This window comes from Polypterus senegalus, chromosome 13, assembly GCF_016835505.1.
Source record: "Polypterus senegalus isolate Bchr_013 chromosome 13, ASM1683550v1, whole genome shotgun sequence".
Lineage (NCBI taxonomy): Eukaryota > Metazoa > Chordata > Cladistia > Polypteriformes > Polypteridae > Polypterus > Polypterus senegalus.
The window spans coordinates 163,224,035-163,364,359 of NC_053166.1; the positions used below are offsets into that span (position 1 = coordinate 163,224,035).

General features: G+C 54.1%; 6 protein-coding genes across 11 annotated transcripts; 5 read left to right on the plus strand and 1 right to left on the minus strand.

The window, feature by feature from the left end:
- Positions 1 to 1,523: 1,523 nt before the first annotated feature.
- LOC120542120 (ras-related protein Rab-26) lies at positions 1,524 to 46,662 on the plus strand. 2 transcript variants are annotated; one of them, XM_039774286.1, is made up of 9 exons: positions 1,524 to 1,964; positions 7,739 to 7,849; positions 29,351 to 29,392; positions 33,087 to 33,153; positions 37,747 to 37,799; positions 43,934 to 43,999; positions 44,093 to 44,149; positions 45,616 to 45,692; positions 46,322 to 46,662. In XM_039774286.1, the coding sequence occupies exons 1-9, from the start codon at positions 1,782 to 1,784 to the stop codon at positions 46,422 to 46,424; spliced, it is 759 nt and encodes a 252-aa protein (XP_039630220.1). In that variant the 5' UTR covers positions 1,524 to 1,781; the 3' UTR covers positions 46,425 to 46,662. The 2 variants fall into 2 exon arrangements, with proteins under 2 accessions (XP_039630220.1, XP_039630221.1); XM_039774287.1 differs by lacking the exon at positions 1,524 to 1,964 and adding an exon at positions 2,217 to 2,566.
- A 2,707-nt stretch (positions 46,663 to 49,369) lies between these two features.
- LOC120542119 (arf-GAP with dual PH domain-containing protein 1) lies at positions 49,370 to 68,936 on the minus strand. Of its 2 annotated transcripts, none has more exons than XM_039774283.1 (11): positions 67,330 to 68,936; positions 60,028 to 60,158; positions 59,728 to 59,819; positions 58,182 to 58,264; positions 55,120 to 55,232; positions 54,324 to 54,470; positions 53,384 to 53,467; positions 52,914 to 52,976; positions 52,437 to 52,508; positions 51,992 to 52,220; positions 49,370 to 51,846 (listed from the first exon to the last, which is right to left on the minus strand). In XM_039774283.1, exons 1-11 carry the CDS (start codon positions 67,922 to 67,924, stop codon positions 51,818 to 51,820), a joined length of 1,638 nt encoding a protein of 545 aa, XP_039630217.1. In that variant the 5' UTR covers positions 67,925 to 68,936; the 3' UTR covers positions 49,370 to 51,817. The 2 variants fall into 2 exon arrangements, with proteins under 2 accessions (XP_039630217.1, XP_039630219.1); XM_039774285.1 differs by having other exon boundaries at positions 67,334 to 67,526.
- A 1,787-nt stretch (positions 68,937 to 70,723) lies between these two features.
- LOC120542121 (cytochrome c oxidase assembly protein COX19) lies at positions 70,724 to 73,148 on the plus strand. Its single transcript, XM_039774288.1, is given in 4 exon segments — positions 70,724 to 70,843; positions 71,941 to 71,998; positions 72,000 to 72,050; positions 72,944 to 73,148. Coding segments are annotated over 4 exon segments (285 nt in total). The 5' UTR covers positions 70,724 to 70,761; the 3' UTR covers positions 73,038 to 73,148.
- A 14,012-nt stretch (positions 73,149 to 87,160) lies between these two features.
- Positions 87,161 to 92,913, plus strand: LOC120542424 (RNA-binding protein with serine-rich domain 1). Of its 3 annotated transcripts, none has more exons than XM_039774904.1 (7): positions 87,161 to 87,257; positions 88,818 to 88,973; positions 89,096 to 89,287; positions 89,877 to 89,979; positions 90,393 to 90,546; positions 90,938 to 91,085; positions 92,667 to 92,913. In XM_039774904.1, coding segments are annotated over exons 1-7 (861 nt in total). In that variant the 5' UTR covers positions 87,161 to 87,255; the 3' UTR covers positions 92,773 to 92,913. The 3 variants fall into 3 exon arrangements, with proteins under 3 accessions (XP_039630838.1, XP_039630837.1, XP_039630839.1); XM_039774903.1 differs by lacking the exon at positions 87,161 to 87,257 and adding an exon at positions 87,292 to 87,369; XM_039774905.1 differs by lacking the exon at positions 87,161 to 87,257 and adding an exon at positions 87,296 to 87,369 and having other exon boundaries at positions 90,938 to 91,079; positions 92,667 to 92,911.
- Positions 92,914 to 96,440: 3,527 nt separating this feature from the next.
- On the plus strand, positions 96,441 to 102,489 carry stub1 (STIP1 homology and U-Box containing protein 1). Its single transcript, XM_039774724.1, has 8 exons — positions 96,441 to 96,702; positions 97,369 to 97,601; positions 98,920 to 99,118; positions 99,897 to 100,062; positions 100,133 to 100,220; positions 100,312 to 100,368; positions 100,781 to 100,897; positions 101,642 to 102,489. The coding sequence occupies exons 2-8, from the start codon at positions 97,488 to 97,490 to the stop codon at positions 101,765 to 101,767; spliced, it is 867 nt and encodes a 288-aa protein (XP_039630658.1). The 5' UTR covers positions 96,441 to 96,702; positions 97,369 to 97,487; the 3' UTR covers positions 101,768 to 102,489.
- A 26,121-nt stretch (positions 102,490 to 128,610) lies between these two features.
- On the plus strand, positions 128,611 to 138,767 carry prr35 (proline rich 35). 2 transcript variants are annotated; one of them, XM_039775082.1, is made up of 3 exons: positions 128,611 to 128,686; positions 135,736 to 137,088; positions 137,617 to 138,767. In XM_039775082.1, exons 2-3 carry the CDS (start codon positions 135,788 to 135,790, stop codon positions 138,383 to 138,385), a joined length of 2,070 nt encoding a protein of 689 aa, XP_039631016.1. In that variant the 5' UTR covers positions 128,611 to 128,686; positions 135,736 to 135,787; the 3' UTR covers positions 138,386 to 138,767. The 2 variants fall into 2 exon arrangements, with proteins under 2 accessions (XP_039631016.1, XP_039631017.1); XM_039775083.1 differs by having other exon boundaries at positions 137,620 to 138,767.
- The last annotated feature ends 1,558 nt before the right edge of the window (positions 138,768 to 140,325 follow it).

Sequence of the window (140,325 nt, forward strand, 5' to 3'; positions counted from 1 at the left end):
CACTCCGTCGGTGACACGTCAGCTCTCTGAGGACGTCCACCGTGGCACAAATTACAGGAAGCAGGGCATGACCTCTGACCCCAGCGCAGCACTTCTCAACATAATTGGCGTCGCTGGAGACACCCATCTGCTGTAGTGGCAGAAAGCACAGACATGAAGGGGACAATGAATGGTGACAGGGCAGCACGAGACACTGAGAGCCACTTCAGCATGACAGGTAGATGGGAAAGGCGCTATAAAACAGAAACATAGATAGATAGATAGATAGATAGATAGATAGATAGATAGATAGAGTGAAAGGCGCTATATAATAGATAGATAGATAGATAGATAGATAGATAGATAGATAGATAGATAGATAGATAGGTGAAAGGCGCTATATAATAGATAGATAGATACATAGATAGATAGATAGGTGAAAGGCGCTATATGATAGATAGATAGAGTGAAAGGCGCTATATAACAGGTAAATAAAGGCTACGCCTGCCAGGATATCTGATGGACACCTCGTCGTCTTTTGAACCCTTTGACCAAATCCTTCAACCTCAGGACGTCTTTTGATTTGGGGGTCCACTGTCAGAGCCTCAACAGGACTGACTGAGGATGATGAGCCAGCGTCCCATCCAGGGTCGGTTCCTGCCTTGCGCTTGATGCCACCAGGACAGGCTGTGGCCCCTCTTAATGCATCAAAGGCCCGTTCCTCAGACTCGGGTTCAAGCTCTGCCTACGTCTGGTCCTAACGGAGTCTGCCTGCTCCCTGCCTGATGGCCACCTCCTTCTCACCTCCTTCTTCCCCCTAAGATCTCATGTGTGACTTTCATTTTTCCCCAATGAGTGTCCCTGGTGCATGGCGTGGAGTCTCCCAGCAGGTTGTTTCTGAGGGGCTTTTATTCCCAAGCCCACTGGAAAAGGATTAACAGGCAGAGGCAGCACTTGAGTGTCGGGGTCTCTGGCTGCTCTTTGTCTTCTGATCTTTGTCCCCACACAAAGCCATTTTGTAATCCACGAATGGCCGTCTGCTCCCTTTGCGGTGTCACAAAGACGGGGGTCTGGGGAATTAAACGGAGCGTTCTGGTGACACAAAGGCCAAAGCAGGCGGTGGGCCACTGCGGACGGGGCCGAGCCGCGCGGTTCTCCTGCCGTGTCCGCGATGCCGTCCCGTGTCTTCGGAGATCGGGCAGTTCCCTGGTTCGGCGATCCCCCTCCCCCAGGTGTGCTCTTCGGCACGACCCCCTCGGTCCGCAGCTGACGGTCTTCTTTCCCAAATGAGGACGAGGAAGTTTCGCTGGAAAGAGAAAAGAGAAACCGGGGGGCCGTCGGTCTGTTTGAGAAGAAAGGCTTTAGTAGCCGAGCCGCGGCCCCGCAGCTGATTGGACCATCATGACCGAGCTCGAGTGCTGATTGGCTGACGCTGCGGCCCGGACAAGCCAGTGCGCTGCGTCCGCCGATCAGCGGCCCGCCCATTTATTATCTTTATTAGAATTGTATTATTATCATCAGGCAGAGAGGTGAGGGGCTTGACGAGGACGGAAAGAAAGAAAGAAAGAAAGAAAGAAAGAAAGAAAGAAAGAAAGAAACATGAGTGCAAGACCCCGTCTTGTACTAACCTGCAGCCGGGTGCGCCAATAAGTAGCCCTCTAGCAAAATATTAAAGTGGGCAGCTGTGCCACATCTCCTCAGGTTGGACAGTTCCTATCAATTTTTTAAATTCTCCTCAAAGTGATCCTGAGAATTAAAAGGCCATCTGGTCATCTGCAGCAGGAGATCCGGAAATAAAAAAAATGTCCAGGAAAAAAACCGTAAAGAGCAAAAGTAGCAACAGCCCGACCACCAGCCTGCAGAATAAAGACGGCGGCAAGGCGGCCAAGGGAGGCGGGAGCTTCGAGGTCCCTCCGAACGGCGTGGTGCATCCGAGTCGACCCTCACTGAGCAACAGCAGCGAATTCTACGACGTCGCCTTTAAGGTGAGTCTCTGCTGCAGTCTGGCACGGGGGGCAGCGCTCGGGGACTCGAGCCCTCCTGCCCTCCTGCTTTGATGCGTCAGGGCGACGGCTGGGAACCGCGAGCCTCGGTGGCGACCAGGCGCTTGTCACCCTCCGCTTCCCTCGTGCGCTCTGAAAGGCGCTATATGGGCCTCGATGTGAACGGGGAGTGGGAGGTGGGGGGGATTGGGGGCTCCCCGGGCTCCCCGGCTGCAGCCTTACCGTCCAAAGGAGACGCGCGCCGCGCACTTAGCAGAGCATCTGCGAAGCTTTGAAGAGCTCAGCGCCTGCGCCGCTCGTTTGCCTTTCTTCCCGCGGGCGTTTGCGTTGTGCAGATGTCCGCGTCGCTCGTTCGATCAGGAAGTTCAAGCGTCGCGTCACCCACGAGCGGTCCCAGGTCGAGGAAGCCCCCGCCGATCGGAAGACAATCAGTCAGCCCGGCGCCGAAGCAGAGGACGTCGTGTACCGCCGAGCGGGGCTGTCGGGGCTGCGATGTGCGCCGGCGACACGCGGGCGGACTGACCACTCCGTAGATGATATAGCGCCTTTCGCGGAGCCCGCCTCACAGAGAGCTACCTGACCAGGTGTAGTCCACGAATGGCGGGCCTCGGACCAGGGGTCTTCGTTTACAGGGGTTCTGTGGGAATTAAAAACGCCGGACGACGAGAGGGCAACGGAGAGAAGCCGCGAAACGACTGCACGCCGCGAATCATTAAAGCTCACGAGAATGGAGGGTCACAGGTTCGCCCTGCTGGGGGTGGCACTGGTAGTAGTTGTGGGAGTCCTGGTCGTACTGGTAGGAGTCCTGTCAGTAGGAGTATTGTGACAATGAGTATTGTTAGCAGCGCTGGCAGCACTCGTCGCATTGTTGCTATTTCTGTTGGTGTTGCTGATAAAAGCAGGAGACCCTCATTAGTTCTTATTAATGGCGGTGGGTTTAGGAGAGGGAGGGAGGGAAGGAGGGAGGATTATTGCCACGACCCCGAAGTCCCCTCCTTGTCCCAGTAGGGTTCAATGTAAGCCTGGATGGTCTCGACATTCCCCGTTCCGATTTCTTTCTGGCCAAGATCGCGTTTCCGCTGTGCCAGTATGCCGTGCCCTCTTGCCAGTGCAATGCCGTGCCCCGTGTCACCGACTTTTCCGCCTTTGTTTAAATTCAGGCTTCTAACCTAAAGACGGACATCTAAAGCTCGTCACTGAAATCTTTGGGCAGCGGGCGACATTCCGATCTGCAGACAGCGATGTTGGGGGCACCGATGGGGCACTCGAGTTTGGCATGGATTGACTTATAGTAGACGCCTGTCCCACGGCTCATCCTCGCAGACACACGCGTTTTGTCCCCGCTGTCCCCTCGTATTCCTATGGCACCTCTAGGACGTCTTGTCCCTAAGCTCCCACCGTCGGTGCCAAGGTGACTCAGTGGTGCCAGGGCAAACATTGCAAAGCTGTCCCTGCCCTGGATGTATTGCCGGACCTTTGCAAGGCACAATAAAGTTCACGTGGCATTCAATAAGAGTCAAAGTGCGTTTGGGGTCCTATGCGCTGCCATCACAGGGAAGTGCCCAAGTGTCAATACTCCTGTCTGAATGGCACACCAGGGCACGACAGCATTTCTCTCAGACCTGGCATGTGCTCCCTAATACGTGGGCTATGTGGGCACACATCTCACTTGACTTGAGTGGTCTTTTAGCCCACCTGCTGGACCCTGACAGGGACTGTGATTTGGCACACACAAATATGTCGAGTTGCCCACCTTGTTAATGCCAGCATGCTAACACAATAAAATGGTAATCCCATCTGCGGTTGGCTCCTGCGTCCTGCCAGGCTCCCTGCCAGACTGTGATGGTGAAAGTGGCTTCCACACACATGGATGGATGGATTTGCCATCTCCTGAGTTTTTAAAAACGTCCCCTTGAAGCAAAATGGCATGCAAGCGGTGGCCTTCATGGTGACAGCTGTGGCATGGCATGAGTGAGGGAATTCCAGAGAGAGGTGCCCACTGGTGTCCAGGCAGATGGGATCATGGGACAGCGGGGGGTCCGAGCCAAGGCTGCTGAGAAGAAGAGTAGAACCTCGAGTTGTGCCCAGGTGGCTCTAAATCGGTCAGCGAGATCGGGGCTCTGCCATCTGCACGGGTGGGCACTTTGTTTGATTGGCCATCACCTGTGAGTGACCTAATTATGGCACCGGCCCCCCGGGGACGTGTCGTAGCCCTCGTTATTGGGGCTCCTCTGCCTGCTCTCCTGCTTCATAATTCACGAAAGGAAGTCGTTTGTCACAAACTGGATGGCACTGGGAGCACATCTGCCATTGACGAGGACCCCCCACCCAAGCCGCCACAATGTCCCCTTTGCCTTCATACTGTGAGCTTTCGACAAGGTGCCCACATGTAGGCCATTTTGGCAGGTGCCCAGGAGACAATCCTCGGCCAGACTGGTGGCTGTACCAGCTCCACAGCTGGAAGGGTGGCATGTTGGGTCTTGGAAGATTCGGGGCAAATCCACTGTAAACCGCAAGTCACAGACCCCCGAAGGATAACAAGTACTGACTGGAAAATGTCAGCCCTCAGAGAACTGGTGGCAGGGCAAAGAAACAGAGGTGTGGCACTCTGTGAGTTTCTCCTGGGCAAGGCAAAGGGCAAAGGGAGGTTCTGGGATTAAAAGAAGGGGGCATGCAGATGACACGACAGAGGCTGGCACTCACCTTCAAGGCTGGGTATGGGAGGGTCAGCTGAAAGGGGAGATGGGCCTAATGAGTGGGTGTCACCAGCTCAGATGCACCCATGGCATTGTGGTGACTATTATGACCTCTTTAAGTTCAGGTATGGCATTACTGACAAAAGTGGGCACCGGCCTAATGAGTAGGTGCTGCCAGCTCCTATATAACCATGTGATGAGGGTGAACCCTGTGACCACCACAATCTTTTCAAGGTCTGGTGTCGGGGTTACAGTCCAAAGTGGGCACCAAAAGTGTTGACCTGGTGGTGCCCACATTTGTCAGGTGTGTGTTCTCTTCCACTGTGCATTGTGGTGACATTAAGGTGCCCACCTTGACTGGAGTTGTCCTGACAGTGGGTTTCGTTTTTCATTTTCATGTTCTTGCTCGCTCCCAATGCATTGTAGGGGTCTATCGGGGGCATTCACCTGTGTTTGGACTGGAAGTGCCACTGAGTCATTACGTCACCTCTCTGTCATGGCGACACATGCGTCAGTCCACTGATGCCATCTTGTTCAGTATGTGAATTCGGCAGTTTGCAGTGGGTGCCTCTGTGCGTGTGCATCCCACTTGAGTGCTGGGTGGGCATCCGCTGGCTCTCCTAACACAGGTCCTCTTTTGGGAAGAACGGGGACAAGGGGCTGTGCCACAGAGGGGACCCTGGCATCAGCAGTGTCGGCTGCCCTCTCAGCTTCTGCTCTGATTTCACTTCTCATTCCTTTTCATGGCTGACTCCTCAAGCTTCTCCTTGGCTGAATGACAGCAGGTGGCCGAGTGCCAGCGGGCCACCCGCTCACGTGATGCCACATGCAGCACTGGAGTCCATTAAAGTGATTGAGTATCGATTACCCTGTGAAGTGCAAAGAGGAAGTTAATTAGCACCTCGGGCCGGGCTGGCACAGGGGTGTGCGGGCAGCGTGTTTGATGGGTGAGAGTCACCGAGAGAGACGCGCTAATGTGACCTGAGAACACCTAGTCAAGGCGCTATCTAATAATTGGTTTTAAGACAAGCTGGCAAAGCCAGACTCTTCAGGTGTGTGCCAGGGAGCGGCACCCCCTCCGGGCTGGGTCCAGATATGCACCTCCTCTGTGGAGCCTGACAATAAAGCGGTGGGCCTTGGCATTTTGAGTGGCAGAGCTGAATGCAGTGACAGTGACGTCATTATTTTTGGCAGTGCCACACTTGTCTCAAGCTGTGCTTCATGTGGACGGCGCCCCCGGTGGACGTTCCTAATCATTTGGTCTTATTTAGGATGAATTTGAGAAGCGGTGGCAGTTGTGAAATGACAGCCTTTCTAATCATCAGGATGTGACATTTGGTGCTGAGGTCAGCCTTTGCTGTATATAGCGCCTTTCACTTAAAGGCCTCGGTCATCTGCGGCCTTGTCATTGACTGTAAGACCACCAGACTGGACGAGGCCACAGTCACAGCCCTCAGTCCCCGCCTTCCCCATCATTTTCCTGTGCCCCCCAGTCCCCACAACGCTCTTCATTTCTCCCAGTGACTTTTGGTCACATTAGTCGAGCGTCCATCTTGATCGAACGTGCTGGGCTTGAGGGACCACATCAGGAGATCTTTCCTGCTGTGGAATGGTGGGCTCCTGAGGGTGGGGCCAGATGCCACACAACTGAGGCGCTGTCACCCCCAATAAAGGTGGGCTCCTTCACGCCATGATCTGAATGGCGGGACCTGCATGCCCGCCCCACCCACCTTACCCAAACTTGCACGTGATCCCAGTGTGGTGCCCTTTCCTGGTGTCTGACGCTGCCAGGATGAGCTTTAGATTTCACTTAAGGACGAGCAGAGCCTTTTAGGTGACAAAGTGACTTCCCAAGGCCACCCTGAGCTGTCACCAAGACGACGGAACTCACAGTGGCCTTCATGAGACACAGAGAGCGTCACAAGAGGGGGGAATGCTGCCCGCCTCCGACTTGCCAGTCCCTGAATGCTGAGCTCCCATTAAAAATGGCACCCGAGTGCATTTGCTTTATTTTATATAGCGCCCCTCTACGTGGGCATCACCCCGCGGTACTCAGTGTCCCACTGTTTCTGGAAGGGCTCACCGGGGGCCACACTAGGCCAGCAGACTGGGAGCATCACCATGTGGGTACAGCTGAATGGCAAAGGTCAGGAGGTGGCCTCAGGGCTTGACTGGCACATGTGCGTGGCTCCACTTCACAGAGCGCCTTTCTTTGGTGGCACATTCAGTTCAGTATTTCTTGCAGTTCATGTTGGTGAGTTTGAGAGTCTGAGTGAAACTTCCAGTGCCAGCGTGAAGACCCCAGGCATGCCCAGCTTGCATCATCTTCATCTGTCTTTGTCTTTTTTCCATTTCAATAGAAGACCATCATCACGTGGCAGGCTCACCCCCTAAGGTGCCCGACAAAACGGTGCTCTTAATTACCATGGCACTCCATAGGTCTGAATTTTGTGTGGGGATTTAATTAAAGTTAAAACAACACAGACGCAGCCTGGCAGGGTTAAAGGCTGGCAAATGCCTGACTAACAGCTGGCATGGAGTCATGGAGCCTGCGCAGAACAGTGCCAGCAAAGTAAAGGGGGCTGCATGGCGACATGGGAGCAGCTGCCCATGTGTAACCTTGTGTGTCCAGAGCATGACCCTCAAGTGGGTGGCAGTGCCCGCCTCAGGTAAGAAGGGCCCTCTCTAAGTGGCGCGCCCTTTCTGCAGGCCCTTCATTCAGTGGCCCCTTCAGGTGTCAGTCCTATGGGGGGCTTACCTCACTTGCATTTAACTGCTCGTTGACAATGAAAGGCGCTATATCCATTCAAAACTTTGGCCAGTTCCTTGGTGGGCCTCAGGCACAAGTCACTGATGTATTTAAGGTGACACATTAGTCTGACCCCCTGTTTGCCTCAGACCACCAGGGTCCACAGCATAAGCCCCCCCCCCATTGTCCCTGCTGTCCTTTCAAAGCTCAAGGGGCTTTTTTTGAAGACATCCAGGGTGGGCCTAGATAAGCTGCAGTAGTGGGTGGTCCTCGCTGGCTTCGTCACACTGACCCCTGCCCTTTCTTTACAGGTGATGCTGGTGGGCGATTCTGGTGTTGGAAAGACGTGCCTGCTGGTGCGCTTCAAGGATGGCGCCTTCCTGGCAGGGAGCTTCATCTCCACCGTAGGCATTGACTTCCGGGTAAGTGAGCGGGGGATTTCTGGGTGAGTGTGTGTACACTGGCACTGATGCTAGTGCCCCACGCTGGCACAGCACTCTGCACTCCAAGTTACTCCTCACACCAGACACTTTTACTAGGTTAGGACTGAAACAGCTGGCAGAGCTGGTGAAGGTGGCACACTACCCTGCATGATGTCTAATGCCCCGTGGCCACTGGCTGCAGGCAGCTGTCTTGGGTTGACCCTCAGACTCTCATATACCCAGAAGTCGTGTGTACTCTTGGCAGGGGCATCTAGTGTGGACTGGCCATCCACCACAGACTTGCCAATCTGACTGACTGTGCCCTGCCACTGTGGTCCTCTCCCAGCGTATGCCAGTCTGCTGTTCTATACTGTACTGTAGTGACTGCCGTGGCTTTGTGGTCCAAGTGGAATGCCATCCTGTGACTTGAGAGATGGTCTGGCACAGCATCAGTGCCACTGGCTACTGTGCCAATCATAATAGGCTAAATGGATGAGACCAGGGAGGGTGGCGCAGTCAGGTGTCATGTGCCAAAGAGTGTCAGCTTGTTACGCTGCATGAGCAGGCACAATGACAATAAGGCACCAGGCAGTCAGATTGAGCTGGCATAGCGCACCTTGTTGTCCACAGTGGCGACATGCCATATGGAGAGCGAGAAGAAAGACCAAATGAGAACAACAAAGTGAACTCAAGTGGAAATCAGCAAGCGGGCATCGGGGAGCCAAGTCCATCCGTCTGACCGGGCATCAGGCCAACGCCATCCTCCACTCGTCCATCTAACACGTCACACCTCCGTCCACCTGAGTCATGGGTCCGTTCATCGGTCCACTCCAGTTCATCCCCCCTTTGCCCTCCATTGAAGCCCCCCGTTCTCCTGTCTGTCCGCCTGTCCAGGTTCACCTGCTCCTGGTCTGTACGGTGGTCTTGCACTCTTCCCGTGTTCCTCCCTCCCACATTCCCACAGGCGTCCAGTTTGGTTCACAGACAGCTCTAAACTGGTCCCGTCTGACCGGGTGTGCATGTGCCTTAAGGTGCCATCCGGCGTCCCACTCGGCATCACATCCTGCCATTCAGTAAGCCAGTGGATGGGTGAACGGGCCCAGTGGAGGACTTGAACCTGTGCCCTTGTGCTCCTCAGTCCACTTCCTGGATTGGCTCCCTCCTGTGCCCTGGGTGCCCACCCTCTTTGGGTCACATGACCAGAGCTGATGCTCTTCTCCTTGCTTGCCTTACCTTTCAGTCGCCATGGTAACCACTTAGCAATGCTCCAATCAGAGCGGCGTCATACCTTGACTTGGCATTGAGATGCGGGTGCTTCATGGCAACCTTTGTTCTGACTTGGTGGGACATCTGCCAGAGCTGTCACTCCATGTGATGCACCACTCAGTCGGTGGGGGCCGGTGGTCCTTCACGGGGTCCTGCTCATTCATTCAATGGAAGCCGAATTAACATTTGGACCAAACGTGTGACAACGATGACTTGTGGGCCTGTCACAGGGGTCTGTCCTGCCCACCCAATGACATGCCTGACACCTCTGGCCTTATCCCTCTGCTGCCTGGTGACATTTCTTACTAGGCCCTCACATAAAGTGGTCTTACTGTTGAAAAGGCTGGTGCTGAGCCTTGGCGTGGTGGTCCGCATTGGCCGTTGACGGTTTCTTTGACTTGGTGATCTACTTAAGGTAGACCTTGCTGGAGGTGCCCTGCCGCCAACTGGTCACAGGGATGGACTTCAGGTGTTGTGCTGTCCTTCTAAGGAATCGTCACCAAAGGACTCTCGGGGTCCCAACCAGGTAGAACCCCAAAGGCGATGGATGGAAATGAAAACAAAGAGCAGAATCAGCTGCTTTGCTGAGGTGGTCCAGCAATTGACAGACCACTACTGGCTATGCTCAATGGGGCGGGGCTAAAGGTGGGGCAGGCGTGATGGCACCTCGGACCCCCTCAAGACCCTCACCCCAATAAATCAGAACAGCGTCTGTTAGTGACTCAAGGGCTAAGGGTGCACATCTTGTGACCAGTGTGGTGGGCGGGCAGCTGTGCCACCTCTTTCTTATAGAATTACCAGACCATGTGGGCAAGGTCAGAGGGCATATGCAAATGAGCACAGAAATAAGCAGCAGCACAGCGGCGGGCCGAGCGACGCGGGCAGATGAGTGGACCCCCGAGCCGCCGCTCCCGCACTTGAACGTCTCCCCGCGGAGCCGCGGCGTCGGTGGAGGGAGCAGGTAATCGTTAGAGAAGAGCGGCGAACAATGGCAGCCCACGTTTGATTAGAGTGCACGCGCCGCAAATTCCTTAAATTACAGTCTTTCATCTCGCTAACGGGCTTCACAAATGGAGCCTGTCGGCTTTCGTCGCTGCCCGTTTCAAAAGAGCGCCGCGAGCGACACGCAGACGGAATCGCAAAGTGGATTTCTAGCGATTAGGCGGGCAGTGCCTGCAGCGCCAAGTCTTTCGAAATCTCAAGAATGGGAGTGAAAAGCACATCGTTGCTGGGCATCGAGCATCTCATCATTTGGGGCACCGGGATGAGAAAGGGGGAAGGGAGAAAGGAAGCTTCAGTGGGCAAGCAAGGGGTGTGCCACCCCCACAGGGCATATGCATGCGCCAATCTGTGCCATCAAAATAACAGGAGACGAGTCGAGGCTCCACCCTGGCCAACCTCATTTAACTGACTGAAAGAAAAATCAAAAAAGAATGACGGCGACTGAACAGTGCCCAAGGGGGCTCCTCGTCCCTCAGACGCGGGTCCAAAAATGAGCGCCTGCTCACATAGAGGGCTTCTACAAGGGGCGGGACTTCCTGGGCTGACGACCTTTCAGTAAAGCAGATGAAGGCGGAGAATGTGTCAGCAGCAGCGCCCCCTGTCGACTCAGGGTGGCAGTGCTTACCTTAGGAGAGCCCTGGAGGTGCCCCCTACACTATAAACACTGCATGCGCCTATGTGTCTGTCTGTAGCTGTGCCCCTCTCATTCCAACAGGTGGCGCATCACAAACTCATTCTACGAATTCCAAATCAAACGGCATGTAACAGAGGCTTTGGTGGGTGGCACAGCTTGTCTAACACACACACACACACACACACACACGCAGCATGTAGTACACAGGAGCAGACAAGGATGTCACAATGTTGGGGTCCCAGCTGTGGTGCTACCCTCACATGTTTGGCTCAAGTCTTCATCCAAGGTGACTTACAACATTTGAGATTCAATTCTTTTGTTTTACCAATCAGGGCACAGGCAGGTCATGTGACTTGCTCAGGGTCACATGGTGTCAGCGGTGGGATATGAAGCCATAGCCTCAGGGTTTGAGGTCCAAAGCCTTTACCACTACGTCACACTGTTATTAAAGGTAAAGTGGTGGCCAACAAACTGGTGGCTTAAATGCCCAGCGGTGTCACCTCATTGGCAACATTCACCACAAGTGGGCAGTGAAGTCAAGGCCGCCGTAAGCGCATCTCACAGCAAAGCCACCGTAATTGTCACCCTCAGCTATTCCAGTTGTCATGATCTGCTCCATGCAATCAAATGTCTAGTGGAATGGGGACACGGCCTTCATGCTTGGCACTGCCCACCTCCTTGCCCGTAGCCCCTGCTGTGGTCTGCCCGTACCTGAGCTCAGATGTGCCCAGGTGCAGCCTCAGTGGCTTGAGGGCCGAACCCTTTTAAGTGACTCCCCAATTTAAAGGATGTGTGGACTTTGACATCTTGCTGCTTCAGAGTCGTCATCGTCATTACGGTCCCATCATGTGACTTAGCAACTGGCCACCCTACTTGTACCCCCTGCAACCCCCTAAATCTTACAATCATTTTACATTGTTCTCTCGTCTGTTGAAAGTGTGCGTGCCCTGGGTTCTGTCTGGATTCTTTGATGATCCAGCTGGCATTGCCACAATGTGATGACGGGCAGTCCCTGCCAAGGAGCTCAGCGTTTCTCAGATCTGCTACCCGCTCAGCATGTCAGATTTCACTTCCAAGATGGCCCTGGTTTTGGTGCTGCTACTCCTTCTGCACCCCTCCAGCTCCATAATCTGGTGCCCTTGTCTTGGCACGTGATCATGTGGCCTATGCCATAGTTGGCACAGCTGGCAAGGACACTTCCATGTCAAAAAGCTGGGAGACAGAAACTGAGTGGCACTGTGAGCATCATTGAGCCTTTGGGGCACAGCTGGTCTTCAGCACTTTAATAACAAATTAATAATAAAGTACAAACAGCCAATCACAGCAAGGCACGGGTGGCAAATCCATCACTCTGGCATTATCACCAGGAAAGCACTTCAAAACTGGCACAGTACTCTAAGGGGCATGGTGAAGGTCAGGGTGTGGATAAATGATGGCATTACGTTTCACAGAAAAGCACAAATCTTAAAACACAAAAGAAAAAAACTGGCATCTGAGTGGCCAAATGTGCCAGGAAGGGCTGCTAGTCAGTACCAGTGAAGTGGTGCCCTCACTCAAAAGGAGCCCAAGCAGAGCTTGGCAACTTCTCAAAGCAGGGGTGTCACCTCCAGGGGTCCCACGGTGGCACTTCAATGCTCCTTTCAGAGAGCCTGCAGCCCACCGTGTAGCACCCCTCCTGCCAGCCCAGCATACGTGTTCCTTTCCGCTCGCCCGCCGCTGATTGCGCCATCAATTTCTTGGAAGCTGGCAGGAGGGCCCGTGTCGCTCCTTGATTGCCTCCTTTCAATGTTGAGATGACGCTGCGCTGGGCACATCCATTGCTGGCTCGCTGGCGTTTTCCGTGTGTTTTGAATTTTCTAATTCCCGACGTGTTCATAAAAGTCGGAGTCGTCCATCGTGCCCATCGACCTCGCGCTTCTCCTCCGCCATGTTCACCTTTCTTCTTCTTTTCTTCTGTGTGGTTGAGGTAACTGTGCTGCCCCTGGGAGTAAACCAATTGTGTCAGGGAGCACAGACTTTAAATTGGGAGGGTGGCAGGTGGCACTTACATGAGGCACCTCATCTTGAGTTGTACACAAAGTGGGTCTGCACCCCTCAACTGCTGAGTGCCATTTCAAAAGATACCATCTCTCTGCGTTGCTCAGTCAAGAGCGGCATGACATCGTGTGCCATCACATATCATCCAATTCAGTATTGCCAAGGGTGCCACTGGACACAAGGGAAGAGCCAGCCCTGAATGGGGCACCAATCCTTTGCAGGGCTGTACTCTAATAATATCCATCCATCCATCCTCTTCCGCTTATCCGAGGTCGGGTCGCGGGGGCAGCAGCTTCAGCAGAGATGCCCGGACTTCCCTCTCCCCGGCCACTTCTTCCAGCTCTTCCGGGAGAATCCCGTGGCGTTCCCAGGCCAGCAGAGAGACATAGTCCCTCCAGCGTGTCCTAGGACCTCCTCCCGGTTAGACGTGCCCAGAATACCTCACCAGGGAGACATCCTGATCAGATGCCCGCGCCACCTCATGTGACGCCTCTCGATGCGGAGGAGCAGCGGCTCAACTCTGAGCTCCTCACCTTATCTTTAAGGGAAAGCCCAGACACCCTGCGGAGGAAACTCATTTCAGCCGCTTGTATTCGCGATCTCGTTCCTTTGGGCACTACCCACAGCTCATGACCATAGGTGAGGGTAGGAGCGGAGATGGACTGGTAAATTGAGAGGTTTGCCTTACGGCTCAGCTCCTTTGTCACCATGACAGACCGATGCGGACCCCCATCACTGTGGACGCCGCACCGATCCGCCTGTCGATCTCACGCTCCATTCTTCCCTCACTCGTGAACAAGACCCCGAGATACTTGAACTCCTCCACTTGGGGCAGGATCTCGAGAGGGCAGTCCACCCTTTTCCGGCTGAGGACCATGCTCTCGGATTTGGAGGTGCTGAGTCCCATCCCAGCCGCTTCACACTCGGCTGCAAACTGATCCAGAGAGAGCTCAAGATCACGGCCTGATGAAGCAAACTCTAATAATATACGTTGATAAACCAAGCGTGGCACAGTGGCTCGGTGGTGCAGCCTGGCAGCTCAAGGGACCTGAATTCAAAGCCCAGCCTGCTCCTTGCCTTGTCCCCACAGTGCCCGGTACCCGTGTATAATAACTGATGGATCTGGGCATTGAAGGAGTTCATAGGCAGGTTGGCTCCATGGTTAGTGCTGTGGCATTGGGGGCATCGTCCCTTATCTGCATGGCATTTTCATGTTCTCCCTGGTTATAGTCTGAGGGCTTTTTCAAGTATGCTGGCATTTTCACATGTTGGTTTGAGATAGTAATTCTGGAGGTGCCACACTTGCTGGCAGAGGGATGAGTGGCGCATTTGGCTTTATGTCACTGTGCTGGCACCACTGACCTATTCAAACCCAAATATGAAGACCGTCTTTAGACAGACAAGGAGCTTGAGACGAGTGCCCACTCTCTGTGGACATTGAGCCATGCCAGTCACATCACATGTGCCCTGCATAGGGGCTGAATTGCCTATCAAAGCAAATTACCATAATGTCAGATAGTTGAGTGACAAGTGACAGTTCTGTCCAGATGAGTAATGCTTCCATGTGGCCCCTCTAGCTTTCACACGGCAGCGTTTTGTGCCAGGTCCTCTTTATTACCCTGGCGCCAGGGTCGACAACATTAAAGGCTTTCGAGCGCATTTCTCTTTGTGTGTTGCCCAAGGTTCACCCATCATGACACGCCAGCCATGACAGATGCCCGCTCGACAAGGCCGTGCACTTCAGTCTGCGGCTGCTCTCCTTAATGGGCTCTTAATAAACCGGCAGTCGAGGGCACAGATGGACTCACACGTGGAAGTCGTGCTCAATTAATGAAGTCGGGAGCCGCTGGAATTGAGTTAGGACCTCCAGTCGGTCAAGATGGGCAAGCAAAGCCCTCAGCGTGCACAGAAAAGATATAGGAAACAAAAACAACTGAGCATAGGGTGGCACAGGAGCTGGTGATGCCACCTCACACTCGAGTTCAAGTCCTGTGCAGTTCACATGTCCTCACATGTCTTTGGTGGAATCCCAATTTATGAACCAAACCCAAAAGAATAATTCACCCCAAGATATGTGTGTGTGTGCCCTGCAGCAGACTGGCATCCTGTCCAGAGCTGCTTCCTGTCATGCATCCTGTGGTCCTTGAGTAGAATTTCTAGGAGGTTCTCCTGGACCCCCCAGTTTAATCTCCAGGTTTCCTCCCACATCACAACAACAAAAAAATCGCTGCCTCTAAAATGCCCCTTTTGAGTGGTGCCCGTTGTGCCCGGTCTTGGCTTTCTGAAATCGTAGAACGGGCAACGTAAACCATGAAGTCCATTATGAAGTAAGAACAACTCCACCATTGGATCAGGTGCCATAAGCGGTGGAGGGTGACGGACTGACTGGCACGCCAAAAGGCAGGCTGTGGTGCCCACGCTGCTGTCCGACTCTTTGTCAAATGCTCAATTCACTGCCTAGCTGTATGTGGGCGTCTTTTCAGGTGGGACCGAGGACGGGCACTGGAGGTCCGTTAGCTTTGTCATCGTCAGCTGGTGTGACTTGTCCTGGGATGTAGTGATGTAAGGCGCTATATAGACCCACAGAAGGTTGGCTTATTGCCGCATTATGGAATGAGCGAATTGTGAAGGAGTTGCCCCCGTTAGAAAGACGGGCACTAAATGAGGCCACTGGTGGGCGGCAGGCAGCGGGACCTCGTCACAATGGAGACGCCTGAGAGTTTTAATGCATTTCAAGTGGACTCCCACACACAGCTTTGCTTTTATGGGTGAACGTGGAGAGAGGAGGGCACGCTGGGCACTTTGAATTTAAAGGAGCATGGCAGGGTCCCACATTTGCTTTCTTGCCGATCTTCAGTAAGTTTCGCCTGATGTGCGTCAAGGAGTCACACGACACGATGAGCGCAGTGACAACTGCCGCGGTCACTTGGGGCGTCAGCCAGCACGCCTGTCACCGCAACAAAGCCACCGATTGAGGACTTCCTGCAAACTCAGTGACAGCCCAGGCCAGCGGAGCAGAAGGGTGAAATGGGGTCCTCGGGTGTTGACGTCAACCCGCCACGTGGGGCCCCACCCACAGAACGCAAGGGCGCATGGGTGAGGTGGCTTGGGCCCGTTTTCAGCTCGTGGTTCTTCTTTCGCGTCCCCTCAAAGTCCCAACATACTGCAACTCGAGTGATCAGTCTGAGCCCAAAGTCCCCCCGAACCGGGGCTGAGGGTCTCCTGAGGGTGTGCCCGATTGAACTCGTGGAGATGAGGCAGGCGCCGCTTTAATTAATCGGGGGGAGGCGAGTGGTCCCGTGCGTCTGCAGCTTTTTAAAATTCACCTGCCAAATAATTTGTGCCACGAAACGAAGGATCCATTAGTCAAAATGTGCCCGTTGCACTTAATCAGCGTCAGACGGCGACACCTGATGGCACCGCGCGCTGCTGTGATTAATGACGCTAACGCTTTTATTTTTTAGTTCTTGTCACTTTTGAAGCGAGCGGTTTGTTGTTGGGGGGGCCCAGATTATCATTACCTGAATGCTTCAATTGCCCACAAGTGGCAGTTTATACAGCAGGTGTTACTGAGCGAACTGCCTGAGACGGGCACCATGGCAGTCCCCCAGGATGCCAACACGAGATGCTGCCCTCATTTTCTATTCTCACAGGGTGAAGTTACTAAACGTCTTTTAAGGATTTCTCGGCTGTTAATCGTTACTCGTGATAGCAGCCGCCACCTTCGCCAGTAGTTAAGCAACGGGGGGCTTTGCTTCCAGCTGCACCCCTTCTATGCTGGGCCAGCGCACGGACAGATTAGGCCTGCACCTTGAGTGACATCGTTGAGTCGCTGGCAGCTGTGTGCGGGCGTCTCACCCTTCTCATACGGATGTTTGAATACATGGCTGGCTCAGGTGCCACCCCATGGGCACATTTAGCGTCACCACTCTGCATGGCCTTGGACTGTGACAGGAAGCCCACGCAGGAAGCCCCCCAGACTTGAACCTAACGCTGTTGGTTGGCAGTTCTCTCAGTCCAAGTCAAGCTGACTACGATGACCTAAATGTGTGATCCCACTGCCATGGGCACAGCTGATATCCACCACGTCGCTCTCTGCCCCACTAACACTGCAGTGCCTCGCCACGCTGACCAGGGTCTCCACCATCATGCCAACATATCTTAGATACCAAACTGAAGGAAACTTGATCTCAGACTTTGTAACTGCTTGGCCCAATGAGGGTGTGGCACCCCAGACCACTTTGCTCGGCTCGGGTGCCAATTAGATCACCCAACTGCCCTGACAGACCCAATGAGGACAGTCCACCTGCTGGCACATACCATAAGGCCCTCCGTGTTGCCCACGTGCACTCTGCAGTCACTCCCTTGTCCCTTCTTGATTCTTTGTGCTCCTGCTGGATCTCCAGTGACAGTTCAGAGTGCCACATGAGTATTTCATTTGCAGTGTCAGGCACAGTATTGGGCAGAGCCCTGTTAGTTTTTATTCAATGTTGCCATCTTCTTCACCATCTTCTTCCTCTTCTCTGCCAGGCCTGAGGTGGAGCTGCCATTCACACCACAGATTTGGCCCCTGTGGACCCCTCCTGCCCTGGGTGGTGGCGGTCAGGACTGTGGACAGCTCTGGCTGGACTCCGTCCACGTTGTCACAGGGATTTGATTGTTAGGTTCTCGCCTGTCACTTTGGTGGCACTTATTCAAAGGAATGTTCTGCTGTTGGAGAGTTTGTCACCTGTGGGCTTTTCCTCAGTTTGTCCATTTCAAAATAAATGGCACATGTGACAAAGTGTCACCCATGTCAGCTGCCATGGATGGGGTGCCAGTCTGCTACTCACCATGCATGCCAGTCTGACTGTATGAGTGTAACACTGCAGAAGGAAACTCGTGGGCACACATGGAAAAGGTGCCAGCTCCATGTAGAAGGCGAAGTGGGGGCTAAAAATGACCCCCGCACTGGCCATAGCTGCCTGTTCTCAGGTTTTGGGTGCCACGCTTGCCTAATTTTGTCACTTACAGTCATTTCGTATTGTTCTCGATCTCGTAGGATTTGACTTGGCATCTTGTAAGGAACACAGGGACCCCAGTGACATCATGGGGGCTGAATGGGGGGACGTGTTTAGAACGGAATAACGGAGGTCAAAGGGAGGAATGCATCACTCCAGGTCAGGAGCCGCAACTTGGAGCGACAATTTTCAATTCCTGAAGGGGCAGAGAGGGGGCTTAATAATCTGAAGACATGAATGGAACCCCATGCTGGAGGTCCGTGTAGCACTGCAATTCTCTACACACTGGCGTCCCATCCTGGCATCCACTCCGTGGTTGGCACCTCATCCTGACATCTTATCCAGGGTCGGGTTCCTCCCTGGACCTGCTGGATGTTGCTGGGTTGGCACCTCATCCTGGCATCCTGCCTGGGGTTGGCACCTTACCCTGGCGTTCCATCTGGGGTCGGGTTCCTCCCTGGACCTCTCTGATGTTGCTAAGTTGGCAGTTATTGAGGGGCATATGGTGTATGGTGGCGCCCCTCGTGTGTCGAGTGGACATCCTCATTTATTTCATCGTTTCTTCCCAGTGCATTGGATGCCCACCCCATTTGGATGGTGGTTTCTTTTTTTGTTATTTTGGTGGTCCACGTATTCATTTGATGGCATACTGTGGCACTCGGGTGCCCCCTCTAGGGTGGCATGCTACCGCGATCCTTTGTCCAGCCCCTTGTCAAGGCACTTTATTGCAGTTGCTACTGCCGGTGTCCCCATTTTGTCCCCCGTCCTCACTTGGTGGTCCCGTGTGACATCCACTTCAGATGCCGCCTCCCCCAGCCGCTGTGCTGCCCTGTTCAGACCCCCCCTTCTACCGCCCCCCTTTTCATTCCTGCTGAATGTTTCATTTCATACGGTGGTCTAATTGGTCCCGGGGGGATTGCCGAGCTCGGGTTCTTCATTTCCAAGCTCCGTATTTTCTCTGAAAGGTCAGCGGAGTGCGCCGACTTTGACAGCCGTGTGCTTTGCGTACAAATTGGGCAGAATGGCGAGCGGCGGTCGAGTGGCACCTCCCCGGCACAGATTCTGTGAGTCGAGGGCATTTGTGATTTAATGAGTGCGACTGAGGGGCCCGTTTAGGACTGGCACTCTGTCATCTCCAGCCAGGTTGAGGTGCAGTTCCACCAAAGGCCAGCATGGCGCACTCTGTCATCATATAGCGCCTTTCACATGACACCAAACGTCCACGAGAAGTGGCCAGAAAGGAGCAAAGGACCTTCAGGAGGAGATGAGGGTGAGCAGACTAAGCCGAGGGGGGCACACACACACACACACACACACATATACGCCCACACAGAGCCCTGCAGGGGTCCTGCTGCCATCTCCAAGGAGGTCTCGTTGACCTTTGGGTGGCTTTGAGCTCAAGAGCGCGTGCTTCACTTGAGTACCATTCTGTGCCAGTGTGCTGCTGCCAATTTATGCGAGGGCACATTGCAATGGGACCCGTGAAACGAGGCTGATAACAAAATGGCACGATTGGCACACAGCTCAGGCGTTACTGCAGACTTAATTAGAGTACAAGTGAGGGCATGGCAGCTCACCGAGGCGTGCCACCTACTCACTTTAAATCTAAAAGAGAATGGCAGCTGTTAGTAACTGGCAACTCGGTGCCCATGATGCCACGCACCTTTCTTTGTGTGACACTTCATAGTCAGGGCCGCTGCACACCTCACCACTTACTTTCTGGCTGGCACAGTGGATACATTGGCACCCTGCAAGTCCCCTCAACCTGTCGGGGCACCACCTGAGATAATCGGGGCTCACTGCTGTCACCTGCCTGGATCACAGATTCACACGTGCCATCTCTGAAACACAAAGCACATGAGGTGCCAGTCTGATCGCCAGCAGGCTGGTTATGAGGGCATATTTTAGAGTTTCAGTTCCAGATGCTCAGTTGTCTTCTTTATGAAAACTGGCACGAGAAAACAGCTATGATTAGTGTGCCAAGCCGGTCTAGGTGGAGGTGCAGAGTGGCACTCAATAATCTGACCAATTTTAAAAGCTGCCAACCAGGATATAAAGCAGAATAAAGCAGGTGATAACTCCAGTGGGCACTGCCACCCTTTGTCACTGTTCACTTTGTGGCTGGGAGGGACTTTAGACTTTGTGTACAAACCCTCTGGTGCCACCGGCTGTCTTTAATGCATCACTGCCAGGCTTACAAAAGGTGAAGGTATAATTAGGAGGGACTGCTGCCTACAGCCTGGCACCAAATGCTATCCTTGCCCACTCTCTGCCAGCTCTGAGAGGTAAGGACACTGGCAGTGGATATTGCCAATTTCTGAGAGCCCCCTGCAGAGTACAGCCATGTGAAGCCTCATAAATATGCCTGCTGTTTCTGCCCAGCTGCTCAGTGCCCATGTGTATACCCATGTATGCAGCCAAGGCAGAATATTCCAAGTTGTATGTGCCCAATTTTCCTTACCCAGGCTAGATGTGTTCTGGTGGTGCTCTGGTGCCCTGCAACAGACATTGGCACCTCAGATGGGCCTTTATGAATTGGCATGTGTGGTTGTGTGGCCATGTGATAAGATTGTGACCATAGTCATTTCAGGTGGCATTCCACAGCTGACATGCCACCAGGACACATATAGCATCTGTGTGCCACCTTCAATGAGCCCCACAGAGGCAGGACACTGAAAATTGCTAAGAGCTTTGCTGCCACTGTCAGCTTTTATACAGGTGGCACCATCAAATGGTAGTCTCAGTGCAGCCCAGCCTGGGCAGCATAGTGGTGTAGTGACTGGCACTACCACCTCACAATTCCTGCCCAGTCCCTCTCTATGTGTGGTCTTGTATGGCGCATGTGTGGCACAGAGAGGTGTTGCCAAGGGACAGGTGTGTTTCATTGGCATCAGGTGAACTCCATCATCAGGGCATTTCCTCCCTTCCTTCATTTCCATGGCACTGAAATCCTCTGACACGCTCATCAAATTCGTGACTCAGCCGTGTTTCTGTGGCTTTTGATGAACCCCGTGCCAGGAGCGGTGCCCTGTATAAAAGGGTGATGCCCTACCATAGGTGACCCTGGGTGCCCTGCATTAGGTGGCCTCAGGTGCCCCATTGTATTTACCTCAGGAATTTCCTCCCAGACATTTGTCACCCCATTGGGTTTTGACCTTCTGACTCCCTCCAGGGTGTTGGCATTCCAGGTGCCCCACTTGCTTTCCGACTGGCCGGCCTCAATGTGCCCCACTTGTGGTGTGTCAGGACCCTCTGGGTTATTCCTGAGAGCTTTGGTCGCTTCCTGCCGATGCCACGTCAGCCTTGGGTTCTGAATTTTCCATCCTGGCCTCCTTAACCCGACCCGGGGTCATCTTTGCCCCTCAGGGTGGTTCTACCAGTAAATGAAGATCTGTTTGGTCCCAGTGAAGTGTTGCCCACCCCAAACTGGCATCACTTGTGCCGCCAGTATAGCTCCCTCACTGACAATTGCACGTCTTTGCCTATTCAAATGCCACTTTGATTTGGGCAATTTGGGGGCTTGCTGAGCTGGCAGCAAACTCAGAGGACCCCGAGGATTCATGCCACCCACCTGGCAGCACACGTGCCACTTCTTGTCAGCAGAAAACCTGAAGAGTTTGTGGAAAGTGGGGCACTAAAGGCTGAGCCGAGCTCATTAGAAGCGAGTCTGTCGGCGTGGCACCGAGCGCCAACTGCAGTCTACAAAGAGGGAGCTGGGCACACGAGCTTTAAGTGCGGCATTATAAATGAGAGCTTTAAGAAAGTAATGGATGGCAGAGCGGCGAGTTATGACACCTCATTAAATCAGAAGAGAAGAAGCACAAAAAATAAAAAAGTCAGCAGGAATCCGAGGCGACATCACAAATTGAAATAAGAATCCAAGAGCTGGGAAGCTGGCAAGGGTGGGGGGCACCGGGGGCCCAGGATATGTACAGCCCTGCTCTCAGTCTGCCACCCACATGCCATCTCACTCTGGCTTTAAATCATGTCAGTTCAGCAGGGGCATGGCAGTCTGGGACACAGTCAAGGTGGCAGTGGGCACTGCCATATCAGGGGTCATGGTCCTCTCCCAGTAAGTGGCACCACCAGGCGGAAACGCTGACCTTGATGATGAATTGGGGTCTTAGGCCTCATAGAATGAGTTCAGCTACCTGGTCAGTCTGAGTGGTCAAGGGCACTGGCTGGGGACCAAAAAGAAAGAGGAACAAGTGGGCAAAATGCCAGGCTTACTGGGCTGACCCTTCAGGGTGGGTACTGACCTCTTGGATGGCTGGCACTTACAGAAGGACCTCCAGTGATCACGAGGAACCAGTTGAGGTGGCTTGGGCATCTAGACAGAATGCGTCCAGGGTGTGACCCGGCATTTGCGCGATAGACATATGCACGCCAACAAAATCGCGAAAGTCTCATGAAATATGCATTACTAGTTTAAAGCATATATAATATCGATTATTCTAGAAGTCAGTATTATGAGACGCGGCATGGCATCAGCATGGCACACAGATAGTCCTTAAGATCACGCCCTGCAAATGTAGGAAGAATTGCAGCAAGGGCGTGCCACTCTCTTGGCCTCTCTCGCCATTTTGTCATGGCACATATGTCTATCGAGCTTTTGTTGGTGAACCGTCCAGGGTGTGCCAGGCATGACCCACTGGCTGTAGTGCCAGGACACTCACTGGAGGGTGATTGACTGGCCTGGAAGGAGAGGGGGGATTCCCTTCAGTGGTCTGCCCTCTTTGCTTGACGTATTGTCACCATGACTCTCACGAGGACAAGTAGTTATCATGTCATTTCAGGTGACTGTCACCAGAATGTCCTCATCGGCTTGGGCCCCAGCCATCAAGAAGTGACTGTCACTTTGGACGCTTTGACAATGTGCGCCTGCGATTGAGAAATGACCTGTGCCACACACGGGCATTCCAGGATGCTGGCAGCAGTGGCATATTTTGGGTGCTCCCTTGTTCTGCTCTGCTGTGGTTGTGGTGAAAGGTGCTATATAAGAAGCAAAGGTGGGGACCCTTGGCAGTGGGCACCAGCATTCTGCCCCACTACCCCTGCTGCTCCCTTCATTGACAGTAATTATGCCATCAGCCCCATGCCCATGTTAGCAGACTGGCAGAATCCATTTCAATGACAGTGAGCCCTGTTTGGCCTTATTGGTTCCAAATGACTCAGCTGTGTGCCCCCTGAAAGCATCTGCTGTGAGGCGAGCACTCGCCACTCAGTGTGGTGGCACACATGACACCCAGCTGTGCTTTGATTTTTTGATGTCAACTGCTTGTGCCACCTGTGCCAATGGGTCCTATTGATGTGATGCCCTTGGCAGGTGACAGGGCCACATGGTGACAAGTAGTGAATGACGCAACATCATCAAAGTCCCTCCTCATGTGGAGGGGGCATCAGCATGGAGTTCGGCTGGGAGAAGGATTAGCACAAGTGACCAAGACAAGCACTGGGCATACAGCTGCCAGTGTCTATTTCTACCACCCAAGATGGTGGACGGTCAGTGATGCTGGTCAGCTATTTGACAAAGAACTGACTGTGAGAAGACCCTGTCACTTGTGTCACCTGTCAAGTCAGATGACCTGAAGGATGAGCCACTGAGTGAAGCCCAGGTGACCCAGGTGACTCTCTTCATGTGACGACCTCAAAATGCACTGAGCACCAGCCCACCTGTATGACTTGAAGGACCACCGCTTGATCCACCTTACGCCCCCCAGAGGTGTTCTTGCTGAAGACGACCAAGACAATTCCACCCAGATGAGTGATCAGCCACTGAGCTGGCATCAGGTGCCAGACTTTCCACACAGCTCTGCTTCTTCGGTGGCCTAGCCTCCAGTGCCCACTTTGTTTGGCACATTGTGACAAGGGCATTTGGAGCAAATCCCCCTGGATCAGCATCCCAGCCTGGCACACAGATGAACGATGTCACCCTGCCCACTCACTGGAGGTCCTCTTCAGACCCTTGTGAGTTTTCACATTCATTCAGCCTGGTCCTCTGAGCCATGCTATATCCCAGCTGGGCACATAAGGGGTGATAAACGTTCAATCTGTTCTTTGTGCTCAGCCTGGCAGGACTATGAGTGCCAAACTCAACTGGCTGCCAGGCCTTGCCAGCTTGCTGTTTTGTTTCAGACTGGGCAACACTGCAGACTGGCTACCCCAGCTGCCCGCGTTCAATTCCAGCCTTTCCCTCACTTTCTGAAGAGTGACAGTGGCAGCCAGGCATGACTGAGTGTATGTGACTTCAAGTGATGACAGACTGGCATCATGTCCAGGGTGGGGTTCAGTTCTGCTGGGTGGGCTTTGGGCCACGTGACGCTAAACGGATTTGTCATCTTTTTCTAAATCTGCTTATCCCAAAACTTGGGGACATCTCAGCAGCACGGGGTTCAAGACAGGAGCCAGACCTGGAGAGGGCACCAGTCCACTGTGTGGGCACATCTACAGGAGCTCAGTCAGGGTGGGCAAATTTAGAGGAGCCAACCCAAATAACTGGCATGAGGCTGAATGAATGGGGACTTGAACCCGGGACCAGTATGGCAGGAAGTGATGTACTATGCTGTCATGTGATTTGTCGCCATCACCACTTGTTTACTGGCCCTTTCTTAGGGTTGTCCCCATATCATGTCATGTGCCACATGTCCCCCTTTCCTGTCTCACCAGTGTCAATTGTGCTTTATAATTAATAATCAATCTGGTGGTGGTGCCACTGCCGTGTTTTTTGGCTTGGAGTGAGCATTTATGTCATGCCAATGCCCAGTGCCACCCCATCAAAAATGACCTGGCTCACTTAATTCCTGTCCTCATGTGCCACTCAGTGCTGCCACCTCGGCTGTTTGAACTGCACATATGCTTTGTTGGTTTAAACCTCAGCCATTCACAAGCCAATCCTGGCATTGCCACTTGCAGAAACGCAAAACAAACTTCTGGCACTTGGCAAGGTCCAGAGAGCAGACAGATGTGCCCGAGGTGCCACCGGCTGTGTACTCAGACAGTGAGAGAGGCCAGAGACAACATGAAGCTCAGTGTGGGGCACTGATGTACTGAGTTGCCCTCATCTATGCCATGTGACATGACCCCTGTCCACAAGCAGACTGCTGGGCAACTTCTCAGTATGCAAATAAAGTTGTGCCAGTTGTGTGGCTGGGCATTAGTGGACCTGCAGTTCAGGTCAAGATTCATGAAGGCTGGCGAAACCAGTGGAGAGTGCTGGGGTGTGCTGTGCCCATCTCTCACTGCCCCTGGCAGTCAGCCCCCCACATCCCCATCACACATGTGCCCACTCAGTCCCCTCTCAGAGGCCTACCCCAGCAGCATTGGAGTAAGGCTGGAACCCACTCAGGATGAGGTGCCCAATCAGTGGGCTTGGCATTGTCCATCAGTGATGATTAAACTCCAAATCGTTTCCTTCAGACAAAAGGAACTTTTCTGGGTAAACAGTTTGGGGGTCTGAGTGAACCCAGTAGGTGCCTGACAGGGTTGGCATGACCTTACCCGGCAGTTTAGGGAGCAGTAAGGTGCAGTGCTGCCCTTAATAGAGGTGGTGAGTGCCTTTTAGGTGGCAACGTATGACCCTGGGCACAGGTGGAGATTGGTGTTGCTTGAAGGTCACCACTGAGGGCCCACCTGTGCCCATTTGATTGCGCTTTATGCAGAGGGCAGAGTTGACCCTTCTGGCAATGTGCTGAGAGACGAATTCAAGTCTGTTGTTGGCACCGCAGCAGTTGATTTCCTTTTTTGTGCTGCCAGCCTTGGGTGTTTCAGATAAGACCTTTGCCCTTTCACCTGACAGTGGCTGGCACCTCTTCATTTGGATGCTGATCTCAGGTGCTCACAGAGATGCCCGAGCATGCAGAGGAGTGCTGCCCACCTGTCTCTTCCTGGCACTGTAGTTTCTTGTTTAGCAGGGCTGCGTCTGCGTCCTCGATAATTAGACACGTAATTACAGCTTATTAAACAGAGGCGAGGCGGGCACAATTTGCACACTTAACTCCCCATCGGATTCGCTCTTCTTTATGGGTTAATGACAGGGTTAGCAATGCCCGCTGGGACTCGAGTGGAGAGAAAACAAACAGCTTGGCAAGGAAGCCTATCTTTAAGGGCTTTAGTGCCCACCTGCCAACCCCACTCCAGGTCTGCCTGTGGGTGGAAAGAAGAGGGCTGTGGGTGGATCCAGGGACGGGGCAGGCATGTGCCACTCCAGCATCTCCAGGTTTTTGTGTTGGCACAGTGATTACAGGGTCCTGGGTTTGAGTCCCAGTGTCCTTATGTGTTGTCCTTGTGTCGCATGTGCAACCGTGAGTCACTGTGGGTGTGTGCCCGAAGAGCCAGGTACACAGTTTGGCATTGTATGGGCAGAGTGCCACCATGGCATTTGTGTTTCGATGTTAGGAGATGTTGCTTATCCTCGCGTGGGGTTTTTACGCATTTCTGGACACTAACACTGTAAGGCACTATATTAAGGCTTGTTGCTTTGCCGAGTGATCGACCATCGTGATGTCACATCGGGCGCTGTTCCCTCCATCTCCTAATGTGCCAGGAGCTATATAACCTGAATACTGACCTTCTAAAAATGACTTCATGGTAAGTGCCATATGCTGGTGGTCACTGTGTAAGGCACTATATGACTCAGTGGGCCCTTGTGGCTGAGCTCACTTTGCCCAGTCAGTTGTCCACTAGATTCCTGCCAGGCTTTCCAGCTCTGTCCTGAGTGGCACATCCTCTCAAATGTCGCCATTTCTGCCTTTGCCATGTCTGCTCCGCATGGCACTTCTTCTTTTTATCGATGTTTTGTACTCATGCCATCTGCTTGCTCAGTATGGCACAGGCCTGCTAATTCAGGGAAATGAGTTGACAGGCCTATGCCAAGGCCAAAGTGCCAACAATACTGAGCTGTGTGCTTCCCTCACACTGCACCGCTGTGAGTGTCACCCACTGGCTGGGGGAGTGGAGTCTCAGATGGAAGGCGGTGGCAGCCTGGCGTCCTCTGCCACATGTGGCTTTTTCTCCCTTTGGCTCCCCCAAGCAGGAAGCCCACTCCAAAGTGCCAAGGCGCTATATAAGTGCTCAGTGGCCCCACAATTGCAAGTGACGTGACCCACATGTTTAGGCATGGGTGCAAAGCGACTGTCATGCCAGTGCAAAAGTCTCCCACATGACCACACAAGGTGATTTTCAGGACACCCACTTCGGTTCAGTTTTGTGGGCACTGAGCCCCTCTTGGCCCTGCCATCCAAACAGACAGCCCTTGGTGCTGCGTTCAGCTGTATACTAGGATGCCAACAGTGGCAGTCAAATGAGACAAGTTTCGCCGGGTGACCGAGCACTCGACCTGCCGTGGCCTGGTGACTTCGTTAGATGGCCCCTTTTTGTTGTTTACACCACCACCACTTCCCCTTGTCTGTTGGCAGGTTGTCAGCTGGCCGCTGGCATCTAGGTGACAGCCTTTTGTATTCGTCGTGTCAGCTGCCATCATGTGGAGTTTTCGTGCCCTCAGCAAGCTGGTGCTGACGGCTCCTCGCAGTCCCTGCACTTCATTGATGACTCACGCCAAGCAGCCCACCCATCAACAGGCACTGAGTGACTAGCACTGGCATGTGCCACTTGGCACCACTCTTATCAAGGCTCCACATCACTTGGGGTGTCTTTATAGTGCCTTGGAATAAATCTGAGAGCTCAGCTGCCTCATTCTTAACTTGGGCACCTCACCTTATAGGTGGGTATTGGCTGTCCAGTGGGCATTCTTTAAGGTGCCTTTCATACTCCTAAGGGCTCCTCTTTGTTGGCACAGCCAATAGAAAATGCACAGGGGGCCATGCAGATGCACACACCATTCTTTTATAGCGCCTTTCATGAAGTGGCACACCACACTTCTGCATCGTCTGACTCCCGATATCCAGGGCAGATGATGAGGGACGAGGACGAGTTCCTTAGCCTGGCAGCCCACCCAGGTGTGTTTCCTGCACAGAGACCCTCAAATGAATCTCTAAGAATGCTAAAGGGGAGGTGTGGGCCCCCTAGTGGCCAAAGATCAGGTAGAATATGGCAGGAGTCCTTAAGGTGCCCATCTGCTCCTGTCACCTTGTGATGTTGCGCCCTGTGAAAGGCGCTATATAGTGTTATAAGTAGAAAGAGTCGTTTCTCTCATTTTGCATGCGGGATGTAGCGATGTGCCAGGAGTGGCAGCTCATGGCAATAGCAATGCAGAAGCTCAGACATCGGGCATCAGCCTGCAGATCCACCACCAGCCCCTCCGTGTGCCCCCCACAGATGTGCTCCTCGTGCTTTGTATTTATAGCTCGTGTCCTCATCACTTTGTGCTCAGCTCTATTTTTCACCCACCTAATAATATCTGAAGATGCGTCATCTGGCACAGGTGGCACTTTGCTGTGGATGAAACACCGGCACGCTGGACTGTGTTGCCTAAGAGGTGAGCAGCTGCAGTGCCAAAGCCAACCTGAAAGAGGTGCCAGCCTGTCCACCCTCTGTCCATTTAGGCCCAGGCTCATAAGTCACTTAAGCTCTCCAGTAGGGGCGCAAGGGGCGCACACCCTAAGATGGCAGTGTAGCAAGACAAGGAGAGTCCAGTTAGAGGGCGTGGCGCTGCCAACATGCTGCACTTTAAAGATGTAACTTGAAGAGACTCCATGGCATGCATATGTGTGGGCATATTGTTTTTGAGTCATATGAGGAACTTTGAATGCATGTGCAGCTTTGCCCTGTGACAGCCTGGCACTCTGCCCACGGCTTGCCAATGCTACCAAACATGGACAGGCACTATTTAAGAATGTGTGGACTGTTGGGGACCATGTGGCATGTCGCTGCTCTGCCCTCTGAGTTGACTGGGCACATTAAGCTCACTTCTGATTAGACATTGTGCCCCCCAGCCACACCACATAAAGTGACAGATCATGGGACAGCAGACTTTACCATCTCCCCACATGTGCCAGGGCACACTGGGCGTGCTGGACGAAGTGTGAATCACTCAGTCACACGACAAAGTGGCACTTCATAAGCAGTGGCAGGGCTGGCGTGTCGAGGCGGCTGTGTGCACAGCAGAAATAGAAACGTTTAATTGGCGAGAAGGGCCTGGGTGAGACTGGCATGAACATGCGGTGAGGTATGCTTGGTATGAAATGACAGGCGGGCACTGCCACAGTCGGGCACTGTGGCCAAGAGCTTGGGAAGAACTGAAGTTTTAGCATCCTCAGAGTCACCATGACATATCCTGGGCCATGCCAGCCCCCCACGCTGACACTGTGACCCCACCTTTCTTGTCCACAGCGCCCCCCAGGGTTTGACGATGCCACTGCACAGTGTAAGAGCGGACAGGCTGGGATTTTTGTAGAGCAGCCCAGCACAGTCCATGCCACCATGAGTGGGCCCCTCACCCTCATTAGTGACCAAAGCCATGCCAACTTCATGCCAGGAGCCTGAGTCAGAATGGGGCACTTCCTGCATTGCCACTCAGGTGTCATGGGGGCCAGCTCTATTGCTGCCATGCCAGGCATGTGGGATGACAACTCAACTGACCGGCTCTCTTCTTTCCTTCTTTTTCAGAACAAGGTGCTCAACGTGGACGGCGTGAAGGTCAAGCTGCAGGTAAGGATCACCACCGAGTACACAGGGGAAAGGGGGCAGCGTGGCACAGCTGCACAACAGTGAGGGTCCACAGTTTGAGGGGGGCGGGGGATTGCGCTGCTCACCAGGCTGAAGTGACAAACCATCCAGGGAGGACCCACATGAAGAGCTGCTCCCCTGCTCTAATTGGTCATTAGCTCGTGAAAGGCGCTATATACCACTCTGTGCTGCCCGCTCTTGTGGCTGCAGCTCGTCGCATTCGTCCAAACTGATCAGGCAGACAGAATCCTTAAAGAAGAAAACAAAAGGCGTCAGCGGCGTGCCGAGCGCTAATTAAAGCTGGCGAGGTGGCAGCGCCGTCTTCACGAGATCCTCCTTCTTAATTAATTTATCAAAGCAGGCTGCACGCCATCTGCTGAGACACAAGAACTCCGGGCGTCTTCTGACACGGATGAGAAAAGACCAGGCACGAGGAGGGCACGTGAGGGCACACGGGGAGCTGGCAGGCAGTGATGGCAGCGTGCCACTCTCACCCACACCTTGACAAGAAGGTTCTCTAACATCATAGTCAAGAGAAGGACAGCTGGCACCAGCTGTTCAAAACAGTAAAGCCAAGGAGGTGGCAGCAGCCTCTGAGCCAACAACATACAAACATGGAAGGAAGAATAAAGGGTGTCACAGGTCTGTGCCCTGGTGTGTCTGCCAGGGGCAGTGCCAACTCACAGCTGCCAATCGTCGCTGGATGGAGGAACTCTGCAAGGCCAAGGCCCTGGCATCAAGTCCTACGGCTGCTAAGCAGCTGGGCATCATGGAGTTACCTCTGTGATAGTCACCTGTGTCACTTTTCTCAGAGTTCATCATAATAAAGAGTGACAGGGAGAACCTGTGCCATCTAAATCAGTGGCTGGCACAACCAATTATAAATCACATTATTAATATGTAATGGAGAATAAGAAGTGACATGAAACATGTGACACATGACAGCGAGATACCAATGCAAATCACATGGCAGCAAAGGCCAATCAGATGAAGTTCAGGTGGGCCAACTGGCAAGGGCAGCAGCTGAATAGCAAACAGCAACATAAAGTTGGCATTGTGGGAAAAGAGCAAGCTGAGTGCAGATGCCCAAATGGGCTTTTCCAGCTGGGAAACAATGCCTGCTTCTTCACCCTCATGCCCAGCTGGCATGTCCCATTTTCTTTCAGTTTGGCCATGCCAATTTGCCCATTGCCCATGCTGCTGATTTGAAATTTTTTGTTTCTGATGCACCCATCCATTATGCAGACTCGGGCACTGCCCTGTCATTGAGCTCCCCTTGGAAGGTCAGCTGGGGTGGGCATTTAGAGAAGACTGAGTTGGGTTCACCTGAATGAAGGTAACTGGGTCAAACACTCATGGGATCCTCCAGCGGGCACCTCACAAAGTTAAGGTTCAGATCAGCCCCCACCAGCTTCATCACACCCGGGTACTGATCAAAGGCTAATGAAGAAGTGTGCCACCAAGGGTCATGATAGTCGACGTCCTGTCTGGGCAAAGCCAAGGCCCAGTCTGGTGATTTTATATAGCGCCTTTCCGAGGAGTAGCCATGTGAATTTGATGAGGATGCACTCAGGCTGGGCACCCCTACTGGACTCCTGCAGTTATTGCTTAAGTAGGTGACCCTTGGCAGTATCAACTGCAGGTGATTTCCCCAGGTGCCAGTGTGCCATCCCTAATAGGCACTCCCTTAATTGCCTGCAGATTTTAATTGGTGAGAATTCCTGCAGATTTTTTTCTGCCATCAACGCATTTGCTTAGAGAAGCAGAAAAATCCAAAAGGGCCCATGTGGCAGCGGGCACACACAGTCATTAATAACGTAAAGGAGCCCGTAGCCATGGCACCTCATCTGTGCTGCAGATGCCCACCTCTCTGTCCTCAGCAGCAGATCCAAAGCCATCACTGCTGCTATTGAGCGTGTGTGTGTCTTAATTCTATATAGCGCCTTACATCATCACAAGGTGTTTTACATACAAACAAGCCAGACCCTCGGGCACTATATGAACACGGCCTGTTACTTTGAATCTCCCGCCCATGTGTGTGTTGACTGCACAGCCATCAAAGGCCAGTGGCATTGTGCCATCCAGGGCTGTCCCCAAGTTGAGGTCTGTGAGAAGAGGACAGAATGTGGAATTGTAAGGAAAACCAAAACCCACTCTTGAGATTACTGTATATATAGCGCCTTTCAGAGAATGCGCTATAATTAAAGAGCCCCGAGACTCGGGAGTCGTACGAGTGACCTGACAAAATCATCGGGGTCACAGGACCACAGCCTGGGGGTGGGGGAATCAGTCGTGATGTCCGCGCAGGAAATGCAGCCCGGTGGTCACCGGATGTGTGGTTGTGTGGCTGTGGCTGTGTGCGCGCACACGCGCACGCGCCGTTAGCCGAGTTCCCTGGTAAAGCAGCCCGAGGGCTTTGTCTGATTAGCGAACATTCGGGACAGACGGCGGCGCAGATGTTCATTTCCACGCAGCGCATCGCCGCCCTAATGACTCAACACTGCTCTTTGTTAGCTAAACGTGTAAAACTGGAATGGCCGAGACGGGGTGGGCATAAGAGAGACGAGGGGCACTTTGGGCTTCGTCAAATTAGGGAACCGAACGTGTGAAGGGGTTCAAAGAATGAGCGGTGACAGCTTGACTAATCCGTCACCACCACGGCGGGGCACTAGGGGGCAGCACCAGAGCGGACGGACGAGCGTTGAGAGTTGAGGCTGCGCGCTCCTCTCCTTCAGGCTTCATAAGTGGAGCGAGACCACCCTGGCCCTGCTGGAGGTCTCAGTGGAGGACACGATGACTGGTGGCCATCATGAGCAACACTGTGTGTTCTCTGTGACACTTCAGCACTGAGGACCGAGTCCAGCCAAAGTGCGTCAGGAGAGACGACTGTGGCAGCCGCGGCCATGAGCCTTTATAGCGCCATGAGAGCTCAAATGGGAGAAATAAATGACCGTCTATCTATCTATTATACAGCGCCTTTCACTCTATCTATCTATCTATCTATCTATCTATCTATCTATCTATCTATCTATCTATCTATCTATCTATCTATCTAGCTATCTATCTATTATGTAGCGCCTTTCACTCTATCCATCTATCTATCTATCTATCTATCTATCTATCTATATAGTACCTTTCACTCTATCTATCTCTCTATCTATCTATCTATCTATTATATAGCGCCTTTCACTCTATCTATCTATCTCTCTATCTATTATATAGCGCCTTTCACTCTATCCTTTCACTCTATCCTATCTTTGTCCTTTGTCCTTGTAAAGTTCACTCTGTGGTCTTGTCCTCCCATTTTGTGCATTTTGTAGATTTGTGGACGTTAAGGAAGTTGGCCTGGGTGGCTGAAGCCCTGCTGTGGAGTTGAGGGGTCAGACCACTAGGGTGAGGCCTCCCTCCCTCCCTGGCAGCCAACTCCAGACGAACCCAAGCATTCCAGAAGAATCCACTTTGGTTCTCCATAACAATATGAGGTGGAGGGGTGTGGGGGGTGACAAGCCCTGCAGGACACCTTGGGGGGCTCTCTTGGGCGTCCTCCCTGAACTTGCACCTTTCCTAATGGTTTTCTCTCCCCCGTTGTGTAGGTCAGTGTTGAATGTATATAGCGCCTTTCAGCCTGAACCAGCGCCCTCATTTTCTCACAAGTTCTTCTTTGCCTCTCTTCCAGATGTGGGACACGGCCGGGCAGGAGCGATTCCGCAGTGTCACCCACGCCTACTACCGGGACGCTCACGGTAAGAGCCCCTCATGCCCGCCCACAGCAGCGCATGCTTCATGTCACAACGGCTGCATTCTGGGGACGACGGGCACAAAGCTGTGGCGCCACCCTCCACATTGATGAGCAGATCAACAGTGTGGCTTGTTGATACATCTCCGGAACCCCCACAGTGATCCTGAGCCCACCGCCCACCGCCTGCCAGCAGCACACAAGCCATGAGCGTCTTCTGCCAGCCACTGGCTGCGCTGCCCTCCTCAGTCCCCCAACAGGCAGATGAACCACTCGGCCATTTGATTGGCACCTGATGCTCTTTTCAAAAATCCTCTCTAAATTAAAAGGAAAGGGCAGGAAACCAACAGCGCCGCTCCGACAAAGCCCCTCGATGCCCACCTTACGTAAGCGCCCGCTCCTGCATTTTGACTTGAGGTGGAAAAAGACATGAAACTGAAGCCTCCCATTGGAATGCCACGTCTTTGTACTCCGAACGAGCGCCGGGCGACGCTTTATGCAAATACCTTGGCAGCCTTTGTGCGCCATTATCATAAAGCGGCAGCTGCCAGTTTGGATTTGTTCTCATTTGTGTGGCACGACAGGAGCGTCGGTCTGAGGGGGCGACGCAACACGATGGAGCAACACGCATGGAGACAGCAGCGGGCACTCGGGGGAGCGCAGAGACAGGAGGAGGACAACTGAAATAAGGCCCGGGTCACTGGTGCCACCCCGCAGTGCACTGCTCTTAATAAAGACGCTGGCGCCCGCCCTGCCCAGCCTCAGCCCCTTTAGCTGACTCTTTAGTGCCCATCTCTGCTGTGTTCTCATATTTTTGCTTTTGTCATCGGCCTGTGCCCAATCCATTATTGTGACAAGCTGGTCACCTCGGCACGGCCCCCCTCCTTATGCCCATTATGTATTTAAATGACCCCCGGCCCATCAGTTGAGAATTGCCACCCAAACCATCAGCCCTCATTCCTCTGGCCAGAGACTTATCACCCCATTTAGCCCACAGTGCCACAGGGCAGCGACATGCAGTAATGCCAGCCTGATCTCCACTTTCTTTTCCTTTGACCCCCCATTTCCGTGAACAAGCAGCAGGGTGGAACCTGAAGACATGCAGTCAGCGAAGCACAAAGTTGGAATAAGCCAATGGAGGTCCCTAAGGACACCCGGTGGGCACTCAAGTGAGGAGGAAACAAACTTCATGTCCAGGGTTACCAGCCTTGACGAGAGCTACAGGATGATGGGGGGCATCTGCCACTCGAGTGTGTCTGTGACGGCCTGGCAATGGAGAGCCCCTCATGTGGGAAATGAACGCCCTGGGGCCACAAACCAATGGGCAGTGTCATTGAAAGGAAACGGGGCATCAGAAAGCAGTGCCATCTGAGGACGAGGTGAGAGATGAGGGGCACTGTGGCTCAGCGGCTCTGAAAGAACAGAAGAGAGGAGGCTGACTTTGGCTGATAAACGAGACCCCAAGACCCCGGGAATCCTGCGTCAGGCCAACAAGAAAGAGAAAACTATGAGGTGGCACCAGTGCCCCAGATGGCACACATGGCTTGGCTCTCTTCGAGTTTCTCACCATTCAGAAAAGAAATCCAATGAAATGAAAGAAAAGCGGCGAATTCGCGCAATTTGAGAGGTGTCGAGAGGGGTTGCCATGGAAACCACCGGCAGCCATCGTCTCCAGCTGCAGCGAGTCTGAGGTGTTGGCCTCAATTCTATAAATGACTCGAAAGCAGCGAGCGCAGTCTTTACGTGATATAGCGCCTTTCACATCGCCGAGTTCGTTAAGATGAGGGGCACAGTAGGCCTGGCAGTTTACCAGTCCATCATCCACTAGGACAAAATGCCAACCAGTGAAAAAGTCCAATCATTTCATACAATCTGAGGAGCTTCGCATGTAAAGTGGCACAAATAAAGAAGTCACCAGGACTGGGCACCATCTACGCATGCCACCAGCCTGCGGAGCCTTTGACCGCCGTTCGATAAGTTAATGGCAAGATGCAGATGCCCATGTCGCACAGGTTTAGACAACGAGGATTGCCTCTTGTCAATAAGATGGCACTGGAGAATCTCAGGCCAGTCATCCGATGCCAGAGAGCTGCCACATCATGTTAAAGAGGAACAGCAGGTTATTCTACAAACGGGCACCATCAGAATTCTAATATTTAACTCTGGTCAATATAGCGCCTTACCTGGCTCATGAGACAGACTTGGGGGGTCATGGTGGACTTGACTCTGCCCACCACCAGACTGAGCACAAATGCAGTTAAAATGTCAATAGTCCCCTCTGTGTGGGCTACAAGTCCAGACACTGTGGGGGTCTCATCTGCCCAAATCATAGAAATGACCTGAAAAAGCAATGCGAAGGGCGACTGGACGTCCAGCAGAAAGACGAGAGCAGAGATGGACATGAAGGGCAAAGAGCCTAAACGGGGCACAGATGGCATCACTTCAAATGTGTTCACCCCTACTGCGTGGCCTGTGCCACAGCAGCCCACCCTCGGCCTGCTCCTGATGATTTTCAGAGTCAATCCCCTTCAAGATGCCCGCCTTCAGTAATGGCAGCTGAATAATTCATCACATCCATCAAGTCTTCTGATTACACAGGAGGGCATCGGGAGGACGGCTGGCATAAGAAAGCAAATCAAATCTGATCAAACCCGGCAGCCAGCGGTGGGCCATCGTCACAGCGCTCGCCACTTGTCATCAGCCCCATTTGTGCTGGCGGGACCTGCACGTGGCGCCAGCCTGCCCACTGCCAGTGACAATGGCACTGGTAATGCCACTGTGCCCCCACCTCCCTCCCCTCTGTGGGCCTCTTAATGTTGACAGTCGCTGAGCGGCGGGCGTGACTCTGACATGCGAGGCTCATTTGTCACCTTTACGGTGTCAGCGGTGGAAGTGAAATGGAAAGCACATCTGCATGTTTGACGTCCACTGTGTGTGACAAAACCAAAGCGAAATCGATGTGCCATTGATCTGCTGCCACGCTGACGGCTTCATTCAATCACCCGTCATACCGCTCATCTGCCTTCCAATACCAGTCCTCTGTTAATCTCGAGTGGCGTGGTGGCACACTGAGGGGGTTATCAGTATGATGATGATGATGATGATGATTGTTCCTGCTTCATCCAGCGGCTGATGCCCATCCAGCTCCTGCTCTTTTTGTTCTTCCAGTTGGAGCCCAGGCAGGTGAAGTGACGTCTTCAGGATCCCACCATGTCCCACAGCCTCGGGGACCGAAGACAGAGTCATCAACAGCAAAGACTCATGCCAATGTATGCAGATCCACATCGAGGGGTCCGATAAGCCCCCCTCTTCATTGCTCTTGTCACACAGCAGCTTCATTTGTTAAATCCTCCGGGCATGCGGCAGTGGGCACTGGCTGGATGACAAAAGGCCATCACCGACGGACTGTCCCTGGCAGCTAAAGCACCCTGTGACGGTGTGAGGGGCTCGTAAGGGTCCACCAGCCATTGTAAACTGAGTGCTCATTCATCAGGACGTGTCGGGACTGGGGGGCTTCGGAGGCTGAAGGCCGTGTCGTATTGTGTGCAGCCCCCCATATCTTTGTCTGTTCTCTGTGCACATCAGTGAACTCGAAGCCCCACGGGGGTCATTAGCTTTAGCGGTTATTAATGGCTTAGCCCCCCATGCCCCCCCGTTAGATCGAGAATTGGGGGAGCGACCCTAGAGGTCTCACGCCAGTCAAATGGCGGCGGGGTCCCAGTGGGTACTACATGAGCCATACATACATGTTGAAATGAAGAACAGGGGCTTAAACTCCTGAAGCCCCCCTAAAGATGCCACTAGACCCCTCTACTACACAAACACACACACACACCACCCTCCACAAAAGACCCCAAGGGGCACATAATGTGTTTTCCAAACACGTCTGGCTAAGGGAGTAACACGCCGAAGGGGGCTAAGACCCCGACATGCCATCATTTGTGGCCCCTCATAAGACGGGTGTGTGAGGGTCTATTGTTTTGTCTGCGACTCCCCCTGAATTCGGCATGCAGGTTATAAGTGGAGGGGCCAGTGGGTTAGTCATGCAGCCCACCGCAATACCATTATGTGGGCATCATGTGGGCGCGCACCCACAGCCCTCTCAGAAGAACTGTACAGGTGATGCCAACCAGGGCTCTGGTGGTCCGAAATGTAAGCGTCATTTTAATGTCCCCAAGGTCACTCACAGGTGAACACCACTGGTTCAGTCAGATGAGCCCAGCGAGGGGCTAAAGATATGAGGTGGTCTTTAGGGGGGTCTCAGGCAAGTGCCTCATCTGTGACACAGGACAAGCAACAGGAGGTGCCAATGGCTTTAGGTGAAAGTGCACTATATAAGAAACCCCCCATGATGGCAGGAAAGGTCAAAGAATCAAAGAGGTGAGCCGCTGGTGGCGAGACCCCCAAAGGAGCGACTCACTTTACCTACAATTAATCATCCACTGTGGCCCCCTAGGGGTTTCCTGTCCTAACTGGGCTTTGCCCACTGGAGGCTTCAGCCACATGTGGTGGACAAGTGGCACTGGCTTTTCACGGCCTAGGTGCCATGGCTCCAGGTGGCACACCGCCATTCAGCTTCTTCTCTCCTTTCTCTTTCCAGCTCTGCTGCTGCTCTACGACGTCACCAATAAAAGTTCATTTGACAACATTCAGGTGAGAATCCGAGGGGTGAACGTCGGGGGGCTTCACACCATGGGGAGGCTGCATGCCAGGGCTGGGATGGGCAGCCTTCTGACTCTGGGTCTTCTCTTTTTTGCCATGATGACAGAGGAGACTTCAGACTGTGGATAGCATTTTTGGATTGAGGCTGGCACATAGCGGGCATTGTCTTATATAGTGCCTTTCATGGCCAATTGTAGCACCAAGTATCACCTTCAGGTGATGCCTCCTAATGGAGAAACCACAGACTGCCATGCACTGCCCAACTCTTGAACACAAAATTGTCTGTTCTATGCCAGGGTACCACATGCAGTAAGGGTAGGAACCAGGGGGTTGAGTGGCAGGAGGCCTGGCAGGGATGGGAGGAGCTTAAGGGACCCATTCCTTGCCCCTTTCTGCTACCCCTGTGTGCTGCACAGAGGTGGACGGAGAAGTGTCCAATGACGTCACAGCACTGGGACTTGGGGCGGGGCCACAGTGGATGGGTCTACCCATTTAGACATATTTTCAACATGAGGCCCCGCCTACTCCGGCTCAACAGGTAGAGCAGACAGGGGAGGACAAAAGTGACACGTCAAACAGAGACTGACACAGAAAACAAAAGACCACCCTTGTGTGGCACCAGCTGTCCTCTACCTATCACCAGACCTGCGTGCTGCCAGCTCCCCCTAGTGGCACCTGCAAGACCCCCAGGCTCTTATTCCATCACTTGTGTGTAGGACCACCATGAGTCCATGAGGGGGACAACATCTGCAGCCTAGTTTTTAAATGTGACATTTTCATTGTACAGCTTCACTCAGGTTGGCATCAGTGCCTTCTCAGTCAATCATAATCGCTGCCCCCAATGCCAGCCACTGTGTCCTCTTTTTTTTTTTCTTTTTAATTTTGCCTTATACAATTTTCTTGTATTAGGAATTTGTTAGTTTTCGCCTGCGCCTTGGGGTCAGAGCGCAGGGTCCGCCATTGTACAGCGCCCCTCGAGCAATTACAGGTTAAGGGTCTTCCTCAAGGGCCCAGCAGAGTAGGATCTCTTTTGGCTGTGGCAGGGATTCAAACCGGCAACCGTTGGGATACCAGCGCAGATCCTTAGCCTCAGAGCCACCACTCCGCCCCATCTTTGTCCATCAAATGCAGGTGGACTCGTTCAGTTGGCACCTTTCTCACTCGAGAGACTGATTGTAATGTAATATAGCGCCTTTCACTTCTCAATGATTTCATGGCTTCTTGTTAAGGTCCCTGATATGTACAACAGGTGAACACCAAAGCTCCCTGGCACCCTCAATATCAGAATATGCCCTCCTCCTGAGTGGGGTCCTCGCCAGTCCAAACCTTGTGAAGGCACTACTTGTGTTTTTTGTGGGCATCATCTCCCAACGACTTACCCATAATCTTAACTCCTCCTGGCATATCCTGATGAGATATGATGATGACTGACACCTCGCTGCCGCGTTGCCGAGTGTGCTGGTGCCCCCGCCAGATCAGAAGTATTTAACGGGATTCTCTGGCTCGCCGAGTGCTGCAGGCCTGATGAGTGGAGACTCGCTTTCCATGCCCCCCTCAACGCCCCCCCCCCACCCGCTGTTTCCAGGCTGAGCGCGCTGGGACTCAATTAGTGCCAAGTTCAGGATTAGTCAATGCCAAGCAGCCTGTCGGAGGAGGTGGCCATCTGGATGAGGCAAACTTACAGGTGAGTCGAGAAACAAGTCTGTGCCAGCCTTCATTTTATATAGTGCCCTTCACACTCACATTCACGGGAACTGGCACAAGGCAGGAGGCAACCCAAGTGGCCATCAATTAGAATTAGGAAGGAGTTGGTGGGGGCACTAGCAGAGTAGCGGGTACAACTGTCTCATCGGGCTTGTTGGTTTCCTGGGCTGGTATAAAGCTGTCAAGGTGCCAGTGGGTCCCAGGAGACTGGGTGGCATGCCAGTTACAGAAGGCATTCAAAGTCTGGGGTGGGACAGGTAGCAGCTCCTCAGTCAGTGGCTGGGTGGATGGAAGGCTGGGTCCTGTGTGCCCATTTACTTGTGATGTCGTTGTGCCCATTGAGGGAGACATTGCAGCTGCCACCTGAGAATGAACGACACCTTAGCAGTTCTGGGGGCTCCATCACGACCCTCCACCACAGTAAATGTCACTGTGACCCAATGCACTACTGAATACCTTAATGGCTGTAGGGGGCACAGTTATGACCCATGTGGTGTGTCCACTCTACTTTAGGGGGTGCTGTTGTCACCTGGGTGGCTTATCAGATGTAAGGGTTCTTGCTGTGAGCCACCACCCCACCAGATGTTGTCATCTGTTGTGACACCCCAAATAACTGCAGATGCCATACCAGCTGTAGGGGGCACTACTATGAACCTCAGCTCCATGGGGTGTGGCGTTCTTGTCCATCACTTCACCATGGGTTGCTTCACTGCTGATAGGGGGCGCTGTTATACACTACCTGCCCACTAAGGGGTTTCATCAGCTGTAGGGTGCGGTATTGTGCCCACCGTCCCAGTAGTGGTGCTCACAGTCAGCTGCGGCAGAGCTGATGGACACACAAGTTCCTGCCTCTGCAGCAGGGGGCGCTGTGTCACAAGACGTGTGGTTGATGGGCAGCAGTGGGGTCCACAGAAGGCTCTGCCAGTCAACTTCACGGTGGACGTTTTCACTTTCTGATCGACATGCCAGGCCCGAAAGACACCAGCCGCTGCCCTCCTATATAAGCACTAAAGGTGCTATATAAAGTTAACCCTGACCTGCTGATTTCCATTTGATGCCAGGCTGCCAGTGGACTCTGTTCATCGCCTGGCACTCTCCGCCTCTGTTAACTCTAATAAATGAAGATTGCGTTCCAGCGCGGCGCTAACCATCGGACTTGTGATTAATCACGGGCATGCCGCTAAATGTCAAGTGCCGCCTGGCGTGTGCGCCCTCCTCATGCCGCGTGCTGATTTATTGCCGCTGTTATTTCTCATTTTAGACTCGTGTGGCTCAGACAGTCAGGGGGGTTGCAGGTGGCAGTGGGGGCTTCATCCCCACTGTATGAGCACAGACTGCTGATTCCGATTGACATGTGAGAGTTAGTGCCACCCGCGCTAGTAGGGTGGTCAGTTGGGCACATCCAGTCAGGGTGCCAGGTTTGGCCTGCTAGTTCCATTCATATGCCCTAGTCTGCTGTGCCAGTCTGTTAGCCTCACTGGTTCGAAGCTGGGATTCTTGAGAATGTGCCAGAAATGGAACTGGGGGTCCGAGAGCTCAGTGGAGGCACACATGATTAAGGGGGGGTCTCCTGTCTGTATTCTGTACCCCCTCGACCTCGGGTCATGGGAACCCCAAATACAGCAGCAATCCCTTATTGTGCCCCTGTTTCTGCCAGTCTCACTCTATACCCATTCTGGCACACAGTCTCAGCTAAGGCCAATGGGCACCTGACAGAGATGTGCAGACCCCCCAAAAGTACAGTGGGATGTGAATGTTAGGGTCAGGGCTGCACAGTGCGAGCGCTTGGCCAGTTGAGCTGGTGGTCTGCATGAGTAGCTGGTGGCACTTCTGATGCCACTGGTGCCCTCTATGACATGTGGCTGAGGGGCAGGTGACTTACATTACTGTGGAGGAGGTCACTGGGAAAGGCGCTATATGAGTAGGAATTAAACACGATCACATTTGTCCTCTTAATGTCCCCTGAGCCCCAGTGCTGTGACATAGAAGATGCGGGAGGGTGACAAGCAGTTATGGACTCTTGGTGGTCCTCATGGTGGACTTTGCCTGACTTTGCAGTAGAGCCTCCGCCTCCAGCCCACCTTCTGGTGCCACCTACTTGTGGTGTGGTCAGGCTGAAGCCCCGCCTCTGCCTCTTCCGACTCCGCCCCTCCCTTACTGACATGACGCTGCTTTGCTGTCAGTCATCTTATTGTGCTGGATGCTCCGTCCACAATCCCACTGCCTGGCACTGCACTGCTGCATGCCCTTGAAAGGTGCTATATAATTAACCAGCCACTGTCCTTCTTTTGTCCCTTTGGCCTTCCACATGACGTGGACCCTCCTGAAGAGCCCGAAGTGTAACTGCAGCACTTCAAAGATGCCCGCCTGTACAATCCTCTTAAAAAGCGGCGCTCATCCCGCTTACTACGCCATTTGTTAGAATTCAGGTTAGATTTACAGTGACGGTGCCTGCCATCTCACTCGCCTTTGCCTGCTCTTACCTATGTGGGCCTGAGATTGGCATGGATGGCGGAGGAGCAGACTCCTTGTGCGAAGGTGCCTACCTGAAGAACGTGTCACTTCATCTGACCATCTGGCTGGGCACCACATAACAGCAGTAGCCTTTTGTGGCCCCCCTTCAGGGTGACGCCATTAACTAATCAAGCAGGCCTGTGGTGCCTTGAAGCCCTGCCTATGTGTGGCTGGCTGGGCATGGCATGGCTCACCTGTGCCCAGAGCTGACCCGTGTCTGTGCTGGCATTCTGGTCTGGCTCCTTACAGCCCCAGTTTCAGACTGGTGGAGGTCCTCCACAGGACGTCTTTTACCCCCCCCAAAGGGGTGTCGTGTGACATTAACAGACCCCTGTACTCCACCAATGTGCACGTTTTCACACGCCAGCAGAGGGCTGCCAATTTGCCACAGCACGGCCCCCCTGGTCACTCCAAGTTACCCATTAAGAAGCCTGTGTGTCTCATAATGGAGTGGCACATCCTACTGGACACAAAGACAGGCATCTCATCTAAATTTTAGAGCGCCTGTCAACACAAGGTACTGAGACTGGCAGAGTGCCAACACCAGGGCATGCTGGGTACAGGCTGGTTCAGTGCCACCCTAGCCACATTGAAATTTGAGGAGAACATCGGCCAGCAGAATGAGATTCTTTAAGAGTGATGGCAGCAGCTCTGCCAGGGAGCAGCAGAGGGCACCTGAGGAAACCACAAACAACTTATAATGAAAGATGGCACAAGATGTGTGTGTGAAGAAGGGGACTCTGGCATGGCAGTCACATGATACTCCTCTCACAAGCACAGGCCTGGCACAAAGCCAGATAACTGGGTAGGGTCTGTGCCTATGCCCGTGAAGGTCATAGATAAGGGCATACGTGGCTCATCAGTACTCTAAACCTACTATGGGTGTCACGGGGCTCGGTGCCCACATGTCTGCTGCTCGTTCACTTCACCAGGTGCCGGTCCTCATTGGGCCCTCCATCTTGAGGTGACGGTCCACAGGCTGCCTGTGTCTCCCATGCAGGACCAGCCTGGGACAATGTCAAAGGGTTACATGCCACCTTCAAGGCCCCTAGTGTGCTTTACCCACGTGATGTAAGTGTGAGGGTCACCTGATTGTGAGCCAGCGGTGGCATATGAACCAGGAAAGGTGTCCCAAAGTCAAAGTGGCTGGCACAGCAAAGCACTATGGGAAGGTACCAGCCAAATGAGCCAACATGCCTGTGCCCAGTGTGATGAAGACCAGGGCTGGAAGGAGTTGGGCAGTACGAGTGGCTGAGAGAGGCAGGCAGGACAAGTCCAGGAAGATGTGTGGGCAGACTGGCATTCGGGCAGGCAGGTGGGCAGCGGTTTGATTCACTTTAGGACTCCATTACTCATCTTCACCCTAATTGCATGATTTTGCATTTGATTAGCTGCCATGCTGTTGCTGAGCGAGAAGCCGCCAGTTCCTGAGAAAAATGCATTAGTGACGGGCACCATTCCCTCAACACATGGGCTCCATCCTGGGGTCACGAATGGCAAGGGCCCACTGTGGTTACTGGGGCAGTTAGGAATGAACAAGCCATTGTGCCCTGGTGCCATACTGCACTGTATTTCAGATGGCTGTTGCGCCCAGATGCTTTACCTCAGTTGGGCATTAAGCCTGGGCTCTTTATTTTGGATGACTATTGTGCCAAGGCTCTAAACAGACTATGGCTGTTGTGCCCAGATAATTATACTTCAACAAGCTGCTGTATCCGGGCATTAAACTTGAGATGGGTGTTATGTTTCAAATGGTTCCTGGTGGTGACAACTGCTCCTCTGTGATGTGACACATGTGTCTCATGCCATGTCCTCATCTCGTGTCACAGATGGTCTTTTAGATCTCAAAGGTGCCACTAAATGCCCTCTTCTTCTTCTTCCTCCTCTTCTTCATTGGCCCTCCACAGGCGTGGCTGACAGAAATCCACGAATACGCGCAGCAGGACGTGGTCCTCATGTTGCTGGGCAATAAGGTAAGCCACCCGGCCTCGTCACCTTTCGTGTCCACTTGGCTTCTTTCTTTCTTTCTTTCTGTCGGCTCTAATTTGATGTTCTCGATCCTGCAGGCAGACGCCACTCACGAGCGGGTGGTCAAACGAGAAGATGGAGAGAAGCTGGCCAAGGTAGGGTGGACGGGCGGGACGCCGGTGAAGGTGCGCAGCTGGACGGCCTTCCTCCTCTTCAATTCCGCCGTACGCCTAAAATGGTCCAATTCTGCCATCTAGCGGCCAGACTCTGAATTACCAGTTTAAATCGAGAGCGGCGGGGGGTTCAAGCGAGGCGTCCTCGCCTTCCGTGCTGCCGGATTCTCCAACTCTTCCTTATTTTTTAACCCATTCTTATCCCTGTGCCCACTGTTGGCACTCCGTATTGTTACCCAGTTGGCTCACCAGTGCCATTCTTGAACGGCGTCACTTTTGCTTTGGTCTCTGTGTCTGCTGCCACACAGAAGGCTTGATGTGCCCACCAGGTCCTCTGCAGAGATGGCACATGCACAGAGAGTTGGGTCTGACCCATTCGATGTCCAGTCTCATTGTAGCCCCTTGTGCCACTGTCCCCAGTGAGGCTTGTGCTTGCCCAATCCATCTCATTCACTTTCAGGACGACACACACTCCAGTAGTGGGCAATACTGAGTGACACCAACTGCTACCAGCTCCTCTCTTGTGCCCAGTGGGCACATCTCCTCAGTTGTCAACCACCTTGGCCGCCCCGTTTGGGTCCACCATTAATCTTTACTGGACCAAGAAGCCAGCGAGGCCCCCAGGTGCCCGCCGTCATAAGTATCTTATAGATCAGTGGCCAATGTGTTGTTGGCACAGTGCCATGTGAGGTACTATCTGAACGTCTGTGTCAACATTTGTGGTCCATCTGCTAATTCCATTTCATCAAAGCCCCCCGACATGACCGTTGGCTCCTGAGGGGGCGACACCAGCCATCGACAGTCCACCCATATCTGACTTGCAGTCCAGTTGAGGGTCAGAGGGGGCACCTCTCAGCTCCCCCTGAGGGGCACCACTTCACCCAGCGGGCCTTTCTTTGGGGATGAGGGAGGAGTAAAGGGAGAAGCGCAGACACCAATTCTGCTCCCTCGGAAGGTCACCACGATGCCAGGCAGTGGCAGCACATTAATAATAATGCACTTTATTTAAATAGCCATTAGAGAGATGCCACCTCATCACCCAGTGCCACCCACAACTGTCACATCTGTCGTAGCCAGCATCCACCATCCTCATCAGTCCAAAGAGCAGGAAGACCCCCAGATGAACACGGGTCCTTGCCCGATACCTGCAGGTGTCACAGGCCACCGGACGATGCCATGAACAAAGGCTGTGGAGTGGCACAGGTGGGCGTGGTCTGTGGATTTCAGTTCCGTCAGTCCCATTGCCCCCCCCACCCCTTGTCCGGTCACCCTTGTCACAGCACTGGGCAGGTGCCATATGAAGCCCCATCTGTCACATTTGAAGTGACAAGGACAGCAAGGCGCCAGTGATACAACGGGCACACTGCGCCCCCTGCTGTCAGCGTCTGCAATCACAAGGCATTCCAGTCGAGCTGCTCTCACCTTTCCGCCATGTTGTCCTTTTCCAGGAGTTTGGGGTCCCCTTCATGGAGACGAGCGCCAAGAGTGGTCTGAATGTGGAGCTGGCATTCATGGCGATCGCAAAGTGAGTAGGAAACTCTTCAACTATTCATCCCAGCAGTGCCCACCGATGTGCGACTAGTGCCATCTGGGTGTGCCTCTTGTTGTATGTCACCCTGCTCATTCCCTCACCCAGGCAGTTGTAACTCAGCACCAGCAGTGCCATTCCTGAGGGCACACAGGGCACCTGGAACCGGCGTGGCTTAGCTCAAGTTAGGCCCAATGTGCCAGGGATCTGCTTCCACCTTGTTGGTCTCCAGTCTAGCAATGCCAACCCCTGAACTCACAGTAAGGGCACCCAGCCCTTCAGGGGTCTCCTCAAGTCAAACTGATGCCCAAACCTCTTGATGCCCCTTCTGTGGGTGCTGCAACCTCACACTGCTAGCGTCCAGTCCATCATTCAATGCCAACCCTGTAATTGCCCACAATGGTGTCAAATTCAGATCTCTCCTCTCTCCAGGCTGATGCCCAGGTCTTTAGACCATCTCACCTGCACTGTGCCCTCACTGTTGGTGCCCATTCTGGGGATGCTGTACCCTCACCCCGATGGCTCCCAGTCCATCGATGCCTGTTCCAGGACTCCCCTCACACTGCCCATGCCCACTCTGAAGATGGTAGTCCTCAGTCTTAATCCTGCCTTCTTTGTGCCCGCAGGGAGCTCAAGCACCGGTCGATGAAGACGCCCAACGAGCCGAAGTTCCGGCTCCACGAGTACGTCAACAAGGAGATGAAGAGCTCTGGGTGCTGCAAGTCCTAACGGCCCCCACGGGCCACAGACTGAGATGGCGCTGGGCACAATGTCCCCAGTCTCTCTAAGTGTTCAGGATATTCTCCTTGTGGAAAGTCTGTGCATGTCTGTAGCTCATGTCCTTCCATCGACATCTGGGGGGCCGTCACTCTGTGCCAATGTGTGCCCTAGTGGTGGGCACGGAGCAAAATGGGAGGTGTGTCCTCTGCGTGTGTTTTGGGGGTCACATTGTCACACATTGTCCCACCTGCCCTGGCCAGCTTGTCCTCCATCCCTGTCTGTCCAATCATCATCATCATCATCCCATCAACTGCCACCTGAGGCCAAGTGGCACAGTGAGGGGTCTTATTCCAATGAGGGGTCTTCAGCCCACCTGCCAACCTCAACCATTCTTAACAAACCCAAAGGCTTTCAAAGGGGGCATTAGCAAGGCCAGGTGACTCTATATAGTGCCTTTCATCATCAGCACTATGGCTGCCACTTGCCCAGCCTTGATATTGAGACCCTCGCCAGCCGGCCAAATGACCAATAAGAACGTCGACCAGGAAGGCCTGAAATGAGGCAAAAGGGTGAAAACAAACTGGAAGGAGAACACCAGGGGGCAGCAGAGCAGAACTGAGTTTATTGAATATTAAGGGGAAACACGGAGTGAGGGTAGGGGGTGCCAAAGAGCTCAGCGGGTCCTGTGAGGATGGGGGGCTCTGCAGTGCTTGGGCTCAGGGGCTTGTGGTTGAGCCCACTGAGCGCTTTGGGGAACTGGCGAGGATTCCATGCTGAGATTTCATGGCAGCTCCCAAGAGCACCGTGGTGCCCACCAGTTAAGCAAAACGGGGGCAGGTGGGAGTGAAGGAGGAGTCCAAACCCAAAACATGCCAACAATGGAGTGAAGCTGGCACATCAAAACGATTCCATGGACTGTCCCAGAAGAGAACTGGTGTAGTCGGCAGGATAGCTGAGGCCCCAGTGAATACAATGAATACATTAAGGCCTCATAAAGCCATCAGACAGGACCCCCACCCCCCCCAACCCATCATTGGCATTCCGGAAGAGGCAGCTCCATCTGCAGGACCCATCAGTAGAGTGGGTTTAAGCCCCCCAAACACGGGCGTTCATTTAGGGGTACAGAAACAGAGGAGAGCAGCAGCAGACAGCCCCTCCAAGAAGTGGCCCTCTACTGGCGGGGGTCACACGGGCATAGCAGTAGAGCCCCCGCGAACCACTCAGACCACTCGCTGGTGCAACATAGCGGGCTACGGTGGGACAAGCTGAACAAAGGGCACCGTCATTGGGTGGCACAATGCAGACACAGGTAAATCCGCCATTACCTGCTGCCTCAAAGCACTCATCACACTAAGCTGCCATCCTCAGGGGTGTCTGCCATGTTAGTCCTGAATGTCACCAACACTGCCCAATCATTCAAGGGGGGGCGGTCAGCAACTTTGTCCCTGCTGGCCAAGCCCCCCCTCCCCCCATCCCATAGACTCCTACAGCAGGGTGCTGTGTGGGCTTTGAGGGGTCCGGCCCAAGTTGCTCTACTGGTTGAAGAGCTGCCCTCTAGTGCCACATAGCTTAGCAGGGGTCTTCACAGAGCCCAAGGCCAGCTGGATGGCACGGACCTCTGCTAAGGTGGCACGGAGGCCCATGCGTCTCCCCCCCAATAGAATGAGGCCCCTCCCTTTAAGTGCTGGTGTCCTTTTAGGATTATTTCACAGATGTGTCACCTGCATTGTAGCCCTGGCACCATCCATCTGCTTACATCCAAAACAGACGTGGCAGTCACATGGTGAGGTGCCCACGTCACCATACCACACCTAATGGTGTCACTCCTCACTCAGCTGCCCCAGACAACCCCAATAACCAGGGGCTCCACTGGTAAAAACTGGACCGGCCCCCCAGGACCTTACTCATTCACCTCAAGTCACTCGGCTAGCAATACAGCAACAGACCAAGTCTCCACGCTAGTGGGGGTCACATTGGCACAGCAGCCACTGCCCCTTCACCCAACTCTCTGTCTAGACACTCCGGACTAAATGCCCTCCTCATTCCAGCCGAGACATGGCCCTCGTGCCACCCACTCGCCCATACAAGTTACCCAACAGGCCGTCCCATCACCTTTGCTCTCCTCAAGCTTTTAGTCATTGGCACCTAGACATGCGTGCCCCCCACACAGGTGCTCATGGTTGGCATCCCTAACACATAAACAGAACGATGACCCCGTTCAAGAGCTCAGCTGTTAAATATTTACATAAACACAACGCAGAAAACTCTCTGGTGCCCTCTGCTGGTCGGAGGGTGGACAAGCAGCCATATTTCTTAAAATGCCAAGTGAGACGGAGGTTTTCCTGCTGTTCGTTTCCCACCATCGGCGCACAACAGCCAGTCCTGGATTTGAAGGAACGTGCAACTCCCGACCCTGTCAGTGAAACGCTAAAGGCTTCTCGCGGCCGCACGTCTGGCTTCGACTCGCAGCACATGCTCTGGCCTACGTGTCGCCTTGTGCCGAGTCGCGCTTTCGATTGCTCCGCTGCTCGTGAAATGAACGCTTTACCGTTATCTGGTGTCACCCGCCTCGTTCACACCTTTGGTTCATCGAGCTTCTGTCGGCCATCCCGTCTGTACGGCTGATTGAACTCCGTTTTGTAGACGTAACGTTGAGTGTTGAATAAAGACTTCATTTTCTATTCAGTGTTAAATTAGACTGGGGTGGCTTTTCATTTGGGGCACCAATTAAAGAAGTTAAAGCCCAAAATGAAGATGACATATCAAAAAGAGAGGAGATGGCGGAGTCGGCAGGATTGACATACAGTCCTCTAGCGGACACAACGCATAAAAACCCAATGAAGGCAGCAGTAACCAGTGGTGGGATCTTCCTAATGACGGCCATGCAAACTGGGCGGAACAGAACAGTGGCGTAGTCGGCAGGATTGACACACAAGGCCTCAAGACTGCTCAAGTGAAAACAGACAAGCATTTTAATGCCATCCTGAAGATGGCCGTGCAGACTGAGCATAACAACGCAGTGGCGTAGTCGGCAGGATTGACACAGCGGCCCCTGGAGGACTCTACTGAATATAAGAAGTCCAAAAAATCCTGTTGAGATCTTCCTAAAGGAGGAGGTGCAGGCAGAGCAGAGGCGTAGTCGGCAGGATTCACACGCCAGCTTTCTGAACGCTCCAATGAGGGCTTTGCGATCTAATAAGAATCCGATAAAGAAAGACCCCTGCCGTCTTTATCTCTTATTTTGGTTATTCTTTCTCCGGCCATCTTGGACTTTGTCGAGTGTAACGTTGGTCCGTAAATTATGGGCGGCTTTCAGTGACATTGCTGGGTTTCTAGTCGCTCACGCGAGTTTCATGCTGGGTTCAGTGCCGAGCGTGCTCACAGATACAATAAAGACGCAGAACCCAAACCAGATATGTGGGTAGAGTGTAACGGCGCCAACTGCCAGTCAGCACCCCCTCGGAGGGCAGGGGGCCTCACACAGACCCTCAAAGCTCTCCACACAGCCAAACCTCTGCCAGCTAAAGTGGAGACAAAGGCCAGTAGGGTCAAATCACTGAGCCAAACGGACCCAAGAGAAGGCGCCAGGGCAACACTGCCGTCAGGTAGAGTGGTCTTGGAGCAGACCCTCATCCAGCCCATGCCCTAAAAAAAGAGAAAAGCTGAGCCCAGATCCACCACACAAACGGCCACCAGCTGTGAAATCTTCACTTTAATTCACCGGAGGACACGCGACATTGAAAAGGGAAGGACCAGCGGGTCCTGTTGGCAGACTCTGCCCACTGGCTGCCCGCTATGGAGTTTGGTCCACATGCCTATGCAGGTGAGCTCAGACCCTGCAGTCACCACTGACCCTGAGGACAAGGTTTTGGTTTTCAGTAGGTGGCCACAAACTGGCAGCAGGGCATTGATGGACTAACCTGGGTTGGCATTGACCGGTGCCACACATGGGTAGTTTAGGTTTGGTTTTTTAAAGCAGTGGGTCCTGGAAAGGCACTAAACAAAGACGGAGCAGAACAGGGACATTGGCCTGGTCTCCACGTGGACACCCAGCCCGACTGAAGTGGGCATCATGTGCCAGGAACAGAACAGCAGCTCTTAAAGAGCTGACTGGACTAAGAAGTGGGCAGACTTGGTGGAGCTCACCCAGCCAACCTGCTGGCCAAGAGATCAAAGCTGACTCAACTGGCACATTCAGAAGGATTCAAGCTTGAGGGTGGTGGAGCCCACCACCATTTGCAGACACCATAAAATGGGCAAAGCCAAGGCATGCCACCCCTCCTTACAGTGCCTCCCTGGGGGTCCCGGATGCCAATCTAGAGATCACATCTGGAGCGTCAGCAGGACCTGAATGGGCAGACTTGCACTCCCAGACCCGGGTTCAAGTGCACACCGGCGTGGCTCCTTGCTGCTGCTTCTTCAAAGCACAATCATGCCATTAATGCTGAGAAACGCCAGCTTGGCACTCATGCCATCCTCTAAAATCCCCACTGAACCTCAACTCAAAGGGTCCTGGGAAGCCTTCAGTGATACTGCCCACTAGTGGCACAACTTGGCACTGCAGCTCCAAATAAGAGTGGGACACCAGAGGTGGCGCTATAAAGCACCAATGAGCACCTGTGCCAGTCTTTATATAGTGCCTTTCACAGCGGGTACTTTACAGCTACGCGACTCTGTTGGAGCAGAGTGCATGCGAGTCGATCAATCGTTATATAGTGCTTTTCATCACCAGCAGGTCATTTCGACCAGCATTCGTCACTGCCAGGGCTGGAGTCCACGTGATGCCCACAAACACTAAGCCCCCACATGCCAAATCACCCACAAACCTACTGAGCCCTTCATGAATTCTGTCCTCAGGTTGGCTGATAAAAACACCACAAGGGGCACCGAGGGGACACGGCACCAGCACAGAGCTGACAAACTATCAGACAGCAGTCATACGCCACTCATCTCCCTGGGCCAGTTCATGGGTGCCCGGTGCCAGCACCGTGAAAGGCGCTATATAACGCTAGAGACATCCAGGGCTCCCAAGCTCAAGGTGGATGGAGGATCTCAGTCTCTGGAGGGATAACGAAGCCCAGGGGACAACGGGCCAGGCAGTTCTGAAGGCCACAGTCACAGCTCAATGCCAAGGGGGACATGTTAGAGTCTTGAGTGGGGGGCTCGGGGATTGAGGGTCCAGCTTGCTCATTTTTTTAGTCCCAATGGCTGTCGAAGGGGCCATCCGCCACCGGTGCAGCAGCTCACGGTCCAACGCTCCACCAGCTGGGTCCCCAGTCACTTGGAATGCAGAATGGAAGGCCGCCTAGGACCACCCAACATGCCGCTGCCCCTCGTGGCCACCTGGCGTGGGCGCTGGGAGTCGCTGCACTGGAGATCCGCTTTCTGGGACGGCACCCCCCTCAGGGCTTGTGCTTAAAGTGAGCCTCCACTGAAAGGAAAGACGAGGAGCGGTCAGGCTCATATAGCGCCTTTCACAGCACTGATGTTGAAAATGAGCCCAGAGTGGGCACCCCCAATCCCGGGGGCACTGGGTGCTGTGAAAGTGCTATATGAAATGACGTGCGCCCACCCACCTGCGTACTCCTGGGGGAGCATCGGCCTGTTGATGGCCTTCTGGAACGCCTCGATCCACAGGTGCTGCTCGAATTCCGTCTCGCAGGTGAACAGGAACTTCCTGTCGGGCGTCACGATGGTGATGCCATGCTGCCAGTGGTAGCCCTGGGTCGATGGCGGGAGCCCCGACAGGACCAAGTAATGGTTCTCTTTGCTTCCGATGAACACTTCGCCTCGGGCATAGGCATCCTGGAACAGAGGGCACAGCCAGCAGTCACATGTACTGATGGCACCCTTGGGGCCTGCCCATTTTCACTCAACTGGCACGTCAAAACACCCAGAAGAGGGGCGCTGAGACAGCTGGGCACCCACCCATTCCACAGCAGCATGAAAGGCACGATATTGTGATACCACGAATGAATGAGAGGAGCCCCCGCCACAGGGTGCCCACGCTGCCACTCTTACCAAGGGGTCCTTAAAGTACATGAGCCTCCTGTCGTCCATGGTGAACCACCGCTTCTTAAAGCCCTCTGTGTGCTGCAAAACAAAACCACGGGTATCATTAGCACAGACTGGCACTGCCCCCAAAGGTGCCCGGGCACCCTTGTCTCTAGGCCCCTGGTAAGCCTAAAGACTCCTTTGCTGACGATGTCATTAGGACCCCCATAACCACTTGGATGTGGAACCTTGGGGTCTTTTCTGGGTAATTTAAAGTGAATTAACGAACATGCAGGAGGGACACTTCTGTGGTCCAGACCATGTGGCATGTGCCCGGTGTGCCACAGATCTGTAGGAGCAACGACACCAGATAGGAGGATGTAAATGTGCCAGAGGAACACAAACTCAATCAAAATGGGAGATTGTGGAGGAAAAGCAAAACAAACAGGAAGGAGAAGAAAGAAGAACACAACAGGAGAGACGAGGGGCCGGCGCGTCACCCACCTTCGGGCCCGTCTTCTCCATGTAGCCCTCCTTTATGTAGTTCCTCGTCAGCTTTGGCACCAGCTAAACAGAGAGGGCACAAAACGCATGTCAGCCATCTTTACAGGTGTGGAGGCCAGCGGCGCGGCGCGGCGTGGCACGTCACCCCGTTGAGGACCAGCGTCACGCTGCAGTGACAGCCACACGACACAACGGCAGCGCCACAGACTCAGCACTGCCGCCCTGCCCTTCCATCCGCAAGTCACTCGAGTCTCTGTCATTGTCTTTTATTGCCACCTTTCTTTTGGCATTTAACTGTTGGGTAACCTCAGCTGTCCCAGGACAATGTCAGCCGAGCCCAGTCACTTAGCCCACCCTAAGATGAGGTCGGCCTGCAAATGGGTGGGAGGAGAAGGGAAGAGCGTAATGAGCAGGGTGCGCCCCCTAGTGCCTCCCTGTGTAAACCACAACACGGAGGGCAGAACACTTACGTCCACATCACTCGCTCCCGGGAAGGCCACCTGGAGATAGTGGAAGCGGGCCGCTCGGATGGCATTGAACCAGTCGACAACCTCCTAGGAGACAAGAACACGTGGTCAGGTGAGAGATGGGCACACGGACCAATCATCTGCTCCTGATGAACACTGACACAGCCTACAGGGCACAGGGGTTGGGCTGGTCAGGTCGTCACCGTGTGCCCACTACTGTCCAAACAGGCTCACCCTGACTCTAACCCTGCGTGCCAGCGCTCATCTTCACTTTGTCACATGACTTCAGGAAACAACCCAGCGAGCAGCCTGAAGAACAGGGGGGCCGGCGATCATTTGAATCAATATGCAGGATTGGCCACCAAGGGAGGCGGGCACTGAGCATTCAGAGGATGGAAGACATTGTTGGCATCATAAATGTGAGCAAGTGCCACTGGGCCTGAATCAGGGCGTGTGGATGGCACTGCCAGGCAGACCCTTTACTGACTGACAGCCCCACCTTCATTCCCAGAGGTGGGTCCCAGGAATTTCCCACCCTTTGTCCAATTCTTCCAGAAGGAGACCATCTTGTGCAAGGCGCTATATTTGGCCTGTTGTGCTGCGGTTTTTGGAACAGAAGATGGTGGTCTCTGGGGGCAATGGTGGCTTCATCTGTGCAGCATCATGTTAAGGCAGAGCGCCCCCTAGTGTGATGTTAGGGGTCACTCATCTCTTGAACAATCCGCTGGCACTGCAAGTAAATTATGGGGGGCATGACCCAGCATTCTGGGTTTAAATCACCTGACTGATGGGCTGGTGCCCGGTCCTGCACCCAGGACTGCCAGGGTTGGCTCCAGCGTCCACGAGCCTGAATTGGATGAGACTGACTTGAGAACAGTGAAGTGACAAAAGAATGCCAAAGAGGTGCCAGGACACAGAGGGTCTGCGCTGGCGTGCCCCTTACCTTGCCGTCCTCGTGGTACACAAAGATGTTCCTGGTGCTGTTGTCCTTCAGGTAAGTCACCTGCAGCCCATTGGGGTTCCCAATCTTCACCGGCTGGAAGGTGGCATTGAGGCACTCGATCTTCATGACAGCCTTGGGCTCTCTTGCCTGCAGACAACACAGAGAGCTTCAGGAGGGGGCAGACAGGTGGGCATGAAGCCCAAGGACAGGCCCGAGTGTCCAGTCGGCCACCCCGTTTCTCCCACATCCCATATGGACTTATGGCGGATGTTGTTTCACCCCGATACCCACCCACGTATTAGGGGCCACTTGGTGTGCTCAGCTGGCATGTCTGCCCTCCTCCTACAAAGGGCATCCTTAGACCTTATGGAAATGACTGACATCAGTCACACAGCTAAAATGACCCAAATAAAATGCCAACCAGCTCAGAGTGGCAGGGCAGCATTAAGTCTGGACGCTCACAAAATGCCCACTCGGTGCCCAACTCAAGCGCATACCCCAGAACATGAGACAAGTCAGCCGCCCCTATTAGTCACATGTACAGTGCCCATCTCCACCAGCTGGCAGTACCACCTGCACCATGTACACCACTCTAATAATTACTGTGCCAAGCTGGGCACCACCTGCAGCAGACATGTGGCCACATGAGATTTGACCCTTAAGAACGGCCAGCAGACACCTGTGCCCGTGCCAATCAGCTTGACTCCCACACTCTGCTCTGGCTGGGCAGACACAATGCTAAAGGCATCAGGGGTCCTAGCGTGGTGCCCACCGGCCCCCCAGACGCTCCACTCACGTCGTGCTTGTTGAAGTACTTGAAGACGCCTTCTCGCTCCGACAAGATGAATTTCCTGCTCAAGAACTGCCCGTTGTCTCTGCCACGCTTCCACAGGACGCCTTCTCGATAGCCTGCAAGGACAGCACAGTCAGGCACGCTCAGGACCCCCACGTCACCCAGCCCTCGCCCACCCACATTCAGAATCCCAACAGGCTAAAGGACTGAAGCCACCCAAGGACTCTGATCACGTGCCTTACAGAAGGCGGGCGCCCACCTCGCCAGGCCAAGGGGCCTCCTTCAAATACAGACGGCCGTCCCAAAGACCAGTGGGGACACATGGCACTTCACACATTTCCTCGGGGGGCTCGCTACTTTCAACACACCTCATGTTTAGGGACTGAGATTTGAACCCGGGACCACTGGCGCCATTTATCAGTTCATGTGTCTGGGGACCCAGGGGCCGAGCCTACCCAGGTAGCACACCTAGACTGAGAGCTCGCCCACCACCACCGGGCACAGGGGACGCAAACTGGCCCAGACCAAGAGAAGATGGCAAACCACAGGGACAGCATGCCAAGTGCACACAACTGCACAGTCCTACAAACACCAGAACAGAAATGCAATGCCCTGCAACTAACTGGCACACGCCAGGGTGGCACCCACTCAGTCAGTCCGTGTCACAATGTGGCCTGCAGGAACAAAGCCAATGAGTGCCGACACTGCCACCCCAACAAAAGGCAATGCCTGCAGTTTTCCAGCACCACGTGGCCCACAATGAGAACAAGAGAGGACGCACCCAGTAGAGACCACCCAGGAAGTGCAAGTCACACAGGCGGGCAGGCGGGTTTGGCAGGCGTGGCAGCTGAGGCCCCGTCCGGCTGTGGTGACTCCATGGTGAGTCGCTGAGACCCTGTGATGCACCTCGATGCCTGCCATTTGACTTTCTGTTGCCCGCAGGTCAAGTCTGCCCGCAAGCCAGCATGCCCACCCGTCTGCCCACCTGCAGCTTTCCATAAGGCCTCCTGTAAAGCAGTGGTCATCTGACAGGTGGACCCCAATGTGAATAATAAAGTGGGCACTCCAAAGTAATCAGCCTGCCCAATTGTGAGCTGAACATCCAAACAAATGGGCACAAAAGGGTGGAGACAGAGACGGGTAAATGGGCGAGATGAGAGGGCACCACTGACCAGACTAACACACCCAGACTGCTTCCTGCGGGCACAAACTCATCTCGCCTTTCATTTGCAGGAGTGGGCAGGCAAAGGAAGTGAGGGGCACAAACAGCAGGACAAGCGGACGCCAAGAGCATGAGAGCCAACCTTAAAAAGTAACAGTAAAGAGTTAAGCACACCAAAGAGTTTGCTCCGTTTCTGAAGTGAGACCCCCCGGTAAAATGCAGTGCCCACTGAGGCACTTGGGAAATCCCTCACTGCTGGTACAGACTGCCACTTAAGTGTGCCAATGGCTCTCAGAACGCTGCTCTTCTCGTCTTTGATTTCTGTTTTCGTGTGAATTGCTAAAACCGTGCTTGGTGTGTGGATTGTGTGTGTCCTGCGGTGGGCTGGCGCCCTGCCCGGGATTGGTTCCTGCCTTGCGCCCGGTGTTGGCTGGGATTGGCTCCAGCAGACCCCTGTGACCCTATGTTCGGATTCAGTGGGTTGGAAAATGGATGGATGTTACAACAAAGATCTTTGGTCTGTGGAATGCCCTGAACACATGGCACCCTGGTGCCAGACTGCCCTACAACACACACATAAAAAGCTGCACAGCTTGGCGATTTGGGACAAATGCAGCTCACCCAGAATATTCAGGCAAGCGGCTGCCATCACTTTGTGTGCTGATGGCACTGGCTGAACATGGCACCTCCCTATCATGCCAGCCACAGAGACCTTTCTCTTCTGTTGTCACCTCGCACTTCTAAAAACTGACCACCATCCACTAAGCTGACCTCTTGGTTTGCTTCATTCCACACATTCACTTTCCATATGTGACATCATAGGACCCCCATGACATGTGCCCACCAGAGAACTGCCACAGAAAATTCAAGGGACGTAACTTAATGTGCCACTTTGCTCCAAGCCAGGTAACAGCATTCACGGGGTTAAAGTCACAAGCCAGCTCAGGCATGCCATCCATCATGGACAGGACAGGCTGTCCCTGGCACTTGCCCACTCCCCCTCATCTGCATACCATGCCCTTCACAATGCCCATCTTGTTCTAGACATGTGCCAGCCTCCTGCTTCTCCCAGCTGATGGAATTGTTGTGCATCCCACTTGCAGATGGCCCCTCGGCAGATGTGACAAGGCCAGCATTATGTGACAGGCACTGCTGGTCCTACTCGCCCTCAACACAACACGTGGGCATATTGTACTGAACCGTGCCGGCCATACTGCATGTGCCTCTCAGTGAGACAATCTGTGCCACTGGGAATGGGCAGGACCATCCACTCCATTGGCATACACGTACTGCTGGTGTTCCGGACAGGGCACTATACACAATGTGAACTTAATGTGCGGACCCCTGGGCTTTGCCCCTTGGCCACATTGATTACCCAGCCTGGTGGGCTCATGCCCAAACATCCCAGGCTTTGTCATTCTGTCATGCTGAGCCCATCAGAGCACACCGAGACCTGGCCTCAGAAAAGGGTGCAACCGCATGGCTGGCAGAGGGAGCTGGCACAAATGCCAAGCCAAGAGTTTCATCTTAAATGCACCAGAGAGTGGAAAAAGGAGACCAGAAGGCAGTGCACCCCCAAGTGTCTCAGTCACATGTGTCATCTTCAGCAATGCCACTAAATGAAGGTGGGCTGCTGTTGTGACGATTTGCATCTCTTAAAACTTTCTGATAACCCTGAAATGAAGAGAGACGGGCAGGGCACTGGACTGGTGCCACCACCTGGCAACCAAATGAACGGCTAATGAGAAATGTGGATGATACCAGGAGAGACAAACGCCTCGATGTCTGTGGCACTATCAAAGAGAAGGGTCCCAGCTTGGAGGGGTAGCAGCAGAAGGTGTGCATATTTATAGGTGGGCACTGCCAGGGGTCTCACCCAAAGCTAGAAGAGGATCAGGCATACCTGCAGAGTATGGCTCCTGCCGCTCCGTGTAAATGAACTCCTTCCTGGCATAGCGCGCCCGAATCCACTGATCCTTCAGCACCCTGAGAAAACAAGCAAGGACCCAAGTTCAAGGATGGGACCACTAGAAAGGTAAAGCAGAGCCAAGACCCCCAGTCGGTAGGAAGGCAAAGGTGCAAGCAGTGAGTCGTCTTGTGGCACTCACTGACAAACACGCAGAAACAGGGGCAGGGAACGAGGGTCACCTGCATCGGGCCGAGCGATATAGCGCCTTGCAAATGCCATCTACATGTCATCACTCAGGATCGACGCCAATCCCCCCCAATAACTCAACTCTGTGGGCCGAGGACGTGGGACCAGTGAGCCAGTGTTGTGAAAAAGTATCCCCCAAATCTGAGTGCACCTGAGGGAGCAAACCCTTTCCTTTGTGTCGTGCACATTTGTTATTTATTCAAGTTACCCAACACCCTCTGGCACTGTGTGAAAAAATAAGTGCCCCCCTGCATCCTAACTGGCCACACTGGCTCTCGAAGTCATCGTCTGCTTTTCAAGCCGCTGAAGAGGAACTTCAGCCCCGTCTTCCCTTTAATTCCCAGACATCGAGAATGGCCTGCCAGGCCATGCCATGCCATGCCAGTCCCAACTGGTAATCTGGCATCTCCTCAGCCTTTTAAACGCGGACCTGCTTTAGCGCTTCGGACCACTGTCTGCCGCCTGCCCAAACGATGGAGGACCGGACTTTGCTTGAAGAATTTTCAGATTTCAAGCAGAATTCCTGGTGCCTTCAATCCCAGCAACACCACCATGCTGGACCACTGGAATGACGGGGTCTTCCAGTATGACTTGTGCTGGACATGACTGGACCCGAGTCACGTGAAAGGCCCCACTTCTGTCTCATCTGCCCACCCTGGCTTGTCAGCTGTTGGCGAGTCCCTCTGATTGTGGATTCAGCCACACAGACCTCCAGGGCAGGGGAAGCTGCCAGCTGTTTAGGGTCTTACTGGTGGTTTTCTGCTGCCCTCTTGCATTCACACTGGCAGGGTTATTCATCTTGGACTGACGTCATGGGATTTTGTGATCTCCTCCGACGTGGCATTGTGTGCTTATTTCCACTTTGTGCTGGCAGCTGCCAAATGGGTTGATTTAATGGGGGTTGTTACTTGGTGTTTGTTCATTTGGTAAATGGCATATGTTACATATACAAGAGCTATCTGGGTACTATCTGAGGTGCCCTTCCTCAGAGATGGCATTTTAGTTGAAGTCCTCAAAACAATTAGCATGAGAAACTGAGGAAATCACATGGGGGCAACCGCTATAAATGGCTTCAACAAGACCACCCTGGGGTGGAGTCAGGTGCCCAGAAAGGAAGGCACAGAGGGCAGCGGGGGACAGATGAGGGCCCAGCCATGCCAAGGGACAGACATGGCAGACAGAGGAGCTGGGCACAACCTGACACGGACAAGATAGACGTATGATGGCAGAGAAGAAAATATGAGTGTTATTATCTGAGACTCCATCTGAAGGGTAAGGGGTGCCAGTCACTTACTGGCAGTCAGAGGCTGTCGGTCGATAGTAGAAAGGTGGCACCTTCTGCTCGTACTTGGCCTTCGCAGCATCATTTCCAGTAGAGGCGATGAACTTGGGGACAAAAGAAACAAAAAAAAAACGAGACAAGGTGCCATCAGTCAGCTTTTCATCATCCAGTGCCCTGATGCCACCTAGGGCTCACCTAGACCAAAGCACTTCTTGGACTCGGACAAGGCCTCTCCGGCTCAGTGCAGACTGGCACAAGCGGTGAAGGATTTTAAATCTACAAAGGCTCCCCACAGCACCCCCTGCTGCTTACCTCCACCTCCACGGGCTCCCAGGCGTCCAGCTGCACCGACTTGACCTTGCTGATCTGCGAGATGCCACGGTGGATCCCGGAACAGGTGGAGCAGATGAACACGCCGAGCGTGAAGGACGCCCAGTCCGGATCTGAAAGAGCAAACGGGACACCCTGACGGGCTTCTGCCAGTGCCACATGTCCAGCAGGCTCATCGGGGTCTGCCTGGACAGGAAGTCCCGCCCCTTCCCCCCAGTTAGGTGCAGGTCAGAGGGGAGGGCGTGGTCAAATGTGGCCCCACCTCCCTTCTCCCCTCAGTCTTGATTCATAAAGTGTCCAGGGGTCACCGGTGCCGACGGAGGGCAGCACCCTGCATGTGACAACTACCTGCCACCCCTTACCTAAGGTCATCCTCTGTGTGTTGTAAAATGGCCAAGACAGACATCCAAATGAAAGGCGCTATATAAAATGACGCACTCCGAGACTCGACTTTAACCAAAAGGCTGCACTATGTCAACAGCAAAGTTGTCAAAGGGGACACTTGGGGACAAAAAAAAAAAAAAAAACGGCCAAAAATGTCTCTCTCACTGACAAGAGTGCAAAATAAAAACAAGCTCAAAGTGCAAAAGGCTTTAAAAACCAAAACATCTGCGTGCCCCCCACACAGCCCCCCCCAGGAGGCCCATGCACTCACCAAGGTCTCCCACCGGCGACTTCTGCTTGCTAAGAATAGGCAAAGGCGGAGCAGAGGAGGGGCGCAGAGGAAACCACAAGGCACTCGAGTCACACGGCCGGCCCCCCGGACCACTAACAGTGAGGCAGCAGCCACCGAAACGACTGAGCTCAGCCAGACGTGTAACGTACTTTAAGATGAAAGGCGCTATATAAAGCAAAGCAAAGGGAGGGCCAAAGATGGCAACCGCGGTCCTGTGCCCCAGGAGAGACAGCAGGGGGCACGGCTTCCCATTTATTACACCACAGGGAGGGGAGAGCAGGGGGCAGAGTGCCATTTAAGTGCACAAGGGAGCCAGCCGTGGGCACAACTCCCGATTTACTACTGGGGAGCCAGCAGGGGGATCAGCCCCCCATTTTATTACAGTGGGGGTCAACAGGTGGGCAGCTCCTTATTTATTACACAAGGCCCTGGCACCTGGAACACAAGGGGCAGTGGGCACACTGGCACTCAAGTCAGCAGATAAACACAACACACCGCCGACTTGTGATGACCGTTAGTCTCCCAGGCGGGCCAATCAGCTGCTGCCTTGTGAATCTGCCCTTGGACCCCCTCAGCCTAGTCAGAGCGCCCCCTACAGCTCGTCCTTCCCATCTGCCATAACGACTTACAGATGGCACACAGTTGACCCGGGACTGTCCATGGTGCTAATACCTGGCTGTGTCCACCTAACTGGAGTTGTGACACTGCAGGGGTGGCATGGTGGTCTCCTAGGGGTAAGACTGCCAGGCTTTTCAAGGCGCTATATAATAATTTGCTGCTTTAAGATTCTGGGTGCTTGTCTTCTTATCCTTGCTGCCATGGCCATTGAAGTGGGCTGACACAACATGGATGACAAGACCACCATTTATCCAGTGAGGAGGTGACAATGCCACCTCTAAAGCCCGTTGCACCCATGCGCCAATCAGCAGGCCACTGCAGCCTAAAGCACCAGTGCGGTGGTCACAGTTACTCTGAGACAAGAAAAGTCAGCCAAGGAAATGACGCCCACCTCTCCCTTTCTCATACATGCGGTGTTGCCCGCCTGATCTAAGATGCACAAAAATAGACAAAAGTAAAAGACACCACCGGAAGCGCACAGAGGACCCTAGACCAGCTTGTGCACTGGAAGTGGTGAAAGTCACCCATCCACACAAATGGCACCCTAAGGTGAGGCCAATGGACTTACTGGTGCATTTTTACAAAGTCTGGGGTGGCACAGAATGGCCATCTGACTGAGGTGGGTATTTAAAAAGGTAGTGCTGCCATCTGGTGTCCAGCTGTCACTACTTGTGTGCCACAGTCAGCCCCAGTCTGATCAGGTATGAGGGGTGGTGAGGGTGACTGGACCAAGTGGGGGTAAACTTCAGGGCTTTGGCCGAGTAATGGAAGCGACTTTACCCAACTCTTATCCGCTCACGTTCTTAATTTGTCCCCTTCTTGCATTGCTATGCCAATCCCACAAGTCACTAGGGGGCATACACGTGCCATCTGTGTGCAGAGGCTTGCCAACCACCTTAGTCAAGGCTGTGCCACTCACTCTACTAGTGCCAGCTAAAGTGGTGCCCGCATTGATGTGCCACATTGAGGCTTTCACGGCTTTCGGCTGGTCATTAAGCTCTGCCCTGTCCAGGCTGGTCACCCTGGCACTGACCTCCCTTCTTGTTGTATGGATGAGCCAGCACAGTGCAGGCCGAGATCGTTGGGGTGAACCTGTGGACCCCACAGCAAGGGGCACAGTGGCCAGCAGAACACCAGAAATGTGAAGGGTGGTCAAGCCAAGACTGGCGGCCCCTGCAGGATAAAATCTGCACTGCACGGACCAGAAATCAATCATCGTCAATGGCGCCCCCTGCAGGCATTCACAGCAGTGCAGCCAAGAGTGCAACAATGGGGTCTCTCCAGGGGTCCCACTGTGGCTCCCCTTAAACAAAGGTGGTCATTCAATTGAGACCCTTAGCCATGGCTGATGATCAGCTTCACCTCTGTTGGCCCACAGTGGTGGCGCTTGTCGCTGTGCCATTAGGCTGGCTAATGCCAACCTTGAGGGCAGTTGGGTCGACCAGCACCAAGGACCTGAGCATATGAGGCCACGCTGATCCCACCCTGGCCTTTTAAAATGAGAGTGGCAGCTCAGGGCACCAGGGGAGCTAAGAGACCACCGCATGGACCTCAGGTGGTTGATGCCCCTCCTTCACAGCACCCACTACCACAAGGCTGAGCAGTAATGGCGAGACGAGACCCACAAACACAAAAGGCTCTTTGCTTCAGATTGCGTGAAGCCATCGGCTCACTGGACCCCCAAGTCAGTTGTGCCGCCCAGGAGACAAAAGTGCCAGCTTAGAAATGAATTGTTAAGGACAGGGGAGACTTCACAAAGGCCGAGTGCCATCTTCATAACGGGCATCCACTCTGCTCTGCCAGGCAGAAAAGGTGAAGAGACGGCTTGAGCCATTGTGCCCATTATGCTGCCCGCCTACGCTGCAAAGCAAGTGCCTTTCTGTAATGTTGTGTCTGATGGCATACCGGGCATAAATGGCCCGTGTGAAGGTGCAGTGACTCTGTGAAAGGCGCTATATACATCAGTCAGTCAGCTGGAAACCCAAAACCAACGGTACTGGGGACGCAGAACTGGACAGACGAGCAGATGTTCGTTTCACAGAGCGGCCACCCGCGGATGGCGCCCTGGGGGGGCAGCCAGGTCAGTACTGGACTCTAAAGCTACGGCAGGTGGGGAAGGTCAGCAGGTCTTAAGATGAAAGGCGCTATATCACAATAAATCAAGTACAAGGTCTGGGAACAGCCATGAGGGGGCGCACTCACCAGGCTGCCCACTCAAAGTCCATTCTTGACTGGACGGATCAGAAATGGGGGATTATGGACCACCCAGACGAACATGGACTCCCACGCAGCCCTGTTTGGGGTCACCACTGAAAATCCACGCAGACCTGGTGAGTCAGGGTAGCCCACAAGTGTGCCTGTCAGATCCTTTCAGTGGGACCACCCACAAAACCTGAAGTCACCGAGGTGACTTGAGGGACCCCAAAACACCCATCACTGGCTGCAGCTCGCATTCACTTCCTGATGTCCTAAAATGAGCCTTGGCTCCGTGTCACTGAAGCGCATTTGGTGACATCGAGAGCTTCGTCACAAGAAACGCATGTGAAGCTTCTGGAAGGCGCCCACTACCTGTGCCATCTTCAAGGACTTCTCGTGGTGTGCAGTGACCGGTGACGTCCAAGCAGCCCGTGTCCTCTCCGTGCCCTTCTCTAGCGCTGTACCGACTGGCCGATACGCTGACCCAAGGACCCCAGAGTCACTCTGACCTCAGTGCACGCCCCACAGCATGCCCCCTTGACCCTCAGATGCCCCTCGGCCTACTTGAAGAGGACCTCCAGACAGCCGGTGGTGAAAGTCATACGCCGGTCAGGGTGAGGCCCTTCGACACCAGCGTGGAACATTCGAGGGGTCCGAGAACTCGATGGAGCTCAATGAGCATCTGATGCCTGAAAAGGCGCCCTGCCCTGGCACTTCACTGTGCCAGTCTGAGATATGACTGACCATAACACTGCAGAGCACGCAGCAATGCCATGTGTGACACCCACCTTCAGCTCAGCCCAGCAGGTCGCCCCCTGGTGTCTAAAACGCTAACAGCAGAAGGGGGTCCCAGAGCTCCGGCCCAGCCCAGGGTGCCTCATCTCCGCGTTTAATTCAGGAATTCGCCAGGTGTGCCAAGCTTGTCTCTTGTCTTCTCCAGGTGGCCTCTTAATACTTATAGGGGGGCATCAGGTGTGCCCAAGAGGAGCTGCTCCTCCGAGGTCTCCCCAAATTGCTCCATCATGGCCAGTGGTGCCCACAATCTCCTTCTTCTGGTCAGTGCCCAAAGTTTGCGATGGCAGGCATTGACCAACTGGGGGTCTCAGCCTCACCACCATACTGTGGTACACAGGACCCATCATTTTATTGGCCACCTCCACTCACACTTGTGGACTAAGACCTTCCTCCACCTGTGGGCACTGACTTCTGTGCCCTCACCCCCTCTTTTCCACGCAGGGAGATGTTGTGCCCATCACTTTCAGCTGGGAAAGGGGACAGAACATCTGATGAGGCCCAGTGAGCAACAAGACAGCACCAACAGGACAGGAGCCTGGCGCCCGAGTCGGCGCCAATGAAACAAACACCTCGGCTCCGTGGCAGCACCTCCTGCAGGACACCCTGGGGAATGCAGGACCACAAAGTACACAGGCAGGGGTCCATGGCAGGCACCTTCTGGTCGAGGCTGCCTCCACACCCAAAGGACACTGGTGCCCCCCCCCCTCCACTACCCAGTGGGCAGGTGACCAGGTGACCATTGGCCTCAGTGACCGTCACTCTCTGGTCCGTCCACAACTCCAATCAGGATGGCCATCCACTCCACCCCCTCTGCTCCTCCAGGGGTCACCGGACATGGCAGGAGTCGCCACAGAGGCACAAGTGACAGCAAAGTCACCACAAAGCGTCCCCCTGGTGTCCCACCTACAGTGAAGAATTGAGGACGAGGCTGGGATTGCCTGCTCCTGCCCACCTGTGCCCAGGCCCACCTCAGAAATGCCACCACACCCTTCACTTTGCCCACATGGCTCCTGCTGCCATTCCTGTGGGCTGACACTGACCCCCCTGGTCCGGCTTTGTGTTTTTGGGACATTTGTGCCCCTGGTGTGGTTGCTCTTCCTGGACTGGGCACTGGGCACAGGGCACGCATGAACTGGAATCATCAGTTTTCTTTTATTATCATCGCCCCACTTGATCATTTTTAATCTGCGGACTACAATGCAGGACAAGGTGCCACCAAGCACATGCTGGGCACATTTACTCGGGCAGCGCCCATCTACCAAGACAATAAGCTGCATGGAATACAGCTGCAGGGACTGGCCAGGTTTGAACCCACACGCCCGGAGATGTGGGGCAGCAGTGCCAACCACCACCCCACTTCATAGGACACCCTCAAGAAGCAGCCACTGGTGACTTACGCTCCTAACGCTCTGCCTGGTGACGGCGGTCTACACAAACGTGGAGGTTTAGGATGCCAGCTCGAGGTGTGGTGGCCCTAATTAGGAGGGCCGGGCACTGCAACATTTGTGTTCAAAGGTCTCATTGTTTCTGCTGTGTTAAATAAACGGGCGTTGGCACGAAGGCCGGGCAAGTCAGACTGTTCTTACTTGTCCTAGTACCTTTGGCAGCGACATTGACATGGGGCACACAGTAGGCTTGTGCTTTTGGCTCTCCCCAGGCTGGCACCACTGCTTGTGTTTCAGCTTCAGTTTAAGCTCAGGCCTCAGAAATGAGCTCACCAAGAGGGCAAAGGGCACCAAGATCAGTTCCAGCCTACCCGGACTGGGGTGCCATCTGCTCCCCGAATCTCCACTTTTAAATACTGTGAGTATGCCAAGGCCACAAGGGAGCCAGAAGGATCCACATGTGAATCAATGGCGACATACTGAGCAGACCTGGTGCCACGTCCAACGGGTCATTCATGTGACCTCGGGCACCCCGAGCCTCATCGCCTGCATCAAGTCGTGCCTACCACAAGGCGCTCGACGCCCTCCAGATCGTGGGCACCACAGATTTGATGATGTCAGGGATATTTTAAGCCTTAACAGGAAGAGCCACAGCATGGAGGTTTAATTATAGAAAGAAAGGTTCAATAGAGGCGCGCCAACGGGTTCAACGAGCACCCCAAAGCACGGAACTCGAGTCCACGGCGGGACCCCCTCTCTGGGCAGGCCCCCCCTCCGACCTCGCCCGCCTGACCATTTGTGCCGCAGTCAGCTTTGGGCCGCAGCCATGAAAGACCAGAAAGATGCCAACTGCAGAGAAAGGGGGGCAACAGGATGACCTAATGCACCGGCGGGACCACTGAAGGAGCACTTCACAGCATTTCCTACTACAGTCTCGGTATCCTTGAACCTGCACATAAGACTCGGACCCCCACAGGTGCACTCCGGGGCTCCCCTCTTATTTAATGTCATAAATGCGCCCCTCGTCGCTGCCTTTATAGGCCCTCAGCCTCGTGAACTCCTCTTTATTTAATCTACCAATGCAGCAAAACATAAGAAACCACCAGGGGTCTAAGCCGGGTGGGCAGTCGCAAGGGAAACTCCAATTCTGAGCACCCGTGAACTTGACTGCATCTTCATCATCTTCTGGGGGGACACACGCAGCACAGTCCTCCTACTGTCTCCGCCGGACCCGACCACGACCCCCAGACAAAAGAAAAGCTCCGAGCGAGTCAGCCGCCCGCAGAATGAGGTCACTTCTCGCCGAGCGCTACGTCGTCCCAGGGCGCCCCCTACAGTCTAACTTCGGGCACTGCCCTCCTCCTCTGCAGAATGCACGTCTCTGTGTTTGGACCCTCGCCTTCCATAAGGAGGTCGCCTCCTGCACGGGCGGACAACTGACCGCCCTCGTCCGAGCTCTTGAACCCTGCAGCGGCTGTAAGCCCACCCCGGCTGCCCTCCCAGCGTCCGCGCGCTTTGAGGCCGAGCCGAGACCCCCTCCCTGCCACTCGAGCCCACAGAATGGTCCCGCTTCACCTTGACGGACACTCGACACGGACGGACGGACGGACGTACCTACCTGGCGCCCCGCAGTCCGCGCACGTACTGTTGCCGGGTCTCCGCAGCAGCTCCAGTAACGCGCGCCGCGTCCTCTCTTTGTCCTGAGCCATGGCAGGTGCGCGTGGTGGCTCGGCAAACCGGTCCTGCGGCTCTGTGAGGCTCCGCGAAGCTCCGTGAGCTGTAAGAGAGCGGCGCCTGCGCCTCCTGCTACCGTCCCTGCAAGTGCCGCAGCCCTGCCCGGCCCCTCCGCGTGCTCAGCCGAGGCAGAAGCGCGACCTCCGGCGGCAGAGCTGCTTCGTGAGCCTTCGAAGAGACACAAGCAGGAAGGAAAAAAAAAAAAAACTGAGCGCGACGCGACAGGACAGGACAGGGGGCGACAGGTAAGGCTGACGGCGCGGGTGACGTTAGCGCATGCAGGGCTGGGAAGGACTGCGGGCGCTGACGTCACCGAGGGACCGGCCGCTCGACCCTGGACTGGACCAAAGGTCTCCGATCGCAGTGCGGGGTGGGGCGGCGCAAGGAGCGAATTAGTAACAAGCGCAGGCTCGTGGCGCCGACGGGACACTGGGCTCACCCCGGACGGGACGCGCTGGGTGGCAGCCGGTGACATGTGCACCAGCGAGCATGCGCAATACAGTGGGTCACAGCTACAGCCGGCCACCTCGTGACTGATGGACTGACAGATTAATGAATAGACAGCACTTGATTTGGCACCAGGGAGAGGTTTGGCTTTTGACGGAAGTTCAACAAATAAATAAAATGATTCTATTATGACGAATAACACCCCCCTCCCGCCCTAAAATAGACCCCAGACGATGGGCAGCCCGCGTAGACCCGCCGCCTTCTTGAAGGGTCTGCTGTAGGCGACGAGCTGCGCAAAGATGCCGACGCAGGCGCACAATACACGGGTTCAAAGACGGTGAAGTTCCTTGTCCGGTGTGTGTGTGTGTGTTGGGGGTCATTTAGTGTCCTGATGGAGTGCCACTTACTTCTATTATAAAGCGTCCATCTCAGTTATATAGCGCCTTCCTACAGTCCTTTGCAGTCCTCCGTTTCCCATAATTCTTTGCACCTGTCCAGTCCACCACTTTGTAGTCTGCTGTGGGTCATTCCTACCCTGTGACCCCTTTATCACATAGCGCCTCTCTATACAGAAATGTCATAGCGGATCTGATGAGGGTCCCGATGTTTATCCGTACAATGAAGCTCAACACGCACGCGCACTGAAATAAGCGCTTATGCACTAAAGATCCCCTAGGAGGCGCCCTAGTGAGTGAAATCACACACCCTTCAATCTACCCTGCCTCTCCAGACACGGCTGGGCTGGCTGGCTGTCTGTCTGTCTGTCTATGTCGCTCTCACGGGGGTAGCCCATCATCCTCCTCCCCAGTAGTGCCCTCTCTGCCCTCCATGGGTCATTTTGGGGCAGTGGAGGTTTTCCGATTCTGCTGTTGGCTCAGGATACCTTGGGGGGGGCGGCTCCTGCAGCTAGTGAGGATGAACACATGGCACAGCAGGAATTCCGACTTCAACAGCAGTTTGGCGCCAGGGTGGACTGTGCCAGCTCTGGCACCTACGCTGTGCTCGATTCGATTCTTTATTTTGTATAGCGCCTTTCACCGAGTGCTGCTTGGGATGAGACCTCAGCTGAAGTGCGAGTACAAACTTTACAAACGGGCACACAGAATGAACCACCAAAGCAAGAATGGAGAGCCTAGGCTGCCGGTCTGAAGTGGGGCAAATGCAGGCCAAGGATTGTTTACAAGTCCACAGTAGTTGTACCCACCGATGATGGCACCAGAGGCCGGGCAGCGGGTTGATTTGCACATATGACAATAAGGACCTCTTAGCGCCCACACAAGTGAAATTTCCTTGGCTGCCGATTTGCTGTATCCCTGGTGAATGTGGAGATGCCACCCCCACTCTCCTAAACGCCCTTTTTGCTACCATGGGCAGACCAAGTGACAGTTGGGGTGTTAAACAGGATGAACAAGCCAAAATGGCCGTCACGCCAGCGTCATGCATTTCACAAGTGGTCCTGACGCATTGCTGAAATACTTCCAGAGATGAGCCAAAGTCCAGAAGCTGGTGGGGAACGGAGAAATACGAGGGGGCGACGCAAGTGAGCGAGAGACAGCAGATAGGCAAAGAGACAAAGTGACGTCCATCAGGAATGGACCAGGGGACCAGGACATGCCCACCTGCAAGCCCACCGGGCTGAAGAAACTCCGGCCAGCCATCTGTGCTGTGAAAAAGTGTTTGCCCCTTCCTGCTCTCCTCGGGTTTTACCCACAGTCACGTGTGTCGTGATGGGTTGGCTGTTTGTGGCACTCGGTAGGCACGATGAGTCGAGAGACTGGCCCAGGCAAGTTCCTCATGGGCACACCCACAAGAATGGGTGCCAAGCACCAACCTTCTCGCCAAGGGAAGCGCATCCAAACGGTCAAGATGAAGTGTGGCACAAAGGCGGGGCCATCGCCCAAGTTCGCAATAGAAAGGCAGGCAGGCGGGAGGTGAGAACGAGGCAAACGTGCCAGGCAGGACAACCCGATCAAGACGGGGGCTGCCACGGGGTCTTTGCCTTTTACTCTTTTTTTGGGACGTGTTAGGATGTTGCCCAAGCGCCGTCAGGCTGAATGTCTGAATGTCCGATAGTTGTGGTGAGCGCCCTCTTCTACGCGGTGGTGTGCTGGGGAGGCAGCATAAAGAAGAGGGACAAGCTGGTGAGGAAGGCAGGCTCTATTGTGGGCACGGAGCTGGGCAGTCTGACATCCGTGGCAGAGCGACGGGCGCTGAGCAGACTGCTGTCAATCATGGAGAATCCACTGAACAGGATCATCTCCAGACAGAGGAGCAGCTTCAGCGACAGACTGACAGACCCAACACTATGCGACTCGGGGGGTAAACGTTAACATTATTCAAAGTTATTGTCTGTCTGTTATACCTTCATTGTTATCACTCTTTAATTTATTATTGTTTATTATTAGTATGCTGCTGCTGGAGTATGTGAATTTCCCCTTGGGATTAATAAAGTATCTATCTATCTATCTCTCTCCTCCCCTGAGGGTCTTTGTTCAGACCCCGGCCCAAATGGCAGACACACGTCATGAGCACTTTGATTTGTTTGACGGGTTTCCACATCGCGAGTTTCTCATCCCAGCAACTCTAAAACACCAGCGTGCCCACGGCCAGTTAGAACTGAGCTGGCGGCTCCAAGCCTGGCCCTGGGCTCCCCGTCCTAAAATGCACCTACCTCACAGTGCAGCTCCTTCCTTCACCGAAGCCCCCGGGGCCATTCTGCCGGTTCAGCACGCTATTCGTTCGCGCAGGCGCCCATCGATCCTCTCGGCAGTCGCCAGTCAAGCCTGAAAGCATTCGACTAGCCTCGGGAGCGCGCCGTTCCCACAGTGCACTGCAGTAGTGCGCGCGCGCCGCCTGGTCTCCGTCATGTCGACTGCAATGAACTTTAGCACAAAAACATTCAAACCGCGTCCGCCGGAAAAAGGCTCTTTCCCGTTAGATCACTTCGGTGAGTTCTACGGAGTTGCGTCTGCGGCGTCAGGCTGTTTTCACGTCGCTCTTTGGCAGCCGAACGCGGGTTGCTCGAGCCCGATGTCCTCATTCTCATCCTCCTCCTGCTGGGCGCCTCCCGCCAGTTATGTGCCCGTTTGTTTGTAGTCCGTGCTGCTGGAGCGGCTAGCCTTTACGGTTCCTCTTTAGGAGGCTGCGCAGCGCCGCTTGATTTCGGTTCTCAACAGAAGTGTCCGTCGAGCGGTCCCGAATCCGACTTCATCTGCTCTAGTGGGCCATGAACATGCATGTAAGGGGAAGCCAAAATCAGCCGCAGGTCGCGCCGATGGCCCACCGGACTTGCTCGAAGGTCGACGCCGGGGCCATGGCGGGGTGGTTAGTGACGTGACGACGAGGCAGTAAGCTGCCGGTGGGAGCGACACTGAGAGGCTGCTTACCGACGGCCAAGTCCGTGCGCACCTACGGTTACCGTGTGTTGGCCCTAAAGGACGCGGCTGGCTCGCTCTGAGGGGGGTTACCGGGGTAAGAAAGGCGCTTTTCGTGGTTCGTGTCCCTCTCCGCGCCATAGACTCCTGTACCTTAGTTAGGCGTTGGCGTGTCGTTAGCTACGTGCTAAAGATGTTCCTGTGTGTTCATAAGGTGGCGCCTGCGCTCTTCTGGTTCCTCTGTCCCCTTTTTTTCCCTATCGGACCACTTGTCTTGCCACACTAAGTGGAGTTCTGTTTTTGACTTTGCAGGTTTTCTGTTTCTATAGGCGCCCCTGTCGCTGGCTCTGAAGCTTCTCTTTTTCATGATGGAGTGCCCGCTTATATTGCGGCTGACTGAACCCTGGTCCATCCAGCTTGCCAGCACCGTTACAATAACCAGAAACGCTTGTTAGTTTGACCGTGACTACCGATCATTCCAACATCTCGCATGGTGTGCCCCCCGGGTGTCTCTGCTAAGTAAATCCTTACATACTCGCCGGATCCCTTGGTGTACAATGGGTGGGGTGAACTGGGCTCCAGCCGTTCGTGATTTGTGTGCCTCGTGTCCGTTGCTCTGTCTCGTTAGCAGACGTGCGGCTAACTGTGTGAACTCAACATGTCGCTGCAGGGGAATGTAAAGACTTCAAGGAGCAGTTCATGAGGTGTCTCCGGGAGAATCACTTCGACAGCGGCCTGCCGACACGACTCCAAGGCGTACCTGGAATGCCGGATGGAAAGGTCTGGAATGCCTTCTTGTTTGTCCATTCATACCCACGTCTCTCGCAGACCCCTTGGCGTGACCCCTCGGCGTGACCCCTCGTGCTTTCCAGGCGGGTCGGCACCTAAAGACCGCCAAGGTGCCGCTTTCACCAGCAGGTCCAGTGAGGACAGCTAGCTGGGCACCAGCCCTTAGCCACCCTCTGCTTTAAGTAAGGCGGGGGTGGGGGGTGGTCTGGCTAGACACACTGCTGCTGGGCCCCTCAGCCTCATCTCCCAGTACTTGCTTGGGTTTCCTCATCCCAGTCAACCCTGAGATAGCGAAGGATTCCAGCAAATGAACGCAGTGGACTGTAATCTCTGGGACAGCACGGTGGCGCAGCAGTTGACATTCATCCAGGGAGCCGCCGTTTGGGTGACGTCTCTAGTAAGCTAAGCCGGAGAGACGGCCGTTTTAAAGGGAACCAGCGTTAGTGAGATCTCGAAGACGCCCTTGTTTTAGGGTATTCGTTGGTTTTTGCTGCGCACTGCCCCCCGCCTTTATGGATGCCGCGCTGCACTCCGTTTTTGACTGTTGACACCTTGTTGTGAATGTGTGTGTGGTCATCTGCCCAGTTACATGGGGGGTGGGGGTGGGGGTGGGCAGGGACGGTTGGCTTGTTCAATAGGAGCAGGAAGCCAACCCGCACCGTCATCACGAGGGTCCATTTGTTTCAGGTGACGTGACCTGCTCAGGGTCACACAGTGGTGGCATTTGGACCTGCTACCCCAGGGTCTGGACTGCAGTGCCCTCAGTCAGTGCCCATCAGTGTAGGCAGGGCTTGAGATGAAGACCCCGCTGCTAACGACGCTCTAACCCCTCACTTCTCAAGCGAGACCACTAACATGGGGCTTGTGTTTTTCTTCCATTACAGGCAGCTGATGGCCAAAGAACCGCTGGAAAAGTTAGGATTTAAAGACCTCGGGGATGAGAAGAGTCCGGGAGCACACGAGACGACGGCCCCCTAGCCTGCGCTCTTGGACGTTGTGTGAAGTATTCCCTCATGTTGAGGTAGCGGACCCCCTCTCCTGTTTTGCTGCATGATGTCAATAAAGGTTTCCTTGCGTGAGGACACTTTGGTGGGCTGGTGAGGTCCCCTTCATTCTTTGGCTCTCGTGCCAACCCCACTGCCCGCTCCACTTTGGTTGGCCCTCCTTACAACAACTGATGTCTTGTGCCACACTTGTCACCTTCACTTGTCACCCAACTGCAAACCTTGAGGAGACCCTGCGCGTGTCAAATGGTTTTATAATCACCGTGTTTAACATGAAAGCCCCCCTTTAGCAGAGTCCCAGCTGACCCCTTGGCCGTGGTGTCTGACATCAGCTGGCGACACAAATCGATCAAACCAACGCCAGTGTGGTCAGCCAAGTGGACACAAGTCTCCTGTCCTGACCCCCACCATCCTGGCATAGCAAGGGGCACTGCAGTCGGCCCCCTTCATCTTCAGGATGAGCAGCCGCCTCTCGTATCAGAAGAGCTCGGTTTTAAAGATGCTGTACTGCGCATCAGACGAGGGGCTGCTGGGCGAGTAGTGCGGCCTGCCCGGCGGGCCCATGCAGGAATAACAAGTGGGGTCCGGAGGGCCGAGGTCCGGGTTAGACGGCCGGTAGTTTCCATGGGCTGGAGGAGATGGGATTAAATGTCCCCGTTTATAGTGAGGATGGATGGGGCGGGCAGAGTCCACGTTGGCTCCTTCATAGCTGCCCTCCGCCGAGTCAGTGGCACCATAGTGTGGGCAGTTTGAACTGGCACGGTTCAGCCCAGGCTGTTGGTGGTGAGGGGGGTCTGGGCTGGTTGGCGTGTAGGGGGCATGGCCAGGGATCGGACTCTCCGTGGAAGGTGCTGGGTTCAGGGCTGCTGGTGCCAAGGCCGCTGCCTGCGTCTGAGGTGTGCCGAGGATCTGCTGCTGCACGTGAGTTTGTTGTGCCTGCTCCCTCGCCAGGCAGCCATGTTGTTTGGTCAGCAGGCGGATGGCACAGCCCAGTTTACGCACCTCGATAGTCTCGAGTTTCTCAAGTAGCCCGCCGTTTGCTGGAAGAGTGGCCGTTGTGCCAGTTTGGCATCCATGAGTTGGCCCAGAGAGAGTCGCACTGCCAATGCTGCCGAGGGTCCGTGAAGCGATGTGCCTATGGGGGACGCCTGGCCCAGTGAAGGCTACATACGCTCCAGTGGGCGCCACCAAGGCACTCTGCTGCTGCTGAGAGTCCACTGGGCAGCACTCTGGTGGGCTTGGCGTCTGGCTGCTACCGCTGCTTCTCAGAGTCGGGCCATTTGCAGCACCCGCTGTTGACACCTTCATAGAAAACAACAACAGAGTCAACCAACCCACCGACAAAGGCGCCATCGCTGCCACCCGCCCTCCCCTGGGGCCACTCGAGCCTTGAAACGCTAAGTCAGACACGAGCTTGGCACCTGCCTCGGCTCTCCAAGTGGGCCACCGTGAAACGGGCACTGCACTCTCACAGCCGAGCGACAATTCCACTTGCGTCCATCAGCAAACAAACCACTGGAGTTGTGGTGGTCTCGGGATCGGCCACTGGCTTAGCGACTGACCAGCTCCTCGCGGAATGTCACCAGGTGACCCTGGCGGACCGGACCACGTGGCTTCTTTACCATTTAATTAAAACGCAGACAAAGCCGAGCAAAATAATAGAAATCAAGGGGGGGGGGCAGCGAAGTTAAAAATAACAAAGTCACAAACGGGCCTCCCGCGAGTCACGTTGGCACAAACTGAAGTGGGGGGGGCCAAAACCAAGAGAAATGTAAATGAACCGAGACCCTCCAAGTGCCACCGGCCCACCACCGTCTCACTGGCATCATTCAGCTCCAAGTTCAGACTTTGTCCCCTGCCCATGTCTTACAGTGGCGCGTCACTCAGGGGGCATGTGTGGCAGGAAGCGACAGCCTCAGAAATCGTACATGAAAAATAAGACAACAATACAATACAAGACAATACAATCCAGTTTATTTGTGTGTAACCCAAAATCACACAGGAAGTGCCGCAATGGGCTTTAACAGACCCTGCCTTTTGACAGCCCCCCAGCCTTGACTCTCTGAGAAGACAAACAAAAACTCCCAATAAAAACCTTGTAGGGAAAAATGGAAGAAACCTCGGGAAAGGCAGTTCAAAGAGAGACCCCTTAACAGGTAGGCTGGGCGTGCAGTGGGTGTTAAAAGTAGGGGTCAATACAATACAATATACAGAACAGAACAATTCCTTAAGACAGCATAATAATAAAAATTTTAGAAGTACGGTTTAACAGTAGATGATATGACATAATTAGGTTTGGATATTTTTAGAGTCCTGGAGACCTCATCCATCAGCTGCCTCTCCATTTGGCCATGCCACGGCTGAAACGTTGTTCGATGAAAGGACCCTCTTTCCCATGATTCCTGTGATCCTCCATCAGGGATGACTTTACCACAGGCAGGCAAACAACTTGGCAGGTGGGCCGTGGCACCAATGGCCACATTTGGGTACCGAGAAAAGAAACAGAATAGGTGAGGGTTAGTATTGAAATATAATTATCATGTTACTTATGTTTAGTGCTAATGACTAACAACAGAGATGCAGTCTGTACAGTTAATCAGCAGCTCTAGTCAGGATATGCTAAACTGAAGTAGTGAGTCTTCAGCCGGGATTTAAAGGCTGAGACTGAAGGGGCATCTCTTATGGAAGCAGGAAGACCATTCCACAGTTTAGGGGCCCTGTAACTAAAAGCTCGACCTCCCACTGTTATTTTATTAATCCTTGGAATCCTAAGCAGACCGGCATCTTGAGATCTTAATGTGCTCAGGTTTGTAAGTCATGATAAGTTCAGACAAGTAAGCGGACCTTGGCCATTTAATGCTTTATATGTTAAAAGGAGGATTTTGAAATCTGCCCTAAACTTAATCTGAGAGCCAGTGTAAGGATTTAAGAACTGGAGTTATGTGTTCGTATTTTCTTGTTCTTGTAATAATTCTTGCAGATTAACTGGAGGCTGTATAGAGAACAGTTTGAACAGCCAGTGAACACCGCATTGCAGTAGTCAATCCTACTAGAGATAAATGCATGAATTAATTTCTCACAATCCTGTTTATTTAGAAAGCGCCTTAATTTCCTAACATTTTTAAGATGGAAAAACATGTTTTGGACGACTTTGTAATATGCGCTTTAAATGACATGCTAGAGTCAAAGATAACTCCTAGATTGCGGGCTGATTCAGTAAAATTAATTGGGATTCCAACTGAGTTAAATGACGACAAAATATTGCTGTGATCAGCGTCATTCCCTCCAACAATTAACATCTCTGTTTTATCTGTATTTAAAGACAAGTAGTTCTCATTCATCCATTCCTTTAATTCACTAACACAACTAATTAAAGACAACATCGGAGAAACTTCATTTGATTTAAATGAAAGGTATAACTGGGTGTCATCTGCATACGAGTGAAAATTAACATTATGTTTCCTAATGAGAGATCCCAGTGGAAGCATGTAAAGTGAAAACAGTAAAGGTCCCAGTACTGAGCCCTGCGGACACCATATTGAACTTCTGTGTATAATGATGGAGTACTGTCAGCACATTTCTGTACATACTGGAATCGATTTGATAAATAAGAACTGAACCAAGCGAGCACGGGCCTGTAAGCCCAACATCGTTTTCTAGCCTGTGCAGTAAAATAGAATGGTCAATGGTGTCAAATGCTGCACTTAAGTCCAACAACATAATTACAGTGGAGTTTCCTTCATCAGAGGATATCAGAATGTCATTTACAACCCGTGTTAGTGCCGTTTCTGTACTATGACCAGTGCGAAAGCCAGACTGGAATTTCTCAAATAAATTGTAATGCGTAAGGTGTGACTGAAGCTGACTGGCGACTACTTTTCTAGTATTTTAGAGAGAAATGGTAAATTTGAAATAGGCCTATAGTTATTTAGTATGTGTGGGTCTAGGTCTGACTTTTTAAGTAAAGGTTTAATGACTGACACTTTTAGTGCCTCAGGTACGGTGCCATGCAGTAATGAACTATTGATAACGGTTAGAATAGGCGCTGCAAGAACATCCATTGCACTTTTTACTAGTTTTGTTGGCACTGGATCTAGGGAACAAGTAGTGGGCTTCATTTTAGTAATTAAAGTTAAGACTTCCTGCTCAGTTACAGGATTAAAATTATTAAAGTGCTGAATGCAATGTGCGGCAGGGTCTGCTAAGCTAGTGTGCGGTTTGTACTGTGATGCTGAGATCTTATATTTTTAATTTTCTCATTGAAGAAGTTCATAAAGTCTGTACTGCTAATATCTGTTGGTATTTTGCACTGTTGATCTGAATTCCCATTTGTTAATTTAGCCGCTACTCTAAAAAGTACCCGAGGATTTTTATTATTGCCATCTATTAATGTAGAATAGTATTCTGAGAAACAAGAAAACAAAGTCGCAGCGGGCAGCCGGTCAGTGAGCAGGGACCCACCTGGTGCCAGCATGGCATTCTAAAGAGGGAGAAACGTAGAAACACGGCCAGTGGCAAAACTACACAGGTGACGAGCGCCAACAGTCAAGACCCCTCACGTCACGTGCTACAGGGTGGGAGGTTGGCCATGAAGACCCCTTGTGTGTTATGGCTGAAGAGGGAGACCCCGAGTTTACCACTCGCCCCACCAGAGGCCCCTAGTCATGTTGGTGGGCTGCAGTCCTCTGAAGCGGTTTGAGGCTCGGGCCTGGCGAGGATGACTACGGTGTGCGCTCGTCAGAATATTCGGGCCACACTTGACCGTCAGTAAACAGTAAAGCCCACCATGTGAGAGTAACAAGTTGGCTATGCTGCCCCCCCACTCGCTGCCCCTTCCTTTCAAAGCCCCGACTACCGCCGAGTTCATTCGCAGTTCCTTCATTGAGATTAGAGGGGCATCTTAAAAATCTCAAATCCGGCAGTAAACTCCCACCCAGACGCCGACGGAGGCTTGGAGGGGCTTCACGAGGACGGCTCATTACCTTCATCTTGTGAAGGACGGCCTTCTCGTCGAGTCTCCTGTGAGCCATCAGCGTGGCATTCCTGGGCACCGGGGACTGAACTCGTCTGGCCGGGCGTCGCCAGCGGGCTCTTATGAAGCGCTGAAGGTAAAGCAGACCCCCATGGGTTGTGCCACCCGGCACTCACTGGCTTCCTCTTGTGGCTGAAACAAATAAAAGAAATGCTGAAGTCAGACAGCAAAGGCGTGGCAGCCTGGCACACCGCTAACTCTGCCACCTGTGAAGATGAGCATGGGGCCCAAGAGGAATCGGCAGGGGGTCCAGTTCCAGGCCTGGGGGGCCGCAGTGGCTTTCATTCCCACCCTTTTCAAGGAGTCAGTCGTCTCAGTTGATTGTTTTCTTCATTAAATGGCAGCCAAACCGAGACGAGCGGCTACACTGGGGCTTCAAACTCCAGCCGGGCTCTTCATGTTCCTTCACCTCGTGATTTAACTCCATGGCCTCCGTCAAAATGTTTTGGTGACCTGAGAGATCAGCCTTACTGAGACCCTCGCCTTTCTTTATCTTCAGATATCGTGTGGTGGGCGCCGGTCACGTGGCGGCTCGTTTTGTGTCTCATTTATGGTTTGGCTGCTAATTAAGGAAAAAGGGACGACTAAGGGGTCCGAGGGAATGGAAACCTGCAGCCACTGCGGCCCCCCCAGGACCGTGAGCCACACGAATAGAGACGGGTCCGACGTGAAGGGGCGAGACTCTGCGGACCACCAGACCTGCAGTTGGGACTGCCGTCCATCTGCACAAACCCGAGTCGGGGGTCTCGCTCTCACCGGCCCCCTCTTGTGATGAGCGGTCGGAGTTCTCCAAGAGAGACGTGGCATTCAGGATTTTGATTTCCTCTTCCTCGTTCCCAACACACCCGCTGTGCCCTCTGGCGCTGTCCCTGGTCATCTCGGTGCCACAGCCCCTCTTTGATGGCCGCTGCCCTCCTCCGTTTTCACTTTCTTACGGTAAAGGTAGACGGCACGGGCCGACACCCTGATGCCGTCCACTTCCAGCCTGGCACGCCGCAGCTCCACAATGCTGGCTCATCCAAGCGCCCCATGGGTGCAGAGAGACGGCGCCTTTCCTTCACCTCCTCGGACTTGTGCTCATGTTGTTCAGGGACCTTCTTTAAAGTGGGCCTGCAAAATATCAAGACGGGGGGACGGCCGCTGCTCAAAGCACTCGTTTCATTTCGCGTAACGGCGAGACGCCTCTTCGTGTGGCTCAGTCTCCCGAGTGTGAGGTCTGCCGATTTTCCCCGAGTGTCCATTTAGCGATATTGGCCCGTTTTTATCGGACGGCCGCGTGACGTGGATTACACAGCGCGAGTAACGGTTTTCCATGTCCGTTTTTTCAAATGATGTTAACCGTTTTAGAGTTTCTGTGCAGGCTGTAATGTGCCTCCCTCCGTCTTTGTTTGTTAATTTCATGTCTGCCAGGTCGTGGGCACCACTGAGAGGGCACACTTCACGTTATCTTGTGTACACCCAACTCCAGAAAGCCGTTTGTTTGTCGTGTACAAGACAATCATAAACTGGCATGTCTCTCAGCGCATTCAGTTTGTTTGTCGGCCATCACTACAAACTAAAATGGGGTAAATAACAGAAAAAAGAAAAGAAAAGAAAAGAAGCGAAGCTTCACGTCTGGGCGGCCAGTTCCTTTCAGCGGCTCCCTCAAGTGGACGATTAGGTTGAGCAGCGGATCTTTGAAAATAAAACGCAGCAAGTGTGCGATTTCCAGGACGGGGCAGCCACGTCCACTGGGCGCTAAGATGGGACCAAAGCCAACGAGGGCGGGCGTGACGGCGACATCAAACCTCGCCTGGCCGTCCGCTCGCGTCGGATCTGCCGCTGGCGCGTCTTTTAACATCGTGGCAGAGGAGATGTCCGTCCACGAGACCGCCACTTGTAAAAGATATGGAGGAGAATTAGAAAAGTGACACGACTTCAGAGCAAAGTCACCGTTCCCAGCACATTCGGTCACGCGTCTGCCCTCTGCCAGGCTGTACGTGTGGGGTGGCATTTCATTCAAGATACGCGACGCTGTTCCGCACCCCACCGCCATTCATCCGCAGCCCTTCACAAACAGTACCGCGCACCACGAGGGACGTAAAGGCGTCGTCTGTGCGAGTTTAACACCGTCCTCGTCTTTAGCCGTTTCTAACTTTGATTTTCTTTACGTATTGTGGACGCGGCCAGGCGGACATGTTGTTCATCACCAGTCAACGTGCACACAAACCCCAACACAGTCCTGGCCACACGATGCCTTCTCTTCGACTGACGGGGACGGGGGGCCCTTTTATATCGTCCCGGATGAGCTCCAGGTGTGTCCCGGCATTCCTCCCTGGACACGCCCCAGTGTGGCGGAAATGCCGGCTGTTCTCCTGGAAGCTCTCCGGGTGTCCCTCTTCTTCTTCCCCCCAGCACTTCCTGGTGTGGTGGAAGTGCTGAGGTCCAGGGTCCCCAAGGCATTGGGGCGCCCCCTGCTGGTGACTTCCATGCCCTCTACCCGTGGCCCCCACGTGATCCAGGGTGGGCATTGACCCTCACGGCGTCTCGTTGCCCCTGGCATCCGTGACAGTTTATAAACACACGCCGTGAGCTCTGAAAACACGAACGCTGTGCCCCTCAAGCCAGGCCGCGGAGAACTCTGGGATATGGACGGTTCGACTAGCCCCGCCTCTGGTGCCCTTCGCAGATCACTCCGCCCTCGACCGAGATGAACCCAGCAGTGCGAGAGTTCTTCTTCTTCTTCTTCTTCTTCTTCACTACTCCAGGTTGTCACAAACTGCCCGTCGAGGTTTGAGGTGAAGCGAGGTATTCGACAGGGGTGCCCAGTTTCCCCTAAGCTGTTCATGCTGACCACTCGTCCAAAATGACCCGCTCTACAAGGCATAACCGTTTTTGACACAGAGTACCGAATCGGTCAATTGGCTCTGTTTTTAAAAAGCTCTCGATTATTATTTCTTTATTCTCCCAGGCTTCAGGACTATGTCTGAATATTAAAACCGTGAATTATTGCCAATCCACACGTGTTCTGATTCTAAAATTACTTCAATAAGCGTAGAGCCAGGACTGAAATATTTAGGACCAGCGACCTCAGAAGGGAAGACCCCAACATCTGTAATCGTATCGTCGACATGACGAGATCTCTTAGTCGTGGGCTGACCAGACACATCACAGTGACTGGCAGAGTCACCCTTCACAAAGCTGCAGGTCTACCTAAATGATTGTCCCCAAGTCATTCTCTGCGCGTCTCTCCCAGCACTTCAAGAAAGCCAAAATAAAAATAAAACCCACCCATACATAGAAGACTGCAAGACAAGCACATTAGTGAGTCTTCACCCATCCGTCCTAACACAGGGTCACGGGGGTCTGCTGGAGCCAATCCCCGCCAACACAGGGCACAAGGCAGGAAACCAACCCCCGGCAGGGCGCCAGCCCACCGCAGAAAAGCCACGGAGAGAAGGTGCAAACTCCACGCAGGGAGGACCCGGCAGGCAAACCCAAGTTATTGTTTGTTCTTTTATTTTCATTTTTAAAGTTCAAACAATTAAAAGAAGTTGGTTTTCCGCCCTGGCAACGCTGGGCACTTCAGCTAGGTAATGATGTGTACCCGCTGGTAGAACCTGAGGTGGACCCGCGCTCTTCTTGGCGTTCGACATCACGACGCGTCTTCTTCTCACCTCCTGTTTGGGCTCATTTTTGGTGGTCCCTGGAGGTTCTCGATGTCCCACAGCGACTCCGATTCTGCTCTACATGGATGACTGATCTCCATACCCATCCGCCTCGCACACGACCAGCATTGTCTGCCAGTGTCTTCGGTAAACAGCCTGTAAGTGGAGTCTTTCACAAACTTGGCTCGTTAACGATTTGAACCAAGACTTCCTATCACTTAAGAAACTGAAATGCAGCAGACCTGTAAGAAGCGTTCGTGACGACGCGTCTCGTTCGTTCATCACTGTTGGGATTTACGCCTCCTGTGCCCCCCGTACTGTGAATGGTGACTTTATGTCCTCTACCAGAGTTTTGTCTTTCATTTGGTGATAAAAAAAAGTTGTTAACGAGACCGGGAGGCGGCGTAAAGTGTGCGATGACAGTAAGCTGCACAGATCGGGCAGTGAATGGAGCGGGCACCGCAGGTCGGGGAGCGACTTTTGTTTGAAACGTGCGACTCCATTGTGATCACCTGGAAGCACGAGACTGAATATGAGCAGAGTAACGCGGCGTACAGGAGGGCGCTGAGCACAACATTCTGACCTTCGAAATGAGCAGCGAAATCTCCAGGGTTTGTCGAAGATTCCGTCACCACGACGATGACGACCTTAATTTCGGTCACACGTTTTCATTCAGATGGCGGAGCTCAACGTGCTTTACATGAAGAAGAAAGAGAAACGAGACAAAGTACAAATTAAAATCAGAGGACACTAATTAACATCGAATGACATTACGGTGGTCTGACGGCCAGGGAGGACAGAAAGAAACAAAAAAACTCCAGACGGCTGGAGATAAAAAAAAAATCAAATGTCAAGGGGGCCCGAGACCACCCAGCCCCCTCTACCTGACTTCGGTGACCTCAGTCGGTATTCAGGGTTCTCAGAGAAGGACTTGAAGACGACGGTCACCTGGACTTGTGGCCTTCAATCCATCAATGGAGGGACATCACGGTGCTTTGATCGGGTGGTGGGGGCGCAGATAAAGAACAGAAGAGAGAGGAGAGGAGCCACCATGAAGAGTAATGACAATGAAGTGACTCTGCAGAGCATCAGGATTAAACTGAAGTGAAGCTATGAGAAGGCCGTCTGCTCCACCGTATCCGCCTGGCGATTTCCAGATTTCGGGTGCCCGCCCGCCTGCCATCCTCACCACTTCTTTTTAGTTTCGCTCTTGGAATTCTAAGCAGACCCTCATTTGAAGATCTAAGGTTACGATTTGGAATATAAGACGTCAGACGCTCCGAGATATCAGACGGAGCAGATGATTGAAGGCTTTATAAAGTCAATTCTGAATGACGCTGGTCACCAGTGTAGTGACGCTAGGACTGGCGTGATGTGCTCGGATTTTCTTTTCCTAGTTAGGATTCTAGCAGCTCCATTCTGCACTCGTTGCATTTGACAAAGCCCACCTGAGGCCTGGCACTTCATCCACTTCCACGCCACGGCTGTTCATCAGAGTGTGGATAAGAAGCGTCATCAGCGTTACTGAATCCGACAAAAACGAAAAACCAAATGAACTTTGGCCAGCGGCATCCCAAGAGCCCTGAGGGGCGTGTGGCGAGTCCCACACAAACTGCTTGTTCCCAGTGAAGTCGTCCTGCTCAGAGATGGCGATGCCCACTTTGGGACGACGCTCTCTCTGCTTTGTCTTTGTTCTGCAGGTCAGAGGTGTTGATCTCCTATTGTGTCAGGGTGGCACTGTCGCCCGCCCACTCCTAACACGACAAAGCCAACTCTCGTCACACAGAGCCCCCTTCATGGCTGCGAGGCCAGGACAGCTGCTTGTCACAAAAAGCTATTTTATATCCTGGCTGAGAAGAAGTACATTTTTTTTTTCTTTTTCAAGGGGTCTTTACTTGTGTGAGTCCAAAACAAAACTGAATGGCTGCCTGAAGATGGCGGGCGGCTTTTACAGACAAGTGGAGGAAGTGATGTCATCGGGGCCGGTGCTGGAAGTGACGTCATCGGTGGCACCGGATTTGTCAAGAATGGGCTGTAAGGCATGGAGCGAGACAATCGGTGCACCTCGCCACCTGCTGGTCAGGCACGGAGTTACTATTGTGCAGGCCTTTAGTCACTGGTGGTCTAATCATACGCGTGTTGTGCTGTTTGTATACACGTGAAGGGAGGCTTTCATGGTGGTCTTCTTCTTTTGTTTAATGGAAAACCAACTGAAGGGGCTTTACTGCCACCTACTGGACTGCAGTGTGAAGTGAAAGTGAAAGAAAAAAAACGCTTCACACGTTCACCTGACCCTGTGCTAATGTCACATCACCTGTCCCTATGGATTCTGCGGTCATTCATGTGCCACCGTGATGGCCCAGACCCCCAAACACAAATACTGGAAGGTTTATTTATCAGAGTCCTCCAGAAGTAACACGAGCGCAAACACACTGGCACTCGCTCTCCCCTTCTCTCTCTCTCTTTCTTTCTCTCTTTCTTTCTTTTTCTCTCCTTTTCTCTCTCTCTCTGCACCGCACTGCCCTCCTCCAGTCGAGTGTCACTCCACGTCCTCCCAGCTCTGGATAGGGGAGTGCGGTCCCTTCTGGGGTCCTTCTGGTGCCAGGGCGCTCACCCGATGGAAGTACTTTCAGGTCACACAAAGTCCCATAAATTGTGACTATAGGTGGGGGTCCTTCATCCAGGTTGAGACGCCAGTAAGACATGCCAAGGCTCTAGCCGACACCGCTGGGTGCAGCTGGGCACTGATAAGAAAACCCTTTGTAATTGGATGATGGAGCCCAGCGAGGTGGCGTACGGACAGAAGGGCAGAGGAGCCAGCAGCAGTCCTTGGGGTGCCCCCTTGACAGGATCTGCCCGAGAGGCCCCTCTTTTGTCACTGCGCTCGGTGTGAGTGGTCTTGTCGACATTCTCGATGGACCGTCGTCTGGCCCCACTCTAACCCTAACCCGAATGCCAGCCACTGCCCAGATCAGCACACCAATTGATGAAGCAATGCCACGTGCCAGGCAGCATCTCTTGCTTATCGACAGACGTTTCCATTGGCTGCCAGCTGCCGACTGCCGCGGGCTGATTGGAGTGCAGGGTGACACAAACGTTCTCCAAGGAAGCGGGCACCTCGGTTATCACAATCTCGAGTTTAATCTTCGGCAAGACAGCTGAACATCAACGATAACCTGCCATGGGATTATTCAGGACATCGGCCTTTTTGAGCATCGCCGAGTGTCAAGAAAAGGTGCCAGCTGTCCCCTCACCGACTGGCAATTACATTTATTAATGACCTGCTCTTTCGTTCAAAAATATTGCCCTCTGACACAAACACGGGGCAAATGATAAGGAGAGAAAGTAGAAATCCAAGTGGTAAATTGGGACCACCTCCTCTTTATTTTGAACCAGTTATATAGCGCCCTTCACCAGTACTGGCATCCTTGGCAAATGAAAGCAAAATGGGCTGTGAAAAAACACCAAAAACAAAACTTTTATCGTTTATCCTCTTGGCGACAGTGAATTGGAGTAAAATGTTTGAGCGGAAATAAAAAAACGTTGCCATCAGAAGAGAATGTGCCACAGTGATTGGCAAACCCCCAACCCCTCCTTAAGGGTCTTCTTCAGAATCCTGAATTCCTCAAAGAGCTTCGAGTTTTCTTGGTCCAGAGGTCCAAATTGCGGCCTGCTGGACAGCCGTGCCCACCAAAGCCTGTGGATGTCCATTGAGGCAAACCTCGTTTAGGAGACGTTGGCATGAAGGGGGATTTGCTTTGCATCCTCAGACCCCCAAACCCGTCATCAGATGGCAGCAGCTGACGTCTGCCTGAGAGGAGTCGGGTTTGACTTGTGGGCTCTCGTTCTTTGACGTTTAATTTTGCTCTGGCTCGATGTGCCACAGAGATGGGTGTGTGGCCTCATTGGCACACAGAGGAGCGGGCACTTAAGGGTTAGGGTCCACTCTGAAATGCTAAGGGGCTACAGGGACAGCAGGGGGACAGCAGGACGACGCTCGTCACGCTCCTCCCTCAGCTCAGCCTTCTGTGGACAAGCCGCACTCGAGAGACCCTGCACAATGTGCCAAGCACCAGGGTCCCGATGCCTACTGTCTGCCCCTCTTCTGTCCACTCCTCCGTTCTTCAGCACTTAAGGGTGACAGAGCCAACCCGGGCGGGGACCCCCCGCTCCGTTCAAATGGACTTGGCTCTTCCACTTCTCTCCTCAATGGATGGCACTTTAGCCCCCTTGCTGTCTGCACAGATTTTGCATGTTCTCCTCGCGTCCCCCCAAGATACACATGTTCTGCTGATGGGTCTCCACTCCGGTGGTCTCCTGTCCCTCTCTTGTTGTTGTTTTTGATGGCACACCTTTTTTTTTTATTTTGCCCGACTGCTTTTTTCTTCCTCTCTTGATGCCCATTGTGGCGTTCCTTGGCAGAGGCTGGCCTGCCCAGCTGGACTTTGGACCCACCATGTATTCCTGTGCATATGTATGTATGCATGTATTGTGGCCACTAGGGGGCATCGTTGAGCAAAACCCCCGACACAATTGCTCCAACTACAGTCCTGGGTTCAAATGAGTATTTTATTGAAGGAGGGCAGGCTCCTCCACGGGCGTCACACAACCACAGCGTCCCTCTACTCCTCTTTCTTCACTCGTTTGTTTCTCTTCACCTCCTCCAGTCTTCCCAGGCCAGCATGGCGACTCGCCCGAGCCGAGCGGAGTGGAGCGGCTGCCCTTACGCCACACCCGAAAGTGCTTGTGGAACCAGAAAGAACACGACATGCAGGAAGCACGTCCGGGTCTGGTGGAACTGCCAAAGAGTAAAGGGGTCCTCTCCTGGCAGTGCCCTCTGGTGGCTCCTGAGGAACAGAACAGGGTGCCATGCCAGAGCAGCACTACAACCTAAGAAATGTCTGTACAGGGGCAGTGCCCACCCAGTTAGGCAAGAGGCATCAGCCAGGGGGCAGTGACCACCCAGTTAGGCTAGGAGGCAAGGGGCAGTGCCCACCTGGTTAGGCAAGGCGGCATCATGCAACCCTGGCAAGATGCCTGTCCATCCATTACAGTAAATGTATATATGTAGGGGGTATGTCCTGTTTAAATAGGCTGCATTCTATTGCTCTGATTATGCTTGCCCTTCTTTTTGATTTTATGCCAGTGGCGACGGGTCGCGTGTTCATTAGCAACGTACTCTGTGCACAAGAAGACAATAATGATCCTGCCATTTTGTACAATTTGCACTGCTTATAAATAAAAGTGAACTAAACAAGATTAAAGTGACTTGAATTTAAACACGTGAATTTTAAGACTGTTATATGACCCTCGCGCCGTAAAGCTGATTTGGTTTTAACTTTTTTTAAGACTTCAAGCTGGAAGAAGTCAAAAATCGCTTGTACCTTCCCGGAGTTGCCATTAGGTGGCGATATTGCAAACTCTCGCAACTCTTACTTTAATTCACCGTCTCCCGCAGTCCCGGCTTGCCCTGCGTCATCATTTGGCGCCCGAGGACGAGCTGTTTGACGAAGATGTGAGTTTTCTTGGACGCTTGATGTTAATCTGTTGCCATCCGCCTCTGTTATCTGGTGAAAACGGCAGTAGGAGGATTTTGAAGCAAAAGTTGGGCGCCTGGGTTGTATGGGGTGTGGAAATTGATGACTTTTACAACGTTTCGCTGTGGGCTTCGGCTCCGTAGCTTCCGTTGAATGAAAACAACAATGGCGGTGCAGGGCTGCGCGGGTCTCGGGCGCCCTCCGGCCGAGTTTTCTGAGAACTTGGCTCCCCTCGAAGCGAGTTCAGCCTGCTGTAGTTGTCTCAAACGTGCGATTATTTTGCCGCTTTCGGACGGTTTTGCCCAAGTTCTTGGAAACGCTTTACGTGTTGTGTTCCAAACTTGATACGCAGGTTTAGCCGACCTTAGAGCTCGTCTGTCCGTATGTTTGTTTGGCTCTTTTTTTCTTTTTTTTTCGGAGGACTTTGCTCCTCGGCGGGTTACATTTTGGGTCGTTTGATGGGCAGGGCGTGACTTTTAACATTATACAAAGTTATTGTATGTTATACCTGCATTGTTATCACTGTTTAATTTAATATTGTTTTTATCAGTATGCTGCTGCTGGGGTATGTGAATTTCCCCCTGGGGTTAATAAAGTTCTCTGTCTATCTAAATGAATCGAAGACGCCTGCTTTTCCTTCACGATCGCGCGTTTCTTTCTTATGATGGAGGCTGCATTGCTTGTTTACGTTTCTGCAGGGCTCCGCCTGTCGAAATTCAGAAGTTTAAACTGCGTATTCGGAGTCGAGATGTTAGGTTCGTATTGGGTGTTGTGGCTGACGCCTTAATCCAAAGCGATTTGCACAGAATGTGAGAGAGAGGATCGGTAGGGTAGGAACGCCGAGCCTCGGGGTCTGAAGGCCAAAGCCTGAACCAGTACGCCACACTGTGCAGTCTGAGGTCTGCATTGGGAATGCGAGTAACTTGTAAAACGGTTGGGTCCTCCGTGACCAAGAAGGCTGTAAGGGCTGGACGTGAAGACCCTGAGGAAGTTCAAATTGCGAGAGGAGCGGATTGCGGTGCTTCCCGTCCTCTGGTGTAGACTTGTGAAATGACTTGAATTGCTCAGTTATTTCTTAACGGGTTTGCTTGTCGGTGCTGTAATGTACTAGTGGGGCGATACGACGAGAAGCTCATCCTTGTGCCCACCCAGTGGCTCTGCTGGGATGGTGTGTGCCCCTGAGTCTGTGTGGGTAGCTGTGGACTTGCTAATCGGCTGGTGAGCGAATGCCAGGAGGTGGTGTGCTTACTAAAGGGCACTGACCTTCCAGATGTTGGCGTCCCTTGGGCAGACCATAACGATCGAGTCTGTTTCTTCAGTACAGGAACACCTTAGACGTGTAGCAGAACTTTCCTTCCTGCAGACGTGTTCACGGTTGAGTGGCTCATATTTATAAGGGGTGTTTTTTATGGCCGTGCCCAAGACGTGTTAATAAGTAGAACGTCTGGGTTGAGTATTTTAAAAACTGTTTGTGGTATTTTTTGGGGCCCAGTTGTTGATGATGTGTGAAATTGTATTGCTTGTTTATGTCACTTCAGGGCTCCTTCACCCACCAAAAGAAAGGACCGCACTGAAGACAAAGGAAAGGAGAGAGGGAAGGACAAAGCTGGAGCAAAAGAAGGTGCCGAGAAGGACCGCGGCAGAGAGAAGGCCCGCAAGCGACGGAGCGCATCATCTGGGAGCAGCAGCAGCAGGTGTGGCGTCTGTCCTGTTTGTCGTGTGTTCAGAGTTTTGTCCTGCTGTTTACTAAGCCCGTATGTGTGTTGAAATATGTTGACCACAAGTGAGCAGTTCTTCTATGCTTTATTTCCTACAGATCGCGATCCAGTTCCAGTTCTAGTTCTGGATCAAGTTCCAGCTCGGGGTCTTCCAGTGGTTCCAGCTCCTCGTCTGCGTCGAGCCGCTCCGGCTCCTCCAGCAGTTCTCGGAGTTCCTCCAGCAGCAGCTCCTCAGGATCACCAAGTCCCAGTCGTCGACGCCATGATAACCGCCGTCGCTCCCGCTCCAAGTATGCATTCTTAATAAAACGGACATCAGCAATTGTGAGAAGAGCAGGCCTTGAGAAGCCCCTCGTCCATTCTGTTGTCCCAAATAGCATCGTTGTCGATATTTGAAGGTCCCTGAAATGCGACTCGCCACCCCACTGTGTGGTCACCTGGTCACTGCTGCTAGAACGTTTGTGTGAAATGTGCATGTGGCGTGTTTTGAGCCGCGTACGGTACGTGGAAGGAGCCGCTCGCTGGGCCCTCCTGTTGCTGCGTTCTTGGTTGGCAGGTCTTACCCTGCGTTTAGCAGACCAGGGTGGTGGGAGAGTCGATCACTTCGGTGAATTCCAAGTTCGAGAAATGGTCAAATGATGGGCCTGTGCTCTTTGTGTGACGACGTTCAGGTTATGTGAGGAGAGGCTTCTCGTTTTGAAGGCTGCCACCGCGGTTGCCACATCTAGCATTGGTTTATGGGGGCCTTTTTTAAGTTTTAAATAAATTGAACTTGAGACAGCTGGGAAATGATCCGAAAACTCCGTTAAGCTTCTCTTTTTGCCTGAAGTTCAATGTTTTTAAGGGATAATTTTATGTCAACTTTGAAACATTTTGCAGGTCAAAATCTTTGAAAAGAGATGACAAGGAAAGGAAGAGACGGAGTCCGAGCCCCAAGCCCACAAAAGTCCACATTGGCCGACTTACAAGGAATGTCACCAAGGTAGGCATTGCAGGCCTTTTTGAGTCCTTCATTGAAATGCGGCACAGTTTTGGACGTCCTTGTCACACTGTCATGGTTTGAGCTGTCGCAGTGAAATGTGTTGATGGCTTGTGGTGCCCACTGAAGGTGCAGACGTGCTTGTTAATTCAGAAAGTTCTCTTGACGAGTTTAACTCTTACTGTCAGTAGATGGAAGTATTGCAGTTACCCTAACCTGCCGCCAGCCGCCGCCGCCGAGTGTTCCCTTTCCATGTCTGGATATTTAAATTGTGTTCTTGATATGTAAGCTCTCTGTGGGATCGTATTGAAATGAGCAGCCATTATTATTATTTATTAAGCGATACTTGAGCTTTTTTATTTAGTGAACTCCTCGGTGACATTCTTTAATTGCCCTCTTGCTTCATGCAATTCCAGGATCACATTATGGAAATCTTTGCTACCTATGGAAAGATCAAGATGATTGACATGCCAGTGGACAGACTTCACCCACACCTGCCAAAAGGCTACGCTTACGTCGAGTTTGAAAACGCAGACGAGGCCGAGAAGGCGCTGAAGCACATGGATGGAGGTAGGACTCTGATTATGGCTGGCGGGTCGACACCTGATGATGCGTTTTTGCACGACCCCAATCCTATCGTCTTTTATTTCATTCTGCTCCTTTAACAAACCAGTGACATTTGGTATAACGTTGCATTCTCCTTCAATGTTTGGAAGAGTCTTACTTGAAGTAAGCAGCACTGTAACCTAATGACCGCAACTTAAAGGTGGTTTAAGAGTTGAATTGTGCGTCTTGGTCGGACACGTTTAGTCTCTTACTGACTGACTGACGCAAGTTCACCGTTTGTAAAGTGGCAGCACCGCAGTTGGAGGTGCCGACGTCTCTCTGTCTGACTTTTACGATGCTTGTCTGTCTCTTAGAAAACTAAAGCGCACTCGGCTGATTTTTCTTACATTTGCAGGTCAGATTGACGGTCAGGAGATCACAGCAACAGCAGTGTTGGCACCACGGCCTTGGCCGGCTCCACGCAGAATGACTCCACCCCGCAGAATGCCACCTCCACCACTTATGTGGCGCCGTACTCCACCACGCATGAGGAGGAGGTTGGGGTTTGTTATTTCTGTCTCTTTTTTATTTTATTTATAGAAGTGGATGATGATGTAAATTTGAACAATGCAGCGTTCACCGTCTCCCGTCATTTTGTAGGCAGAATTAACACAACAAGGAAGCAAAACCCTCCAGTGTAACAGCAGCAAACTCGGACCTCCTCACTCTCGTCCCTGAATTACGATTGTGACATAGAAATGTCGCTGACAGTCAGTTGTTGTTCCAAATGCATTACAATAGAACAATCAGTATTGTCTGATAAGATGACAGTTCAGCTGGCGGTGCAGGAACATCGTAAGCAGCTTTGATTGGCCGTTCAGAGGGACGCGCTTTCTGTTCCTCTTGCGCCCAAAACCCTCAAGTGGAGGTTTGCTGCTCTGCCCGATGTTTCTTGGTTACCTCGTGTCCCTTTTTGAGGACGCATTTCAAAGTGACGCACATGGCTTGCGTGAGGAGTGTTCCCTTTATATCTTTATTTGCTTTTATCTCCATTTGCTTGAGTCCTTCCACCTCGTAGTGTTGGCTGCTAAACATTCAGTCCCTGATATTCGACGGCACCTGATGCTCCTCACTCATCCGGATTAATATGGAGAGCAGGTGAGGGCATACGAGACAGCGGTGCCCTCATGAGTGGGCCGGATTCTGCCCTTTATACATCACACGGCTTGAGCCCTTCATTAGACGGGCAAAGTCTGACGTAAGAACACATGTCATCAAGCTGTCAGCTGTTGTACACTTGAGATTGGCACCTGCGGGCACACATGGTGTAGAGCTTGCAGTTTGACGGGTAGGCCCATGGGTGGAGCATCAAAACCCCGTTGACGGTGACAGCAGAGAAGATCCCGTGTTCTCCGGGTATTGGACAGTTTTGAAGATGCTGACATTCAAGCACCAAAAGCTCCTTCTGGTTAGGACACATGAAGGCTGATTTAAAGATGCCAGTCACTCCCAGTTACACAACACGGACTTGGCAGGCTCTCCACCGAATGGGCATTTGCACAGGCAGCTAAAGTGGGCATTGCTGGTGTGGGTAAGGCTGGCAACAGCAGTCAATGACATTAAAAAGGAACACCTGACATGTCCGTATTGAAAGTGGCAGCCAGCTTGGTGCGTCTTGTTTAAAAGTTCCAGCATAAAACAGCAGTAAGTCGGGCACCAGAGGTTCAAATGAAGATGAGGTCAGGAGTTGGGTGGTCCTTGTAGGATGCGGTGGGGATGGGGTTATGTCTATAATGGTCCTGTGCCGCCCATTGGAAGAGTGGAGTAGACAAACGGCCACCATTCTGCTTTACAGAAACGGCAGCCTGTCTGTCGGCCAGTGACAATGCAAGCTAACTGATCCACATGTGGGACGACGTCGTCCTGCCTGGGAACAATAGCCCAGGTCCACGGCAGGTGAAGTGCGCCCTCGCTGCCATCTGCTTTGGTCCTTGTCTTCGGTTTTCAAATGAAAACCCCCTGAGCATTATGGGAAGATGGTTTTGCTTTGAAACTCTTGTAATAATGAAGGCCGTAGTAGAACTTGATGTTGCTTTAAGCGGCTCCTCTGCATCTTCAGCATCTCCTCTCTTGTCCTTTTCCAGGTCCCGCTCCCCACGACGAAGGTCTCCGGTACGTCGACGCTCTCGTTCTCGCTCACCTGGCCGCCGTCGCCACCGCAGCCGCTCCAGTTCCAACTCCTCCCGCTAGAGCGGCCCGCCCTCCAGTGGGGCTTCCTTGGTTTTTAGTTTGGGACGGGACCGAGCGGGTGTGGAGCGTGGAGCCGTGTTCACATGCGCCTTTGAAGATGAGCAGCATCCCTTGGAGCCGAATATTCAAAGTGCTCTCCGGTGCTCAGACTTTGGGGGGATGGGGGGTCATTTCTAAAATAGTTTCCATGTCAGAGGCCATCTTACCCTTGTGCTGTACTCCTGTTGCCTCTGAAGAGTCCTCGTCTTGTATTTTATTTATATTTTTGTACACAGTTTTAGGAGGAAGGCTCCCGTTCTTCATTACGCCTCCAGTCATTTGAGCTCACAGCGTCTTGATGGGCTTGCGAGGAGACCCCAGGCGGCCCGTTGATCCTTTGCTCATTTTGTGCTGTGATCTCTCCTGCCAGTTTGTTTTGAAGGTTTCTTGTAAATGACTTGTTTCATTAAAGTTCTCTACCAGGCTCGTCTTCTGGCCACCTTAGTCCTTAAACTGGTGCTAGCAGCCTGCCCGGGAACTGAGAATTCATGAGGTGTGGTGGGGGGGGGATGTAAAGACCACTGGCCAGTTGGAGAGGGGAGTGTGCCACCTGTTGAAGGCCGGGGTGGGCTCGCTCTGGGTGTTCATGCCATCTTCTGGGTCAGGAGGAGTTGTGACTTGTGGTTGGCCAGCAGGAGTTTTTAATTCTTCAGAACTGCAAGACAACCAACTGCAAGGGTGACCCGCTGTGAGGCTGCCTGGTCAGTCTGTCAAACCCTTCAGGGAGACTTCATCGTGGGGTGTGGGGGGCACCATTTGTGGTGGTCTCATGTTTAGTTTGCTCTACGACAGAAGAGTCTGTGATTCAGGAGCCTCAACGATGAGCCAGCGCATGGGCAGGGGAGGCGGGTACCCTGAAATGGCACCTGGTCTGGGCAAGAGTCTGAAGAACCCCCCCATGTTGGCGCCCACCGAGTCTGCTGCTTCGGTGTCGTTGGGTCTTCTGTGTCAGACGTTTGTTTCTGTGGTGCCCTGAAGCAGAACGACGAGCAGTTCAGGAGGTTCAAAGGCTTTGATGGACAATCACATGACGTTTATGTGGCACAGAGTTGGCACCTCTCTGTGTAGCCTGGCAGGCTGTCTGGCAATCAACTTCTGGGCCCAATCCTGACTGATGGCAGCTGCCCATTCTTGCGGAATCGATGCTTGGATTTTGTCACAATTTGGGAGTTTTTGTTTGTCCCCCCACCTTATCAATGGGATTAAAGATCTGCGGAGTTTCCTGGTCGTGGACCCCAGATGTCCACGTTTTGCTCCCCAAGCCACTTAGTTGTCACTTTGGCCTTATGGCCCGGTGCTCCATCATGTTGGTCACCAGGCTGTTCTTGGATGGTTGGCAGAAGTTTCTCAGTTGATGTTTGGCTCTCATTCTTTATTCAGGGCTGCTGTGTTCTTATGCCACATTGTGAGTGACCCCCCCAATTGCCTTGGCTGACATGAGTGGTCTCCGGATGCTTTACTGTTGGCCTGGCACAGGACTGATGGTAGCGCCACTCACCACTTCTTCTCTGGACAATCAGAATTCAGCGGAGAAAGTGACTTCACCTCAGGAGTCCAATCCCCCCATCTTCTTGACCCCCAAACGTCTCCACCTCCCTCCCTCAGACCTGCCTGCTGGTGCCCAAGAGCATCCCAACCAATCCCAACCATCCAAGAACAGTTTGCTGACCAACATGATGGAGCACCGGGCCTATTCTGTCCCCGAACGGCGTATTAGTGAGGCTTCTCTCTCAAGACCAAATCTGTACGGAGTGTGTGTCGCCCAACTGGTTGTAGTGACCGTGGACAGATAGTTTACTCACCAAGAAGTCAAGGCTGAGAGTCCGTATACTTTAATGTAGATTTCTTGCCATAAGTAACACAAGTATTAGGACGTAAAACCATTGATAACTTGAAGGTAAAAGGACGATCATTTCCTTAACCTAAATCCAATATGGTGGGAACCGAAGTAAAAACAAAAGCAGCGCCAATAGCAAAGGGAGCTAGGGACATACCAAATGTACTAATTAAATGGGGGTGGAGGTAGGAACGTACCAAACAGTTTAATAACATTAACACGGGCTGCTGTAGCACCACAGGGCCCATTAGGCCAAAGTGACAAAGTGGCTCGGGGGGCACAACATCAAGCTTTGGAGTCCATGGCCAGGAAAATCCCCAGCCCTTTAACCCCATTGAGAACTTGTGGTCAAACAAAAACCAGCAAATTCTGATTCTGCAATGATGGGCGGCCATAGACAGGCTGCCAGGGTGAACCGCAGGGGTCTCGATACATAAAGAGGTGCCACGTAAACGTCATGTGATTGTCCATCAAAGCCTTTGAACCTCCTGAACTGCTCGTCGTGGCTGACTCTGTGGGCGCCAACACGGGGGTCCTTCTCCTGACTTTGGTCTACGACTGTAGTTATGAAAATGGGGGTCCACCGTATCCAGCCGCTCTTTGACTAAAGCTGGGGTCCTGGCACCTGGGTGTCAAACTCTGCGGCTCCTAATCCTGCCCACCTTCATCTTCGTGCTGCCGCTGATGAAGACTTCAGGACGCCTTTAGTCTTCGCTTTCATTGACTCGGCGCTGGTTTTTTTCTTTCATCTTCGGGCCTTACTTTTTTTTTTTGCCCCATTGTGACTTGTGAAAGCTTCTTCCCGCTTTTTGTCTCCTTACGCCCGGATTACCTCAGTTCTCTTTATGCCACTGTCTCGCCTCTGGTTGGTTCTGAATGTGGCTGCCAGGGTGTTGATTGGCACCAGAAAGAGAGAGAGAGAACGTGACTTGCCAACTTCCAGTACAGTTTTGGATGGCTGTTCAGATTTCCTTATTTGCGTATCGGGCACTGTGTGGGTCTGCCCTTCATATATTGCCATCCGCCTGCCATCCAGGGCTCTCGTGACCACCGGTCAGTGTGGTCACCCTGTGACGGATTGGCGCCTTCACCAGTAAAATAGAAATGTAAAAAGAGGGCAGCTGGCGCTCCTTCGCGGTGCCCCGTTCCTTCCATCAGTCGCGCTGACGTAACTAGAAAACGCGACGACATCTGCAGGCCAAGTTACCGTAAATTCGATGACGAAATTAAATAACCATCTGGACATTTTTTCTGTGTCATTGACCGGTGGGGTCTCTTGTGATGTTTCTGTCATTGGTCATTTCGTCGTATGCGCCCTGTTGTATGGATTTTAAAATAGAAAAGTGAAAACTAACAGCGCAAAGACAACACCCAAAGTACGAAAAACTGCGATCGGCGCTTAAGGAGCTTTGACAGCGACATCAGAACATCTTGTCGGCTCGTGACGCTCCTGATGCTACAAGCCTGACTGTCCAGTCATGAGATGCAATCGGGCACCGCAGCCCATCATACCCCACTCAAGTTTTTGTCGGCTGTACATCGGGCTTACAAACACAGTGTCTGCCCAGCATCAGAGCCTAGATGTCGGTATACCTCCGTCCGCACACGGCCTCGGACCGCTCCAATATGGCGCATTGCAGCCAATCAGGCTTCGCCTTATGGTTAGCGCCGCCCCTCAGCAAAACAGTAGGTGTGGCGAGTCCATAGTTGGGTTGTGTCCCTCCCTGGAATGGGCGGCGATATTCAAATTTTTGGACAGCCCAGAGAAAACAATCTCCCTCCCGTCCAGCAGGCGGCAGCCCCTCACAGCGGCGCACTCCTCCTTTCCGTTCGTCAGTCGCTCGTCGCTCTCGCTACAGCAGTCCGGAGCGGATCGGCGGCTGAACGGGAAAAAACTCGCGGTGGGCCGAACCAGCAGGACAAGGCCAGTAATCCACGGCGTCCACAGCTCGCTCTGGCCCGCTGGAGAGCAGTGGCTCGTCGGGATTGCACGAGCAGTCGAAGTCCCCAACTGTTCGAAGACGCAACATCGGCCCACGGGGCGGCCTTCTGAGGTACGTAAACAGAAGCCGAAGGTTTGGCGGCGGGTCAACTTCTTTGTTTTATTGGCGACTTGTAGTCCGAGCTCAGCCTCGGCGGGGCCGGAGAGGCGCTCAGTGGATGGGGAGGTTTGAAGAGGACGCCGCCGCCGCCGCAGGCCACTTGCTCTGCAGCTCGAAGTTTCTGGCTGCGGTGTTCGCCGTCGGGCGGCGGTCACGGCCTTCCGCAGGGCTCGACATCTTCGTGATGCGGTGAGCGGCGAAGGCACCTCGGAGCTTCGCGGTGATGGGAGTGGCAGTGCCAGTGAGAAGGCGCTATATGTGTGCCCATATTTGGGCCATGTCCGGCACTTTTGATTTTCCTACACCATCAGATGCATGGAGGTGGTCTTTTTTTTATATGGGACCAGTGCCCCCTTTGCCAGGCGGTCGCGGTCTCCCCATACGTTGGTGGCACTTTGCTGGGTGATGGCCAGGGGCTTCCGGAGATACCAATGCGCATCGAGTCCTAACGTGCCCGCTGTGCTCAGGGGCTGAGTGGGCGCTGCTGGCCTCCAGGAGTGGTCCCCTTCAAAGGCCAGCCAGTGACTGTCGCTGACACTACAGGTGAGGTGACTGTGAACACCCGAGCTTTTGTCCGCACACTGTTAACCCTCTGTTCCATATTTTGTCCCCTCACAGGTTTCCGTGGCACGTCGCGCCCGTACCAACCCGAGGACTTTTCAGGGCAGCCAGCCGAAAGCACGGGGAGCAGGATTGGGAAGCAGAGTGGAGCGGGTGCTGCTGGGGTGGCGGAGAAGATGGCAAGCAGCCCCGAGAAAAGCGCCTCCGCCCAGGAGCTCAAGGAGCAGGGAAACCGACTCTTTCTGAACCGAAAGTACCAGGAAGCTGCCGCCTGCTATGGCAAAGCCATTGTGAGTATCTAGAGGGGTGGGTAGTGCCAGTCCTGCCAGGCGTCGGGGTATCTGAAGTGTTTGATCAGGTCAGTTTCTGAACGAGTGAATTTGAGCCCGAGAGCCCACCGGCCCGGCCCTGGTAGTGAGACAGACCCCTGGGAGGTGGTTGACGGGCACACTTCTGCCCTCCTCTTTGGCGATTTGTGGGTGTGGTCAGCGTGATTGACATCTGAGATCTTGGGAAGAAATCAAAAGACCCCCCCACAAAAAGAAAGACATCTGTGCCACTCTGATGTTGGCATATCAAAGAAAAAAACAAAATACGAGGTGCTGCTGAGATCAGGCGGAAGACGTCGAGTCACGTGACTTGAGGAACCCAATGAGCGACGACTTTCGTGTTTACATTCACTTCCTGTTCACAATGGCGCCCAGCAGAGAGCTGCCCGAGACCCCCAACCGAGAAACGATTCATCATCGAATGTGTCAGGGCCACCTGCGAAGACCAACAGGGGCTTGGAACTGTCGGGACCTCCAGGGCGTGATGGTGGTGGGAGGAGGAAAAACGAATCCAAGTCGTCCTCAGCGGTGACCTGGCACGAACGACACCCAAGGGGCAGTGGTGGTCTCAATGGCGCTAAACAGAGGAGGGCGGCACCGCTCAAAGACGGGCATGAAACGGGAGAGTGTGCTGTGGAGGGGCTTCTGTGATGGTGCAGACCTTCAACGTGTTAAAGGTGTGCCAGCTGGGCGGGGGTCACTCGCCAAAGGAAGACCTGAGCCCAGTCCAACGGGAGAGCTGCCACCGGAAAGCGGAATCGTCCGTGAGGGGTGCCAGGGCTCCTGCCAGCCTCTCTTTTGAGTGCATTTGGTTTTCTGCCAATGTCTGAGTGGCACAGACGTCTTTCTCTTTTGTTGTAAACTTTTCAACTTTAAGTATTCTTAACGTACTGGGCATGAGGCCAGCTGTGCCAGGGTGCCAGTCATGTCGACCACAGCATTTGGGGACATGAAAAGGCGATTGTGAAATGAGACCAGTGTTTGATTTTGTTTCACACAATGGGAACCTGGCAGCCGTTTACTGTAAATTGGGGGTCTTCAGGGTGAGCCTCACGGCTGCCAATGTGAATCCGCATGCCCCCCCCCCACCAACAAGACAGTCAATGAGCTTCCTACACATTTGCTGTCTTTGTCCATTTCCTGACTTTGCCCTGCAGTGTTGGTGCTCTCTGCCCGCCTGGCAGAGCACCTGGGCCTGCTCACCCATCTGATGCCAATCCATTTGCCCTCTGAACCCCACCTGACATTTCACACCGTCTTTTCTGTTGGCTTTCTTTAGAACAGGAACCCCTCGGTGGCTGTGTACCACACCAACCGGGCGCTGTGCCACGTGAAGCTGCAGCAGTACGACAAGGCGCTGGCCGACTGCAAGCATGCCCTCGAGCTGGACAGCCAGTCGGTGAAGGCGCACTTCTTCTTGGGCCAGTGCCACCTGGAGATGGAGAACTACGACGAGGCAATCGGCAACCTTCAGAGAGGTCAGTGGAAGAGCAGCCACCGCAGGCTTTGCCACGGGCACCGGGCCTGGCTCTGTGTGCCACTACATTGGCCATGGGGAAGTGGGCAGGCAGACTCGGCTAAGAGGCAGTACACTGCCAGTCTGTCTCCAGGCACACACCAAGCAGATGCCCCTGACCCTGAGGGCAGACTGGCATATGTGTGCTGGGATGTGCCAGTGGTACCACGGCATTCACTGTTAAGATGGACCCTGATCTCCCGTCTCTCTTTGTTGGTTTAGTTCCAATGTCGTTAAAGAGTCGGGACCCCCAGACGCCATTGAGGCCCCCTACCTGTGTGTTAACTTGAGGGGTCACACTCTGACTGACGGAGTGATCCACCAACTGACCACCCCGGCTTGTCCCTTCTGTGTTTTGTGAGGGTCTCCTCCTCCTCCTTCCTGCAGCCTTCGTCATCCTCTCTTGGTGGGCCTCGTGTTGCCCTACGTGACCAAAGGTGACAGGGACTGCGACTGTCCGTGACGTGCTGGTCATCGTTATGTGAATGAAGTCATTTAGGGGCATCGTGTAGTGTGATGCCAGTGATTGGCGTAGGTACCAGGAGTGTGCCTTAGGCTGGGTGTGCCCGCATTCGAAGAACACAGGAAGGCATTGGCGACTCTCTGGTGTCCCAAAGTCCCAGCGCCCCCTTTCCAGGGGGGCCCGCTATGTGTGTGTGTTTGAACTGGACGCCTGCCTCCCGTCCCCGAGTGCTCAGTGTCACCCTGACCTGTGACTGTCCTGCCCGTCTTGTCCCCAGCGTACACCCTGGCCAAGGAGCAGCGGCTCAACTTCGGTGACGACATCCCCAGTGCCCTTCGCATCGCCAAGAAGAAGCGCTGGAACAGCATTGAGGAGAAGCGCATCAACCAGGAGAACAAGCTGCACGCCTACCTCACCAAACTCATCCTCGCCGAGAAGGAGAGGTAACCCGGGGGGCTCCGTCCGGGGGTCTCGTGCGGGCGCCGCTGACCTGCCTTTTCGGTTCTCTTTCAGGGAGCGACATCATTACACGGAGAAACTGGAGGAGAACTCGGACGACAGCCGCGTCCGAAACGAGTTGGCAAAGATGGACGCCAAGCACGTAAGTCTGGCGCGCTTGGGCTCCTTTACCCCCTCGACGGCGGCCCACCCGCTCTCTTGGTGACACCCCTTTCCTTGTGGTCTCCCCCCAGGATAAATTCCTCTCTGACATGGATGAGCTCTTCTCTCAAGTAGACGAGAAACGGAAGGTGAGACCCCCGTGTGCCGTGGCACGTGTGTCGGGTGTGAGGGGCAGCAGTGGTGTCTGTCACGGGCTGCGCCGTTCCCAAAGGTGTCGGGGTCAAGCGGGCTGAAGGAGCAGACTGATGCTTGATGCCCATGTTGCAGTGCCCGTGGTCTGGAGGACGTCGTCGTCATTAACCTCCGCGTCATGGGTGTGGGCGCCACCTCCTTGGACGTGTCATCGGGCAGCCTGTGTGGCCACCTGTGTTGCGGGCCTTGTAGACTTTGACCAGCTGGTTTGCATGCCACCTGTTGAGTCTCAGAGGGCCCGTGTTCCTCATGCCAGTCGGCCCTGCCCTGAACCTGTGCCCTCTGTGGAGGTGGCATGATGCTGCCCATTTCTCTTTCTTCAGTCTGTTCTTTGTGCTCCCCTTACAGAAAAGGGACATCCCAGACTACCTGTGTGGCAAAATCAGCTTTGAGTTGATGAGGGAGCCGTGCATCACACCGAGTGGCATCACCTACGACCGCAAGGACATAGAGGAGCACCTGCAGGTAACCGGACCACCGACGTGGGGGGCGTCAGCAAGTGACCTGGCACTATATAATAGAGGGTGGCACACGGGGCTTCTACAGATACCCAACAAATCTAAAACTCCAACGGGCAACATGAGCGGAGACCCCTCGGGCAGGTCACGTGCCAGTGCCCCCCGATGAGGCTTCAGACTGGCCCCACTAGTCCACAGCCTCAGTTGTGGGCTTGTCCATCACCGTCAAGGGGGGTGCCAGCGGTGCTGCCAAGTCGCTGCCACTTCAACACTGGCCTGTAAGTCCATCAGCCATGCCCACGTTAGCTACTGTCCGGGCGATTGGTCGGACCCTCTGACCTTCACACTCCCACAAGGCCCCCTCTCTTTTGACCGTTGCTGGTGGTCTGAGGCAGGACTTCACGGGTCACTCCAGCGCGCACAGTAGCTGTTCACCAGCCTGCCTGTGCCATCTGCCCAGATGTGTGCTCGCCACCCACAGCCAGTTAAGGCAGACCTGTGGCCTCCTGCCAGGCAAGGGTGGCACAGCCAGTTAGTGCTCACCATGATTCCCTGGCATGGTTCTCGCAGAGCTTTCATCACTCGCCCGCTGGCACCCAGGCGGTTGGGTCCTTGTCACGCGACTGGGTGTCATTCCAGTGTAGCTGTGCCTTGTGGTCTCATCGGGCACACTCAGGTCATGCCCGCCGGTGGGGTGATCCGCACGCACGTGTGAATGTCTGCTTACCGTAACCCTGTCTTTGTGTTGCAGCGCGTCGGGCACTTTGACCCCGTGACCCGCAGCCCGCTGACCCAGGATCAGCTGATCCCCAACCTGGCCATGAAGGAGGTCATCGACGCCTTTATAGCGGAGAACGGCTGGGTGGAGGACTACTGAGAGCTGGTGGTCCTCAGGATTTGCACTTTAGCGGATGGCGGTGGGCGCGCAGTAGTGGGTGGGTGCCCGTCCTGGCCTGACTCGTTTGCTCTTGGCGGCTGCCAGCCTGCGTTTTAAAGTAAAGGTCAAGCGATCCCAGAATGCACTTGGCAGACGGCGCCCCACTGCCCTCGCCCACTGCCACCTTTCCTTGGACTCTTCAGATGAGACTTGTGGGAACTTTTGCTTGCCGCCTCTTTGTGATGCCAGCTGTGGACCTTCAGACTGAATGTGCTGGCGTCCTGGAGTTTGGTGGGCGGCCCAGAGGATGTGACGGTGTCGCCGGTGGGGTGCTCTGCCTGTGCAGGTTGGCACCCTGTGTTGCTTTGCTGGGCCTGCCCACTTGCCAGTTGCTGCTTATCGTCGTGGCTCTCGCCTTTTGGCTCCTGTGGTTGAGTTCAGACTGGCACCAAGGCCTTGCCCCCTTTGCCTTAATGTGCAGACGAGCTGGTCCCGGGTTCAAGTGTGCTCTTCGGGGGTCCCCTCAGTGCTGCCATGGCCACCTTCCGGTTGATTCATTTCATGTGCCATCTGTCGCACACAGAAGGGCGAGGCCTGTTTGGATTGGATACCACAGCTTTTGCCCTGGCAGGCCGGGCCACATTGTGCCCATGTTGGAGCCCTCCACCCTGTGATGCCCGGTCTTGCTTTGGCTTTTTTTTGTGGTGATTTGGTTTGCTATTTTTTTTCCACACCCCCTTCCTTTGGCACAGTTTAGCAGCAGCTGGCATTTGTTGGCATTTACCAGGCACTCTTGAGCTTTGGCTTTTCACCTGAATGGAAGACGGTTGGCATTGTCATTCAGCGCCACATCATAGTTTTCTGAGGCCACCTCTCCACGGGCACTCCGATGCAGTGAAGGGGTTGGCGTCCAGTTGGCAAAGCGCTCCAGAGCATTGTGGGGCACAAGTTGATGGCTTGGAATTGACCCTTTCCATGGGCACACAGCATCATGGCAGCCATGTGCCAACCTAACTGTAACTGTGACAAGCTGATGATATCTCAATAAACTTGACTAGAGGAATCCCCCCTCCCCCCTCCTCGGCTTGTGATTGCTTTGCAGGGGTCCGGCCAGGGTGGGTGGGAGGGGGCCTGGCATGGGAGAGCCAGGAATGACCTTCACGGTGAAGCGGGCAACAGGACTGAGTGTTGTGCCCACATATGATCTGATATCCTTCACAGCTAGTTTTAGAGACCCCAGTAGGCAGCTGCTGGCACGAGTGATTGCTTCTGTGGCATAGGAAAATCCAGCAGGTGATGCCCACATTGTGCCCCTGACAGGTGGTAGGTGGTAAAGCCAGTAAACTTTGCCAATACACAGTCCAGAGGCTCTTTCCACACCAATGATGCCAATGATTGCCCGTGGCACCTGGTGGTCACTGCATGGGGCACTTGACACTGCGCTCCCACTGATGCCCGCACCAACAGGCTTATCAAGTTGGCAACCGTTTCAAATATTTAAAAAGCAGATTGTTGGCCCCAATTTGGGAAAGCCCCCTCCACTTTGGCCTTCATGGTGGTGCCTTGCCACCCCACTGACTCGGGTTCAGCTACCAGTGCCATCTCTGTCATTGCCCCCCCAGCTTCCCAAAGACCCCAAGTTCGGCTGACTGATGGAGATTTGAGGTGACCTGTGATGGGCTGGGCAGCTCCAGGAGCTTGATGATGGCACAGTGTCTGATGCCTAGGGCGTCTAGGCCAGGTTCGGGCTGCCCGCTCGCCTGGCATTGTCTGTAGTGACCGTCCAGTGGGTTTGAATGGACCCCGTCCAGGCAGAAGGTCAAATCTGGCCGCAGTTCGGGGACCCCGTTGTCACTGCTCGACCAAGTAGGGGTGTGGCTATAAATGGAGTCCCCGCCCCTTCAATAGCTCGTCATAGCTGCACTCGCTTTGTTGTGTGATGGTGATGTCACGTGACGCGTAATCCTGCAGGACGGACCAATGAACAGCAGGGGAGGCGGGGCTTCCACCCCCTCCCCGTTTGTGTGCTTCGCCGATGTCCAGGTAGACGCTGGCTGGCTGGCGACCCCACGAGCCCCTGGCCGGGCGCCCCTCGAGGACTTTGAGGTCCCCTTGTGGACGTTTGCTGCTCAGCCCCCTGCTCTCGCGAATCACGTGACGTCCTCCCTCCGCGACAAGAAGGCGATCAACTCGGCCGTCGCTACCAGCGAGATGGGCTGAGCAGCCGGGTGCCTGCGCCCACCGCTTCGTCTTCATTCCTTTGTCTTTTTGCTCCACCGTCGAGGTCAGGATGCTGTGTCCTCAGCCTTGACGTCCGCTCTGTCCCGTCGGTCATCCGCTTGTCCCTTTTCCTCCCGGTTGGGTGTGTCTGCCACTGACCGCCAGCTCCTGCTGCCCCTTTCGCCCATTTCCAGCTCCGGCTGGTCTCGTCGTGCCCTCCTCGGCTCTGTCACTGCTCTGCTCTGCTCATCTTCCTTTTCAGCTCTGCCATCGGGTGGCACCGCCGTTGTCCAAGCCACACATCCCAAAGCTCTCTGTCACCCGTGACCATCCGATTGGACACCAGCGCTTCATTGCTGTCCTCATCTTCAGATTCGCATTCGGGTCCCCAAGTCCTGTCCTGCTGGCTGCTTGTGTGTCACTCGCTCGGGTCCCTTCTGCCCCCCCCAACCCTGTTCCTACTGCTGGCATCTCCCCCCTCATCTTCTCCATCATCATCTCCTCTTCCTACTTCATCCTGCAGGTGGACAAGTAGGACTGGCACAGGTCCGGGGGGGCGGACACCGTAAAATACACAAATGGCATGAAGGGCACTCTCTCTCTCACACACACACACACACGTGAAAGGCACTACATAACAGGCCCAGATGGGCGGTCTTATTGTGGCGCGTGCGCAGTCACCCTGCAGCACATGGCCGTTCTCCAGCGCTCAGCACAATAATGCACACGTAATGAAGTGCTGAAGACCACCTAGGGTGCGCCCCCCAAAGGTGTCTAGTTGCAATCGCAGTTCCTGCCCTCCTGGTAATGTGGACAGAGTTGACCCCTGAGAGCCCCCTCGCTATTTTGCGCTTTCTGTTCCGTTCACGTCTCCTTTTGCAGCTGACATCTCTGAGCCCACCACGTCCTCACAGAAAGCCCACCATTCCAGTTTGGCCAATGAATATTTGGGATTAAACTCGAGCCTCTGTAAGCAGGAGGTCTCGTGGTTATGGGAAGTGCTCCGAGGGTCTGCGCCCCTCATGCTTACTTAACTGCTTTGGAGTCCCACCGCTTGGCAGCACACTGCGCCACCCACACCCCTCGCTCATCCTGCCCAACGTTCAGCACTGCTGCAGTTCCTCCGAGAGCCACACGATGGCAGCAACACGTTTTTCGATTCGTGCGGCTCTGCGCTCGGCTGTCCGCTGTGACAGTTCACGGTGGGCCATCGAGCGGGAGACCCTTCACATGTGCTGCCTGGACATATAAGGGCAGCCTTTTGGGGGTCTTAGAGACGGCCAGGTGCCCAGGCCACGCAAGTCAATTCGACTTGTTTTTATATAGCGCCCCTCACTGAGTACGCTGTGACAAGTTCTCAGGTGACTGCAGTTAGATGAATGGCACGTGTCACATGATGTGACAAAGATACAGGGGAGCAAAGCCGCACGAATGTGATCAGCACAAACGAAGCCCCCAATTACTGATCTGAACACCACATTCGCCAAGAAGTGACGGAGCAAAAAAGTCAAGTAAAGGGGTGGGGCGTACTGGTTGAGCATGGTGGGCACGCGGGTGTTTACTGTGTCCCCATGCGCGGGTTAGATGGACAGCGAAGGCACAAGCTCAGCCAGTCGCGACACGTTCAGGTAATTCGGGGCTGGAGCCACTGTAAGGACCCCCGGACTGCGGTGGTCGTGGCCCGTGAATGGCAGAAGCAGACGGCCTTCCCCACGACCCCAACATCTTGCAGCCCTTTCAAAAAGTGCGGAATATGCACCTTTGGCGACCCGCTGGTTATTCGGATTCAGCCAAAGTGACGACGACACATGACTGTGGTGGTCTACCTGGCCCGTCCCCTCCCCTCACCAGGCGACACGAGTCGATGTCAGCCACCCACTCCATCAGCCGTTACTTAAGGATCGTCATCTCTCTTCTAATGTGGGGACCCAGCAGGATCACGTCGGGTGACGATGGTGAAGTCCAAGCCTGAGCAACTTCTGAATGTAATGACAGGGCACTGTTATATAGCGCCTTTCATTTTCATCACTCGTGAATGCTATGAAGGTGCCAATGGGCTGGCATTTTGGCACAGCTCTGCTTTCCCAGCTGCTGCCCGTTTTTTTGCCATGTGTCGCCCAGTAAAGGTCGCTCAATTGTCTTGGTGCTCCCACTGGCATCTGAAGTGGCATCACCATGACATGCAGGTTTCTTGTTAATTTTTGAACAAAGCGTGTCCTTCTCCCCGGGATGCAAATAGGGCGTTGCAGGAGGTCCTGTGGGGGGTGGTCGTGAAGAGCCTGGCTCAGTTATTTACTCTGCCCCCAGTTGGTCCAAAAAAAAAAACAAAACTTCAAAACCGCGAAGTGTGACAAACCTGAAAGACGATCTCGCGTGTGCGCGCTCACATCTTACATACATACATACATACATACACACGCGCACGCGCGCTCGCACCATACATACATACATACATACATACATACACACGCGCACGCGCGCTCACACCAACATACATACATACACACGCGCACGCGCGCTCCGGACACAGTTTTATCGGTCGGGGGGCCTCCTGCACACGCGCATCTCCAACTCGAGGCCCGCACAGGCGCGCAGATGGACGTTCTTGCGGGGAAATCCCTGCGGAGAAAGGCGACTCGATGTGGCGCCCGGCATGTGCCTGCGTGTGCGAGCTGGTAAGACGGGAGCGCAGCTGAGCGGTACGGCGATGGGGGGGCGAGCTCGAATGTGCAAACACGGGGCAGTGCCACAAGCATTGAGACAGATGGGTACCGCGTACCCCCACCCCCTTCATAGTAGCGCACGATTTTACCAGAAATGAAGACGGAGCTCTCGAGTGCCCCCTTCTGGCCTCGCCTTCCACGAAGCATCCACTCCGGGGGTCCGCAGCCAGGACTACGTTTCCCAGAATGTCCTTGGCACCTTGGTACCTTGGCACGAAGGCTTTCTTCACACGTCAAGCTCTGCCGGCTGTTTGAACCCGAGCTGCCGAAAGGCGCTATAATCTCCGCCGGTGGCCCTTACGGAGGTGTCGTCCTGTGTGACGCACTCGCGGTGCCCTACTGAGGTATTCTATGGGACCCCGACGCCCCTCAGGACTTGCTGAACAGAGTAATGAAAGTAATGATTCGGTGTTTTATTACGAGTCCTGCTACTTAAAATGGACAGTCGAGCAGCAGGGTGACTCCGCTAATGAGCAGAGCCGGACAGACGCGCCCACTGCACGCTGTCGGATACAAACGGACACCTCAAGCAGGACTTCATGTCGAGTCCGCCCGCCATTTCAATGGTAGACTTTTTTCAGTGCACGTGACCCCCAACATTCTGGCTTGCACCCCGCCATGTTAACAAGTCAGCTGTCTGACAGCCCCCCCCCCTAATCAAGTCCTTTCCGAGAGCCCCCACCCCCATCCTGACGAACCCCCTGCCCACTCTGAGTGACGCTCTTTATATGACAAATCGGCTCTCAGGCGGCCCCCCAGCCCATTAGGCGCCTGTGCCCCCGGGGGGTGCCGCACACTGGCACTTAAACACGTGTAACGGCTAATCAGCGGCTTTGGCGGGCGCGGAGCTGCAGGCCGTTGCTCGATTGTGGAGGCGCCTCGAGGCAACCGCAGGCGATCCTGCACTAAAAGCCACCGTGTGGCGAGCGGCACCAAAGTGTGCCCGACCTGCTGCCTCCCTCCATGCCAAGTGGTGACTGTGCCCGTGTGAGTGCTGCTGGTTTAAGGACGGGCATGGACACGAGGTGGGCACCTTGTGCCTGTGGACACCAATGGCTGAGGACTATGGGTCACTGAATCATTTGTGGGGACAGGTGGCAGTGTGGTGGGGTGACCCTTACTGGGGGGAGGGATCTTTACAGAACGTCCTCGGGGGGCCATGAAAGGCGCTTTATAAAGGCACTGGAAAGCTTCAGAGGTGATAGAGCCGATGGATTAGAAGATGGCACTGGGGTCCTGGCAGGTGAGTGGCACACATCATGCCCAGTGTCCCCCTCCGTGCTGCCTACTGTATCGTGTTCGATGTAGATGTGTGTCCTCTGTGTGTCACACGACACGACACCTCGCTTCACGTCACTTGGTGGAGAATGTGGGCTGGTGACCTGGAAAGGTGTGACGGTGTGTGACGGTGTGTGACAGTGTGACCGCAGCCCCCGGAGAACGTCACATAAAAGGGAAATGCCAGAGGTGAGTGGTGCAGGTGGCGCGTGTGGTCAGATGCAGGAGGGGGACACCTCGGGGACTCGTGGGACCCCAGTGCTCTCTGGCCAGTCTGTTCCCTGAACAGTGCCATTCTGCCCGCCTGAGCCCATCGCCTGCCCGCCGTCCTGATTCGCTGTGACGCTAATGCGGGCCGCTGGTGAATTTTTCCCGCGCCCCAGAGGGCAGACGCAGCATATTGTCTCGTTTAGGCGGTAAATGTTGGCCTTTTTGCGTCGTTTTCTTTGCAAATCTCCTGCCCGTCTCGCCTCTATTAGCATGAAGCCCCCGGGCAGACCAAAGGCCCCGTGGGTGCTTTACTGGGTACTTTGTACAACACAACACATCACCCACCCTGGAGCCGAGTGATCAGACTGTTGGCTGGGCAAGGCTGCGTTTATGAAATAGGAGAGCCTGGCATCACGGTGGTAAGACGCCTGCCAGTAGGAGCTTGGCAGGGGCATGTCTGTTTGGCACTTCAGGCCTTGGAGAAAGAAGAATGCAACACTGGGCATTCTGGGATGGGTGCTGGCAATGCCAAAGGACCCAATAAAGTAGAAGAGGCAGCAGAGAGATCCCACTGCAGGCCAGAGCAGGTGGCAGGGCCAGACAACATGGCATGTGGCTGTGCCACCCTTCAGCAGACTAGAGCAGAGGAGCCAATGAGGTCACCGGAGTCAGGTGGACAGCTCCCTTGGTGAGATAACGTGAGCAGTGCCATCATTGTGCCCACCTGATCACTCAAAGAGGACAGGATGGCATTGATCTGGGCAGGACCTCAGGCATGTATGTGCGTGTGTAGAAACGAGGCCGGGGGCACACAGAGTCTTGTAACTGCAGATATATGTAGAGCCGGGCACACACGGGGCAGTGCCAGTGCATGTAGCATACTTGGTGTGCTGTATAAGTGCCAGCCTGCCAGCCACACACACACACACACACAGGGGTCAGTGTCACCCCAAGTGATGCACAAGCTCACCCACACCCTAGGGGCACCTACAGAAGACCTGAGCAGACTTACCAGCCCACATACACGGGGGCCGACCAGAGGTGCCAGGCACATGCGCACTCACAGGGGCCACACACAGGTCTAGAGAAGTGCCAGCCTGCCACACACACACACACACACACTGCTCAGCCTGCTAAATGACCCCCCTGCCCGCCCGCCTGCCTGCCCGCCTGCGTGGCAGGGACTGGCCTAAAAGATTGAAAGCAATTAAAACTATCATCTGCAGTGGCTCGGGGCAGGCCCAGGGCTCCAAGGGGGAAGCTGCCACAACACATCAAGCTCTGCGCTCGAGCGGCTGGCAGCAACAGGACGGCGCCTTTTCGGCCGGGCAGCTCTGTTTAACGGCGGGCTCTCCAGATCGATACAGCGAGCGGGCACCGAGGGACGGCCAGGCTGTGCCAAGAGGAGATGAGGTGCAGTGCACAGGGCAGCCTGCAGAGGGGGTGGCCCGCCTGCGCCCCCTCGACTGTGAGGTGGGGCCACGCGGATTGGCTCCCCGCCGGGCGCTCCCGATGCAGATGTCTCCTGGCACGCTGGCGTGGCTGACCGCAGGAGGGAGGGAGGGAGGCAGGGCTGCCCGAGCAGCTTGTTGTGGCGGTCCGTTTGCCTACCGCGCTCCCTGTCAGCCTCGCTTAGCGTCCACATTAGCGGGCTGCCCTCCGCGCCTCGTGTGACTCGTTAATTTGACAAACTCCTGACAGGCCAATAGCAGAAGACTAATAGGCGAGGGAGACCACCAGCAAGGCACCAGCTCCGCAGAGCCCGCAGTGCCAAATTTAATAAGAGTATCCGTCCTGCGAGGGCGGCGGGCGGGGGCACAAGTGTCAGCTGACTCCAATGGCGAGGCCTCTGCAGCGAGTCCATGTCGGCCCACTGCGGGCGCTCCGGGGGTGACGATGGCGCCAAGGCTGGCATTACAGTGGCACACATGTACGATCCCCGCCATTTCGGCAGGGTGGTATGTTAATGCTAGTCCACTCTACGGGACAGGACCACCGTCGGAGTGGGCACATTACCAGCTCATGTGCCATTCCTGGTGGGCACTAACCTCTTTAAGGAAATGCGAGGCGCCATGTGATGATCTATAGTGCCACTCGCAGTGGGCACTACCCAGGGACATGCGACTTGCCAGCGTGATATCTGTATGGCGCCGTTTGAGGGGTCCTGCTGAATTATTAACGTCCCCTAATGAGCACTAACAGCCTTTTTGTCCCGTCCATTACCAGGCTGTCACATCCATTTGCAGAAGGCGAGTCACCGTCGTGATGCGAATGACAGAAGTTAAACTGCGCGGCCGCGATGTCAGGGGTCGCGTCGGCACTCTTCCCCAGGGGCGGCCCGCTCGGGAACAGGGCGGGCTTGGCACTCGCCTGACTGAGCGCCTGGCGGACTTTCTCAGATTTCGACAGCCGAGCTGGTCGTTGCCCCGAGCGCCAAGGAACTGTCGCCTCTCATTAGCGTCCGCGGGAGGCACATCTTCGCTCCTTGATTAGAGAGCCTCGCAGCCCCCCGGAGCTGCTTTTAAAGATCAGTGATTTGGTCAATTGGCCTGGCAGAAGCAATCGGACGGCGGGTCATTGATGAGTCAATGGCATGTCTCGCCAGCAGCCTGCCTGCCCGGGGAGTGCCACGTCGAGGGGCCATAGCTGGCGTTCATGTGACGGAGAATAAAGTGGGGAGCACACCGAGCCGAAGACGAGTGAAGGCACCATATGAAATCTCTGCCATCGGTGTGCCCCTTCTTACCAAACCAACAAAGTGCCCGGTGCCCACTTCCAGCCGCCGCACTGCCTCCTGCTGGTCAGAATATCAGATGCCCGTAACCTGAGAGTGTAGGCCCGGATGTCAAAGGCGTGAGGCTGGCGGGGTTGGACGGGCTGGCGTGCCAGTCTAGCGGAGACGGCACCACACGTGTTTTACGTTTCAGTTTGCTCCAGTTTTTCTGATGTGGCGGGCACAGACTGCCCTTTTAAAAGGAAGCTTTTATATCGATGGCTTTTAAGAGGAGGACCGGAGCTTTTAAGGCTGCCATGAAACTTTGATGAGCAAACGAGATGAAGGGAGAGCCTTCTGGAGATTAATGGAGCCAACAGAAAGCAAGAAATGCAAGTGAAGAAGGCAACTCTTCTTATGCCAGAAGGTGCCCGCTATTCCCAGAGCATCTTGTGGAAAATTTCAGCAGAAAAGTTGAGAGGACTCTGCAGTGAGGCAGGCTGGAGGGTCGATACTGGCGAACCACAGCTGACAGCGGGTAGGTGCCCGCCGTACCAGCCTCACTGCTCCCTGATGAAGTCAGACTTGACATGCTGCTGCCAGGTGCCCAGGTGCCACCTCCTGAATTTAACGGCCTTGGATTGCAGTGCCTTTGTTTAGCCCCTTCATGTGGCGCCCTCTGGTGGCCTGGCCAGTCTGTGCCACATACTTGTTGACTTTTTTTATGGCAAGGACTCGGCCCAAAGCTTCTGGAAGAAGACGCACACAAATGTCACAGGGTCATCTGAATGGTGGCATGTGGACCACCAGAACCTCTCAGTCCCCCCTGTTGGCTCTTGGTCACTGCACAAACTTCTCCGAGACTGACGTCCCCTCACTAAACACCTTCTGCTTTAGTCACCCGGTGAACCTGCGGTGGTCCGAGAGGCGGGTTTGTCACTACGGGACGTTTGTGCTCCTCAAGCAGACTAACAGTTAAGTGAGCCCGCAATGCCCAGGTCAGAGCTGGGACAGCAGAGCTGCGCGCCCCTGGTGGTCCACCTCACAGGGTCCACTGGCAGCTCATGAAGTGTGAGCCGCTGTGCTGGCCCTCCCTGGACCCTCCACTCGTCTGCCTTCTGCTTGGTGGTCTTAGTCTTTAACCCATCTTGAAGACCACTCCCAGGCTCCGCTCCTCATCCACTAGGGGGTCTCCTCAGAAGTGCAGTGGTTGGTGCAGCCGCCTCACAGATTCTGCTGCCTGGGTTCACTCATTGACGGTGGGAGGGTCTATGTCCTTTGGGGTCTAATCGGACCCCCGTCCAGGGCTGGTGCCTGCCTTGTGCCAGTTTGAGACTCTTCAGCCTAATTTTACACGGAGGTGCGAGTGCAGAGCAGGACCACAAGTCATCCCAATGGCCAGAAGCGGGCGACTCAGGGGGCACAAGCCCGCATTTCAGCGTCCCGGTGATGGAGAACCCAAGGAGCAGTCAGAGGACACGGCAGGCCATCACGGTCACCACCTCGCTTAGTGCCCACACCCCAAGGTAGCCGGACACGGGAGCCGGAGGATGGCGCTGCCCGCTTTGGGGTCGACTTCTCAAGTATGCCGCTCGTGTGCAGAGCGAGGCTCGACATGGAAATCCGAGGGAAAAGGCAAATGCGGGAGCCGCGGAGTTTCTGTCGACGAAGTCAGCTGTGAGGGAGAGAACATATGGCAGACTGAAAGCTGAACTTGTATTTGCAGGGCCCGCGGTCAGGCTGTCTCCCCCGATTCGTGCCGCTTCAGTGCCCACCATCTCTCCGTGACGGAACGAGACTCGCCGAGCGAGCGGTCAGGCTTGAGAGAGCGGCGATGGAGCGATGGTCCTGCAAGTCACCCGTCCGGGGTCCACGTCCAGCGAGGGCAGCAGGCGCCAAAGCCAGGTCACTTGTGGGGACGGCGGGCCTGTTCTTGTGGTCCCCCAGTGGCGGCACTTCTGTCACTTCACCTCGATGGCCGACGTATGCACAGAGGTGTGTGACACTTTCCAAAATGAAGGGGCTCAGCCTGTGTGATCTGGTCATTAGGCCAGAGGGCGTGAGCGTGGCACTGCCCCCCATTTCGTGGTGCCCCCTGATTTATTTGCAATGCCGTCATGCCATGCAGATGCTCCGCTCTTCTGGCTGCGCTGGCACCTCCCGCTTCCAGGTTGTCCCTGCTTGGTGATGACAAGTGGCACAGTTTTAGAGGAGAGGACTGAGAAATCGGGCACATGTTTGGAGTGGGCAAGCAATAAGGCCAGAGGATGGCACGGCGCCCAATGGCCGAGACATCACCCGCTGGTGACGGGAACTGCCACAGAGGGTCTTCACCCAGGACCCCCTTCGGGCTGCTAAAATGGACAATGAAGGTCTGGCGAAGGGGGCGCATGAAGAGCCGACTTCATCCAGTTTGATCTCCTCAGCCTGGTCGAAGTATGCCAGGTGGGAATTCAGGGGTCTGCATCCCGACTTCAGACGCCGTAGTGTGCCCACTCCAAGGATGACTGCTGTCCTAAGTCATTGGCACCGCTGCACCCTAACGCACGTCCGTCTTGGACTACGGGGGGCTGCCGCCCACACGGGGCACTTGGGTGGGGTGCAGGTGACGTCAACTGGCCAGATGAGAACAGAAGGGAATCCAAAAATCAAAAGTCTGAATGTTCGGCCAACTCCGAGCAAACACGGCGCCAGCCTTTGGAATTAGGGATGTGCTTAGCCGTGATGTCATCGTCACACTCCTCCCAGAACCACGCCCCCTAGCAACAAAGGCTCACATCTCGACGACAAGACGTTCATGGAAATGAAAACAAAACTCCAGCCCTTGACATCCGGGAAGCTCAAAGTCGCAGTTTTCAGATATGGTGGGCTTGTTCTCCACAGCTTGGACCCTCAGTCCAGGTCACGACCCCAGAGGACACGCCCCCAACAACACAATCGGCAGCCCTAACCAAAATGGCGACACAGAGAGTGGGCTGCCAAAGGCCGCTTGGCTCTGCGTCTCCCCAATTCCAGAAACTGCCACTTCGGCTTTGGACCCAACGTTCTGGAAGTTTCAGGCCACAGGGCCACACGATGACCAGGCTGTGGGGGGGGGTAAGACAGTGGGACCACCCAGCTCAAAGAACAAGCCACCTTGAGGCCTGGACTGGCGTCTGACGTGAGGCAAGAACAGAACTGGCATCGCCGCTGCCCACTCCTCTCCGACATCTCACGCGAAGGACTGGCACACTCGCCCACTTTCCGTCACCTCATCTCTGTGTCTGTGCTGCTGCCGCCTACAAGTCCGAGGAGCTCCTGGCACAAAACAGCTGTGGCTCAAATGCCAGGAACTGCTGCCCAGTCCATCCTGGAGCCGTTGCTGCTGTGGGGCATCTGAGCGGGGACCCTGTGAGGTCTCAGGAATAACGGACGGAGCGCCAACTGAGACCCGATGGCATGAAGTGCAGTGGACCACTGGGCACAAAACCTGCAGCAGCAAAGGGGCCCACAGCAGCTCTGCACTCGGCAGGCGAGACGGAGAAATAAACCAAATCACGCCAGACAGTCAGTTGTCCCGTCCTCCATCACCGGGGCCACCAGGGCGTCACTCTAATGTCCTTTTCTCCTTTTGGGGGGCTGCAGAGGGTGCCTTACAGGGGGAGGCAAATCAAATGTCGTCTTCTTCTTCTTCTCCCTGGCAGACCAGGAGGGCACAGTATCTGAGCAGGCTTTGGACGAGCCTGTGCCCTCCTCCTCTGTGCCCACCTTCTCCCCCTTCTAAAGTCGAGGTGGTTTCTGGCAAGTCAAAGGCGCTCTGAGTTACCTTGTGGGTCGGAGCTCGAGGAGAGGCCTGGAGAGGTCAGGGGGTCTCCTGATGGGGGACATGGAGTTGGAGTTGGCACCGCAGGACATTCGCAGCATATATGCAGGTATGTCTCTTCCTACGAGATGCACCGTGGGCACCATCTGAGCTTGCAGGGCCAGCGTGCATGGCAGTCCACGGGAGGTCCTCGAGCCAGCGTTGTGCTGTCGTGGTCGGTCAGGTGGGCTCCAAGAGCTCCAGCCAGTCTTTGGTTTGCACAGATCCACATTTACCTTGGCACGCTTCGGGACACCCCTTGGTTTTATCTGGACGCCACCAATATGTCCCACCTGTCCCAGCCAGGCCTCCCTCCTGAAGTCTGCCAGAGTTGCCATCTGCGGACCCGTTCCCTCTGTTAATTACGGGGTCCCAGAGGAGGTAAAAGGCGGTCCTCGTGACGGCCACGTCAGGGCTGAGAAGTGCCAAATGTGTGGCCTGGCACCGGTGGAGAGGCCTCTAAGGCCTCATGTGCCAGTCGTCTCCCTGATGTCGGCACATGTGCAGCGGGTGGCACCCACCTTCTTTTGGGAAAGGCGTGGTCTCAGCCAGCTGGACATTCAGTCAGTCAGGTGGTAAAAAGTGGTGTCTTGAACCCGAGCTTGAAATGCCTCATTACACTGCGCAGCACCACAGACCTGCCTCAGTATGCCACCGCGTGTGCCCACCTTGTCCTTATGTTGGCCGCACGCTGACCGACGCTGCCTCAGTCCCACCGCCACTTCTCTGTGCTGTGAATTGGGTGAACAGGCACACGACCCAGGGCTGGCTCACGCCTCGTGCCCGACAATGCCAGGGTGAGCCCAATGTGGAGGAGCAGGCGCACAAAATGGACGCAGACGGCACTCTGTGAAGGTTTATGTGAAAAGTGAAAGCTGCCAGAGGTGGCGTTAAGTGAATGAGAGTGCAGGAGCGGGCACACGAAGCAGAGACCAGACGGAGGAGAGGCGCTATATGGCAGACGTGCCTCCTCCCTTCCCGCTGTTGTGTCCCGAGGCGCTCCAAACAAACTCGTCCTCAACTCCTGGCTTCTCATAAACAAACACAGCTTGAGCGCCGCGGCGTCGGCGAGCGTTTGCCGTGTTTGGAACGTTTCCACCGCTCATCCATCATTTGTGTTTACACCTGAAGCGGCCCCCCGAGTGCTTTCTCCTTACCTGTGAATGTCGCTTGTCGATCCGAGCCTTCTGCCTGCCGCAGCACTGGACCCCCAGCACACCTTAGGACTCTTGCTGTGGCACTGAAAGTCGAGGTGCCCCTTTAGAGTGGTGTCAAGGGGTCCTGAGCCCCTCGTTAGACTCCCATTGTCACTCCCATTGTCACACATCACATGAGAGTCGCCAAACAAACAAAACATGGAAGGGGCTACTGGTGGGTTTTTGATGTCCCTGGGAAATCGTTCACTTTCAACCAATCGGCTTTAAACTCAGGCTCTGACATCACAAACCAGGAAGTGCGTGGACCCTTTTACAAAATCCTTAAAAAAGCAAACGTCCTGGTAAAAAAAATTCCGAAGGAGACTCATTCGTTATCATCTGCCTCCCAACATGGTGTCTGAAGTTTGGGGCTCAATGTGCAGATTCCTGCCAGAAATCCTGCCGACTACACCAATTGTGACCACAGGGGGCCCCAAACCTCAGACACAATGCCACCCAGCACAGTCCTGGGATCAAATCAAATGTTTTTATTGTTCACCTTTTAACATTTTTCAACAGACACTTCGGCCCCACCTTCCACCCCCCCGACTCCCCGATGTGAGACAGTGGGATGTGCAGGAAACCAGGGAGCTTCTCCCCCGATGGCACCTGCTAATGGCACCCAGGGACCTCGACAGGGAGGCAATTCCAATATGCCCCTGCAGGTGTCCAAACTGGGGTGCCACAGGAAGACCACTGCCACCTGGCATATGGGGGGCTAACTGCTCCTCCGGCTTCCACTGCTCCTTGTGGTCATCCCGTCCAACATCCCAGTCCTTCCTCTCGTCCTCTTACACTCCTCTTCAATGAACTGGACAAGGGGCGCCCCAGTGGTCCCGTGTTGTTTAAGGACCACCGTTCATTCTGGGCACATCCCGTGACCCAAGGAGGTGTGAGGTGGCAGCACGGCCCACGTAGGACCCCCAGCCAGGCATTTCTAACTGAGATGCGAAGCCCAAGCAGCCTACTGAGTTTTCCTCTTTGTGTCCACATGTAGAAAATCGAGCCCTGGGGGTCCGAGGGTCTGCAGGAAGCGGCAGTGATAAAAAGGTGTGCTGGAATTTATTTGTATTTAGAAAATTCAGATAAAGAGCAGAGGAAGCCAAGATAATGCCAGGGACTGGCGCAGCTCTGAAGCGCTTTCTCATCACGGCGCTCCAGGAGATAAGAGCCATTTGACGGAAACACGCCGCTCGGGTCTCAATCAAGTCACATTGGACCCTGGGGCCTCTACTGGGGGTGGGGGGGTTCAAGAACTGACCACCATACGCAAGACCCGGGCATCGCTGGTATAAGATAATAAGAGCTGTGCCCAGTGCCACTAGGTGGGTCCTGTTTGACGAATGAGCCCTCACGGGTCAGCCTCGCCTTCCTGGGCAGGATTGGAGGGACACGAACATCAAGGCCACAAGTGAATGTGTGACATCTTTGAAGGACACTGTGGGCCAAGTGATACCAACGGCCTGAGGGGAGAGGAGCTATGAGGGTGAAATGCCACCTGCCAGATGCAGCGGGAGGTGACAGTCCCATTTCATCCACGAGTCCCTGGCCAGCCGCTCCCCCTACGCATATTTTACCTGCATGGCCGTTGTCCTCGTCAAATCTGAGTGCAGCTACGTCATCGAAACACAGGACAACAGACAGCCTGGCACACAGGCTCCGTCAGAGCACAGCATGGCAGACGAAGCTCCACAGTGCCCAGTCCGACGGGGACATCTCTATTGAAATAATGAGTGGTGATCAAATTCCATGAGCAACACCTTCACCAGGTGGCAGTGCCAGTCACCAACCTGGAGGGCTGAAGCTGGCAGTCAGGGGAACACCACCGAGAGACTTTGAGTGGGACGGCTTCCTGAAAGTGGTGTAGCCATGTCTGGTGAGCTGATGGAGATCTCCAGTTGTGACCCCACTGGGGCATTGTCCGTGAGCTGGTACATCTGACTGTTCCACCACCATCACTGGCATGACAGCATCCATCCCATTTCAGACCTGCTAATCAAGGGCAGGGCCACGTGGCCTAGGGGGGCTATCCTGACAGCAGTGGGCATGAGACCGCGTGCCAGCCCACTAGAGGGTCAGTGTGGAGCTGCCAGTCCGACTAACTGAGACCTGACTGAGGGAGAAACTCACAGAGACACGGGGAGAATGGGCAGTGCCCAGGTCAGGATTTGAACCTGGGCCTCTGAAAATGCCAAGGCAGCAGCGCTAAGCACTACACCACATGACAGCCTCCTTCAGAACAAACTTAGAAACATGAAGGGAGTCGGAGGAGGAAGATGAAGAAGAGGAGGCCAGCCAAGAGCAGCGCAGCTCACAGGTGTCTCCTTCCACAAGATGCCAGCAGATGAGGGCAAATAACGACATCAGAGTGGGCACCAGAGGCCCACAGGATCCAGGGGAGCAGCGCTGAATTGAAATGGAGGCTTGAAGAGGCGCCCACCTGCCTTGTTTTCTCAGTGGTGCATTTCCCCTCGGCCCACCACAATGCTCTTTTTATTTATTATTTTAGGTGGTCACCTTTGGTTTGTTCCTCGTGACCCCAAGAAGGAGCTTCCACTTGCACTTCTCCACCTTGCCAGCATCTTCTGTCTTTACAGACCTGACCTGCCCCCAGACCCGTCAGGCAGGGTCCGGCAGTGGCAACGACACTCATTGGTGCCTGCCAGGGGTAAGCCTGGGCCATAATTGAGGTGCCCCTTACCCACCAGTGGTAAAACAGCTCAGTTCATGCACTGACCCTTCAGCTCCAGCAGAGTGCCCAGGGGTTGGTGGGTATGCTGCCCTTTGCTGGTCACCAGGTGCATTCAAGTCAATTCAGTTTATTTCGAGCCAAAAATGCAGTTTGGGGTGACTGGCCATTCCAAACTGGCAGCCGTGCAAGTATGTGTGGGTAGGCCCAGTGCTGGCCTGGCACCATGGTTCCTGTGGGATGCCAGGCTAACTTAAATTGGGTTAGGTGGGCGTGAGAATGTTGAACTGGTTCAGAGCACCCGCAAGCGTCTACAAAGCCCTGAACTGGTCACAAAGACGTGTCGTATTTGGAAGGTCGCTTGGCATTCTGCGGTGCATTGGCTCAGGCCCTGGGCGGTAAGTCACTTCGCCCGCTGTCCTGTTTCAGTGTCTGTAGAGGCTCAGAGTTTAGGCTGGAACGAGTTTAGGGGTGAAACACAAATTTCTAAAATAAATGACAGGCCCTCTGGGTACACAGAGCGCAGTCCAACTGCTCGTATTGTTGTTGAGACGCCATCACCGCTCCACCCCTGGTCCTGGTGCAAGGAGCACAATGTGACCAACTGCGGGCCGTGGTGAGGAGCCGAGCCACCTGCACATTCTGGATGTCTACGCAGACGTCTGTGTTGGGATGCGCCGTCCATTCGAATCTACCATGGAAGAAAACGTGACAGGATTCATTCTAACAGGTGGTGCACCCCAAACAATAGCACTGCTGTCGAGGGTCCTGACGCCAAGCCCACTTCTGTCTGGCATCGCCAGTCAAAGGAGATTTGCAGTTTTGCCACAATGAGGAATGCACCACCCTGTTTTTCTCGCCCGTTACTCGTGACGTACACCACGGGCTTCTCTTTGTCACGTGCCAGCCACAGCGGCTATCAGTTATTGTCAGTTTTGAATTATTTACGTCTGTTTGAAAGTGTTTTGTGGGTGGAGCCCCAGGAGGCGGGGTAACTCTGACGTCACTACTGCTGGCTCCTCCCACTGCCTTTTTGCAGACTTTTTTTCTACGGTTATTCTTATTGTTGTTCTTTATTATTTATTTGATTATTTCTTATTTTGCTGCTTACTGGGTTGCCCTTGGCATTTGAGCGCTGGGTCTCCGCTGCATGGGGTCTTTGCTTTTTAGGCTCTTTTGAGTATTTTGCTCTGTTTTTCCTATTTTGTTAAATGTCTTCATCCTTTGTATTGATTTTTTGCTGTCCTCATGTTTACAAACCAGGGGTTTTTGCAGTTATCCCCTCCCCTTGTAGGGTCTTTTGTTCTGTTTTGGGACATTCCTGTTTATTTTGAATTGCCGGAGTGAGTGGGCCTCACCTGGACCGGCTAGTCCACGGACTAACTTGTCTTTATAGGTCTTCTCGGTGGCCTTAGCCCCCTTCTGTCATGACTGTAACTCCTTCTCACAACAGCTCTAATGGGGGCCAGCTGGGGGGGCCCAGTACTGAACAGCAGTAAACAAATTTAAACCCTCACATAATCCACACCTCAGCCATCCAAAGCAGTCCTGTTAAAATAGACAGGATTGAGCCTTTGGGTTGGAGACCCGCCTCTCCCCCTCATCCATTGGCCAAGAGTCCTGCCTTCCATTCAAGAGCTCAGTCCCAGCTTCATCCACTGCCTCATTTTAAGAGATACGGGCAGGCAGTCAGCATCGAGGGGGCAAAGAAAACAGAACATCCTGCAGACAAGAAACCTCCAGGGGGCCTCTTTAAACACAACTGCTGTCCTGCCAGTCACATCTGATGCCAGGGGCACCACCCTGGCTAAGCAGCAGTGCCACGGCTGGATCCCAAGAACAGGAGGAGGGCCAGCAGGCGGACGTTCGGTTAGTGACTGACATGGACAATATAAAGTGACAAATGGGACTGGTGGGCCGCACCCCCCACAGCTCTACTGGGATGTACTCGTAGTTCGGCGAAGGCCAGAGTTCAGTGCTAAGCCAGTGTAGGGACACAAGACCACCACGCCGCACACCATAGCAGTGAGAATGGAACTGAGCTATGTGTCCCAATTTAGAGTCACCAGTTTGTGTCATCTGCTCATGTTTGGGGTCAGCAGGAAAACCTCCTCACCGCCATCTGGGTGACACAATTGAATAATCCACTTGGAGCGGACCCTTTCTGGAGAAGCGCGTGGTCTTCTTTGTTTGCCAGTCACAGTATGCCAACCAAAGGCAGACCACCCATCCCTGACCCCACGTGGCACGGCCCCGAGCCCTTAGCGTTAGTTACCTTTTACTGACAGCTTGGTGGGGCTCATCAGCCGGACTGCGGACCACTGTCCCCCCTAAGTGTCGTCCGCCGGCCTGTCAAATCAAAAGGGAGGCTACAGAACGTCCGATGGCCACCACATCACCCGGGCCCTTTAAAGAGCACAGCGCCCCCTTCTGATCCTTCACTCACATATCACGGCCATCAGAGGTGCCAGCTGCTGCACTGCAAGGTGCGGGCAGAGAGCGAGGTCACCGTGGTGGTCTCCACTCGCCACCCCTGCTCAGACTGCGGCTCACAGAGAGCAAGTTCTCCTCCAGGAATCACAGCGGGGGTCACTTCATCGCTCTAACAAAATGGCTTTTGTCACCCAGGTGTCAGAATAGATGAGCCTGCCAATTATTGTGATCTGCTGAAGACAGGACATCGAGAGAAGGAGGCTGAAGCCACTCGCACACCGCAGGGGAAAACGCTCAGGGCTGCTGCCAGCGCTCACACACTCGCGCACTCGCACACTCGCACACCGCAGGGGAAAACGCTCAGGGCTGCTGCCAGCGCTCACACACTCGCGCACTCGCGCACTCGCGCACTCGCACACCGCAGGGGAAAACGCTCAGGGCTGCTGCCAGCACTCGCACACTCGCGCACTCGCGCACTCGCACACCGAGGGGAAAAACGCTCAGGGCTGCTGCCAGCGCTTGCACACCCGCGCACTCGCGCACTCGCACACCGCAGGGGAAAACGCTTAGGGATGCTGCCAGCACTCGCACACTCGCGCACTCGCGCACTCGCACACCGCAGGGGAAAACGCTCAGGGCTGCTGCCAGCACTCGCACACCCGCGCACTCGCGCACTTGCACACCCGCGCACTCGCTCAGCATCTCCGAAAAAGGGAAAACACGAGGGGCTGCCATCAGAGGGTCGGCCACACAGGTGAGATTGGAAATGCAGAGGGTGACGCTGTGTTGAACATGGGGGGCTCTGTCTGCCCATAAAGAAACACACCGTCACCGTCACTCGACACACATAGCATATACAGTGGCACGGACAGAGCTACATGGCAGGGGCACAAAGGGCACGACAGGTAGATCAGCAGCGAAGGTGCCACCTAATAGACCCCCAGTCAGGAGTTGCGGTGGTCCACTGCAGGCCAGGTGAGGTGTGCCCCTCCACGCGGTCCTCTCTCCTTGACGCTGCTGTCACACGGAGTACAGATGGTGAGCCCCCACAGACTGGCCTGTCACTCTCGATTTGCTCCACTCGGCCTGACAGCCCGCCTGATCCTCTTTGAAAGGCCGTCTCTGATACCACATGGCCCCTGACATTTCCAGAAGAGCCCTGCAGACACCTTGCAGTGGACTGGAGGGACGAAGTGAAGAAGCTCAATTGCACCGTTGGCCATCTGATGGCAGGAGCAGATGAGGAGACGTGTGCGTGTCAGTGGTGGGCTGAGGGGCTAACGTGGCTGCCTCCATCACTTCTCATCCCGTCAGTAATCAATCCACTTCCTCGTCTCGTCACGGTCTGGGAAGTCTGCCGCAGTTGGCCTTCTGTTACGGCGGCCGATGGCACCACACCAGGAAGGGCACTGGACGCCTAGGTCTTCATTGTGGCGCAGCTGCTGAACGATGCCACTAGGGGGCGAGACACTTGGCAGGTGCTCTGCCCCAACCCTCCTCCTCCTCTCGTGACCCTTCAGTCTTGACGAAGACCCAGAAGAGAGCAGGTGATGGTGGGGCGCAGGGAAGGGCCTGGCATAGGGCACTCAGACTCCGTCCCCAGAGGGCCACCGCTGTGGCAGTGTCATCGTCATAAGGAGGCAGGTGTGGCCGTGCCCTTTAACTCCGATGCGCTCAGTCGGCGGTCCGATTGCGCTGATTCTCTTTATTGTCAGCCAGCAGAGATTTGTCTCGGTTTCTCAGTCCTTCAAGATGCCCAAACGATGCCAACCCAGGGTTGCTGGTTAGCTCAGGGCAGACTTTGTATCTTGCTGGGTAAGAAAAATAAAAGGATGAAGATGGTGCAGAAGTGAAGGCGAAGAAGGCCGAGGCCGCCCTGGACACCGACCCTTGAATCTGAGACCTCCGCCCCATTGCCGGACCACTCACAACTCAGGCATCTCTTCTTCTGTGCCAGCCTCTCCACCGACGTGGCACACAAAGCTCACTCAGCACCTAAGACGCAGGGACACAACGGGGAACTGAAGCCATGGCACTGTGAGGTGCCACCAGAGCGACCCATCAGCACGACGGGCGTCTCCTTGCTGCTCTCTAAGTCCATCATGTGGGCACAGCTGCTCTTCTTTGAAATTCACCCAAGAAGACGTCACAAAATGAGGACCCCGAGTCACCCAGGAGTCACACAGGCGTCATCACCGGAGGAGATGGCAATGCATGTCAGGGACGAGCACTACACAGAAGGGGGTCTTCACTATCCACAGGGTCATATGGCGCCCTGGCTAACTGTACAGCACACGTACAGCGATGAGCGGACCCCAGACTTACGTCCACATGGAGGTTCGCACCCACCGGACCCTCACCGCCTTCCCTCAGTGTGCCCCCAGTTCACGCCTGGAGACGAGTGTTCTGAACACCATCTTGTCACCCTGACGTCTATCATTTATATTCATTTTCCAGGGCCCTGGGCTGTTGTGCCATCGGCAGGTTGGCGATGTTTTTTTTTTTTTTTTTTCTTTCTCCCCCCAAACTCTGCACAGCTGGGACAATCAGCCTGGTGCTCTGACAGATGTTAGCAGGCTGAGAAATCTGAAGACAAATAGGCAGCCAGGATTCTGCAGAGAAACTTCCCAACGTGAAGCCACGCCGACGGATCTTAAGAGTTTCGCTCGTATTGTGAAGTCTGAAGACCACCCGGCCCTCCCGTGACGGTTCACAGACGCCACCCAGACGTCAGAGGGTGCAGCGGGTCTGGTAGCATCTTCACGGCCGTGGCGGCACACGAGTCCGATCCCCGAGGGTCTCCACACAGGCCGGAGACGAATCGTGTGCAAGTAGACGCGAGGGGGTCCCGTGAACAGACTGGCAGACGCCAAGCGAGGCCTCATCTATCACAAAGCGCGTGGCTCACGGCAGTCGATAAAACACTCTGAACATGTAGCCATCAGCCAGCATTTTAAAAATTCAATACCATCAATTCATCAACTGGCACACCGAGAGAATCCCAATGCCAGGGGTGAAGCCCTCTGCGGTTAGCTGATCGGCTCTGACAAGTGACAAGACTCAGACGTCTGAACTCTGAAGAGTGGGCGGTGGGCAGGGGCGGGCACTCAGACGCAGCGGCAGTGTCATCGTCATGAAGAGGCCGGTGTGCCCGTGTCCTTTACCTCCGTTGCGCCGATTTTCTTTTTTGTCAGCCAGCTGACATTTGTCACATCCAAAGATGCCCAACTGATGCCAACCTAGGTTGAAGACGCTGTGACGCTCCTCCTCCAGGCCACCTCCTCACATCACACACGGCGTATATGTGGGCTATAGTGGGGGGTCCACTTCAGAGCGCAGCGCCCACGGGTGCCACTGGCTGCCCGCCATTCTTACTGTACTGGCACTCCTTCCCTCCACGTTTCACTATTGGGACTCACAGCCGCAGACTCCATTCCTGAAATCCCAGAGGCTTCAATACTCCGTAGTCAGTAGAGGACACGCCATTTTAAAGAGGAGAGGCTGGGCACATCCACTGATGCCACGCGCTGCCAGCCGCAGCCACTTCACAACAAACACCTCAGGACGTAAACTTGGGGATGCCCGACACATTCCAGGTGCTCAGTTTGACTGTTGTGTGTGTGAGTGTGTGAGTGTGTGCCACGCCAAAGAGAACCCAATCAAGTCTGCCAGCCTGACCACTAAAGCACCGGGCACTCAGTGACCTAAGTCACCTAAGCGCACTTCACTTCACAGGACGCCGGCTCCATTTTCAGTTTAGAACCAGAAGTGGACGTCTAAGGCCCCCTAAAAGAGACCCGAAGGCTCCTGCATTTCTGGGGTCCCCTGCCGTCTCTGGTCTGCGCTCCCCTTTAGTCGCCACAAAGGGCCGAGTGACCCACCTAACAACACGTATGCCATTTTCTCTCTCCTACACTTTCCAGAATATTCAGCCCAAAGTGACCATTCGTGTAGTCACCCACAGTGATGGCCAAGGGAGAATGGACAGAACGAAATCACAAGTGGCTTCAGCTGGGGGTCCGGCCTCAACAGCAGCAGACAAAAGCCAAAAGCAGCCAACGCACACCCAATCCAAACGTCCCACACGCGTTTACACAAAGTGTCCTCTTACAGCAGGGCGGAGCGTTTCAACTGGACACACCCCCTACTGCCTCTTCCATTGGTCAGTTCTGACCAGTCACCGCTCTCATGTGATGCCAGCACTCTGAGAGAGAAGCGAGTACAATACAATGCCAGACAATACCATTTATATTAGTAAAGCCCCAAATCACACAAGGGGGGCCGCGGTGGGCTTTAACAGACCCCAGCCTTGACTCTCTAAGAAGACAAAGAAAACACTCCAAACAAATTTGGAAGAAACCTCCGTAAAGTCATCTCAAAGAGAAACCCCCTTACAGGTCGGGTGGGCGTCAAAAAGGTCAATACACAGAACAGAACAGAACAGAAGTCACCCGCAATACAATATGACAGAGCACAATTCAACAGGAGATGACATCCCATAATAGGATTTGGATTTGCTCCGACTCCTGGACACCATCAAGCTGCCTCCCCCTATTGGCCGATCCCCAGCTGAGTCATCACTGGGACAGCCAATCCAATGAAAGGACCCCTCTACCTGATGCTACCTGCAATCCTCCATCACAGATGACTTTACCTTAAAAACAACTTGGCAGGTGGGCCGTGGCACCAAGTGGCACATTTGGGTACCGAGAAGAGAAACAGAACAGGTGAGGGTTAGAAACACATTTGAACTCTCGTATGACTTGTGTTTCAGCGCTCATGACAGTCTGCACAGTCAATCAGCAGCTCTAGTCAGGGTGAACTAAACTGAAGTCGTGAGTCTTCACAGTTTAGGGGGTCCTGGAACTAAAAGCTGTTGTTTTATTAACCCTTGGAGTCCTAAGCAGAGCGCCATCTTGAGATCTTAATGTGCGCTCAGGTTTGTAAGTCGTGAGAAGTTCAGACCAGTATGTTGTGGACTCGACCCGGACACAGACAGGCGGACATGTTGTTTCTCATCCACCACACGTTTATTTACAATATTTACAATTATTAAATTGGTCACGCACACCCAGTTCAGTGCACAGTACACCCCAACACACTCAGTCCTGGCCACAATGCCTCTCTTCGGGCCCCCTCCTCACCTCCTCTGTGCTCCGTCCTTCTGCCTCCCGACTCCAGCCCTGAATGAATGAAGGACGGCCCCTTTTAAACAGTCCCCGGATGAGCCCCAGGTGTTCCCGGCATTCCTCGCTTGGCCACGCCCCAGTGTGGCGGAAGTGCCGGCTGTCCTCCCAGCAGCTCCCCGGGTGTCTCCCAAAGTCTTCCCCCCAGCACTTCCATGCCCTCAACCCGTGGCCCCCAGAACAACCAGGAAGGCGGCCACCACGTGATCCAGGGTGGGCTTTGACCCTCTTCCGGTCCCTCATGGCGTCCCGGCCGGGTCGTTGCCCCTGGCATCCCGGGCGCAGGTGTGAGGATTTCAGAACCGGAGTGATGTGTTCGTATTTTCTTGTTCTTCTAATAATTCTTGCGGCAGCATTTTGGATCAGCTGGTGGCTGAATAAAGAACAGTTTGAACTGCCAGTGACGACATGATCAGCAGTGGGCTTATCTGAGATCTCGGGGTCACTCGGGAGTGCGTTTTCAAAGCGGGTGACCCCCTGAGCACTGCACTATGGACAACAAGGCCAGAGGGCATCCAGTGAGTAAGCAGGACCTCCAGTTCCAAAGCTCGAGCTCTTCGGCGTTGTCAGCTCAACGATATTTCAGCACCACACATGCAGGCGGGCTGTCCAGAGCCCAGGACACTTGAATTGTGTCACACGAGTAACGCCAGCTTTTCCTTGGATGCCTTGGGATTGTTTGTTTGGTCAGCGAGAAGAGGAGAAAGTGCCCTTTAACTGATGTGCATGCCAAGCTTACATCTGTCATACGGGCACCACTGTTCAGTGTGCAGAGACTGGCACGACCCCCTCAGAGCCCAGTGCTCTCACTTCATTTCAATTTGATTTGTTCACAAATCCAGCACAGCAGATACAAAACCCAAAGACGCCATGCAGTCAAACTGCGATGATGATGATGATGATGATGATAGTGGATGGCATAACACTGTCAGTCTCTCTGAAATAACGGAGCTTCTTAGTGCCCCTTCTGTAAGCAGTAACCCCTTTGTCATCAGGGTCCTCACCGGCCCCCATCATTCATAAGCAGGCCTGCACCGTAGTGACGCCACGTCCACGCCAGCGTCGAGTGCTTTAGGGGCTCTCAGAGTTCCCACTCGTCACGTCTCACTCCTCTACTTCCGTGTGGTCACACGAGCGTCCCATTAAATGCCACCTTGCTGCCCCATGAATATGAAGAGTGTAGTCCACATTTTAGACGTCCAGCACATCGTGTCGCTCCCACTTCACTTTGGCATTGAATCTGCTCTGGAGAGGGGCAATGTGTTGCATGCCAGTCAGACTTGGCACCCTGGTGAGAATTACATGGCACCGCATGTACGGTTTGAGCACACTGATGCCGTTTCTGGCTGACCGCAGGTTTTATTTATAAGGTCAGCATTACATCCCAACTCGCAGGACCACCATAGATTTGAGTCCTACAAACTGTTTGACTTGGGGTGCCCACTTTGCACTCTTAGAGCACCGCCCCATATAAAGCCCACCCACTGCATTTAAATGGATATAAAAACAAAATCATAGGAGAAGGAGCTCTTCATTGTCACAATCTAATCTGTACCCCCAGCAGCTGAACAAACACAAAGCCCCCCTTTGGTAGGTATGTATATTTATATATATTTTATTGAAGAATTTTCAGAATGGATTTTTGGGACAGATGCGACACGACATTCACTGAACCCCCTGGCGTTTTCAACTTGTATGTGGCATTTAATAAATTAATAAATATCCAATAGGCGAACCATCGAAGCAGCAGCGGCCACCAAAGTCGAAAAATCGCCCCCCTCGCGTCAGCCTTACAACATTATGGCGGCGATATGAAGTGACCTGCGCCACACCAGTGACACTCCTCGCCCCCCAGTATACTAAAGATGGCACTGAAGGGGGCTGCCCACTCGGATTTTCGACTGTGAATGTCCCGTGGAGGAGTGACACACTGCAGGACTGTGCCATCAGCCCACAGAAGAAGAAGACAAACACGCAAGGCCAGCCCCCCTAAGGACTACCTGGGCGGGGGGTCTTGGAGGTACGTAGGCGTCCTAAACTCAATGGTGAAAGGCGCCACATAGTCATCTGACAGCCAGTCGAGTGGTACAGGTACTGCATATGTGAAGGGCAGCAGACCGGCGACTGGCAGCACCCGCCCGACTTCTCTCTCTGATGTTTTAGGGGGCCTGCACTCAAGTTTCCGGTCGCTTCGCTCCTGCTGTCTCGTTGCTCTCCCTTTAATGCAGAGCGCGCGCGCGCCATCCGGAGAGGTTGGACGGGGGAGCCGGCAGTGGCGCAGATGCCCCTGGGCATGGCTCCCAGACAATATATACCTCGCACCCAGCAGAGAGGCTCTCAGTGACGGCGGGGCACGGACTGGGCGGGCAGAGAGAGGAGCGCGACGTGCAGGTACTGCGGCATCGACTCGCGGACACTCGGCGCCTGCCTGTGAGTTTATTTCTGCAGATTCTTTTACTCAAAGTGCGAGAAGGGAGGGCGATCCTACTCGGGGTTGGATTACCTTTAATTTGGCTTTTTTTTTTTTTAATTAATAATTAATCAGACACCTGCCCCAAACAATCAAGGAAATAATTCGAGAATTGGAGAGTTCATTGTAAGAACACCTGAGTCGTGTCCGTGAATCAAATGCGGGCGGGCGGGCATGCAGCGGATGGCAGGGTCGTCCTCTGCCCGACTTGCACTATTTTCTTGTTTCATTTTTCTTTTTCTTTTTCGTGTTAAGCTCAAATAACGGTCGCTCTGCCGCCGATTGATCCGGTGTTGGTGTTTGTTTCATTTGCTTAGTGGTAACTGCAGTTTCTTCGTTAAACGCGAATTAATAACATTGTGCACATTTCGGAATACTGTGCGGAGTTTGTGTTTATTTGAGTATTATTTGACTTTTCGTTTTGCTTTTCATTTCTTCTTTTTATTAAAACTGTAAGCATATTCCATTTTTAAATACAGCCCCGTCATTTGTACTGCACACCCAAAACTCTAAAAGCGGACGAGCAGGTGCAGCGCAGCTCCACACGACTGCCATCCCAAACACATTCAAGCGGACTCCGTCGCTCCGCTCCTGCCGAAGGTCACTTGGGAGGTCACCCCGTTCCTGTCCGTTACCTGGACACGCTCCCCCCGCTCTCACTTCTTCATGCCGTCTACCGTTTCGTAATAAACGCGCGTTGGCAGAGATCGCTTTCTTTGAACGCAGTCGCGTATCTTTCAGGACCAAAGCCACCGAGGACATGGCGGGACGCCCCTGCACCACAACTAGCGTAAGTGACGCCTCTCTTTGCAAGGACGAGTATGGGGACGCGCCGTTTATGTATCTGGGCACAGCGCAGCGTTTGAACTTTTTGACTTGTTGTTTCTCGGGATTTCGAATTTAGCCCACCAGGTACACACAGGCTAATTCAACGAAAAGTGACCGTGCACTCCCTCCGCTTCTTGAGCAACTTGTTAACGTCGATCACGCCTGTTCAATCGGTGCCTGTCGTAGTAAATAGAAAGTTATTTCTCAAATAAAATATTTCAACAGTCAAACCTCATATAATTCGGTCCTTCAATTTCAACATCAATTACACGTTCAATTAAACGATGATACGCGCAAACATCGGTTCAAATGGACTTTCACTGCTTTGAATTGCACTCGCAAATTACAAAGAACCGGGCGTCTCAAAAGCTGCTCGGAAAACCGCAAACTAGAGCGGCGGCTCCGCTAAAAGGTCGTCTGCGCCACCGCGGTGTCACCTGCTGAAGGCTCACCGGTCGATTCCTCGTTTGGCTCATTTTTTGTTAAATTCCTCGGCTTGGAGTTACCGGTCAAATGTTTGTCTCCTGATATAGAAACGGGCCATCTTAAAACGAATGAGTTCCGTATTACAGTTACACGTTTGCTTCGTTACGCGTAGCAGTCATTTTTGAAATTGCTTTTAGCAAACCAGTAGCAGATTTAGAAAACATTAACAAGATTGGAAAGACAGTTTCATATTGCACGAAAAATGTGACAAATGACCTTTGTAATTTACTTCGTTTTAAGTTCCCTTTTTTGTGACTTTTTCACAGCCAGGCGGTCCTAACATAAGACGGAGTGGCAGTGCTGGTCCTCATCAAAAGTAAGTCCACTTGGAGAAACTGAAATTTCGGCTGTCCTCGCCCATCACGATTTTTAGAATGACACCCAAAAGCTCTGAAAAAGAAATGGCGATAAAAAAGTACGAAGGCGAATACTTGGAGACAAACGACACGCACACCGAAAACCGACTCAATTCGTTTGGAGGTCCATTACTAACAGGTTGGCGTCCTATCAAGTAGCGCGCGTTTGGCTCCCCTTTGAACCCCGAGCCGGCGATTTATTACTTCCTATTCTTGTAGCCGTGCTTCGTAAAAAGCCCCTCTAAACTGCAGTCGTATTAAGCTGTGCGTCTGCTTAGCCCACCCGAGCCCCCCGCATCAGCCCCAAGTTCTTCGGGAGCACCGCGGAGTTCTGTCGTCAAGCGGTCGGCTCTCTTGCGGTTCGGCAGAAGCAGCGCAGCAATGGTTACGAGGGTCTCGCCACGAGAGTGCAACGGCCAGTGGGCTCCCAGACGCATTTTTAACGCGTGTAACTTCATTCGTTTATTCGGAGACACGCGTGTATTCTGTGCGGTTATCGTCTAACGGCTTTCTTTTCTTTTCTTTATATTTATACAGCGCACAAGTGAGCGTTTCGCTATCGCCGATTTTTGAAAAACGCATTGGAAAGATCAGGTGGGCGCGTCGCGTCTGGTGCTGGACACACCGACTTCATTCAAAAGCCACCGTTTGTCTTTTTTTCAACTGTGTTTCCCCTCAGCCTCTCATTCTCTAATCTTTTAATTTCCCCGCAGAGCTCGCGCGCTTAACAAACATCAGAATGTTCTCGAATCGTTGGATGTTTTTTTCTTTCTTGTTTTATTTTAATTCAGTTCTTAGTTTATATTATATATATATATATATAACGATGCCTATACTGCCCGGATGTCCCCCACAACCCTGTGCACTACACGCTGTCTCAGGAAAGTGCGCCGTATCAGGTGGGACCCCGGGACCCCTGCCACCCTGCACTGTCACTTTTCACCCTCCTCTTATCTAAAGTCCAGTTTCTACCCAAATGCAGTCAGACTCGTGAACAATCGGTAACATTGTGTCATGTCCACTGCTACCTGCACATCTACTTCTGCCACTGTCTCTGTTTATTCCTAGGATTCTGGTTTTATTTATTTACTTATTATATTCGTTTATTTATTGTGTTTTTTTTTTTTTTTTTTTGGTCTATGTTCACTGTCAGGGCAGATGCAAGCAAGCATTTCATTTTACATGGTACTTGTACACATGACAATTAAGAATTGAAATATATATTTAAATGTATATACAGTGTATATATATATATATGAAATGTTTGGCTCAGTAATAAATAAATAAGTCCAGATTGTAATAAAGATTTAGCACCGAAAACATAAACGGGGGGCTCTGTGTGACCGTTTCTCGTGGCTCCCCTCACAGCGCATGCACGGCGCTTCTCTTCATCAATTTGGAATAAAGAAACACAAAGTAAACACAAAGATCTGCCAAACCTGACCGACCGGTCGCACACAGCAAGGCCTGCAGGTCCAGTCTATACTGGTCATTTTCAGAAGCAGGGTCCGGACATTTTATTTGCGTGTCCAGGATGTAAACGCGGATCGCACCGGAGTGTGAAATCGAGAGCGCGCTGCACACGACCGGCCTGTGGCACCCAAAATGAAGCTTTAAAAAGGACGTCCGTTTATCGGGGGGAAGCCAAGCGCTCATGTAAAGGGTCGGAGACACCTCGCGGTACCCTGCTGTGTCCGAACTAAGGCGCATCCTCCATTACATCCAGAGAGCAGTGAAGTCTGTAAAACTCTCTGGACCCTCACCAGAGTCCGCCGTCGCTTCTTGAATGGCTCCGAGTAGCCTGCTAGAGAAATCCTCGGGAGAGAGGCGGCCAGTGACCTCAGTTTGAGGGCCACTCGTCGGTCCTTTCCAGAAGTCACTTGTGGACGTAGCGCTGCGCCCCCGAGCTTCTCCTCCTTTGTCTCCACAACTCCGCGCGCTTTTTAAACGATCGATAAAACTTTATCGACACTCCAATATGACCCCCCGCTCAGCACTCCTACGGTTAGCTGACTTTTTATTGCCTTTGCCTGGAGTGATGCCTCAAAGCCAGTCCTGGTCCAGGGGGGCATCCAGCGGTATATTTGTATTGGGAGGCCTTTTGGGACTTTCTGTCACCCTGTCCCTCCTTAGAGAGGCCCACCTTAGCATTTGTATCTGAAGCCGTTTGTCTTCCTTATCTGAAGAATCTCAGAAGTTAAGATCAGCAGTATGAGAGGGAATCTCGGACCAAAACGTCCCCACGTTGAGAGAAAATGGACCTGAAAAGCAGCGACCTTGCCTGCTACGTCCATGCCAGCTGTTGAAAATCAGTCCCAGACCAAGCACAGCCACTTCACTCGCCTACGCCACCGCCGCCACCGCCACCGCGGCCACCGCGACTCACACACCGACTGTTTTTAATGACAAAAACTAACCAAACGTGTCGCTTCTTCTGCCATAATTCTATTAGATGGAAATGCGTCCTCTTACCCTCACAGCGGACATGGGAGTCACCGTCCCAGTTCAGCTTCACAGTCTTCGTCTGCACAGGACGCCCACCTTCCCAGCCTGGTTGATGTTCCCGTCATTTCAGCGTCTGGCTGACCACCGTCAGTAAGTTCGGCTCCGCGTCTTTGCTCCACAACACTTGGGACTCCGACAAACAAACAAACAAACAAACAAATCACGTCGAACCGAACAAATCCAAGCAGATCGAGCGGGACTTTGAAAATGGCGGCCACGGCTACGCGCCTACTCGCTGTTAGCCAATCAGCGGCTGTCAAATCCCCGCGCGATTTGCTGGCTTCCGGGCGCGAAGAGGACTGAGGGCTGCCGGGTGAGTGGCGCTCCCGTTTGATTTCCGTTACTTGGGACGGTCCCTGAAGTTCGGGGAGTGTTTAAACAAAATGCAAACGGAGGGGCGGCGAGGAAACATTTTAAACATAGGGGCTAGAGAGATCAAAAACGGACAAAGACAAAGGACAACACGAGTGACCTCCATGTTGGAGTTTAAACGTTCGCTGTACGAAAACAAAGTAACACACGACACAAGAAGACGTCCGACTGGCTTGTGGTGTCTTCATCATGTCAGACCTGGCGGCTGCGTGGGCTGTTTGGGGGCTTTGGCCTTTCTAACGGTGCCATTTATTTGGTTGGTCTGAGTGGCCCCTGTGATCAGTAGGGGGCGCCACTCGTACCCCTGCCCACTGACACAGGCCACTTTCTTATTCTTCTTGTCTTCCGTTCAGACCAGGTGACTCAAGTGGACTTGTGAGAAAGATTAGTGACGGGGGGGCTAGAAGGGTCTCTCACGTCTCCTCTTTATTGTTGAGTTGACGTTAGGCTCAGAGGTCGAGATGGCGTGGTGGCACAGAGGTTAGTGCTTTAGGGGTCTGGTTTTAAACACTTCTATCTCCAGCTGTGTGCAGTTGTTCCCCCCGTCCTCGTTGCTTTTCCCCCCACATCTCAAACTCTTGCACCCCCTTTAACTGACCACTGTGAGTTGGCCTCTTTGTGTGGGTCAGCTCGTGTCCTGTCCAGGGTGGGCTCCTGCCTGCTCCTGACGGATGATGCGTGGGCAGCACTGCCTAAAGCTGCCCAGGAAGGCCACAGGACTGATTGGAGGGACATCAGCATGGCACCCTTGGGGACCAATTAAACCTGCGGTGTCCCCACGATGACACTCTGGTTTGCCTTGTGCCACCACAGCAGGGTGGAAGGGAGGCCTTTCTTCTCCTTCGCTGGTGGTGCCTGCTGTGACTGGCACTAGTAATGCCAAGTGAATGTGAGCGGCTGCCCATTTGTTTCAGGTGTCCCATCACTTCCACACTTTGGATTTTCCAGGAAGTGTGTCCTGAGTGAGACCAAAGTGAGCTGACCAGCATTTCCGCTTTTTTATAGCGCCTTTCATCAGGGGCACTATGCTCAGCACACAGCTGATAACGAGTACAGCGAGGAAGACAAAGAACAAACTGAGCCCCTCCATCCATGTCTGCCCCCTTCAATCAGGGCTCTCCTCCCAGAGTGGGACCACTCAGGTACTCATACACACACCAGCACCCTCATCACACACGTTTAGGAGTCCGAGTGACAGCAGCCGACCGCAAGTCCGAACGTTTATTACAAACTGAAGCCCCCCTTTAATCTCCAGGGAATAGCACAGAAATGTTAGCCCAGTTGTGGGGCGCCAGAGCCTATCCTGGCAGAAATGATGCCACGGTGCCCTCTCTCTGAGACCCCTGCACTGACTGCCACACGGGGGCCACTTTACAGTTTAGTCACTTAACCTTCACATCTTTGGGAGGTGCGAGGAAGACCCTCAGAAGTGCCAAGACTGAGAAAGGCAAGGCATGGGATAGGAATGCACTGTGCCAGCATGCCATGCTAGTTCAGAATAATGGAAGGATTAGCTGTGGTGGCCTTCTGCCCAGTGCCCAGCAGCTTGTAGCCCTCCTCCTAACACCTTACTCATCCCCTGGGTGGCATCATCCAGGGTCTTGGGCGCATTTCCTGTACTCGGACCTCTCCCACCTTCCCAGAAGCCTCTCTGCTTTCTTTTGAGGGCTTCCCGTGTTGGGGGTCTCGGCTTTTGGCTCAGGAATTGAAACACGTAGGGTGAGGTGACATCCAACAACACTAAAGTGCGAGACCCAGGAGCTTGCGCCGTCTTTCAGGGTGGGCTTGTTGTAAAGTTGTCCTGACTTTTGGATGGCATGAGTTAATAATGAGGAAGAAGAAGAAGAAGAAGAAGACAGATGTGCAGCCTAAGGCTGGATATGTCAAGCTGGCAGTGCGGTGGTCCTCGGGCCTCGTCAGAAGAGCGTTGGATCGGAGGTGGCATTCGGCCTTGTAGTGACGAGACCCCGAGCCTGACCGTCTGCTTCGTGCTTCACGTTCGCGGCAGTAAGGACGAGGGTCTCCACGGAGCGCAAACAGCCCTGTTGCTCGTTTCTCTCCTGACCCAGATTGCACGGCCCTGGCACTAATGACGCCTCCTGGACTCCATACCAGCCTCTCATTAATCGCAGCTTTCTCGGAGCCCCCGCTACTAACACAGGTGTAGGCTCCCGAGGCCCAGTCGCCCGCTCCTAGCCTGGCTCGACCCCTGCGAGCGTCTGGTACGGCACTGGAACTAATTAGTTCTGGCAGGTAGAGAGAGAACAGATCAGCCAAGGAGGCCTCGAGCGACGTTAGTGGCAAATCTAGCCAAGCAAACACACACAGAGGGAGAGTACGGCACGCTGGCACTCAGCCCCCTCGCCCCCACCGCACTGCCAGCCTCTGGTCAGGGCCGGGAGATGAGTGGGCACTGCCTTCGAGACTCTGCCCTAACCGAAGCCTCTCTGCTTCCTCCACAGAGCGCCGCTGACCCCAGAAGGATGCCAGTCGCCTAGCAGGGCCCCAGCGCCGATGTCAGCAGCGCCAGACATGTCCAAGGAGGTGAGCGCCGTGTTCAAGCACAAGGAGCGCAAGCCCAAGAAGCCGCATTACATCCCGCGGCCATGGGGCAAGCCCTACAACTACAAGTGCTTCCAGTGCCCCTTCACCTGCATGGAGAAGTCCCACCTGTACAACCACATGAAGTACAGCCTGTGCAAGAACTCGCTGTCCCTCCTCATCGAGTCCGACTGGCCCTACAAGAAGGGCAACTTCCTGGCCCTCCAGTCGGGGTCCCGGCTGCGAGCTGAGGCAGACCAAGTGGCCAGGAACGAGGGGCCCAAAGCGAGCACGGAGGCCGAGCGGGACACGAGCGAAAACGAGATGAGCAAAGGAGAAGAAGCCCAGGGCGAGCGTCAGGGGGCACCTCAGAAGGCCACCCGCACGGAGTCCGAGCTGGTCATCACCGATGTCTACTCGCTCGAGGACCCCGTGCTCAGCGCCAGGGCCGTGGAGGCCAAGCTGCGGCACTACAAGCTGCCCCAAAGCTGCGTCGACGGCCCCAACGTGCTGTCCGAGCAGTGGCGCCTCATCGCCACCGGGCAGAGGAAAGGCAACCCGGAGCCCGCCCTGGACGCTGTCTCCATGCCCTGCTACCCGCCGCCACCGGCTTACACGGACTGCCAAGACCCCCCGGGGCTGAACGTGTCGCTGCTGGGTGTCAGTTACCCTCTGAGCCCCGGTTTGTTCTCCTACGTCAACCCACCGGTGACCAGCGCCGTTCCGGGCCACGCTCAGCTCGCCCAGCTGCCTTTCCTGGCTTCGGCGGCTCAGCTCCTCCATCCCAACGCGGGCACCATTCAGCACGCCGACCGCGCCGTACTGCCGCCCCACTTTTACTACCCCCTGCTGTGCGAACACGCGCTGTCTTCGATCCAAGAGCCTGGCAAGGAGTCCAAAGGGGCTCAGCCTCTCCAGCCCACCCTGGAGCCAAAAATCAGCCTATGGAAAGTCCCGGCTCTCAAGGCCAACCTCCCCGTCCCAGCGGTGCCCCCTCCCGCGTGGCCCAGTCGCCAGCAGGAGGGCAGCTATAAAGCAGCAGCAGCAGCAGCAGCAGCAGCCGATGAGAAGCATCCAAGTGCGAGCAAGGAGGACAGAGCGGTCAGCTGGAGCCACTCGGCCGTGACGGCCACCGTCGAGCCGGGAAGCAAGAGGACGGCCACACCTGCTGACCACCTGACGGCGCCACCCGAGAAGAAACCTGCCCAGAGCTCCTACCTCCAAGGGAGTGCCAGCCTGGGCGCAGCCTCGGAGAAGCCACCGCTCCACGGCAGGGACAGTAAACGTGATGGGTGACCCGTTCATGGGGACCTCCGACCCAGGAAGTGACCCCAGACAGCTCCTCGGGGTTTATGACGAGCAGCATTACTGCCTGCTGGAGATGGTGACATGGGGGGGCTTGACATCTAGCAAGGTGCGTCCTTTGGTGGCCAGTGAGTTTGGGGACAACTCGCCAAAGGGGCACTGGGCCTCCCACTGGGCAGCATTGAGCAGGGCCTCACTTAGGGGGCTCACCCAACTTTACCTTAGCAACTGGACCACCCTGGGCGAGTGGGCCTCCGTCTGAGGGGCTTCCCAGCGGCCGAGGTTCTGCTCGCCGTCTGCTGCTTGTGTTTCCTCCATCTCGGCTTATGGGCTCCTCTCGTCTGCCCCTGCCAGGCAGCCTGAAGTTGAGACCCCTCGCCAGCTCCAGAGTTTCACATTTTTGGGGTGGGGGGGACGTAAGTCGCTTGGCAGGGTTAGGCCGCCTCGGCCCCTCTGTCTTGTAATGATGATGTGTCTTTGTTTTTATTTTTGCTCAGCAGCTTCCGGCCCCCCGTCCACCAACTAAAGTCCTCTGAGGACGGCCCACCGGGCTTGTGGAGACACCCCTTGGAGGTCTATGAGAAGACGACGGTCCCCTCAGCCCCCAAATCAGCTCAGCGCCCGGGTCCAGACCGGGTCCTCTTGGGCGATCTCTCCAGGGCCCTGCAGGAATATCGGGAGGCAGACAAGAAGATCGCCAGCCTGGTTTTGGACGACATCCCCGGGCAGCGCTACCTGAGGGAGCACCTGTGCAAGATCCGCAGCGAGCTGTCGCACATCCACCAGGCGCTGGACAAGACGGCAAAGCAGCACGAGGGGCCATTGGACCTCTCCGTTAAAAGACGGGCAGAGAAGGGCGCCAAGCAGCAGAGCGCCAAGCAGCAGAGCGCAGCACGTGACGAAGACGAGGAGGCCGAAGACGACGAGGAGCACGAAGACACAGGAGACGCCTTCGAGCAGTTTGTGGCTGGCATACGACCCGCGGATCGTCCGGGTGTGCCACGCGCCACCCTAGGAGCCGTGGTCAAGACAGAAGTGGTGTCTCCTGGCAGCTTAGGAGTGCGGCCCCCCCCTGGCGAGGCCGTGTGGCCCAGTCGGACGACTAAATGCGAGGCCGACTCCAGCGTGCTGCTCTGCCCCGATGGCCGCTCTTCCTCCTCCTCCTCCTCCGTGGTGTTTGCTGATTTCAGCAGCCTCAGGCGGTCAGCCATTCGGGACCTGCCTGGGGACACTGCTGGCCCCCCTAGCCCCCTCAGCACTGACTGAATTTCACACTTGTATTCTTTGGCAGGAGGCGTTGGGCGCTCCGCTCCACTAGGGCTGCACCCAGGGACCCCAGCCCAGGGACCCCGGAGGTCGAAGTGGCCTTCAAATGTTAAGTGTGACTGAGCACGGCCGTGCCAGCGGCCCCCCAGGGCTTCAGAGGCGGCACGGGCCAAACAGGGTGACACCAGGGTGGCATGGGTGCTGACCCGTGCGAGTCACGTGAGACCCCAGAAGTCTCGCGTTCACATTGGCAGATGCCCGGGCTCGGTGAGTCTCTCCTGTGATGTTAAACTTTTATTATTTAAGGTTGAAGAAAGTGCCAGGCCAGAAGAAGGTTGCCCCCTCGTGGTCGGGCCTGGTAATGCAGCGCAGCTGAATGCAGTTTGCAGCCCAGCACTTGGACCTTGGGGGATATGACCCAGCAAAGGGACAGTGTGAGGACGCGGATGTGTGTGGGTGGACGTGCTGTCCACGGGGGTCTTCCTCAAATGAAGGTGCGTGTGTGTCTTCATCACGTTGCTTTTTCTTTCATGTCTCTGATGCTTCTGGCACTTTCTAGACTGGTGGGTGATTGTTTCCTTGTCACAAAGACTGGGCACAAATGATGACAATAAAAACAGAGAGAAAAAGACCACCCGTTGGCCTGCTTGTGTGGGGTGCTCCATCTTGAGCTGCTTCGAGATGCTCAGGTTGTCTGTGGAGGCGGGTGGGCCTGTTGGCGTGTCACTCGACCGATGTATAGGTGGACCCCGTCACCATGCCGCGCTCGGCCCAGACTTAGTGAACGTGCATTTCGTTCCCCGTCTCTTCATCAGCAGACAGAGAGAGCCCTCTGTGCCCGCTACATGCATGCATACGAAAGGGGCACACACGGGCAGGGAGAGGCAGCCGGCCATTTTTAAAATGGCGTCCTGGGATGAAGCCATGGAAGACCCTGCTAAGGTTTTAGACATCACGAGCACAGGGTGGCAGGGGCAGTGCCCAGCACTGGGTCACCGAGAGGCCACCCTGGGCACCTGGCCCTTTATGTTTTAAAAACTGACTGCAATTCACCCTTCTGCCAGCAGATGGCAGCATGCCAGGCCGCTTTGGGCTTCAGTTCCTGGCACCAGAAATGCTCCAGCGCCGCAGCCAATGAGGCCTCCCTCGGCGATCTGCCAAAAGGTGGTCTTTAAGTCGTGGAAGAGGACGAGGGTGACCCCTGTAGCTGGCATCTGCTATGGCAGACAATGAAGCGCTAAACGTCGAGGTAGGTGTCTTTCGATGGTGAGCTCCACTCCAGTCCTTTCCAGGTTCGTCTGTCCCCCTTGTGATTTACAGTGTCACTCGTCTGCATGGCCAGCCCGTACCTGTCGCTTTAATGTCCCCTGCTGTCACCACATACACAGCAGCATGCTTTACTGCTCAAACGGATGGTGTCACTCTGGGGGAGAGGTGCCAGTTCCCATGTCAGTGCCACCTTGGGTCAGCATATCTCCTAACAGTGACCCCCTCCTCCTCCTCCTCGTCCTTCTGGCACGCCAGCTTGCCTGGTGGTGGAAAGCAAAAAGCAAAGCCCACCACACAAACCAAGAGGCAGGGACCCTGGAGGCTTGGACAAGTGCCTTGTCACCATGATGCCTCACACGATGCCATCGTTGATGCCAAAGCGGCTGTGGCCATCTGAAGAAGCAGAAAAATGCGGCACAGTGACGTGACCGCAATAATGTCAAACAAGTGACAGCAGTGTCACGTACAAGTGCCAGTTTGACAAAGGAATCAAAGTCCATGGGGGTCCGACTGGAAGTGCTCACTCTTCTGGTCTTCCTTGCCTTTGGGTCGAGTCTCTCCATGGAGGCCAAGGGGGCTCGGGGGCTGCGCCTGACAGGGTGTCACGGTCCAGATGGCAGCGGCATTGTGTGAACTGCCCCACTGCACGGACCGCTCGGCTGCTCCAGACC

Excerpts from the sequence above, each read along its gene's own strand:
- LOC120542120 (XM_039774286.1), top strand. The coding sequence starts at position 1,782 with ATGTCCAGGAAAAAAACCGTAAAGAGCAAAAGTAGCAACAGCCCGACC. Across the intron at positions 37,800-43,933 it reads GTTCATTTGACAACATTCAG|GCGTGGCTGACAGAAATCCA; the intron begins GTGAGAATCCGA and ends GGCCCTCCACAG. Across the intron at positions 44,000-44,092 it reads TCATGTTGCTGGGCAATAAG|GCAGACGCCACTCACGAGCG; the intron begins GTAAGCCACCCG and ends TCGATCCTGCAG.
- LOC120542119 (XM_039774283.1), bottom strand. The coding sequence starts at position 67,924 with ATGTCACCGGCTGCCACCCAGCGCGTCCCGTCCGGGGTGAGCCCAGTG. Across the intron at positions 59,820-60,027 it reads GGGAGCCCGTGGAGGTGGAG|TTCATCGCCTCTACTGGAAA; the intron begins GTAAGCAGCAGG and ends TTTGTCCCCAAG. Across the intron at positions 52,221-52,436 it reads TGTACTTTAAGGACCCCTTG|GATGCCTATGCCCGAGGCGA; the intron begins GTAAGAGTGGCA and ends CCTCTGTTCCAG.
- LOC120542424 (XM_039774903.1), top strand. Across the intron at positions 88,974-89,095 it reads TCTGGGAGCAGCAGCAGCAG|ATCGCGATCCAGTTCCAGTT; the intron begins GTGTGGCGTCTG and ends TATTTCCTACAG. Across the intron at positions 89,288-89,876 it reads CGCCGTCGCTCCCGCTCCAA|GTCAAAATCTTTGAAAAGAG; the intron begins GTATGCATTCTT and ends AACATTTTGCAG.
- stub1 (XM_039774724.1), top strand. The coding sequence starts at position 97,488 with ATGGCAAGCAGCCCCGAGAAAAGCGCCTCCGCCCAGGAGCTCAAGGAG. Across the intron at positions 97,602-98,919 it reads CCTGCTATGGCAAAGCCATT|AACAGGAACCCCTCGGTGGC; the intron begins GTGAGTATCTAG and ends GGCTTTCTTTAG. Across the intron at positions 100,221-100,311 it reads CAAAGATGGACGCCAAGCAC|GATAAATTCCTCTCTGACAT; the intron begins GTAAGTCTGGCG and ends GTCTCCCCCCAG.
- prr35 (XM_039775082.1), top strand. The coding sequence starts at position 135,788 with ATGTCAGCAGCGCCAGACATGTCCAAGGAGGTGAGCGCCGTGTTCAAG. Across the intron at positions 137,089-137,616 it reads AAGCCACCGCTCCACGGCAG|CAGCTTCCGGCCCCCCGTCC; the intron begins GGACAGTAAACG and ends ATTTTTGCTCAG.